The sequence below is a fragment of the Plecotus auritus genome (genome assembly GCF_963455305.1).
Source record: "Plecotus auritus genome assembly, chromosome: 6".
NCBI classification, from domain to species: domain Eukaryota; kingdom Metazoa; phylum Chordata; class Mammalia; order Chiroptera; family Vespertilionidae; genus Plecotus; species Plecotus auritus.
In genome coordinates, this window is record NC_137773.1 from 62314907 (window position 1) to 62459085 (window position 144179).

At 39.6% G+C, this 144179-nt stretch overlaps 4 protein-coding genes across 5 annotated transcripts; 3 read left to right on the forward strand and 1 right to left on the reverse strand.

Moving 5' to 3' along the window:
* Positions 1–4504: 4504 nt before the first annotated feature.
* FGG (fibrinogen gamma chain) lies at positions 4505–15705 on the reverse strand. Of its 2 annotated transcripts, XM_080676146.1 has the most exons (10): positions 15214–15705; positions 15068–15112; positions 14684–14867; positions 14482–14575; positions 12368–12498; positions 11882–12015; positions 10764–10948; positions 9119–9396; positions 6775–6944; positions 4505–6237 (listed from the first exon to the last, which is right to left on the reverse strand). In XM_080676146.1, exons 1-10 carry the CDS (start codon positions 15457–15459, stop codon positions 6223–6225), a joined length of 1482 nt encoding a protein of 493 aa, XP_080532272.1. In that variant the 5' UTR covers positions 15460–15705; the 3' UTR covers positions 4505–6222. The 2 variants fall into 2 exon arrangements, with proteins under 2 accessions (XP_080532272.1, XP_080532271.1); XM_080676145.1 differs by lacking the exon at positions 4505–6237 and having other exon boundaries at positions 6360–6944; positions 15214–15566.
* Positions 15706–27849: 12144 nt separating this feature from the next.
* On the forward strand, positions 27850–120238 carry LOC308250944 (uncharacterized protein). The gene is made up of 20 exons (XM_080673920.1): positions 27850–28143; positions 32023–32123; positions 33481–33550; positions 36344–36474; positions 39197–39285; positions 41070–41169; positions 42754–42797; positions 43804–43881; positions 48187–48383; positions 54304–54368; positions 56096–56202; positions 58694–58805; positions 62871–62970; positions 73696–73735; positions 77550–77601; positions 89798–89912; positions 92725–92808; positions 94693–94816; positions 115777–115867; positions 119263–120238. Exons 1-20 carry the CDS (start codon positions 27918–27920, stop codon positions 119338–119340), a joined length of 2004 nt encoding a protein of 667 aa, XP_080530046.1. The 5' UTR covers positions 27850–27917; the 3' UTR covers positions 119341–120238.
* On the forward strand, positions 103483–103743 carry LOC308250577 (cytochrome c oxidase subunit NDUFA4-like; the record flags this gene model as incomplete). Its single annotated transcript, XM_080673275.1, has 1 exon — positions 103483–103743. The coding sequence occupies one exon, from the start codon at positions 103483–103485 to the stop codon at positions 103741–103743; it is 261 nt and encodes an 86-aa protein (XP_080529401.1).
* A 7914-nt stretch (positions 120239–128152) lies between the features above and the next one.
* Positions 128153–133177, forward strand: LRAT (lecithin retinol acyltransferase). The gene is made up of 2 exons (XM_080673435.1): positions 128153–129007; positions 131271–133177. Exons 1-2 carry the CDS (start codon positions 128468–128470, stop codon positions 131421–131423), a joined length of 693 nt encoding a protein of 230 aa, XP_080529561.1. The 5' UTR covers positions 128153–128467; the 3' UTR covers positions 131424–133177.
* The last annotated feature ends 11002 nt before the right edge of the window (positions 133178–144179 follow it).

Genomic DNA, 144179 nt, shown 5'->3' on the forward strand with positions numbered 1-144179 from the left:
TTGTCTTTTAGTTGTAGTTTTGAAATTGTGCGAGGCAGCAGTTTAGGTGTTTACCTACGCCGCCATCTTGGATCTCTCTCCTCAATGTGTGTGTTTTTTAATCACACTTTAACTATTTGCCCCTGAGGATTTAAAAGAGGCCACTTTCAAAACAGAATGCAATCTGCCTACTCTGTTTATTTCGGGTGAGTCAACGTTCAAAGTTATCTAGGGAGGGTTCCCATTTACCTTGGGTCACTTGTGTTTTTGAAGTTACCAGTAGATGAAAACATAGATGAGGAACTGGGAAATGAGAGTGAGGGACACGGATAATGGATTTTCATTTGGGAAACACATTTTTGATCCAATTGAAGACTTGATTATATGCCATGATCCTGAATTCGTCTGTCACTCAAATATTTCCCAATGAAACTGAGATGAGTAAGAGCTTGAAAGTGTGCCAGCCAGCCTTCCCGAAAGGCTTTTAAACCTGATATGAAGGAGTGTTCTACAGGCCAATGATCAAATCTATTTTTAAAAAATGTTTTCACTGATTTTGAGAGAAGGGGAGAAAGGATAGAGGGATAGAAACACTGATGAGAAAGAACCATTGATTGACTGCCTCCTGCACTGCCCATACTGAAGATTGAGCCCCCAACCTGGGCATGTGCCCTGACCTCCTGGTTCATAGGTTGACACTCAACCACTGGGCCAACTTGGCCAGGCAATCAAACATATTTTTTAAAAATATTTTTTTATTTTTTATTTTTTTATAGAGAGGAAGGGAGAGAGATAGAGAGTTAGAAACATCGATGAGAGAGAAACATCAATCAGCTGCCTCCTACACACCCCCTCCTGGGGATGTGCCCGCAACCAAGGTACATGCCCTTGACCGGAATCGAACCTGGGACCCTTCAGTCCACAGGCTGACGCTCTATCCACTGAGCCAAACCAGTTAGGGCTCAAACGTATTTTTAATGTTCATAATTGACTATGACTACAGAACATTTGGGCCAAAGATCACGTTTACAAGGCCAATAAGTATCCGTCCATCTTTGTTCATTTTCCTTCTTAGAGGAAAAATCTTAATAGTCTTCTGTTATGTAGATAATTATTGGAAACTGATTATGATTATATACACTTTTATGGAATCAGTTAATTCTGATAATTTCTCTGTCCCAAAATTATTTGTGAAATGTCTCTCTGTCAAGAATTAATATAATCCAGTTTATGCTCTCTGACCATAATGCAATAAAATTAGATATTAATTACAAATAGAGTTTTAAGAGCTACAAGTTTTGGAACCAAATGATATTCACTTTAAAATCCTTGGTTTAAAAAGAAATCAAGAAAAATTATAAAGTACTCAGATTGTGGATAGTGCTGAGTGCAAAAGTAAGTATAATGAAGATCTTAACAGTGCTTCTCAAAGTATTTGTGGTAAAGGACTAATTTTATTAAATTTCTAATCAATCACAGTACTATCCTATCTAATAAAGAGGGAATATGGTAATTGACCCTCACACTATCACAAAGATGGCGGCACCCACAGCCAATAAGGAGGGAATATGCTAATTGACTGCCTCACCCTCAAATATGGCAGCACCCACAGCCAATAAGGAAGGAATATGCTAATTGACTACCACACCCTCAAAGATGGTGGTGCCCACAGCCACACAATCGTGGCACCCATTGCCCTCATCCCCACTGGGGCACCTGCCTCCAGAGTCCCCCAGTCCCCTCAGACCCCAGCCGCCCAGGGCCAGCCTGAGGTGCAGACAAGGCTTGGATGGCGGCTGCCCAGCTGCCCAGGTCTGGCCTGAAGTGCAGGCAAGCCTCTGATGGTGGCTGCCCAGCCGCCCAAGGCTGCCCAAGGCTCAGGTAACCAGGGCAGGCAGAGGCTTGCACTGCAGGCAGTGGCAGCAGAGAGGTGTGATGGGGCATTGCCTTCCCCTGATTGCCGGGTTGCCTCCCACCCCTGAGGGCTCCCGGACTGTGAGAAGGGGCAGGCTGGGCTGAGGGACCCCCCGCTCCAGTGCATGCATGAATTTTCATGCACTGGGCCTCTAGTTAGATTATAGTTAATTATTAGAAAAGTAAATTTAAAAATTATATACAAAATATAAGCCCAAATGTTATTACTGGGTTCCAAAGACAATTTAAGAAAAATCTTCCTAAATGCTTATTTTCTATTATTTCTTTTACCTTAACACTAGAGGCCTGATGCATGAAGATTCGTGCAAGAATGGGCCTTCCTTCCCCTGGCTGCCAGCACTGCCTTTGCTCCGGCGGGAGCCACCTTTTCGCTCTGGCTTGGACCCACCTTTCCGCCTTCCCATGCTGCCCAGAGGCCCGGAGCAGCTGGGGTGGTGCGGAACTCCTGCGTCGTCACCATGGTGATGACACAAGCGTCCTGCCCCAACCCCAGCCGCTCAGCGCCTGTGTATGCAAATTAACCCACCATATTTGTTGGGTTGATTTGCATACTCACTCCTGATTGGCTGGTGGGCATCACGAAGGTACAGTCAATTTGCATCTTACTCTTTTATTAGTGTAGATAGACCAGTAACAAAGAATTTGAGGACAAGCATTCTGAGTAATACTGATTTATTGCACAATGCCATTTATATAATTTAAAAATACATAGCTCAAAAGAAAAATCTATGATTTATAAAAATGTATACAAATAAAGAAACACACATCAAATCTATTGGAATGATAGTTTATTATGGAAAGAAAGGGAAGAAATGAAAGTTTGAATGAAAAAGAATCAATCAAAAGAATAACTGAGCACAGATGAGAATGGTGTATTAGGAGTATGGCTAACTCAACATTTATGTCTGAGGGACGGACACACACACACACACACACACACAGAGAGAGAGAGAGAGAGAGAGAGGACGTAAAAAGTTATATGAAAGTCTTTCCTATACTCTTGGTCTCTTTCTCACTAACTCATTATTTTCCATCTACTTAAATTCATCTGATTATCATTAATTCTTTTCTCCCCTCCTTTTTTGAGCTACATCAAACCAATAAGAAATCATCAGGTAGATATATTTTCCTCAGGATTAAATGTGTACTTTGTTTTTCACTCTTATCATCTTAATACACCAAAGATACCTACTGTAAATGCCTTGGCTAGTTTACACTGGTTAGAGTCAGAGTCTATGAATTTTAGATCTTGTAAAGATCTCAGATATGTTGTCTATATTTACATTTCTTCATTTCCCACTCATTTTCAACCCACCCACAGATCTGAAATAGTGTCTTTATATTGTAACCATTAAACAGAAGGAGGATTGAAAAAAAAGCTATAACACTTCAGAGGTATATTTGAAAATCTTGGACATTTGTCCAATGAATGATTACTCCTGTCTGGTGATTAAAGGACTCTGCCCTGTAGTTTCATGGTATCCATACATCTGTACCAGTCCCCTCCTTTTTGGAAGCTTCCCTCTGTAGGTTTTTTAAAGTATATAACTGCACACATTGCTTTGTACTCAGCTTGCCTATTTGCACTCAGCAGTGACTAGAGGGTTTTTTGTTGTTGTTTTTTTGATGCCAAGAAAGTAAAAGGAAGGGTTGAATAAGAGTTATTTGTGATTTGAGCTGTGAAGAAAAATAATCTATGTTTCTGAGACCCCAAACTCTTTGTTTCACTTAAAAGTTGATTTCTAAAAGTTGGTTTATCAAAATAATCATTTCAATTCCCATTTGATTTATGGAGACATGATCCACTTACATTTGGATGTATATCTCATGCTTTAATTCTTAAACTGTAGCCCTTCAATGTTTAGCAATAACTAAACAAGTAGAATTCTGAAGTTCACCTGTTTTTCTCTACCTCATTGGGTTTTTTAACTAACTACAAAATTAGTATGTACTCATTATAGCAAGTCAAGCCGAGCAGGGTGTATAAAGAGAAAGTTAGAAGGCCTGCCTTACCAGTCAATGTGGATTACCTAACATGAAAACCAAATATGTACTCAGGACACCAACAAAAACAGGGGATTCCAAAGTGTTTTTTAAAAGTGTTATAACTGATATTTTAGAAGGAGCATTGGACAAGTGACCCCATGGGGGGGAAAAAGAGAAAGTTTTGGATTCATTTATATTTATTTTGTATTAAGTATTTTTATTAAATTTTACATTATACATTGGGTAGGGGAGAACAAATATGTACAAATAATGCATAGGTGTCAAAATTATGTTTTGTTTAAAATGCATATGCACATACACTTTTTATATCATCATTGTAGAATTATTTTTCACCTTAAAATTTCACTTATTATTTTGTAAATGTTTTCTTGTTCATGCTGAGATTTAATGCATATTATGTAATCATTGTTTTCTATTCCATTGTACTAATGAACTAACTTGCTTGTGCATTCTTCCACTGCTAAATAATTTCTAAAGTTCCCACAGTTAAGTATAAGGCTATATTCATATTTCTGAGATCTTATAAATGGTCTTTTCTTTTCTTTTCTCTTCTTTTCTTTTTAATATGTTTTATTGATTTTTTACAGAGAGGAAGGGAGAGGGATAGAGAGTTAGAAACATCGATGAGAGAGAAACATTGATTAGCTGCCTCCTGCACACCCCCTACTGGAGATGTGCCCGCAACCAAGGTACATGCCCTTAACTGGAATCGAACCTGGGATCCTTCAGTCCGCAGGCCAACGCTCTATCCACTGAGCCAAACCAGTTAGGGCTAAATGGTCTTTTCTTTTTCAAAAATAATTTTCTTGGCCTAATTCACTGGCATGGTATTTTTGCATCAAAACTTATATATAAATATAACTTTTCCTGCCTATGATCGAATTTCTCACCTAAAGGAGTTTGCAGGGTAGACTATGCATTCTGAGTTTAGAAGTAGTTTGAAGCATGACAAGGTCGGGGCAGGCAAGGTTAGAGGCACTGTGGGGGATAGGAAGAAGGTGATGCCCTAACCTGGCAAGAGATGCTGTATATCCCATTTAGGATGTGGCAGTGTGTGTGTGTATAAAAGGAAATGAATATAATAAATATTTAGGAGGTGGATTTAACAGTCTTAATGACCAGGGGAGGGAGGACTAAGGAAAACAGGAGGATGAGTTTTTTGTTTTGTTTTGTTTTGTTTTGGAACTTGAGACCTGGATAGACTAGAGCAGGTTTGGAAGAGAGGAAAGTACTATGGTGCACTATATCCCCAATACCCAGCACAGTGGCTAGTACAACAATAGCATTCAATAAATGTTAGCTGCATGAATGTTTCATGGATACATGAATTAATGAGTGCTGCAAATAATGAATAAGCATTCCTATTTCCCAAAGCCCCACAAGTACCTGGTTGTCTCTTTCCTGTTTTTATTTCAACAGGATATTTTAAAATCAGGACTCATGAGAACAAGGAAGTAAGAGGATTAAGAAAGAAATGGTGAAAAAGAAGAGAATCCAACACTAAAACGCAGGATTTTAGAACAATCTGATCCTCCCCTCCTAGAATTAATCAATTACTTTGCAAGGTCAATCTTATGCAGACTTAACTACTCCTTTTGGAAAGCTGGTCCTCCTCAATCTCTGGCTGCTAACTCAATATCCCTAGATTCAGAATGAAGTAATGTCTCCTATCCGCTGAATCTCAGTGCTTACCAGTGATAGACTGATTTAGATTGTTCCTTAAATCTCTCTGCTCTGATTTCAAGTCCTTTCAGAAAGCCCACATCTGGTCACAGGAGTCTGGAACCAAAGGTTCTAGTGGGAGAATTCCCAAACAGCCTAAGTCTCCAGCTGTGCTTGGGGGATTCTGAAACTTAGTTATGTGATTGTAACTTGGGTTTATATTTTTATATCAAATTTTGTCATGTTGAGTTACTGTATTTTTCTGTGTTTATCTTATATTCCTTGGAAGGCAAAAGCCATGACTTCTATTTTTTTCATAACTCTCCAAGAGGCAGGTATAAAGTTTGGTGTAAAATGAGGACTCAGCAACTACTGATGATTACCCAACCATGATTACTAAATTGAAAGAAATAAGTGGCACCATGTATCTAGTCTTAGGAAACACGATGTTTATTGAAATGGCATGTAGATAAATTATCACCAGCATAAAACAGTTAGTGGAGTTTTCAACATGGGTTCTTTTTTTTTTCTTAAAATGAAGTATGGCTTTATAAGTCCATTTTCCCATATGAAAAATACTATATTTATCTGTTCAGATAAAGTCCTTTAAAAAAGTAAATTCACTTTTGAAATGGTCTTTTAAACGTCTCCAGCCTATGACCAAAACAAAAATATATTAAAAAGATATAATTGTCTCCATTTAAAAAGAATTAAATATGAATAATTAGGGGGTGATACATTTGGAAAAATACTTAGGCATTTGAAATGTTAGAATTTACTCCTAATTTTAATAAAATTTGCTAATTTTATTAGTATGTACTAAAATATTTAAAGCATAATTTTTTAAAAATACAAGATAAAACAATATGTGGTCATTAAAATGTAAAAAAAATGTGACAATTATTTCTTATATCCCTAGGACATATGCTAAAATTTTATCTCATCAAATAAATAAATTTTAAATAATGTAGAGTGCAGTAATTTGGGAATACAATCCAAAGTAAGTTACAATTTCCATTTAAGGCTAAATATCCTTAATATCAGACAAAATTGATAAATATGGTAACAGAAAATGAGAAGGAACTTTCAGAAAAGTTTCTGAAACTTTGTGGGTTAATATAAATGAAAAATTCATTCTCAGAGTAAAATGATTTATTCAGTTTCTATTTCAACATGGTGCTCTGGTCTGACCTGTTTGGATCCCCCAAGGTGGTGCTGCTGCCCTTCTCCAATGGCAAGTCTGTTGAATGGAATTATCTTCATGGTGGTTTTCTTCATGGAATACCAACGAGATTTCCAAGTGGCCCAAATAATGCCATTATCATAACCATTCGGTGTAGATGCCTTTGAGTAAGTGCCACCTAAGACAAATTGGACATATCATTGCTCTTGGATTTCCTTACCTCAGAGAGTCTATAAAGAACTGCCATTTATGATGGCCATTGTCACATCAAATGTATAGTGTTATCAAATAACTGAAATATCCCTAAAGATGACTAAAAATCTCAATTTATAATTATAATACATGGATTATTAAATAACCTCTTACATCTGTGTTATTCTTTCTGGTCACATTCATACCTTAAATATATTCACTACTAACAGGGCTAGAATCCCAGTTTCCCCAGTTGGTGTCTCTCCCTGAGCTTAGCCATCCTGGACTCAGCTATTATTGACCATCTATCTTCAAGGAGGTTAGAATGGCAGGAATCACAGTTCCTGATCAGGTGATCTCAAGTTATCTGAAAACACAATTGTCCTGGAAAGTATGAGGGACTTTAGAAAATAGTCTGGAATGTTATTTCACATCTCCATTATAAAGTGGAGATTAGGTTGATTTGCCTTCTCCTTGTCCATAAGCACCAGTTCTCATGTAATTTCCTAAGGAAATATTTGAGTCCAATGTGTACCACAGGCTATCAACATGGCTACTCTGGGTCATATGGATCAAACACCTTCCCTGAGAATTTCTTCTAATTATATGGTTTGTGGGTGCAAAGATTAATTAGATTTTTTTTTTTAATGTTGTGAAGCCTGGCTGGTGTGGCTCAGTGGTTGAGTGTTGACCTATGAAGCAGGAGGTCACAGTTCCCCAGTCAGGGCACATGCCTGGGTTGCCAACTTGATCCCCAGTGTGGGGCGTGCAGGAGGCAGCCTATCAATGATTCTCTCTCATCACTGATGTTCCTATCTCTCCCTCCTGTTCCCTTCCTCTCTGAAATCAATAAAAAATATATTTTTACAAAATGTTGTGAAGACCAAAAGGTACATGTAAGTCATTTTAAAGAGAATTTTAAGCCATCTATTGGCTAGGACAATGCCATGAGGAGGTAAGATTGCTCATCTTAATGGATCTTTTTGCATCAGTAGAGCTTCCCCACACAAAACTGTTGGATAGCAACAATAGTCAGTAAGTAAAATCAGTTTTCATAACTATCCCAGCCTGAGAGCAAACTATAGCTTGCCTTCCCCCATCCTAAAGTAAGTGCCTAGACTCATAAGCTGGACTCTTTTCTCAAGTCTCCATGGACTCCTACCTTTTCAAACCATTTTCTGCTCTTTACTCCATTTCTCCAGACACTGGCTTACTGCTCACTGGTTATATCTGATACACCGCTCAGCTGACTCAAGCTAATGTGTTAACAAGCATACATATGGTAATGTTGGTCCATCCAGATCATATATATGCAAATTTGGAGGAGATACCATAACCCAAAATGTCAACTCTGATAGTGGTAATTTCAGACACAATGACAAAGCACTGGCTATTTTACAGCAGGTGGATTTCTTGTTGAGGGACCAATTTGAGGTATAATCACAGTATTATTCAATTGTGATTTAATATTAAGAACTAAATTGGCATGAGTGAGAGAAAGAAAGGAGATTGATGCTCTTGTTAATATATGACTATTTATCTGTCCTTTATTTCAGTGTTATTTTTGCCAGTGTTATAAATGTGTGATAGACCCATCCTGTTAAATATAACAACATTTTGGAAAGCATTCATGTAAGTATTTTGTGTCAACAGAAAAGTTCATTGTTTAGTATCTCTTTACCTCAGTCCTATGTTTTGGTCCTCTTGAGGATTATAGCTTATCTTGAAAAATTAAAGGTGGAGTCATCAAGTCTGATGAACCTCTGGCAGCTTTTGAATACTTTCCTGAACCAGGAAGTTTGGTTGAAAGGCCTATCACATCTTTAGACCAAGACATGGACTTGAGATAGTTTATTCTTAGTAAAGTGTCATGTGAACTGTGACACTGTATATGTGGCACTCATTCACCTTTGACATGCTTCCAGTGTAGTGTAATTGTATTTGTTACTATATAGCTTCTTTGTGCAAATGCAATTTTTATACTGAAAATACTTATTATTTGTATTGTAATACATTATAAATTTATTATTTAAAAATAGAACTATATAATAAGCTCCCCTAATATAATTACTAGTTATTTCTCATCCTTAAATCTATTTATACATTTTACTAAAATATAGACTACACACTAAGTCATATAAGTAAGGAAGAAAGCCATACCTTGGTAATAAATTCCATTGAGATGGCCAGCATGACACTTGTTCATCCACCAGCCAGATCCATCCTGTTCAGCACAGTTACCTTCAAACTTATCATTGTCATTGTCCCAGGTACTGAACTGCATGCCATTGTGGGATGTGAAAAACTTATCACTAGGATCATCACCAAAATCATAGCCATCAAAGGCATCTCCAGCATCTCCACCGATGAAGTAGGCATACTTCAGGCGGTATTTGTCAGCTTCATTTCCCACACTGAACATGGCATAGTCTGCAGTACTATAAAGAAATAGAGATATCATATCTTGAGCCTCAATAGGGATCTCAGAAGGTACTTCTCCTATAGAACAGTCGTTTGCTTCTTAAGTCTCAAATGTGTTCATTGAATGAACTCTTCTGCAAATTTGGTAAGAGGCAATGGCTGTATGAACCAATTCAGTGCTTATCAGCACCACCCAGGATGGGTCTAGAAGCCTTCATAGCATCTCAATGAAAACTGAAAACTTCAGCCATTTTAATGCTTTTTACCGATAGGATCCTAATATAAAATCCAAATGTGTGGATGAATCTGATGGATTTTATATTTTCACTTTTATCTAAATGGTTAGCATTGTTCACACAGTCATCAGAAATCACAGTAATTAGCTGACAGTGAGTGACCATCAATGCACCAAAGGAGCTACACCCCCTTTAGCTGTTCAATCTGAAGAGTGAGGTCCTAAAGGGATTTTTCTTTCCTAAGGCAATGTGGTAATGGCAATAAGGTTGGCTTCCTAGAGCATCACATGAAAGAAGTGGTCCCTGTGTGGCCCACAAAACATGAGCTGGGGGATCAGAGACAAATTCTCCCCTGGAATAAAATATGAATGAGGGCCAGAATTCTATTGAGTGCATGGAAGAATGAGCCTTAGTATATGAACAGAAATTTCCAGAAAATCACTGATCTCCGGTGCTTGGGAAACTGGAGATATTCTCACAGGAGCAAATCTACTGACTATGGTACTTTCTGGGTGAAAATTAAATAAATAAAAATACATGTTTGGATACAAAACATATTTCATTATTTCATAGACATTAAAAGAGGGTTGGATATTTTTCTGAATTTTAATTAGGTGTACAATGCTCAAAGTCCCCAGATAGCTCTGAGCATAGAGGAGCTCTATCTCACCAAAGGAGCTAGCTGATTTAATTTCAGCCAGGAAATCTGAAGAGGCTGGATTGGCTTTCAACCAGGATAGTCTTAAGAAGATGATCTGTAGAGTCAAACTACCTTAGTTCAAATCCAACCTTTACCATATGCCAGCAATGTGATCTTGGGAAAGTTAATCTGGAATTAACAATATTATCTGCCTCATAAAAGAGTTACTAGGACTAGATTAAATTATAATTTCATGCTCGATTTCTGATAAATATTAAATGCTCAGTAAATATCAGCAATGATTCTGTATGGTTCCAAGGTAAGTATTTACCAAAATACTCAGATCCAGCCTGGATAGGACCCATCTCTTTGGGCTGCCCAAGAACCAAATTGACTTGTGGAGGAAATGGCTGGATGTGTTCTTTGCATTTGTTAAGCTATCTTTGCCATTGGTCTGTTGATGGTTGGAAAGTGCACATTCCAGGCAACAAGTCTCTTCTAAACATACCCGATTCTGCCACTCCAGTCCTCTAACTCCACTCTTAATACATATGGGATGGCAGACTGTGTGCTTATCAAATGAATCTTCTCATTCCCCAGCCAAAATTCTGTGGTGCCCGTAGGAGACAGATGTCCAAACCCTTCTTTGTATTGGATCCAGTTTCTCTTGAAATCCTCACTGCCATCAAGCCTCTAATTACACAAATGCACAGGCAAAAGGAGAGAACAGATTATCAGTGTGCATAAAGAAAATGTTATAAACATTTGTTAAAAATATGGAGGATATGATCCCATCATTTACTAACTAGATGACCTTGATCAAGCTGCCTCAGTTTCCTCATCTGTCAAATAAGAAGAATGATGCTTACTTCTAGGGTTATGGCAGGGATTACATGAGAGAATGTCAGAGAAATACTTAAAAAGTGCAGGGCACAATTCTAAAATTAGTGGTAGTTTTTAAAAGACATCTAGAGGACTTCAGAATTCCAGCCCGACACTGCTGATTCTTGTACTGATGGTGGAAAGGTCAACTCATTGCTCAGTTTGTCTGCCAACCAGCACTTGCATCCCCCATGCCCTCTGAGCGCCCCCTGCAGGATTACTTGTAAAGGTGGTCAGAGGTAAATAGAGAAAAGGATTCTGCAGCAACTGCCAGGGACTGGCAGAGAGGAAACAAAGGGCCCTTGCCTTGGAACAGCCCAACTGAATCCTCTGTGGGACTTTATCTTTTTATAACTGGAAGCTGTGGGTCTTGCTCTAACTGATGAAACAAGACCCTTCCAGTTTTCTGTGGGGCTTTTTGTCACTATGATTCTGTGACTACGTGCTATCACATATCGACAATGGCAGTGCCAGCATAGTATACAGTCAGAGCACAGACTCTGAAATAAGACTGCCTGGGTTCAAATCCTGACTCTGTTACTTACTAGTTAGTTATGTGATCTTGGTAAGTTACTTTTCCTCTTATGCCTAAGTTTCCTCCTCTGTAAATAGAAGTAATAATTGGACCCACCCCACAGGGAAGTTGTGAGGATTCATTGAGTTGATGTGCTTAGAAAAGTATCCAACTTAAGGCAGATGCTTATTTGAATGTTTATTAAACACACAGGGCAAAGGGAGAAATACCTTCTGAAGCACAGTCCATCCATTTCCATTTTTTTCAATTTCACAGTAGACTAGGAACTGCTGCTGAGTTGTCAGAGGTTTGATAAAGTAAAGCCCACTCTCTTTGCCTCCCTTATTGGCAATATCTTGACAATCTGAAGAAGAAGAAGAAGAAGAAGAAGAAGAAGAAGAAGAAGAAGAAGAAGAAGAAGAAGAAGAAGAAGAAGAAGAAGCCTCCTATACTGTGGTCTGAAATCCAGGTAAAACTGTTCCAGCCTTGAACATGAGCTTTTAGCAAGTTGCAAACTATTCATTTCCCACTAAGCATTTTCTTACTCCTCACATCGTCATTCCTTTCAAACTATTTTTAGCTATTCAAGCAAAGTCAAAGCAATTGGATACAATTAGACTCAATGGCTAAGCACCTGCAAAATTATTCCTACGCATTCTAAAAGATGAAATCTCTTTTGCGTAACATATCAATCCCCACACCAAAGTGTCACTCACCTTTCCCTGTGATGTCGTGTATTTTGACTGAGTCTTTGCAAGGCTCTTGACACTGTGCTTCAAGCTGGACTACTTTCTGCTTCAAGGTGGCGATCTTCTGATTATTTGAATTATATATGTCCTTCAAAAACCTGCAAGCGGAAGAATAAGATAATAGAGCACGCCCTTCAGAAGTGTAATTTTGTATTTTCATTTAAAAATACTACCTTATCTTTTTAAGAATTACTTCCTGATAAATGAGTCCATTTCTTGGGAAAACTGTAAAATTCTGCTGCTTAATTGAGGTGAATTAAAATTCTAAGCTTTCTGGAAAAGAAAATAATAAAGTTCTTGTCTATAAGCAATGCCATTGTCATTAAACAGTGGCCATTCTGATTTTTACCATCTGTATCAAGGGCAGCAGATAACGACCTAATGGAGTGAAGAGCCTGGTTAATGCGAGGACTGTCTGATGATCATTCTTTTTTTTTTTTTTTTAATATATTTTATTAATTTTTTTACAGAGAGGAAGGGAGAGGGATAGAGAGCTAGAAACATCGATGAGAGAGAAACATCGATCAGCTGCCTCCTGCACACCTCCCACTGGGGATGTGCCCGCAACCAAGGTACATGCCCTTGACCGGAATCGAACCCGAGACCCTTCAGTCTGCAGGCCGACGCTCTATCCACTGAGCCAAACCGGTTTCGGCTGATGATCATTCTTAGGACTGCATATTCTTAGGGAAGAAAGGCTCTGTTCAGGGATTCACATGTGATGAATTATGCTTTCCAGTGTGGACGTACTGAGGACTATTTGAGGTCTACAACCTATAACTTACATGGAGAAAGTATCTGGGGCATTATCGTACATATAATAGAACAACAGACACTTCCTGACCTTCTCAATGTTTCTATTTACAGATCTTTGGGAAAAGGCTAGGGGGAGTAAAAAACAAACTGCTTTTGTAGTTTTTCACAGGGTTGTTTGTACATATTCAGGAATGGTAGAACACAGTCTACAATGCACAGACTGGCGTATCTTTTGGTGAAGAAAGATAGAAAAAGTACCTGACCACTCTTTTTCTTTACTCCACCTTAGAAAATTTCTGCACAATAGTCTCTTTAACTTCAATGATGGGCAATAACAATGTAACTTATACAACAGTAATTATGGCCCTCTGATAACAGAAAGAGGAGAAATCCCTCCTGCCCACTTCTCCCTAGCCACCGTTTATCACTACTTTTTATGTTGCTTTGAAGACAGTTTAGTAAAAAAAAAAAAAAATTTTGAGGAAAAAAAACTAAAACTGTATCTGAGATCCTGAGTTCAGGAGATTAATGAGTCCCTGGGAAGTTATTAATAGAGACATTTTACCTTCAAGTGAAGGGAGGAGAGAACATAATTGCACATTCACTGTGCCATGATCAGCACGTAGCTTTATAATGTTTCTTACCCTTAGTCTCTTAACCTTTCCTATACTCTTCCTATGCCTCTGCTTGCTAATACCTCCCACCAATTTGTTGACAATCTTATAAAAAGATTTTTAGTTTCCACACCCAAATTCCCATTTGAATTTGTGGTGTAAGACAAACAGGGATGGGGGATCATTTTCATAAATATGGTTATAGCAGTATTTGAAGACATCTAGAACACCTTTCTCCCACATGATTATTAAAAAGCAATTATAACCCAATGCAATACATATTGCACTCAAGATGCTTTCTCCACTGGGTTCCAGATGGTCAGGCATAATGACAATTAAATATTAAAAGTGGGGGAAAAGTTAATTCCACTGAAGTTTGCAATATTAAGTAAAAACTAAATCACTCTTGGAGAGTAAGTTAAAACGAAAATGCACCCTGGCTGGTGTAGTTCAGTGCTTACAGTGTCAGCTTGAGCACAGAAGGGTTGCAGGTTTGATCCCCAGCCCCGGTTGAGGTGTGGGTAGGAGGTAACCAACTAATGTGTCTCTCTCACATTGATGTTTCTTTCTCTCTCTCTCTCCTTCTCTCTCTCTCTCTCTTTCCCCCCCCCCCTCTCTTTTCCCCCCACCTCCCTCCCTTCCACTCTCTCTAAAGAGCAATTGAAAAAATATCCTTGGGTGAGAATTAACAACAACAACAAAAATGCTTACCGAATATTTGATTCATGTGATATAATCAATGCTTCGAATTTCATAATATCTTCCAACATTTTCTTAGACTCCTTAGTAGCAGCTTCTATCCTATCTGCAATATGAGATCAGAGACAGAAATGTTTAGGCAAATGGAGCCAGTGAAACAACAGGAAAGAACTTTACAAATTACCTTCTCAGTCAGTGGTATTTAGTTCCTCACCTGGCTTATGTGGGCCATCAGGATTATAGATGCCTTGGATTGATTTGATCAGTTCTTTGGCTTCTGATGTCTTGTTTTCGACTTGACCTAAGGTGTCTTCCAAAGCCTGTAGATCACGGTCTACTTCATTTTGGTAATTACCCAGGAAATCTGCGATGCCACATGTAGTCGGGCAATAACTACCCTGAAAATACAACAACACGGTGATTTAAAATCTTGATGAAAGCTACACTTAAAAATCTATGAACAAAAATAGGTAAAAGCTAGACTATGTTAAAAAAAAAAAGAGTTTAAAATGCCAGATAACATTTGTGAGAGAATTCCTTTTATTCCTCTGCCTCTCTGCAGTCTACATACAGCAAGAAAAACATAAAAACTACTTACAAATCTTTGATCTAAGATGCAGCAGTTGTCTCTGGTGGCAACATACTAGAGGAGAAAAATACAGACACGTCACTAGTTTACCATATGTTTTCTTACTTTTCAGCTTTCCATGTAAAATAAATATGTCTGTGGAGAAGCATACTTACTGCTAGGCATGTTGAAGAGAGGAATAAAAGAGTGTAGAAGTAGAGAATTAAACTCTGGGGGTGCAAGGACCAACGCATGATGTCAGGGAGCCCTGCAGGTATCAGCACTGTGGCCTCTCGGGCTTCAGCAGTCCCTTTATGTAAGCTCTGAGGATGGCCAGGATGGCCTGCCAGTGGCTGAAGCTGATCACGGGACCTTCTTCCCGGGAGGTGGGGGAAGTCTTTCCGGTCTCTTTTTCCCCTCATCCTGGCCCCCAAACTATGTTCAGTCAGGTTCCCAGATTTTACACACAGGTTTAAGCTCCTCCTTTTGGCCCAGCTCAACCTTTAACCTCTGCAGCCAATTCATCTGCAAAGGCTAGTGAAGCATTAGCCATTGCTAAGAGGAGGGAGGGACGCCTGGGAGGTTGCATGATGCAACCTCTTCCAGTATTTGGCAGACAGCAAACACCAAGAGATGGCCTCCACCAGAACAAACCCAGCCAGATGACCTCCGTTGGAACAACCCAGCCCAACCTTAAGATGGAGCCTGGTACCATATCCCCAGTCGCTGAAAGCTCTTTCTTACCCACGGATTAGGAAACATAATTATTTTTAACCTGTGCCTATGGCAGGAGGAGACTTTGCTTTCTACCAGGTCCCAATGTGCTAATATTCCCAGAAACAAGTGACACTGGAAATATGTTCCTCCCCGCTGTGTGTTGGCCGTTATCTTTTCTTTCTTTTTAATTGAGATATAATTGACATATACCATTATATTAATTTCAGGTGTAAGACATCACGATTGGGTATATTGCAAAATGATCACCACAATAAGTCTAGTCAACATCCATCACTACACATAGTTACACAATATTTCTTCTTGTGATGAGATCTTTTATGATTTACTTTTTTAGCAACTTTCAAATATAACAGTGTAGTATTATTTAGTTACCACATTGTCCATTACATACTCAGTAAATAATTAATTATGACAACAAGGTGAATATATGAAACCCAGATTTGTGGCCTTTTCTCTCTTCTTTAATAGTTTCTCTCTCTGACTTACCAATTATTGCCAGTCACATCATTGGACCACCAGCCAATTAAAGTCACAGTCTTCCTCATTCTCCTTAACCATGTATCTAATCAGTTGTTAAAGCTTGTTGTTAGAACTATCTTCACACTATCGCTTTTATTTTATTCCTCCTATTTCCACTGCCAGCATGCTAGAGGAGGCCCCCTTATTTCTTGTCCACATTGCTTGTCTACACTGCCTGCTGACTGATCTCCCTTCCTCCACTCCAGTCACTTCCTGCTCCAAATCATTTGTCACAATGCTGACAGATTAATCTTCCTATAATGTAGCTCTGATGATGACATTCACCTGATCAAAAGCCTTCAGTGACTCCCTATCTCCCACCATAATGAATGTAAACATAATTGTCCCTTCCCACCTTTGCTGTGTTTTCTCTCGTGGGATCACATAACATCGCCTTAATGTGCACCATAGAGTACTCTCAGACTGTGTTTCTCTTTTTATATGTACCGCCCTCTGCCTGGATTGCCTTCATACACACTCTTGCATCTCCATCAAATTTGTATACAACCTGAATGTCCTATTTCATGATTCCTACTCCTTCCAAAACAAAACCCAAAAGTTCGAGGCCACAGCTCAGCCTTTTTCATAGCATTTATAGAAACCTTGTATTGCTATATACGTGTAGAGTGCACCTCATTAGATGCTAAACTTATTTTTATAGCTACTGCACCTAGCATAAGAATATTTAACATTCAGTAATGATTTGTTGATATTGAATTGAATTCGGCTGGAAATAAGTCTTTAGAGTTAACACTTCTAATAACTCTCAAAGCTTCCAAGTGCAAAATTAAATGACTTTGGCAAGGATAATATGTAAAGATAAATAAATGATCAATCAGAAAGTAGCTATTGATAAGGTAGTTGTATAAAAATTACTAATTAGAAATCAATCATCTACAATAATAAAAGGGTAATATGCTAATTAGACTGAATGTCCTTCTGGATGTCCTTCCTTCTGGACAAAGCCACTGCAGGTGGGGGCCAAGGCAGAGGCAGCAGAGGCCCCCAGCTGCAGTAGCAGCGGGCGGGGGCTGGGACCAAGGCCCTTGCTTCTGGCCTCTAGTTTTCTATATAACAGCCATCACACTTATAATTTCAACCACACACATACAACTAGATAAAATATCTAAGGAAAAATTTAATAAGTAATAGACAGAATCAATATCATTAAAAATTCCAAACAATACTTTAGGGTTATAAAATAAGAATTGGAAAAATGAAAATCATGCTCTATTTCTAAATAAAAAGAATCAATAAAAATATCAGTCATTTCCATAATATGGAATTGTACTAATGTTCCAATAAAACTATAAAAAAGTTTTCTTCTTATTTTCTTCCCTTTTTAAAGAATTAGATTAGCTGTTTCTAAAGCTCAAATTAAAAAAAGAGAAAACCATCTTGGACAATTCTAAACAAGAAGAAGAATGAGGACAAGAATATCTGTCAAATATGAAAGCATATTATAAATCCATAATATTTTAAACAATATGATACTGGTTCATAGGAGCTGGATAAATATTATCAAGATATAGGCCTAATTATATTTTGATGTTTAGTATGATAAAGTTGGTATTGCATATCAGTGAAGATAGAAAAAATTATTAAATATGTGGCATTAGTATGGTATTAGAACAACTGGGAAGTTATCTGGGGGGAAAAATTAAGTGGTATGCATACCTAACTTCCTATGCCAAAATAAATTACATATTGAACACATATTGAAATATAAAAGAGGAATCCACAAAAATACTAGAAGAAAATAGGAAATTATTGATAAAATTTGAGTATGGAAGGTCTATCTAAATATGACACAAACTTCCAGAAAAGACTAATGAATTTTAACTACATTAAAATAAACTTCTTCCCAGCCCAAAACAAAACAAAAAACCACTATATACAAAATCAAAGCCAACATACTAAAAGAAAACAGAATACATATACACACATCAGTATACACACTGAATATCATTTCAGGATTACATTCTAGAGTCTACCAGTGTTTGCCTCTGTGGAGAGGCGTGGAGCAGGAGAATGAAGGATAAGGTGGGAGAAAGGCTTCATTTCTCTGTATACTTAAAATTTTGACTATATGTTCATAGTACCTATGTATCCCCAAAATAATTAAAATATTTAATAATTTATTTGCTATACTAATTATTTCTTGATTACTTTTTATTTGGCTATAAAAAGTGATTAAGGAATTGCTTTTCAAGGGAAGTATAACTCAATTGAAGAGACTATGCATAAGTAGTTGTTAAGAGCTGTAGAGTTTGAATCCTATCTGTACAACTTACTGTGCCATTTAGTACAAGTTACTTAACTTTTTTGAGTTTCAATATCTGCATTAATAAAATAGAAAAAATTATTGACAATAATACTTCATAGAACTATTACCAGGATTCAATGAAATGATGTGTTGAGCACATTGCCTGATTCACAGAAAATGTTAAATAAATGTTTATAAGGCTTATGAATTACCAAATGTTTCAAATTGACAATTGGAATTTGTATAAATAAGTATTTTATTTCATAGAATTGTGGAGTAACCATTATTGGCATATCTGGCTCATGGGGACCAAATATTGTTGTTCCAGCTACAAAAAGTTGTCTCTAATCAATGATCTGTTGCTACTAACTGCAGGCTGATTTTGTAATGCTCTACAGAGAAGAAAGCATCTGGCTGTCTAACTTAGGTAGAGACTCCACCTAAATTAATTCCACCAATCAAAGCTGAAATGATTATAGAACTAGTCTTGTGAGAAGGTGTAATTCCAATCAGAGTTCAAGCACAGTGTGCCAAATAGAGCATGCTGTCTGTCATTGTGGTTCTTCTTGTGGAAGACAATAAAATATTGATTTGTTGGATTTAAGATACCAATTCATCACTTTGTGTTAAATCTTACATAGAGAGAATACATAATCTCATATGAACAAGACTGATAAACACTTAAAGAAATTGGAAATTCCATCTTATTCCATTTTAGTAATACTTGTATTCCTGGCTTTTTTCTGACTTGTGTTGGAATCTGAGATGTGGTATCATAACTTTAAAGAAAATATTTGCTTTTTACCACAATCTCTAATTGTAAATCAGAATCCTATTAGGTAAGATGTTCTCTGAGAGAAAATGGCCAATAGTGATTTAGTGACCTACATTGGCCCTGCTTTCAGTCACTAGGTTTATTACATTTTAACTACCTGTTCTCTTCCAGGTTTGGGCCAGTTTTTTCCTCTGATAAATTATAAATGATTAACAAATTCCAGGAAATAACAATATTTCTTAAATCAAATTTCCTCTACTTCCAGGTTTGTTTTCCGAGAAAAAAGCACAGGTAGTATGTAAGCCAAAATAATCATTTAATTTAATTCAGAGGTCAATGAGCTTGTTTATTGAAATAATAATTTCCCAAATTATCTACCAGCCATTTGTGTTCTGAATTGAAAATATAACATCTACTGCTAACAGTCTTCATGTATATTAATAAGTCACTCTACGAGTTCCTTCTCTGTTTTGTTCATTTACACTCCAAAGTTATTGCTGAATTCAAATTTGATTTGGTAGAGTTACTTTAAGTTCTTGACCTGGGGAAAATGATGTAGGCCTGAAGGAATAACAGAAAGAACCACCAGTTTTGAGCATCTTCTTAATGCTCGCTGTCATGCTGTAGTTTAGTTGTTGCTATTTTGCATGTTCTCTCATGTAATCCTCAGAACAAGCCTAGAGGGAGATATAGTTATCTGCAACGCATAAATGAAGAGGGTCTTTGAGAGGTTACAGTGATATATGCAAGATCACTGTTCCAGAACAGGGATTCAAATCCTTAGGCCCAATGCCTGTACTCTCAACCACGCTTCTAAATATAATCACAAAACACTTCTTGATCTAAGGTAGCATACAGATACAAGATGTTATTATGAAAACAATTCATGGACGGAAGGAGTTCCTAGCAGAGGTTATGGATTTTAAAATATGATGTGTTTATGCATATATGTATATGAGATTATATGAACATATATTTGCATCTATCTAGGTCTATCTGATATGCCTTTCTAGCTTCCTCTCTGGGTTAGAAACAAGGTGGTTGGATGGTCTTTTACAGTCTTTCTCAAACCTGAATTTTAATTGTTTTATGATGTTTATATTTTCCGTCCAATTATAGGCAGAACCAGTTTTTCAATGCTGACTACATGGTTCAAGTTCAATAAAATTTGATGAACTGAATTCTCTCAGTACTTTAAAGAAAGATACATCCATCGGGAGGTCCCAGGAAGCTCGACTCAATGCTGACAATGATATGTCCATTTTTCTAATAAGTAAACCATTTATAGACCTAAGTTAAATGTATACTGGTAACCTGACTCCTCAGAAGTGGATTTCCTCAAAATAGGCAGGAAGAAAATGATTTGATGGCAGGTTGAAAATCAGTCCAACCTTAGTAAAAATATCCCACTAAGGGAAACAAAGTTATCTGTTAGCATATTTGCTTGTTTATAAAAATAGCCCAAGGAAAGTGAAAATGAAAATGTTTTTTCAGTCTGTGAACAATGTACTTTTAGTTTCACTGTGTAAATCAAAGACAGAAAACCAATAGGGGCTATGTAATCTGGCCTTCTCATGGGGCGGTGGGGCTGGGGGCAGTGAGGCAGTCACCTGGGTTTTGAGCTTCTTAACTTTATAAAGCTCCATCAGATGTACCAATTGGGGCATTGGACCAAGGGGCTGGGGTGCTTTGGTTGAGATTTAGAAAGTTAAGCAAGCCAGTGCCCAGAGAAAGAAGGATTGTCCCAATCAGAATTACATCCAGAGACAAAAATGGCCAAGAATCAGCCATTTTTAATACTGGCCAGAGATCAAGGAACGCTCTGAGGCTGCCCGGATTGAGACAAATTGGAATGGAAAAGTTAGATTTAAGGGTTTGCTGTGCCAATTAGTCCGTTACTGAGTTCTTGGTTTGTTTGTTTGTTTGTTTCTAGCTTCACATAAATTACAATTTGAGACCCCTTACCCTTTGAAACAATTTTCATCACTAGATGTGATCAGCGGAATAATTACAAGAGTAAGTGAGTGTGGTAACAACAAAATAAAGTTACATTCCTCTGTTTGATGAAAATTCTCATGATTTTCTCAAATAAAGAATCTTTGAGGGGAAAAATTATATAATATTCCCAAAGAAAGAGGGAAGGTTAGAAGAATAGAAAATGTTATGAGGTCAATAAAAAGACATCTTAGCTTAATGCCCACATTTACTTTAAGCTTTCATCTTGAATGAAAACAAATTAAATATGACCTGTATCTTTGTGCTAAATTCTAACTACTTGGGTTAGTTTACTATCTAACTGTGATTGCACTTATAGTCCTTTCCATTCAAAATTAAATCCATAAAAAAAGAGTACGCAGTGTATAAAAGTTAACTTGTTATTGACATTTGGAAGGGCCTTGCTTCTTCCACGAAAGATGGCTTATGTTACTCTTCTTGAAATGGGGGTTGCTGTGTGTGCTTTACCTTGAGTGGTGGAGCAGTGACCTCTGCTTGGTAAACAAAGGTGCGATTTGTAAAAGCCCAAATATTTACTGAACGTTTTGCAAGGAAGAGCAGAGTGTCAACCACATTCTTAGTTGATAACTATTGTGCCAGTAGGTTCCTGAGATATGGTCTTCCTGCAGGACTAACCAGGACATGCTCATCTACAAAGAAACAAAATAAGTCAAAATTCAGAACACAGTGTTTCATTTTTTTTACAAACAGCACCGAGGAAATTCTGTTTACCCACATCCAGGAAACCACTTGCTTAGTCGTGAAGCCCTCTTTTCAGAAAACTATCTGATAATCTTATAGCAATACTTCTTGTGGATCTCATCCAATATGCTTTATTAGGTTGGTTTCCCCATGATCACTTCATGGATAGTTAATATTGCACCATCTCATTGTGGGATGGAAGGCTCCTTTTTCACGCCCCTTCTTCATATCATCCTGAAATGAACTGCCTGTAGCTCCTGTAGGATTATACTAGGAAAATTCCTGAAATAATGCTTACTCAAATATGCACCCCCAAATTGGTTAAAGGCTAGTTACAAATTGTGGGGTTAGTTACAAAGCTCATGGATGGCTCACTATTGCCACCTTCAGGCCTCCTGGAGGGTGGGCAGTTTGAAGCCAATATGTATATACATTTTTAGTTGGGGCTGTCAGAGATTTGACAAATCCAGGTAAGAGACAGAGTGAAAATAAAGTAGAGGAACCCTGTGAACTCTAGCCCGCAATCACCACGAATCCCATCTGATGATGTCATTCGCCTCATCGAAACCTGCAAGGACTCCCTATCTCTTATCCTATTAAATACAAACTTCTCAGCCTTGTATTTAAGGTTCTCTACAAAAAATATGCTCAATATAACTTATTAGCCAGATATTCTAAATGAGGTCTCAAAATCCCATAAAATGTTAAGATATTATTATAATCAGCAAAAATAAATTAATTAAAATAAATTTTATGTAAGCCCCATGAAGGCAGGCTTTTTATCTGCTGCACTTAACACAGTGAACTCAATAAACGTTTGTTGAGTGAATAAAGTATGTTTTCATAAACCATTACTAAATAGTAAATATTGCTAAAAACACTAAAAAAAAATATTAAAATGCCATTTGAGGCCAAGCACATGACCATTAAGGGCTTACAAGATCAGTCAAGAAAAGACAAAGTACACCAGCCTCGAAAGCATCTGTCTCTGAGCAAAAGCTGTTGACAGATGTAACAAGGTCATCAGATATCACAGTGCAGGTCAGTTGTGAAACTCGGACAAACCATGGTGATTCTTCTGTGGCTCCATTTGAGTGACATCAGGAGCGGAGAGAGACAGTCACTGTGACTTTTTGACTGAAAGGGACCCCCCATGTATTTAATTTTTTGAAGACGAAAGCAAAACTATATAACACTTTAAAACAAACCCAAGTTTAAATGGTGTCCATAAAATGGGCTGGACAAATCCCAGGATGCCACAGCACTAGGAGGAATTTCCAAGAGCTACTGGTCACTGCTTCTGATCCACTGTATGGAGTATCAGGAGACAAGGCCACAAACAGGCCTCTGAGCTACTTCCACTTGCTTGGAACAAGTGGGGCCAAAGCAAACCGTACAACCTTAACAAAGTTAAATAAAATACTGGGAAGTGGGAGATGAGGGAATTGATATAGTGTTGTGTTTCGGAGCTTTTTGCACTAACTTAAGGGAAATGTTTAAAACACACAGGACCAGAGAGAGTGTGTATGGTAAAGAAAGCCAAGTGGCCTTTACCTGCCCCTCTCCTTAGGTTTGTCTGTCCTGGTCCCATGCTTTAGCCCAGCTCACTCACCTATGTCCCATGCCAGCACCAATAAGAGGGAGACCTGGCTTACATTTGGGAAGTTCCTGCAGAGTGTTCGGATCCAGGATCTTGGGTTCCTCACCCCATTCCTCAACTACAACCTGCAATTAAACCTCAGACTGCCACACCTCTGTCTGTTGTAAGAAAACATACCACCGACTCCCAGCTTTGCCCCAGTATCCTACCCTACTGGGGTGCATGGTGGTACCTTCTTTCTCCTTTCAGGAATCCCTACTTCCTTCCTGCTCTCCCAAGAACAGGATCTGAGAAACTCACATGTAGTGAAGCATGAAATACTAATCTGGCCTAAGGTGTTACTTCTACCAAGATTGGAATTTAAATCTGAGATAAAACTAGAAACCAAAGATATGAGCTTCTAAAGACAAAATTAGAGGAGACAGTCAACTATTGGCAGAGAATTAAAGACTCAACTAACACAATTAGGTGACCAAGAGTAGTTGTGTGAAGCAATTTCATAATGTAAGAACAGTATTCTATTTCAAGTACTTAGACTTTTCTCCTGTATGACTGTTTCTTAAAAATTCTCCTTAGATTTTTATTTTGTTTAAAAATGCAGATTCCTTGGCCCCTTTGCAGATCTACTGAATCAGAGTATCTGGGTATGGACCCCAGGGGTCTGCATTTTATGAGCCGCTTCCCCAGGTGATTACTATACTATGTGCAGCAGAGTAGGAGACCCACTGCCTCACACTGTAAAGAGTAATCACTCCTGCTTTTCATAAGGAGGCTGATTTCTATTCGGCAATTTCAAAGATCATTCAATTCCTCTGTTACATTTTATACTGAAGGCACACTGAAATTATTTCTTGTTCCAAAAAGAACTTTTTAAAACCAAGCTGCATCAGTTTCTCCTATTTAAGTTAAAAATTAAATGTTTGGTGATCAACTTACTGACATCTGTTGCTTTAGGAGTATTGGTTCAATGCTGCCAAAAGAATGACAAATAGACTGGTCTCAAGCCCAATGCCTTAACACATTGCAGAAGTCCTTGCACATAGGAGGTGTACAAGAAATAGTCTGGAAACATTCAAGCATTTTATAGAAATAGACGAGAAAAGACCAGTCTGTTTAGGAAAGAAGGGTTGAATTGGGAGGAAGAGCCAAGGGAGGAAAGGGTCAAAGATAATAACTCTGAGGAAAAGAAGAGTTGACAATTAACACAAGTAGGAAAATAAGAAGGAGGAACCGATTTAGGGGAGACAGAAAACGAGTCCGTTTTCTAACATTTGAACTTTGAGCAGTAGTGAAACCTGTAGTAGGTGATGGTATTGGAATGCTGAAGACAGGGATTTGGGAATGAGAACCAATGTTGAGTCCATGGGGGACAATGAGGGTTTCCAAGAAGGAAACAAGGTGTGAAAATCAAAAGGGCCTGAGGACAGAAGTTGGACCTGACTTTAAATCTAACAGAATAGACAGAGAACGAAAGAATGGCTCTGTCCCTGCCTCATGCCCCAATCCTACAGATATGCCAAAGCCTTTCAGATCTCCAGAATGAAACCTTGGGGAGTTGGGTTCACCTGTATATCTGGGCCTTGGAATGCTTTCAAATGAAAGACTAATGAACAGTATTCTATGGAGAGTCCCTTGGCTGTTGGGTATGTCTGATAATCTAGAAGGAGCAGTGGGGTAGTCATTTTACTTATTTCATGTTCTATGGAGCCAGAAGCAGGTGGATTGTCTAGTAGTAAATAGAATTTGTTCATTATTCTGTGAAGTTAACCTCCTAGTTGTGCTGAATTTCCTGAGAAGCTTGGAGGAATCTGTTGGATTGAATAGTAAATGGGTTTAATGTCACATACGTCATTGTTGATGGCTGTGATTACATAGCACTTACTGGAGCTAGTGACCAGAATATAAACAACTAGAAGTGTATTTTATTTAAGGTCCCATCAAGAGAGCCAGACTCTCTCTGATAAGTAATGTAACAGAGACACCTGCTGGTGAAGTTGTTTTATTCTTTGACAACAACAGGCACAGGCGTGTGGATACATACTTATCTATGCAAACTGCCTCGCAGATTCTTGTAGGTAAAATATCCGCCGACCCACTCCTTTTGTATGTGTATAATTGACTGTCTGAATATTAGATTCCTCTGCCTTTGTGCAGAGGGATGGCAATGTAGGAATAAATCATCAGCCAGCCTCAATCACCAACATTCAAAGTGGATCAGGTCAGAACCCTAAACTCAGAATTTGAGTGTGACATGCCTCAGAGAGACTTGGCCTGGTGGAACTGTGGATTCTGGGTGTGTTTGGGTGTACTTCCTATTGGATCTTAGGATGTTACAGTAATAAGCCAAAGATGGCCCTGTACATTGGTTTCTGGGTTGATGATTTCTTCACAAAAAACTGGGACCCATGAACTCAAAAGCCTGGAGGCACCAGCATCTAATTCTCATATTTAAAACACACTCAACTGTTTTAAACACAGCACAAATAAGCAGACTTTTAGCTATTGAGAACCGGCCTGCTTTGCATACTTTGAAAAACTACATCCAATATTTGCTGGTCAAATGTTGTATAACTTTGTGGCGATTATAGACCCCACTCTACTGCTGTCTTGGGGAGCTCCCTGGTCCAGAGACTCCCAGAGGGATGGCTGAGTGGCCTCACCTACACAGGTGAGTACCCTCTCCCAATCCATCATTCCCTGGGCCGTTCCCTTACCTTCCTATTGTTCTGGGGGATCGCCCTGGGTGGCCACAGTCTCTGGATGGTCCCAGGCTGCGTGGGACTCCTCTGTTCCGCTCCTGCATGCACACTTGTCAAAGTGTTGCCCAAATAAAGCTTGCTGTGTGCTCCTCCCTCCTTATGATGATAAGGTTTTTCCACGACCAGCCCCAGAATCGCTGGAACTCACTACATTGAGCAAGATAGGCCTTGCCTCCGTGGGGAGAAAGAAATGAACTTCATAAACTGAAATAAATCAAGTTGTTAATTTGGTCATGGCCTTACACATCCTCTGTGCCTCTTCTCTGTGCTCTTGTTCCCCTTCAGACAGCTACACTGTTTCCAAAGTAGGAGCAAAGAGGGTTTGGTGGTACTGGTGCCCCTGGTTATGCCTTCCCAAAGCATCCTGGGGGCCTGGCCACAAAAGGAATGAAGCTCACATGTGAAGGCCCTTTAAATATGCTATGCCCAACTCAGGGAGGAGTTGTCCCAGCGGCGGCAAACCTGCTGGACCTTAGGGTGGCTCTGAGTTCAGTCTCGGGCCCCCTTATGGCCAGTGGAGTGCAGGAATGGTGGAGCTACTTGGAAAGACCGTCCTACCCAGTGCTAAGCCTGAGGAAGGACAGGAGGGACTGGGCCTAAAGCCCAGGGGCTCAGTATGTGAAGGTTATGAAAGCTTCACACACTTTGTAGGCAATTCCTCCTCCTTCTGTATGACTCGCATCTCCCCTCGCATGGTAGTTAAGGATCAAACTGGCTGCTAGTGTCTTGCCTGCACCAATTTCTAGCTCCATTATTAGCCTCTCTGTGCCTAAGTTTCCTTGCCTGTAAGATAGAGACAATAACAGTACCCACCTGGTTGGTTTGCTGTGGAGATTACATGAGATCACAGTTATTATTATTATTTTTTCTAACTGGGAAGTGTACCCTGAGAGCCGAGAGTGTGGATACTGGAGCCAGACTGCCTGGGTTTCAATTCCAGCTTTATAACTTCTAGCTGTGTGACCCTGGATACAGGACTTACTTAGCGTTTCCTCAATTGTGCACTGGGGATCATTGTATTATCCATCTCGTTGGGTTGTTCTATTTAAAGTGTTAATAAATATTAAAAATTTTAAAACATGAACTCAAAAGCCTGCAAAGTAAATAAAATAAGTAAAGCTCTTAGATTAGTTTCTTGTAAATAGTTTCTTCACTGGCCTGGCTGTAGAAGGAAAGCTGGCGTTGTTATAATTCTCTAGCTCCTTGGAAAAGAAGTCAGGGGCCCCCATATCTTTAACTTAATGGTTTTGTTATTTCCTTCTCAGACTCAGAATTTGAAAGGGAATAGGGCGTGAGGATCCTTTGCCTGAACAGAGGAGAGGAGTTGAACCAGCAACCCTTCACTTCTGTTTCGTAGTGATGATTGTCGCAGTCACTGGAGCTGGAGCCCTGGGTGGCAGGACTGGGGCCCCGAGGCCCGGGCTTCGGGCGCGGGTGGGGCGTGGCCAGGAGGGGGCGCGCGCGGCGCGGTTACTCCACGGAGCGAACGCGAGGGCGGCCGGGCTCTCGGGTGTGGAGAGCGCGCCATGAGCTGTGTCGGACCGCTGCGCCAGCTGCGGGAGACTGTCCGGCTTGGGCTCGGGCTCGGGCTTGGGCTCGGGCTCCGGCTCACGCGGGCGGCCGCTTGGGGCGCAGGCCCCCGGGCACTGGGCACGCGGGCAGAGGCCGGCGCGGGTGAGCAGCCGGGGTCGCGGGGCTGTGCCGTGCGTATCGGCTGCGCCTCCGCCTTCTGGGGAGACACGGCGGCATCAGGTAACGTGGCTGCGATCTGCGCCGGCGCTCACTCCACCGAGCCCCTCTCTGCCCGCTTCCCCGGAAGGAAAGGTTGGAAGGGAGGCGCGAGGGGTTAGCTGCAGCCCTGCAGGGACACCACGTGCGGGGACTAGCTCCCGGAGTCAGGGCACTGGGAACTCTGGAAAGTTTCGAGCCCCGCGACCGGGCTTTTCTGCGCCATGCGTCCCAGCCTTGCGGCGACCTTTCTCCTCTCCCGAAGCCGAGTGGGCCAGGGGCCAGCGCTGGCTCCACCTCCCCCTGGAAAAGTGCCCGCCTCCCTCTCTTTCCCGGCCCTGGGACCGTCAGCCACTCCCTCCGCTCCATCCTGAGTAACAAGTCAGTTCAGAGCCAAATCCGTCTTTTCCTCCACCTGGCCCCCGTCTTCCCTTTGGAACTCTTCACTTTCCTAGTCTGCAAAATCGTTCAGCGGACTTTGGCAGCAGACTGACTCCTTGGTTGTTGGTGGTTGTGATTTGAGGCGAGCAGTTGGGACTGTTAAAACGGGCATTATACCTAAATGGTTTAGGACTCTCTTGTGCCTCTGGCCCCCTAGAAATGTGTTAGAATTTTTAAATCTTAAAATGAAAATTTAATTTAAAACTAAAACCTAAAGTAAAAATGTATTCTCCCTCTCCCTCCTTTTGGGCACCTTGATAAAGTCAGGTGGCCCTAGCTGGATAGAGCATCTACCTGCTGACTGAAGAGGCCCGGGTTCCAGTTCGATTCCTGTCAAGGGCACACATACCTTGGTTGCAGATTCCTCCAGGCCTGGGCCCTGGTGGGGGCTCATGCAGGAGTCATCCAATCGATGTGTTTCTCTCACATCGATGTTTCTCTCTCTTTCCCTCTCCCTAATAATCGATGGAAAAATATCCTCAGGTGAGGATAAAAAAAAAAATCAGAAGAGGGTGGGGAATCAGATCCCCATTATTCAAGCCCTGATTATACATAGAGCTAGTAACATATGGGAATGGGGCCTGGGGGAATTTATTGATCAGTTTATTTACATGGAAGCCATCTAGTGAAATACTATGCCCAGAGAATTCCCTTGGAGGAGATGTAAGCATTTCTTTGTATTGCAGTGTGTTTTGACACCTGGGCTTGCTGTGGTGGCAGTGTCTACCTCTTTCATTTGATTTGAAGGGTATTGTCTCTGTCTCACTGTCATTGTGCCCCGAAATTCTAATATTGGTGTTTATTCCTTTTTGTTTAAGGTCTTAATGTTCTTTTAGAGGTCTCCTTCTGCATCACAGTTACCAAGGGGAAGTTGACATCATAATATGTTATTGAAGAAGGGCCTGCTCTGGGATTCAAGAAACATGACTAACTTCTGAAGGCTTGTGTTCAGTGTGGGTTCTGGGCCCAGCTCTGCTGCTAATTGGCTAATGATATGTGACCTTGGTGTTCAATTTATTTAATCTCTTGGAACTTCATTTTTCTTCTTCTTTTTGTGTTGTTGTTAATCCTCACCCAAGGATATTTTTCCATTGATTTTTAGAGAGTGGAAGGAAGGGAGAAGAAAGAAACATTGATGTGAGAGAGACATACCGACTGGTTGGGGCCAGATATCCCCAGTTGGGGCCGGCCTTCCGCACCCTCCGTACATGCCCTTGATTCTTGATTGGGAATCGAGCTCGTGACCCTTCCGTGCACGGGTTAGTGCTCTAACTACTGAGCATACCGGCCAGGCCAGAACCTTGTATTTCTTATTTCAGAGAAGCTGGGACTAATAACCTCCACCCATTTTGCCAATGACTCCTAAATTGAGGGGTCAATCTTGGCCCTCCTATTCCTTGACCTATCAGTAGTAGTATTAACTAAATTGATCACTGTCTCCTTAAAATGCTTTCTTCTTGAAATCTCGTGAAGTTTTCCTCCTTCTTTCCTGCCCCTTCCTTCCCAGTCTCCTTGACTAGTTCCTCTTCTTCTTACAAGCTAAAGTTTGGAATGTCCCAGGCATAGGTGCTCTCCTCTATAATATTTAACATCAGTACCTTGGAAGACTCTACATTTATGCCTCCAACATGGACTTTTCCTGCTCTAAAATCCATGTTTGGGTATCCAGCTGCCTTCTTATGCAGTTGGATTTTACTGCTTGTGCCTGTTTGAATTTTGCATGGTTGCTAAACATCTTGGCATAAAGTCCCAAAGTGAGATATTTCTTCCTTCTCTGAAGTCACTGATGAAAGATTCTGTTCCATGTGCTGTCTGTAGAATGGCTTAGCTGGAGATTGTCAGACATCTCGGATGGTACTACTTATCCCAACATAGTTGCTTGTGACCTTTCTGAGCTCAAGTGTCGTGGAGAAATACTAGTAACATAGCATTAATTATAGGGCCACTCATCTTTCAATAATTCTCCTCTTTTAATGTTTTTTTGTATGTACATCATGTCTGAGTTTACTCTTATGATGGTAAGAGCCATCTATCTGTCTTATATGGTACTAGAGGCCCAGTGCACGAAATAGTGCACCGGTGGGGTCCCTCGGCCTGGCCTGTGGGGATCAGGCCGAAACCGGTTCTCCGACATCCCCCGAGGGGCCCCGGATTACGAGAGGACTCAGGCCAGGCCGAGGGACCCCACCGGTGCACGAATCTGTGCACTGAGCCTCTAGTATGCATATGAAATCTTTGGTTAATCTCTTCCCGCCCTTCCCCTCCCCCGCTTCCCTCTGAGATTCATCAGTCTGTTCCATGTTTCCAGGCCTGTGGTTTCTGCTTCTGCGTTGAGCGTCATAGCTACTGGTCGGACGGTAGTTGCATTATACTGGGAAAAATATGTAAATGACTATCTCAATAATTAATAAATACTTCCAACTCTGTATTTATTTTATGGAGTCATGTAAGATTTGGCTTTGTCAAGTCCCTAACCTAGTGGAAAATGTTTCTGCTTGTGAGAAACCTTTGCATAGAATCTTTACAGTAGGTTTTAGGAATTTCACCATGCCAGAATAAAGAATTCTGTGGCAGTTAATAAGATTCAAGGCTTAAGTAATCCTTGGGTATGCCATGATAGCTTATGAAAAAATGAGAGATATGAAGAAACCTTCAAGAATAGCTGATTTGAAATGTACTCTCATGTAAACCATCAACTTTTGCTAAGTACCATCAAGGACACCAGATTAAGACAAAGCTGAAGACAGGGACACCAGATTACGACAAAGCTCTTACCCTTAAACACACACTATTTAGGAGGACAGCATATTTTATGATAGCATTTTTCTTTAGACTTTTATGTCTCTTGTGTTTTACTTTGAGAATTGCCTTCAAGGTTTTTAATAACATAACCAGTTATTTTAGAATAATGGAAGGAGGAAACTAGGAGCTTGGCAAGAGCAGATGTTAGATATTCCCTTTGACCTTGCCTCTTTCCGTCATACCAAAAGCTGTGAGGGGAAGAATTGATTTTTGCCTGAATTGATTATGAGCTTGGAATAGCAAAGAAGATTTACACCTGATGAACTGGAAATTCGTCATTTCTTTTTACAAAGAGATCCTTGCCATTTGAAGGAAATAAATTCTGGAGAGCACTGGAAATGGGGAAATCTGCTACCACGGCTACAGATATTTTTCTGTTACCCTATAATAATTTACTTTTCTTTTAATCATGATGAAGTGTGTGGGTTATCACCCCAGTATGGCAGTGCTCGGATGTAAAGTACAGTGACCAAAATCCCATTAAGCTGAAAGGGTTCCTAGGGACATGCCCACAAAACGCACATGCATATGTGTGCAACTTCTGATTTTGGATAACATAAAGAAAATACGATGTCATTCATACTTTTAAAAAAATGTTGATTAAATTATTGTTAAATTTAAATTTTAGAAAGTGAATTACACTTTGTGCTTTACTTCTAGTTCCTCAGCTACTATATGGAGAGAAGCTGGATTATTTGGTTTTTGATTATCTCTCGGAGATAACTATGTGCCTCCTAACTGCTGCCAAAGTAAAATCATCTGTAAGTTCATTATTGTAATCATTTACTTATTATTGTTATTTTTTAATCTTTATTGTTGAAAGTATTACATATGTTCTCTTCCCCACACCCACCCACCCACACACAGCCCCTTCTAGCCCACCACCGCCCCAGGCCTTCACCACACTATTGTCTGTGTCCATGGGTTATGCATATATGCATACAAGTTCTTTGATCTCTTCTCACCCACCCACCCCCTTATTGTAATCATTTTAATTACCATGAAATGATACCTTAAAGGATAATTACACAAGAAAATGTTTTCCTAAGTGACTTATAAAACTTGAAAATGTTAGGTCTCATTATTAGAAAAAATGTAAGTTGTTTGGTTATTTACTTTCACTTAAGTCAGAATTATCTTAAGGAACTACAGCTAACTGTGGAAGAGCTTTGCTCACAAAGATGGATAATGTAGCCCTATTTATAACATGAATAGAAAATGAAAGGCCTAAATGGCCAACAGTAAGGACATGGTTAAGTAAATGATGAGAGATCCAGACAATGAAATCCTATGTAGCCACTAAAATTATACTTACGAAAAGCTTTATTAACATGAAAAATTGCTTATGCTGTAATATGTAATATGTGATCAATGTCTTAGTCCTAACTTTGAAATATTTTTGTTAGATCCAGTAAATTAATTATTTTTGTTTTAATACATAAGGCCAAGAAATTGGTCCCAGGCATGGAATATCCCAGCAGAAATTCCATTTAGACCAGAGGACCATTCAAATCATGCAGCTTGTTAGAGAATATGACCAAGTCTTAGTGTAGCTATGTCATCAACTTTGTGATATTTAATTCATGTAAGCAGCTCTTTTACTTGGTAGAGTTAATTTAAAAGTGAATCCCTAGTAATGTAACTAATTATCTAGTTTGTGCTTTAAACTACTCTTACTCCACTCCACCCTATTGGTGTCCTGCATCTGTTTCTATAATCTACCAAATAAATATGAAAGCATTACCTTCTCTTGACAGTGTAAGGGTATGCTGAGGACATGTATAGTGTTGGGAATTTTAGTTTTTAATAAAACTTTGGAGTTAAAACTGCTATAGATCACAAAAGAAAAGTGATTAATTTGTTAAGTTATTCTTATTTCATCTCTTTAGTAATAATGCAGGTTAAGTTTATTTTTAATATCATGTAGATATTTCTATTATTTATTATAACTTCAAATTCATAAGGGATTAGTTCTTTTCAGACAACATAAATATTACAATTACGTAAAATTTAACTTAAAAGTAGCCTTGAAAGTAATTAAAGGATTGATTAGTTTGTTGCCTTTGAGTTGACCAAATACATTTCATAGCGGATAACATATTTATTTTTATATTTTAGGATTTGGGCTATGTTCCTGATTTTGTACAGACTGCCATGGCTCCATATATAAAGGACATTCACAAAAAAGGTAATTTGAAAAACTTTTAAATTATCTTAATTTTCTCTATTTAATGGCATGTCAAGTTTTAAGAAAGAGAGGATATATACTTATATATTATGTAATATATGTTGTACTTATATATATTTATGTAATACAGCTAAATATATTTAAATACTATATTTATATTATATAGATTAAAAATATCCTTAAAAATAAATAATTAACTCAATTAACATTTAAAAAGGCCTTATGAGCCACTTTGATGTGGTTCTGAGGAAAGAAGGCAGTTGTTATTAAGTGACAGGATATTTAAAAATATAGCCCGTGTTAACACACCAACATATTTGGGTTGATTTCCGGTCAGAGAGTTATAATTATACTGATTCGCACTTTCTCACCCTGGGTCTCTGTGGCTCAGAGCAAATCTTAGGAAGATGTCTTGGGATCCATAAAAGCCACTGACTATACTTGAACCAAATCCGAGACTCTGACCGCATTGCCATAGTGCTGTGATTTATTGGGCTAACAAAGAAAGTCTTTTGCAGTTGGGTCCTGAGGTAACTTCCAGTGGCATTACTGAGTATCTCTTGAGTACTGCAAATGTATTTCTGCTTAAGAAGGATAAATCCCTTACAATATGTTGTTAAGATCTTTAAGATGAAGAGTTGTTGTGGGTTGTTTTTTTTTAATACTCACTCAAGGATATTTTTCCACTGATTTTTAGAAAGAGTGGAAAAGAGAGGAAATGACAGAGGAAATATCAATGTGAGAGAAACACATTGATTCTTTGCCTCCTGCACGTGCCTTGACCGGAATCGAACCTGGGACCCTTTGGACTGTAATCTGATGCTCTGTCCACTGAGCCAAACCAGCCAGGGCAAGATGAAGAGTTTTTAATAATTGCTAGTCTGATGTGGTTATTATGTACCCTTTAGTTTTATTGTTGGTGAATCTCAGAATATATGTTAGGAGGTTCTGTTTTCTAAAATATCATTATTTTCCTCTAGGGGGAGCTATATGTCCTTTTAAAAAAATAAGTTATCCTGAAAGGAACCACGAAAGCAAGGTGTCAGACTTTTAACCAAAACTTCTTATGGACCTTAAGTATTGGTGATAAATTTGTTATTTGTATATTATCTTTCATGTTAGAATCATAAAATGTCAGTTAACACACAAGGGCCTCTACTACTGCCCTTGCTATACGCTAAATACAGAGTTAGACATCACAGTACAAGCAAGGTTGAAGATACTACTGCTTGGATGAGAGGGTGGACATAGAAACAGGTTTGAGGGAGGGAGTTTTAATCAATAAAAATACTAGTTGAATCCATTATTGGGAAGGATTTCTTAAGGAGGGAGAGGTGGGATTGGATATAAAGAAAAGTAGGGTTGAGCTTTAGGGAACCCTTGAAAGGGGAGGGATGGTGGAATCAAAGAATGAGATATAAAATGTGAGGAGAGGGAAGAGGTGAACTGTTGAAAAGACAGGGAAGAACCTGATAGTGCAGTCAGTCACCAGAACCCAAAAAGGAGGGAGTTTTAAGGAAGTGTTAGTGGGGTGGAGAGAGGTGGGGAGGAGGATGGAGGTAGATTCAGATGTGCCTGAATAGGTTGAAGAGAGTGAAAACAGATAAAAAAAATATGATACTTAGTTAGAAAGGGCATAAATTCTAATAGTTTATACTTAGTAATCACTTTTTGGCCAGTTAATAGGAGTTGTTCAGCAAAACATTCAGAGCCCTTTGCAGATTTTGTGTGATAGCCATTGGCTATTAACCACCCACACGGTCCATATAGAGTCTGATACCACAGAGGACAGCAGACAGGGAGTGGGACACCCAGGGTTTTCATCCTGCCGCTGTCCCTAACAAGCTGCACAACCTTGGACACGTCACTTAGTGACGCTGCACCTTAGTTTCTTCATTTGTAAACGAGATAGTTGGATTTGGTCAAGGTTTCTTAATCTGGTATCCAAGGCTCGGTGTCAGGGAATCTGACATGCCCCTGAAATTATAAGCAAAAGCAGCTTTTTCCCCTAAGGAGAGAATCCATGGTTTTTATCAGATTCCTCAAAGGATAATGAACCTTTAAAAGATGAGAACACCTGGATTAGGTGATCACTCAAGTCTCCTCTACCTTAGAATTCTGAAATGTTGACTCTCTCACTTTAGCCACTTTGTAGTATTCCAGGTGGTCTGTCTCAGCAAATAACTGTCAGACATCAAATCAAAGATTAGGGTTTTCAAAATGGAATTGATTGGATCAGTTCCCTCTAGGCTTTACAGCAGCGGTTCTCAACCATGACCCACAGGTTGAGAGCCGCTAGCAGGGTTGCCTAAGACCATCGGAAAACACAGATATTTACATTACGATTCATTAATAGTAGCAAAATTACAGTTATGAAGTAGCAACGAAAATAATTTTATGGTTGGGGGTCACCACAACATGAGGAACTGTATTAAAGGGTCGCGGCATTAGAAAGGTTGAGAACCACTGCTCTAGAGGATTATTTAGAAAATCGGAAGAATTTTTAAAATTAGAACTAGTCATTTCTTTAATAGCCCACAGATATTTATATGAGGACCCAAGAGTTACATCTCCATTCACATCAGTCACCAGCCATGCACCTGATGAGCGTAAACACCGGAAGTGGCTTCAGCCACTTAAATATTATATAGGGATGCCATTGCCTTTGGTATATTTGCCTCCAAAGGGTAAAAACAAACAAGCAAAACAGTGGGAAGAGAAAGCAGTTCTTTGAATGAAAACTGCTGATTGAACTTGCATCAGAGTGATTGCCATGTATTTCTCTTCTGGCAGGTGTGCGTGTGGTCAGCAATGCTGGGGGTACCAACCCTCTCATGTGTGCTGCTGCCCTGGACAAGGTGGCCAGGAAGGCTGGTGTTGATTTGAAAATAGCAGTGGTCACTGGAGATGACATCCTGGGAGAGGTTATTGACATTTATGTGATATACTCCTAAGCAAGAAGCCATCATATCATGTGATGAACAATTAGGATCGTTTACCTTGATCTAATTATTGGATTTGGGTATAACTTCAGACCGAACTCTAGAAATCTCTCTCTAATCTGTGTCACTTTAATCTAGAAATACTGGTATGTCAATTGCCTAGATCAGTGGTCAGCAAACTGCGGCTCGCGAGCCACATGAGGCTCTTTGGCCCCTTGAGTGTGGCTCTTCCACAAAATACCACGGCCTGGACGAGTCTATTTTGAAGAAGTGGCGTTAGAAGTTTAAGTTTAAAAAATTTGGCTCTCAAAAGAAATTTCAATCGTTGTACTGTTGATATTTGGCTCTGTTGACTAATGAGTTTGCCGACCACTGGCCTAGATTATCCATTTATGTTTATAAACCACTTATGTGCCTGGTATGAAAGATTTGTTGACTCACTGAAGACAATGTTTAGAATAACTTTGGACCTTTCTTTGAACATGGAAGTGTAAGTTGAAATTGTGCTTCTTACAAAACATGACTTTTTTTTTTTAACACAAGTGATTACCTACCTTTCTAATCTTAACATTATTTGGGTTCCAGCTGATGGATTTTGCTGCAGGTGATACATTCTGTGTCACAACAGGAAGGGAAATGAAATTATAAAGTTTTTATTATTAACACTTCACTTTGAAAAGCTAGATGTTTCAAGCTTTTCATTGGTGCTGTTTTCTTAGGCTGAGCTTGGCTCCCTGTGAAATTCAAAGGCTGTAAAATCCCACTTGTGAAATGCAAGCAATTTTTGTGGGCTCTTGGATACTTGTGCTAGCTGTCAGGAACACACAAAAAATCAATGGACTCGTTTGTTTGAGAGTAAACAGAACAGATCTGCTAATTAGCTTTATCTTGGTAGAGCCTTTGGCTTGCTCATATAGGCCTGCTAAATGTCCTCTCTGTGCAGGTTTAGATTCTTGATTTATGAAAACTGCTGTGGAGATAATCTTGCAGAGCTGTCCTATTTCTGTGTAAATAGTATATTTTAAATTCATCTGAATCCTCCTAACTGCTGTGAGGGAATTTGCTGCCATAACTGTCCACTGATTTACTTTATTTTTTGTTTTATTGATTTCAGAGAGGAAGGGAGAGAGGAGAGATACTAGTAGAAACATCAATGATGAGAGAGAATCATTGATCGGCTGCCTCTGCATGTCCCCTACTGGGGATTGACCCCACAACCCAGGCATGTGCCCTTGACTGGAATCGAACCCGGAACCCCTCATTCCAGAGGCTGACACCCTATACACTGAGCCAAGCCAGCTAGGGCCACTGATTTACTTTAAATATGATGTTATGTTAGCATGTGGCGGACTTCTGCTTTAATGATCCCAATGTGATGACAAATTCTTAAAATCTTATCCAAGAGAATTAAACTGTCGACCTGTTTTCCCCTTATGGAAAGGAAAATAACCCTGGACAGATTTTCATTTGTTTGTAGAGATCTAACATGGAAACAGTAATACTGTGAAGCAGGTCCCTGCCTGGGACTATCAGAGTTTGACCTTTCATAGCCAAAACCCTGCCTACTCCTGTTGAAATAGTAACTGAACACAACGAAAATACACACTTATCATAATAAGTCACACACGTTCATGTGTATGCATATGTTATGTTATATATTATAGCTATGTTTAAAACACCAAATCCCTGTTGGGGACTTAAGGACAGAGCAGTCCCAGCTTTAATCTTTGGTGGTGAAGTTGCTTTGGCTTTGGCGTCACTCCGTGCTGTGGACGGACTTCAGGAGAACAGAAAGGGTCGTCCACTTTTAGAGCCTCGGGAGGTGATGACATGTTCCTTTTATGAGTGACCATCTCTACACAGCTGTAGCTGGTGCTGTGGGGCTTCACATAATTTTCAGGTGCTTTGTCCTGTTTTAGCCTGAGCCCTTCTTTTGAGGGGGGAGGTTGTAGAGATCACCCTATACCATGCTCTCTCCAGTGCTTTGGTGCTTGGCCTGGGAAAACATGTCTGCATTCGGAGTCCCTAAATACATCATTTCATGATTAAGGGGAACATGTATCGATAACTTTTATTCTGAACGTTGGCTTGATAGGAAGCATGATTCTTTACTGGAGAGAAATTGCTATTGGACCTTTCAAATTCTGCATGTCACTTTGTAAGAACTAGAAGAGATTATATATGTATTTATACCAATCCTGTGGGGTTGATTCGATCAGTCTCCTGCTTTAAAGATGAGGAAACTCAGAGAAGCACAGGGAAGCTGGTGGTTTGCCAGGGGCCAGAGCCCACACGCTTTACCGACAGGCTTCACTCAGCCTTTCTTGATTGGGTTCTTTGTCTACAAAATAGGAGTTGTGACACCTGCCTGTCAGGGTTGTTTGGAAAACAAAATGAAACACTGTATGAAAAATGCCTGAAGTAGAGTATACAGAATAACTTTTCAATATATATTAATTTCTTTATCCCAATAATGAAATGTATAGGACTCTACTTAACTATTACATGTTTTTATTGTTTAGCATATACAGGGTGGGGCAAAAGTAGGTTTATAGCTGTGGGTACACAAAACACAATTTATTCTTCTATTATTTATTAATTATTGTATTATTTTTCATATGAACAACTCTAACTCTACGTTTGTATAATACAAGTAAGCTCTTTCTGAATAAAGGTTTAAAATATTTTTATAAAATATTTATAGAAGGAGGCTCTGCAAGGATCCGCTATCACAGATATGGAGAGTGGGAAGAAATTTCCAGACACCATTGAAAGCATGAATGTGTACCTTGGGTAAGGTCTTTTCTCTTATGTCCCTTATTCCTCCTGCCCTCCCTTCCATCCTTTCGAATATAGATGGACACATGTGGCTTCAAAGGGTTGGCCGTTTCAAAAGCCTTTTTCCCAGTGTGCCAGGTAGCAGCAGAAACTCTTAGGAATATCCACAGGACTTTCTCAAGATCCACCATAGTTTGCAGCTCCCAGGCCAGACAATAGGCCTGAGTAAAGGAGGCAGACATTCTTTGACAACTGTAGCTGCTACAGTGTCCCCTGGACCTATCTAAACCAGTAGCAGGACAGAAAGAGGAATTTAACTTTACGCTTTGGGAGTTAAAAAGTTTATGGCTGCTAATATCACCAGCACGTCTGGCAGAAGCAAATGCAAATCCAGATGTTCCCTCAAAAGAGGCTGCTCCACAGATAAAGCCTCACCAAACTTAATAGTTCACAGTCTGACATTCCAAAAAAATGTAAATGCCCATGGAATTCATAAATTGGAATGTTTTGATGCAAAATGGAATAAGCATGTTAAAGATGTTTAAAGAAATGAAGACGGAATAAAAACCCAGAGCAGAGAACAAGCTTTCAAAGAAGGCCTAGGTGGATTTGAATAGAAACCAAATAAACTTTATTAATCAAATATATAGGCATTGAAATAAAATTTGAATGGGTAAATTAAACAGTAGATTATATACAATTAAAGGAAGATTAATGAATTCGAAAATGGATCTGATAAAATTTACTAAGATCAACCCAGGATAAAGAGATGGAAAATGAAAGAGAAGTTAGAGATACGTGGATAGAATTATAAGGTCTAACGTCCTATCTAAGAGTGAGAGAAGAGAATATAAAGAACTAGAGGTCCGGTGCACGAAATTCGTGCACTCAGGTGGGGAGGGTCCCTCAGCCTGGCCTGTACCCTCTCACAGTCCAGGAGCCCGCAGGGGATGTCCTACTGCTGGCTTAGGCCCACTCCCCCTGGAGCCAGCAGTAGGACATACTTAGTGCTGCCATGGAGGTGGGAGGGGCTCCCGCCACCACCACTGCACTCGCCAGCCATGAGCCTGGCTCAGGGCTTCTGGTTAAGCAGTGCTTCCCCTGTGGGAACGCACTGACCACCAGGGGGCAGTCCTGCATTGAGCGTCTGCCCTCTCGTGATCAGTGCGCGTCATAGCGACTGGTCATTCCGTTGTTCGGTCTATTTGCATATTAGCCTTTTATTATATAGGATGGGGAAAGCAATGTCCAGAGACAATGGCTGGGAGTTACTCAGGGTTGATGAGACATATTTATCCACAGGATCAAGAAGAAAAGTCAATCCCAAGCAGATTAAACAAAAAAGATATAACACCATGCAACTGTCTGAAACCGAAAACTAAAATTGTAAGAGCATCCAAAGAGAAAGGCAGTATACAAACATCAATACTTAGACTGATAACACACCTCTCAACAACAAAATTGGATACCAGGAGATTGTGAAATAGTCTCCATGAACTAAAATAACTGGCCTTCTAGAATTGTATGCCCAGACAAACCGGCATTGTAGAATGGGTGCATGTTCACGGAATACTTGATAAACAAGTTACACAGGAAATACTGATTTAAAAATAATAAGGAGAATGGAAGTATCTAGGAGAGTGTTTTTGCCCACATCATTTCATGGCTGGAATTACTTGAAATTTATCTGAGTCATTGGACAAAGTTATAAGCAGTTGTGTGTGTGTGTTGTTGTTTTTTTAATCAAAAGCTTTGATCTGACCTGGGTGAGAATAACAGGGATGTTCTATTTCCCAAAGAGCAAGACCCATAAGCAGGGCCCTGGACCTGGGTGCCGACGTCGTTCTGACGGGGCGCTGCGTGGACAGTGCTCTCGTGCTGGGACCCCTCATTCACGCTGTAAGTTGATGGGGAGAACACACTTGTCACCTTGAGCTTATCATCTTTGTTTTGCTTCCTGACACACATGTAATTTTCTTTGGCCATTACAAAGTGTGTTCAGGTGCCAATTTGTTAAGTTCAAAATATTAAAAACAAGCCAAAAGTAAATAAATTGCTTTCCTATTAGAGGTCTAATATGTCTAGTGTACCAAAAGACACACAGTGAATTTCAAATTTGATTTTATATATTGATGTTCATTAAAATATGGTAGAATATTTTGTTGTTGTTGTTAACTAAGTTCTTCAGATGACCATGTGAAACTGGTTTATATATGTGTGTGTGGTTGGTGTAATAACGCCTGCAGCTTTTTATTCAATACCCCGGGATCCTTTAGAATCTTAAGAGTTTTTGAGAACACTTCTGTATGTTTGGGGACTACTTTGCTTATGCTAATTTTTTAATAGTAATTTTTTCTAAAAATAGGTGTATTAACCCCTTCCTGGTCAAATTCCTAGTTCTTGGTGTGCCTCCATTTAATCCCTTAGGAGGTTGGGGTTCTTTGTTGTAAAATATTCTCAAGTCAAATCCAGCTTCTCAAGGGCACTGGAGGCTTTCTCTTCATATGGAGGGAAAATTATAATTGTGTTATATAGATAGAATGAGCCATCTTTTGGGCGTCTTAGATCTCCCTGTTCATCCATTCAGACCCAACCCAGTGTCTAACTTTGCTTTTTTGAAATTGTGTTCTCTAGTTTTACATCTAAAGCCTTCATATTGGTCCTCAAATCCATATACCTTTGGGCCCAGCTATTCCTCCAGCAGACTCTTCCTTCCCTCCGTTTTCCAATCTGTTTATCATTTTAGGGCCTAGCTCTTCCTCTCTTTTCTGCCTCCCACTCAGGAAGTACTGCTCTTTGTAAGGTTGGTTTTGCTGATACTTGGAGCAAATTGTAATGTTTGTTTTGCTACTACTTGGAGCAAATTGTATCCTATGTATACTCAGAGGCTTCCAGTATTTATCATTATCTCTAGTTCTTGGCTGCATACTTAACAAGGAGTCCTGTTAAGATCTCTAAAGTTCTCTACCTGTACTGTTCTCTCTGTGTGGTAATCTATCCTGCAAACTCTAGTCATCGTGGTCTCCCTCGACTCTCAGCTCCGTAACTCAGGGAACCTGCCAGCTTCCATTTCGATTCCCCCTCCCAGCACTGGGCTTGGAAACTCAATCGCAGGCCCATCTCATTTGCTTCAACTTGCTTCGTTAGGGGTCACTAGTTTCTGTTGCCTGATGTCCAGTGTCTTAAACACTGTGGTCTCATATACGTTTGTTACCTGGCTTTTTTGTTGATCCAGGCATTAGTTTAAATAAGATCCAGGTTATTCCATTTTGTCCAGAGCAAAATCCTGCTTCATGTTTTTCTGAGAGGTTTTTGTTAGTTTCTCCATATAATTTTGTATTTGAATCTATGCAGTAATCTTGAATTATACTTTAGATCAAGTAGGGAATAGATTAAACACATAATATGTAAAGATTCTATATCTAATTGGTGAATTATAAATAAAATAATTAATTTTTGTCGGTGTCTTTTCACCCCTCATAGTTTGGTTGGAAAAGCAATGACTTTGACTTATTAGCCGCTGGAAGGTAAGTCCAATAATATTAGTAGTGATTTTCCTCTTTTAACTACATTACAGTAAAATTTATTTAAGCTTTTCAGAAATTAAGATATATGTGTCTGGTAGATCACCTTAAATACATTTTAAACTGAACATAATTGTATTTCTTTAATACTACAGAGTTTTAAAGCTGAAGAAAGATGTCTCCTAAAAATATTGAAGAAATTTTATGAAACAAAGTATCGATTGAAGAAATTTTAAGTAACCATCGTTTATTGAGTGCCTACCGACTATGTGACTTGATAGGCACTAAACGAAATTATTTTTTATTCTCACAATTTACTTATTAGGCAGATATTGTTATCCCCATTTGAGAGATGAGGGAATTGATACACATTAGGGTTGTGTAAGTTGCCCAAAGTCACAGAGCTAGTTATGTGGTGGAAGCTGGGTTCACACAGGCCAAATAACTAAAATCCAGAGTGTTTTATTATCCCATGTTGTCAGCTCCATAAAGAGCTTCAGATCTTCCAGATTTTTGAAGAGTGAGTTTTCATAGTAGATATATTGATAAGTTTTAGTTCATTAACGTATCAAATAGGATGGTACTATCTTACATATTTTCTACCCTGTTCTATAATATAATGACAATTTAATGTCACACTTTAAGCCTGGTAATAACTTACATGTGGAAGCACTTCGCAGTTTTCATGATGCTTTCACATGTTTTTATTTCAGTTAATTCTCACAACCTTATCAGTAATGCATTGGTCCCATTTTGATCAGTCTGTCACTTGGCCTAGGTTCCCGTGAGTCTCAGACCAGGCCGTTTTCTGTTATTCCAAACTAGCCTTTCTGCATCATTACCCTAATTTATTAAAACATTGAAAACAAAATGGCCAAGGTTTTTCTCACTTTTATGACAATACCTTCAAATATAAAATTTCATTTATAATATTATTTTATGTCTGGGAAGGCATTGAAAATTTTGCTCACCATGTTAATGCTATTTTGTTTGTTTGTTTGCTTTGTAGCCTTGCAGGCCATCTCATTGAATGTGGTGCTCAGAGTACTGGTGGAATATTCACAGATTGGCATTTGGTGCCAGACTGGTAGGGAGCTGTATTTTGTATATACATATGTTATAGCATGGCATATAACATCTACATTTATAAATTTTACTAGAGGAGGGGGTCCCTCAGCCCGGCCTGCACCCTCTTGCAGTCCAGGACCCCTCAGCGGACATTCCCCGAGGAGTCCTTAGCAGCAGGAGAGGCTCCCGCCACTGCTGCTGCGCTCACCAGCCGTGAGCCCAGCTTCTGGCTGAGCAGCGCTCCCCTTGTGGGAGCGCCCTGACCACCAGCGGGCAGCTCCTGCATTGAGCGTCTGCCCCCTGGTGGTCAGTGTGCATCATAGTGACCAGTTGTTCTGCCGTTCGGTCGATTTGCATGTTAGTCTTTTATTATATAGGATTTTCTGTTTATGAAACTATAATTATTGTTATTTTAAAATTTAAATTGTTTTTATTTGTACTGTATATTGCATTTTATTTGTATTGTGAAACACAGACAAACTTTATACCCTAGCCATCATTACCTTATTAGGATCCAGAGCTAAGTTTCAGAGAATTCTTTTTGTCATGTTTAAAATTATACTTCCCTAAAATAACATATGATATTTTATTATGGTCCCTAGTTTATTACTAGGCTGGGCTATGTACCTATTTGGGGTTGAATTAACCCCCCAAAGATATGTTGCAGTTCTAGCCCCCAGTACCTTAGAATGTGACCTCATTTGGAAATGGGTCTTTACAGTGGTAATCAAGTCAAAGTGAGATCAGTAGGGTGGGCCCTAATCCAAAAGGACTTTTGTTCTTATAAAAAGAAATTTGGAGCTAGTGAAAGACACATACAGAGGGAAAACAATGTAAAGATCCTGTGAAGAAAGAATTGGGTGATGCATCCACAAACCAAGGAACGCCTGAAGCTAGGAAAAGGACAAGGAAGGATTCTCCCCTAGAGCCGTCAAGAGAGCTTCACCCTACTTGTCAGCCCTAGGAAACAAATACAGTACCTAAATAGAAACAGAGTCTCACTTTCTTAGGACTAAATACACTAAATATACTGGAACCTTGAAATTTCAGAACAGGCTGGTAAATTACTTTTTCTATCATCCTGTTCCATCTAGGGCTGTGTTGTTAGAAGTGTCTTGATCTCAACTCTTTCTTTTTTTTTTTTTTTTTTTGATCTCAACTCTTAAGAAGCTCCTACAACATGAGCCAACTGACTAATAAGAAGCTTGGTATAATGCATAGGCCTTTGCTTCTAATGTAAATTAAGAATCTAGAGATGACTTTGCAGACCCCTGTCAGTCTAGTCAGTGGCAGTCTTTTTCGAGTCTTGTTGCCCACTCTTCCTCTCAACTTTGTCTAGAGCCAGGCCGGTGCTGCTCACTCTTCTTTCTAATTCTTCCTTCTCCTCTTCCTAGGCTGTCATATGGTACCAGACTAGTAGGAAGCAATAAAACATGAGACTTATGACACCAGTGGGAAATGTGTCCTCAGGCCTTTGCTCGTAAGGTCTGAGTTCTCTCCCTCAGAATGCTCATCTGCTTTTGCAGTGTTGACACTTGCATGGGAGCATATGACTTCCAGATTTATATCTACTGCCCTGCACACAACTCTGCTAGGAATATCTGAATAGATTTGCCTTTGTTTATAATTTTATTCTTACCTTAAACTCATCGGCCTGTATTGAAGTCTTGTATATGTTTTAAAAATATATTTTTATCAATTTCAGAGAGGAGGGGAGCGGAAGAGAGAAACAGAAACATCAATGATGAGAGAGAATCATTGATTGGCCACCTCCTGCACGTCCCCATTGTGAAATCGAGCCTGCAACCCAGGCGTGTGCCCAGACTGGGAATTGAACTGTGACCTCCTGGTTCATAGTTTGACATTCCACCACTGAGCTATGCCAGCCGGGCAAAACTGTACATTTTGACAGTGATATGGTTGGTCTCCCACTGACCTAGTCTCTGGTGATCTTTTTTTCTCTTCCATAGACTCCCTTTATCTCATCAATTTTCAATAAGGTCAATTTTCAATCCATAATATCTTTCACTTCCTTTCATATTTATCCATATTTGTGGGTTTCTTACGTAGATTCTGAAGACTATCTTATCCTGTATAATAAAAGGGTAATATGCAAATCGACCAAACAACGGAACAACCAGTCAACTATGATGCACACTGACCACCAGGGGGCAGACGCTCAATGCAGGAGCTGCCCCCTGGTGGTTAGTGTGCTCCCACAGGGGGAGTGCCGCAGCCACAAGTGGGGCTCGCTGCTCCTTAGTGCTGCCTCGGAGGCGGGAGAGGCTTCCACCATTGCTGCTGCACTTGCCACACTGGCGGGCTCGTGGCTGGCGAGCGCAGCGGTGGTAGCAGGAGCCTCTCCCTCACTGCACCAGCACTAAGGACCCCTTGGGGGATGTCCGCCTGCCGGCTTAGGTGGCGGACATACCCTGAGGGGTCCCAGCCTGTGGGGCTGAGGGAATCCCTTCTCCTCAGGGTACGACTGTCATGCACTGCGCCTCTAGTAGTCTTCTAATTGGTTTCCATGCCTCTTGCTTCCATTGCAACAGCTTCTCAACTATGAAACAGAGACCTGTCGGAAACCTGAGACCCTATATTTCATAATCTTGGCCTTATCTGTTCAACTAGGTTGTAAACTCTTTAAGGGCATGGATCTTTGCATTCCTACAGTTATCAGCTGCATCTCTTAGCCCAGAATAATAATCAAGGAGCATAATCTCTAGAGACATTGCTGGGAGTACTGGTTCTACTACTTCCTACTCTATGAGATGGGACAAGTTACTCAGTCTTTATGTGCTTCGATTCATCCATCTGCAGAATTAGGGTGCTGGTAATATCTGTTGTCATTGCATAATTATGAGTGATATGTAGTAAGTTTTTAATCAAGTTTTCATTTTTATTTTATCATTTTGCACTACTCCCTCCCCCTCCCCTGCTCCTTCCCTTCCCCCTCCCCCTCTAAAAATCAGTGGGGAATTTTATTTAAAGGTCATGTTTAATTTTTAACATTACTAAAAGACCATTTCAGAATCAAACTAGGGCCATAAGCTATAACTACATTCTCTAAATTACCCTTAATCCCCCTTTTTGTTTATCTTTATGCTTCTTAGTTAACAGAAGATAAACTTTATAAATAAACTAGAGGTCCAGTGCACGAAATTTGTGCACAGGGGAGCAGGGTGTCCCTCAGCCCAGCCTGCACCCTCTCCAATCTGGGACCCCTTGAGGGATGTCTGATCACCCATTTAGGCCCAATCCCGGTGGGATATCCCTCTAAATGGGTGGCCAGATATCCCTCTCACAATCCAGGACTGCTGGCTCCCAACTGCTCGCCTGTCTCTGCCTGAATGCCCCTAACCGCTTCTGCCTGCCAGCCTGATCACCCCCTAACCACTCCCCTGCCAGCCTGATTGACGCCTAACTGCTCCCCAGCCGGCCCGATTGCCCCTAACTCCCCTCCCCTGCCGACCTGGTTACCCCTAACTGCCCTCCCCTGCAGGCCTGGTCACCCCTAACTGCCCTCCCCTGCAGGCCTGGTCCCCCCCCAACTGCCCTCCCCTGCAGGCCTGGGTCCCCCCCCCAACTGCCCTCCCTTGCTGGCCTGGTCTCCCCCAACTGCCCTCATCTGCCAGCCTGGTCACCCCCAACTGCCCTCCTCTGCTGGCCTGGTCACCCCTAACTGCCCACAACTGTCCTCCCCTGCAGGCCATCTTGTAGCGGTCCTCTTGTGTTCAGATGGGGGTGGCCATCTTGTGTCTTGGAGTGATGGTCAATTTGCACATTACTCTTTTATTAGATAGGATGGTTCTTTGAGAGCCGAGGCCCAAATTTCACCATTTTGACTTTATGATTAAGGGAGGGAGGGAGAACCCAGCTGATCACTAATGGAGTAAGCCCTGCTCACTCTGAGACTTATTAGGGACCAGCGAAATTTGATGGGGCAGAAATCTAATGATGTGAAGCCTTCTAGATGTCACAACTCCTGCAGTCTCGTGGGGGTTCTCATCACGTCCCATCAAGAGGAGCTAGAGACCATTTCCAAACCTTCTGAAAACTAGTTCTCTGAATTATTATACTAAATATTCTTCCATTCCTCTCAATGTGATTTCTTTCTGTTTGGCTCCCAGACATCACCCATATTCAGTACTTATCACACATGAATAAGCCAACATATGATTTTAAAAGGTAATATAATATATAAAATGCACAGCTTTGGGTTATTGTTATTCACCAAAAGTATTGTTTGGTATGATGTAATTTATTTTCCTGAGGTTTTCTTCCTGGCTGTTGTGAATCACAGTGTTCCCTGATTTTCACCCAGGCACAATATAGGATTTCCCACACTGGAATGTTTTCCTGATGGACAGTTCATCCTCTCCAAGCCCCCTGGTACCGGGGGATTGGTCTCCTTTGGTACAGTGGCTGAGCAGCTAGTGTATGAGATCGGTGATCCTCAGCGTTTTCTGTTACCTGATGTCACTTGTGACTTTTCTCAAGTCTCTATTACTGAAATTCCAGGTCAGTGACTAATAAGGTCTTGTGTTCAAGTGTTACATTCTCTCCCTTTCTCCCTAGAAGTTTTTAACATAAAATTGTAATTATTTTCAATTCCAATACCATCTTTTCTAAGCCAGATGTGTAGATAACTTGAAAATTCTATGTGATTAATGACATATATTAGAAAGTAGTTGGGATGAAGTGGGAAAGAGATTTTTTTAAAAATTTTCTTTTAACATGTTTAACAATTTGGCAAAGAGAGAGAGAGAGAGAGAGAGAAAGAGAGAGAGAAATGGTGTCTTAACTAGGTATTTAGCTAATATTAAGGTTAGTTTTCTGTGAACTTCCAAATCATTTTACCTGTATCTTTCATGTGGCACTGAATGACTTCAGCCTTGTGTTAGTCACTTATGTATATATTGTTTTTTTATTTCATATGTCTTCTACTACCTTGTAGACTTCTTGAAAATAAGACTTTTGTCTGGTTAATTTTTCTCTCCTTTGTAATCTCTACTACAGCACTTTGCAAATAATAAATAAGAGATAAACATTTATTGACTGAGTGAAGACTTGTAAATGCTATATGTTCAATTAAAACCAATTGTCAATACATCATAAAGAGAATGTAGATATGCTAGAGAGAAACAAATGTGCCTTTCAGTTTAAGAAGCAAATTACACACTTGAAGTTATATTGTGAGCTGAGGACAGGAGAAAGTGATAAACAGTGGAATGAATTTTTACTCAATCCATTTAGAATCCTTTGCTTAACTTGAAATATGTACCAGTACTTTATAGAAAGAAAATGTTTTAATCTGTGAACCCAGAAATTATGTCTTAAATTTTGTGTATATAGTCACTGCTACTCTTCAAAATTTTTCAAAAAATATAAAGGTTTTACCCAAAAGAAAATCCTATATATATTTTTTTGCTTCAGCAATTCAAACAATATTGACTAGTGTTTGTTCCATTTAGACTTTTTTCAGTGATTTAGTAATTTTGTCCCAAATGAAACATATTCCATTTGGCTTCCTACATTTTCCGTAAGTAGCTTACAACTGGCATACCTTAAATAGCATTCTTAGCAATTGCAAACTAAAAATCATCTCTATTTAGCTAAGTAGTAAGATGATACAGGCATACCTCAGAGATACTGAGGTTTGGTTCCAGATCACCTCAGTAAAGAGAACATAGCAGTAAAGTGAGTCACAAATCTTTTGGTTTCCCAGTGCATAGAAAAGTTATGTTTATACTATACTGTAGTCTGTTAAGTGTGCGATAAGATTATATTTTTAAAAACAATGTATATACCTTAATTTTAAAATACCTTGTTGCTAAAAAATGTTAACCATCATCTGAGCCTTCAGTGAGTCATGATCTTTTTGCTGGAAGAGGGTCCTGCCTTGATGTCAAGGGCTGCTGACTGATCAGGGTGATGGTTGCTGAAGGCTGGGGTGGCTGTGGCATTTCCTAAAAGAAAGCAACAGTTACATTTGCTGCATTGACTGACTCTTCCTTTCACAAACGATTTCTATGTAGCGTGCCATGCTGCTTGATAGCATATTACCCACAGGAGAACTTGCAACGTTGGAGTCAGTGCTCTCAAACCCTGCCGTTGCTTCATCAGCTAAGCTTTTGTAATATTCTGAATCCTTCATTGTCATTTCAACAGTCTTTATAGCATCTTCACCAGGAGTAGATTCCATCTCAAGAAACCACTTTCTTTGCTCAAACACAAGAAGCAGTTCCTTATCCATTTAGGTTTCATCGCGAGGTTGCAGCAATTCAGTCCCATCTTTAGGCTCCGCTTCTAATTCTAGTTCTCTTGCTATTTCCACCACATCTGCAGTTATTTCCTCTGCTGAAGTCTTGAATCTCTCAAAGTCTTCCATGAGGGTTGGAATCAGCTTCTTCCCAACTGCTGTTAATGTTGATATTTTGACCTCTTCCCATGAATCATGAATGTTCTTAATGGCATTGAGAATGGTGAAGCCCCTCCAAAAGGCTTTCAATTTGCTTTGGGCAGATCCATCACTATCTCTGACAGCTATATAAAATGTATTTTGTAAATAAGTCTTGAAAGTCAAAAGTACTCCTGATCCATGGGTTGAAGAATGGATGTCTGTGTTAGCAGGCATAAAAACAACATTAGTGTCTCTTGTATTTTTTTAGAGAGAGGAAGTGGGAGAAAGGAGAGAGAGAGAAAAAAAACACACATTAATTTGTTGTTCTACTTATTTTTGCATAATTGGTTGAATCTTGTATGTGCCCTGATTGTGGATTGAACCCACAACGTCGGCATATTGGGATGACGCTCTAACCAACTGAGTTACCTGGCCAGGGCCAACACTAATCTCTTCGTACATCTCCCTCAGAGCTCTTGGGTGACCAGGTGCATTGTCAATGAGCAGTTACATTTTGAAAAGAATCTTTTTTTTTTTCCTGAGCAATAGGTCTCATCAGTGAGCTTATAATATTCAGTAAAACATGTTGTAAACAGATATACTGTTGTTTCACATATAAAAAACAGGAAGAGTAGATTTAGCCTAATGTTTAAAGGCCCTAAGAGTTTCATAATAGTAAATGAGTGTTGGCTTTAAATTAAAGTCAGGAGCTGCATTAATGCCTCACAAGAGAGTCAGCCTGTCCTTTGAAACTTTGAAGCCAGACATTAACTTCTCCTCGCTAGTTATGACAGTCATAGGTGGCATCTTCTTCCAATAGAAGGCTGTTTTGTCTACATTGGAAATCTGTTGTTTAGTGTTGCCACTTGCATTATCTTAGCTAGATCTTCTGGGTAACTTACTGCAGCTTCTATATCAGCACTTGCTTTTTCACCTTGAACCTTTATTTTATGGAGATGGCTACCCTTAAACCTCATGAACCAACCTCTGCTAGCTTCAGACTTTTCTTCTGCCATTTCCTCACCGCCTTCAGTCTTCGTAGAATTGAAGAGAGTCAAGGCCTTCCTCTGGATAAGGATTTGGCTTAAGGGAATTTATGACTCCTTTAATCTTCTATCCAAACCCCTGAAACTTTCTCCATATCAGCAATGAAAGCTGTTCCACTTTCTTATCAGCCGTGTGTTCACTGAGGTAGCACTTTTAATTTCCTTCAAGATCTTCGCCTTTGCATTAACAATTTGGCTACCTGTTTGGCACAAGAGGCCTAGCTTTCAGCCTATCCTAGTTTTTGACTGACCTTCCTCACTAAGCTTAATAATTTCTAGTTTTTGATTTAAAGTGAGAGACTTGCGACTCTTCACTTGAATACTTAGAGGCCATTGTAAGACTATTAATTGGCCTAATTTCAGTATTTTTGTGTCTGAGGGATTAGGAAGGCCCCAGAAGAGGGAGAGAGATGGGAACAGCCCTTCAGTGAAGCAGTCAGAACATAGACATTTATTAAGTTTGCCATCTTATATAGGCACGGTTTGTGGCTCCTCCAAGCAGTTACAATAGTAACTCAATGATCACTTATCAGAGATCACCATCTCTCTCTCTATATATATATAAAGCCAGCAACCAGAACTCTGTAATGACCAGTCGCTATGACACCCACTGTGGCCAGCGAACTGGCCAATTAGAGGTGGGGCTGGCTGGCCAGCATCCCATGGCCCCTCCCCCCCTGCCGCTGGCCCCGGTTGGCCCCCCCACTCCATTCGGGGGCATGGCTGGCCAGCCCACTGCCCAGAGACCCTCCCCACGTCTGGCCCCACCCCCGGTAGGCCCCTCCACCCCAATCGGGGACCAGGCCTGCCAGCCAATTGCCCACAGCCCCTCCCCCAGGCCAGCTCAGCCCTAATTGGGCCCAATCAGGGCCAGGCTGGCAGACCCCACCCATGCACGAATTCATGCACTGGGCCTCTAGTAACAAATATAATCATGAAATGTTGTGATGTTGAGATGTTGTGACTTACCAAAATGTGACCCAGATAAAGGAAACGAGCAAATGCTGTTAGGAAAATGGCATCAATAGACTTGCTGGGCGCAGGGTTGCCACAAACCTCAATTTGTGAAAGTGCAATATTTGTGAAATTAGGTATGCCTGTATTCATTTATTATTTCTGATGTTCCTCTCTTTTTCCTATGTCTCTATAGTACTGTTTCTAAATATGTAGTTTAAACAAAGTATTCAATACCAGATAAAATGTGACAACTTGTTCTTTAAATAATATGGAGAACAACCAAAACTGATCTGCGGCTGCTTCTCTAAGAACAGTCCCAAGGCTACTATCTTAGGCAAATCATCATTGTTGCCATTATGCATTGCACATGGCCTTTTAAAATGTATAATTTGTATTTATGATGCTTTAAAATGTGGTGGTCGTAATGCAATATAAAATAACTTTAATTAGTATATTTATTCTTTTTCCACTTCAGTCTTTTAAAGAAAAATAATAAACTCCCAGTGAACTTTTATCCTGTAAATGCCCTGACATGACATATTTGAACTTACCATGAACTTTCACATGAACTTTTAGTTATCCTCTGAGAAGTATAACAGATGGAAATTAGGCAGATTTTTCAAATATTTTCAGATGCTGTACTTTGACATGTTTAACAGAGACAGCAAGGCCAGCTATCTCTGTCCGGTGTTTACTTAGTGCTGACTTTATGGTACTGTAGGCTGTTTAGTTATATTACATGCCTGAATTAAGAGGTTTGGGTTATATATTTTTGTTTGGCTTCTTGATTTTAAACCGATACTTGTAAATGCATTTAAAGACAAAGCTATCCTGGGTCATAAAATGTAAGAAATTCTAAGAGCTTTATTGAACCTATTGCAATAATATTGTTTCAAATCATTGAGATACTAGGCCTTTTAAGGTTCATTTCAGGTTGTAGCATATGAGTCAGATATGTTTTTCACTTTGAATAGTTTGCAGCTAGGAATTCAGTTCAAAATGCATGGGGTTTCTGAACGGTCACTTGAAGGAAGAGGAAAATTAATTGAGCAACACTGTTATACTATACTGCCATGGTGTGAGATAGGCTCCTTATAAGTATTTAATCTACAGCTCTCTTCTGAAGTAGTTTGTATGTTCATTTTACAGAAGAGGAAAGGGAGGCGGAGAGGTTGAGTAATTTGCCTGAGAACACACAGCTAAACTGGGATTTAAATCTAGGTCTCCCAGATTTTCAAATCCTTGCTCCTTCAACAATTTTGTGCTCCCAGAAACAAAAATGTTGGTTTGATCAAATAGATACTAAAGCTAAAAGTGTGACAAAGCTATAATAATCCTTGTTTTGAGAATGTAAAGTTTTCTTTATTATTGATTTCACAAATATTGTTAAATAAGTTAGATTTAAAAACTCTCAGAATGCTTTCAGTGATAGGAAGATAGTGACTAAGATTTTTGCTTCTCTTGAAAATTACCTATTGTCTGCAAAATTATGATACATCTTACCACATTTTCCAAATAATGCAGGCATGTATATTATTTATCTACTGATATACATCTTCTTGCTTAGAATCAATTTTTATTAACACCCACTTTATTTTCATACCATGATTTTACTCATCCTGAGTAGTGTTTTAGATGTTACTTTGTTCAGAGAGATGATGGTATGGATATAGACATGTAAAGTGGCACACAGCTGCATTTATGAGATGAGAATGTGAACTGTGTTAAGCTGTAATTAGCCCAACTTCTCTGACACTTCACTGAGTAATGACAATTTTATTGATGAGGCTAATAAAGATCTTTTCATTTCCCAAGGATGTGTTCAGAAGCTTAAAAGGCCAGTTGTGATCTTGTCAATGATGTAATTTAAATAGGTAGCAAGTTAAAATAAGTTTCATGTCTTGTTTTAGGGGAATTTCTAATATTCTCCATTCTTTAATTTTTGAGTTAATTTAAAAAACACAGCTGTGTATTAAAAGTAATGAATAGATTTTGTACTAAAATAAGTGATCCTGATTTTCTCTTTAATGTTTAGGTGTTGAAGGTGGAGCAGTGCGGGTTCAAGGAGCAAAGGGGTCACTTCCTTCTTCCTTTTATAAGGTCTTTTCTTTTGTGTGATTTTGTTACCTGCTTTGAATTCAGGGAGGAGGCACATTAATTTCCCTCTGTGCAATAGATAGGGGATTTAATTAGGTATAAAGTATTAATTTCCTGTAGAAAGTAGGCAGAAATATGGGGAGGGGAGGACAAGCCCACAGACCATCTTTGATTTCTTGATATTGGTAAGATTAATTGGTATATTTAAATTCCAGAACTTATACTATGGCAATTCCTTAAATTTAGGGTAATCATTATTTATATGAAACTACAGGTGTGTATGATAGTACCACAATTACAAAGCACCATAAAGAAGGACCAGAGGATACGTTTTGAAGTATTAATACAGAGAACATATATCTGTACGATATTAAAAATAATGTTACTATTTTAGATGTGATATGTTCATGGCAGAAAACAAAATTTAGGCCAATGTGCTTTTTTTTTAGGCTGTTGCTTTAACAAGGGGTCTGAAGGCTATGAAGTGATGCTCTTTCTAAAAGTAAAGCATCCATTTTCTAAAAAAACAAACGAAGTTTTTAAAAATGGATTTGTTATTTATAATCTACAAATATTCTAGTTAGGACTTTTTGATTGCAAGAGACAAACTAGAATAAACAAAAATGAGTGGCAGTCACATACAAATATAAACATATTTAGATATTTCAACTATATTAATTTAACATTAGAAGTATTTCTTCATGATTAAATACTTTCAACATTATTTCAAAAGTGCTCCATAGCATTCCATTATTGGCATATATCATGGTTTACTTAATCATTATATCCTTGTTGGACATTTAGATTGATTCCAGTGGAGTATTTCCAAATTCTCATCCCAAGTAGAAGAAAAAGTTTGATTGGAAGCTTAAATAGCACAATTAAAACCACAAAAAATATTTTTCTAAATTCAGAAATCAAGGTCAAATATAGTTGTAATTAATTATTTAGTTAATTTAGTTAGTAAAATGTTTAAATAACTTACTGAATTCAGTGTTGACTCAAAAGTAGTTTTTAAAGAAAGTATTTCTTATAATGAACTTTAAGTCTCAATTTTCTCTTGAGTTGTTCTTTAGTTTTTGTCATTTGGTAATCAGGATGTGCCTTCACAGTTGGGCCAATTTCTTCCATAATTTTAACCAGTACTTAAAAGATCTATGCTAATGTTTGCAGTTAGAGCTTTGAGTTTCTTGAAACTCTGCCATATCTCCATTAAAAATAAAGCCACAATTCTGATTAAAACAGTTTTTATATATTTTTCTAACTTGTTACAGTGAAATTACATTTTTGTTATAACCTTACCTCCCACCATTTATTTTTATTTTTTTAACATATTTTTTTATTGATTTTAAGGAGGAAGAGAGAGGAAGCGAGAAATAGAAACATCAATGATGAGAGAGAATCATTGATTGGCTGCCTCCTGCATGCCCCACACTGGGGATTGAGCCTGCAACCCGGGCATGTGCCCTGACCAGGAATCAAACTGTGACCTCCTGGTTCATAGGTCAATGCTCAACCACTGAGCCACACTGGCCGGGCTCCACCATTAATTTTTAAAGCTTCCACTTTACCTCTATGAAAGTCATTATTTCATTTAAGAAAATGCAGTTTTAAATGTAGTTGGAACTGAAAAGATAATTTCTGATCAGTAATTATATGGTCCATTCTAGGGCATATTATTGTTGACATAGATGATACCATTGCTTATAGTTGTAACCTTATGTCATCAGGTAAGCGCTTCTTATCACGATGGTTTCAGAGCAACTGCTGTCTGCCCAATGGGAGGGCCAAAAGCAACTGAAAAGGGAAGGAGAACAGCTGAGAGTATTTTGAAAAGGTTTGTACATGAAACAAAAAGATGTGTTTTCTAACTAAATTTAAAGCATGGCAGTGACCAAGTTATTTAACAGGAATCATTAAAATCATATTATGGTCACTTAACATTTCCCCTGGAAGTATTTATATGTTCATTCAGCACATATACAGTAAGCAACAGGTACAAATGAGCCCTGCACCAACAATTTTACAGTTTAGTATGCACAGATACCTAGAAACAGGTATTAGAAAAGTTTTATGGATGCTAAATTCTACTAGAAAACATATACTTTTTTTTGGTCTTAACCTAAAGATTATGTTTAGAAAGTTAACGTAGTGCACACAGGCAATAGAGTCAGAAACAATTGACCCTTTCACAGGTCATATGGTACCTACAAGTGTTTGGTGTCAGGAAATAACTTCATTTGTCTCAGAGAGTTCTCTTTCCTTAAAAAAAAATCCATATAAAGAAATTTTATGATTTTTCTGTAACCAAATTTAACAACTTTTATAAATTTTCTAATGCCTGAATCAAATAATTCACATCCTGTCCCAGGAGTAAAGCTCCCTACTATGCTATGTGTTTAAAGCATGTTATTGAGTTAATCAAGAGAATCTGGGTTAAAGATTCAAACCCCCATTAATAAAAATAAGTATTGGTGACAGATATAAAAAGGCAAATTAGTGCTAATTTCGTTTTTAATTAGAAGAAACTCATATCACCTTATTTCAATTCTTTATCAACAGTGATGATCATAAAACATTTTAAGGTGAAAAAATATATAAACAGGAAAATGAATGAAAATAGCCCATGATCCCATCATTTGATATAGAATCCAAGTGTTTTTAAGTTAAAGACAACTACAATTTGAATTTTCAATTCCCTGCATTGTCAGTGAATGAATGAATGAATTCTCTCTTTCAACTAACATTTGAATCACTTACTGCATGCCAATCACTTCTGGACCCTGACTATATAGTTGTGAGCAGACAGGGTGGCTATCCTCATGGAGTTTAGTATGTGGATAAACATTAAACCAATAATCGACAAATAAAGATTTGAAAAGTACTTTGAATAAATAGTAAAGAGTGTTATGAAAAAGAATAATAGGAGAACATAATTTAAATTTAGCAGGTAAGGAAGGCTTTACTAAGCGATATTTAAACAGATAAACCTAAAAGATAAGTACCTTTTTAGGTACTTAAATAAAATAAAAGCAATGAAAACATAGTTACATATCACAATATCTGACACATTATTCAGTAAATATTGCTGAATGAATGACTATTCCAAAAGTCTTAAAGCAAACATTAAAACAAAGAAAGCATAAAATAAGTTGTCAAAAGTCAAGTCAAAATCGTAGTTCTGTAAGTGAACATAAATGTTATAAATTGCTCAATCAAAAGATAGTCTCTTAGCCCAGCTGGTGTATGGTGTAGCTCAGTGGTTGAGCGTCAGCCTATGAACCAGAAAGTCATGGTTTCATTCCCAGCCAGGGCACATGCCCAGGTTGCAGGCTCCATCCCCAGTAGGGAGTGTTCAGGTGGCAGCTGATCAGTGATTTTCTCTCATCATTGATGTTTCTATTTCTTCTTCCTCTCTCTGAAATCAATAAAAATGTTTTTTTAAACGGTAGTCTCTTAGAATCCATTAAAATCAATATTCAAGTAAGTGTTATAATACACATTGAAATAAAACAATTGAAAAAAGTAAAAAATATCAGAATAGGCAAGAAACAAGAAAAAGGGCGAGGAGGTAAAAAAGGAAGAGGAGGAGAATGAGAAAGAAAAAATAAAGGGAGTTGATAGAGATAGTAAAGTAAAATTTAAATGCCATAAAATGTATCATACACAATAAAGTTCATGTAGATGTGCTAAATAACATGGTATTGAGACATTTAGGTCAGAACTGCTAGATACATTAAGAAAAATGGAGAGAAATACAATTGCTGTGGAAGACTTTAACAGATCTTAGTATTTATCAAATTAATTTAGAAAGAACATAGAGTATTAGAATAATATAATAGTATTGAATTAATAGCTACAGATAGAACATTTGCCCCCAACAGACAAGTATGCACCTTGTTTCCAAGCATCCTCAAGGCTACCTTAATCCATTTCAGAAAGTAGAAATTTTGCAGATCACAGCCTTTGACCATATGTAATACAACAGATTAATAATAAAACTTTAAGCAACTGAACTCTAATCCCTCAGAAACCTAAAAAGTACTTGCACCTGTAATTATTGGGTCAAAGAGAAAACTCTTCAATTTTAGACTGTTGAGAAAATTAGGACATTGAGGCTATAACATACCAAATGTTGTGATTTGAAGCTAAAGCTAATATTCAGGAATGACTTGATACCCCAAATGCCCTAAATTGCCCCAGTCCTTCAACTGTAATTGTTGAACATCCAAAATGGGTGATCTTTATCAAGAACCAAAACTAAAGGAATGTTGGCGTTGATGTACCATAAATTCATGATTTTTTTTGTCACATATACTTCGCTGCAGAACTCGTCTTATGTTTGAAAAAGCTGGCTTAGAAGATTATAGTGAAGTTCACGTACAAATTTTAGGATCTGAAGAAACATATGGAGCACAAGCTAAAGCAAATTTAAATGGAGTAAGTAGAACAGCCCATATATATTTTTTAATTTCTTTATTGATTAAGGTATCACATATTTTTGCTTATCCCCCCATTCCCCTCCCGAACCCTTCCCCACGCATGCCCCCACTCCCCTGTTGTCCGTGACCACTGGTTAGGCTTATATGCATGCATACAAGTCCTTTGGTTGATTTCTCCCCCTTACCCCCACCCTCCCCTACCTTCCCTGAGGTTTGACAATCTGATCAATGCTTCCCTGTCTCCAGATCTGTTTTTGTTCATCAGTTTATGTTGTTCATTATTTCCCCTAGATGAGTGAGATCATGTGATACTAGAAATACACTTATAAGAACCAAAAATGGGACAAGCAATAATGGTTATGCTGAGAGGCAAATGGATCAGTCTGTAGTGAGTTTCTTTCTGGGCCAACAGTTCTTTTGAGTCCCAATTTCAATGTCAAACTGTTCCTTATGTGTACATGTCAGCAATGATATTTCAGTTCTGGATGGTGGACAAATGGTGGTAATGCAGGTCCGACCCTCTCTGGTTTGGTCCTGGGCAACCTGCAGCGACGCACAGCTGCTGACTGCTAGTATGGCAAGGCATCGTCAGCGTCTTCCATCTCTGGACTGTTTCTCTTCTGTCTTCATGGCTGGAGCAATTCCTCTCTGTTGCAGGAATCCACATCGTCTTGGAGTTGTTTTCTGAAACTATACAAACATATTCTCGACCAAAAGTTAATAAAGGAATCTTTTCTATAAATTTGACTTGGGATCCTTTTTTATTTTTTTGCCCAAACGATTTTCCTTTGGCTTGTTTTGACACCATGTGTGTTTTTCATGGGTGTCTTGCTAGAACAGCCCATATTTTTTAAGTTCCAATATAAGTGAATGGTTTGGAATATTCTTAATCACTTACAGATCAAAGTATTTATTGTAAAGACTGACCTAAGGTTTAATGGGTTATGAATTTTGGGTTACTTCAATTTTATAGTATCTATTTTTTAAATCTATGTTATACAACAAGCTGGTTATTCAATTTGAATTTTCTATTTGCCTACTGCAAAACTCACCCTAATTCCATCCCCTTTCTTTCTTATCCTATTTTTAATATTTGAGTTATGTTTAGGCTTTTGGATGTCACATATATGGTTTTCTTCAAAAGTGTTTAGAGAGCTATGAAATTTAAATTTTTAACTTCTGATGAGTTCTCAAAACATATGTTGGTCTTTAGCAGCAAAAACAGAAATAACAGCCCTAACCGGTTTGGCTCAGTGGATAGAGCAGCATCAGCCTGTGGACTCAAGGGTCCCAGGTTTGATTCCGGTCAAGGGCATGTACCTTGGTTGCAGGCACATCCCCAGTAGGGAGTGTGCAAGAGACAGCTGAATCAATGTTTCTGTCTCATCGATGTTTCTAACTCTCTATCCCTCTCCTTTCCTCTCTGTAAAAAAATCAATAAAATATATTAAAAAAACAACAACCAGAAATAACATTTCTTTCATTCTTACAGGAAATTCACTAGAAAAGGTATAAGAGATTCAGAATTGTTTTTTGGCTTACATTTAAAAAATCAATATATAAAGTATGTCAAATCTATTGTGACCACCATTAAAAATCAATTTCATTAATCTACTTCAAGGCATTTTGAGATTATTTTTTAAATATGAATTCTTATCAATGTCTCATTAAATTATGGATAATTTGACTTTATCCACATAGTTTTTTTCTCTATCATATATTTAATTCTAACAACATTATTATGGGTGTGTCCTATATAACTTTCTACTTACATCTTTAACCATTTTGAATAATTTTTAGGACTTTTCAGCCTGAACAGTCATAATCACAAAGGTTTGGCCATTTTATTATTCTGGATTATTTGTAGATATTTTTTTGGCCAATTGTTATTGCTTTCACTTAGGTGTTAATCAAAGATGGAAAAATGTATGGGAAACAACAGTAACAATCACAACACCAATTGAAAGGTTAATATGTGCCAGGCACTGTTCTAAATTCTTTATTGTGGTCACTTAGCTATCACAACAACCCTTTTGGGTACGTGTTGATATTTCCATTTTATAAAATGCGGAAACTCAGGCACAGAGAGGTTGAGTAATTTGCCTGTTATTAGAGTACTAAAGAGGAGGAACAGGACCCCATTTTGACCTTCTACAGTCTCCTAGCATCTGCACTTTTAACCCTAGGAGCAAGAGTTTCTTTTCAGTGTAGAGTTGATTAAAAAGATCTAAACCCTTTGTAACTGAATTATTAAGGCTTGAGTAAATATAACAAGATAATTCATTATATTTTAGAAAAGAAAAATAATATTCTTATATATAGTATATTAAATAATTCAAGTATCTGTGTCAGATCTTTATTAAGACTCTTTCCTGCTTAGGAATTTTCTCTTCTATATAAAACGGTGAGCTCAACAAAATGTTGCATAAATATTTTATTTTGGAGAAAGAATTGTTGGTTGCATAATTTTTGCAGCCTGTTTTTCATTTTGTTGTATAAAACCCCCCAAATGCCAAGAACTCCTGTGTTTTATTTTGTAGACTAGTGTGTGGTAAGGTCAGGATATAAACTTAGGGGCTATTTAGAATTATATGAGACATTTTAGATGCTTGATAAAACTCAGAAACAAGAACCAGGTGTCAAAGTGTAGATATTTCACTGTACGCAGAAATGTGTACTCTATTAGTTGCTAGGTGATTTAATTGCCAAATTTTTTAATTGCCATATTTAATTGACTGAATTAGATTGAGTGAATGTAGAACATAAAATGAAAGGTTATTATGAAAGCCAACTTTTAGTCTGTTGTTTGAAAGGGACTCTTCATTAAAGCTTGCTTGAAAACAGTACATAATGTCTATTTTTCATAATGTGCCCATGAACCTCTATTTACCATAGTCACATAATTAAATAGTCAGATTCATTAATTTGGTTTTAGAGGGAGAGATTGACAGTACATATAATGGGAAAAGTAGAATGTAATTATTGGTCTTACTAACATAATTATAGCTCATATTTGTACTTGAAGAAGTGTTTCACATCTAATGCCACATTTTTTATATTGCTGACTCTATGAAGTAGTTAGAAAGCTGATAGGATCTGCACTTTACTGGAAAGGAAAATAAAGTTATAGAGACATGAATTGATAATTAAGCACAAGCAGATCTTCAGAATAAAAGGCAGAACTAGACCTTAGAATTTCACTCTTTCCAGTGAATTTCCAAATGACCACACATTTCAAAGAAGGTGATTGCTGAATTCTTAAAATTTTTTAAATGACATTTTTATTTATATACTTGTATAGTTAACTCTGTTTCCAAGTAGGGTAGTAGATTAATGCTATGAACCACCCAAAGATTATAGGTCCTCTTCGATGCAAATATTCTTCAGGAGCTATGGCAATTTTACACATAAAATTTAAAATCATCCGTCACGTGAAAAAGGAATGGGCATTGCCCTGGCCAGTGAGGCTCGGTTGGCTGGAGCATCATCCCATGCACCGAAAGGTCACAGGTTTGATTCCTACTCAGGGCACGTATCCAGGTTGTGGGTTTGATCCCCAGTTGGGGTACGTATGAGAGGCAACTGATACACGTTTCTCTCTTGAATCAATGTTTCTCTCTCTCTTTCTCTTTAAAATCAATAAAAACATATCCTCAGGTGAGGATTAAAAAAACAACTAAGAAACTATCACCCTTTTAAGAAAAAATGTAATGAGCATCAATTAAATAAAAGAAAGGATAAATGGAAAGAACAACAAAGGCATTTTACAAATACATTTTTCCAACCTATCTTTACCATGTGTCAAGTTAAATTCCTAAGATAAAATAATTATTATTAATATATAGGGGACTAAGAGTTTTATCATCTATTTTTAATAAGATGTTTATTTTGTGAACCTGTGTGACATAATCAGGAAAACTTATAATAATAAACTTCTTATAGTAAACATGCATACCAGAAATATTTATATAACCCAGAAAAAAATCTTCTCTTATGGTGTGCAAATACAGATTGTGCCTTATTTTGACCTCTGCAATTGTTCGTTTCTACTCTTTGTCAACAGGGTCCTCGAGAAGTAGTTCTTTGGCTTTCGGTACATCATAAAGAGAAGAAGGCACTGGAAATTTTTTCAAGAGAAATTGCACCAGCAGGGACTGGGATGGGTAAGCATATATATGTTTATAGTTGCAGTTCTGACTATCCCTTACTTTCTAATCACCATCATCAATTATAATATTCATTAATTAGACCTCTGAGTACGCGTAATAGTGGATTTAGGTGATGATCCCAGACAAAGCAACCTGGTAAAGTTTATTATAGGTTTGCTGTGCCCATGTTACCACCCCAACCTGGGTTCCAGTTTCCCTACGTTAGGATCCTTTTTCCCCAGCATGGACTCCTCTGGTGCCCTCTGAACAGGTCCCGTGCTGCCCTGTGCCACTCCACCCCCGGCCCCGACACACAGGACCCTTTCCTTCGGTGCCCTGGCTTTTCCCTCACAGCTGAAACTGACCTGCCACCTTCGCAGGACAGGGCCTCTCAAGGCTTTAGATTTGCTAATCCAGTGAACTTACCCTATCGTGGGGATATAACTTTGAAAGGCCATGAATTCCCACATTGCACATATGGAGAAATGTGGCTTAGGGAGGGAAGTAGGTAAAATGAGAGAAGGCAGATGCCCTCCTTTGGCTCCTAAGAAGAGAAGTAAGATTTTCTAGTAATGTTAGTGTCGTGGGGAAGAGTTCTGTTCCTTTTCCACTACCTTCTTTTTCCTCTACCCACGATGAGAAATGGAGGGGGGAATTGAATATTGGCAATGCAAGACTTACATTTTAAAACTAATACAAAGCAAAAGTGAACAAGTGCGACTACCTTAAACAAAAATACTTCTGCACAGAAAATAAAAAAACAACCTATAAAACAAGAAGGCAGCCTATGAAATGGGAAATATTTGCAAACCATATGTCTGATAAAGGGTTAAGGAACTTATACAATAAACAGCAAAAAACCCAAACAATCCAATTTAAAAATAGGCTGAGGAATAGACATTTTTTCCAAAGAAGACATACAAATGGCCAACAAGTACATGAAAAAATTGCTGAATATCACTCATCACGAGGAAAATGCAAATCAAACCACAGTAAGTTGTCACCTTACACTTGTTAGAATTATTTTAAAAAGAGTGAGATAAATGCTCCTCAAGAAAGGGGATTGGGAGAGGGAGAGAGACAGAGACAGACAGAAAGGAAGAAAAGGAAGGAGGGAGGCGAAGAAGAAGGATTGGGACAAAAATGTGAACATATTTAAGCTGCAAAGTAACACACATGAGCAAAATGCAAAGTGATCTCAATGAAATATTTGTACAGTATATATATATACATATATATATATATGTGTATGTATATATATATATATATATATATATATATATATATATATATATATATAAAATCTAGCCCTGTCTCTTCTCAGACTGCCTATTGCTCATCACTTTACTTTTTTATTGATGATTTGGAATTGCCATTTTGAACATATGAACTGCATAGACTGATACTCCCTCTATAGTTTCCATTAATCTTCAGGTTTGAGAGAAATAAAATCCATAATGTGTTTCACTATTTTTTTAGTTTGTGATGCAGCTGAAAAACAGTTTCTAAGTGATACTGAATTTGGGAAGGAGTTTAGGGATTCTGGGTACTATTAAATATCCTCATTCTAGGACAAATTTTTTGTTACGGTTTCTTCTAATGGAACAATCACAGCACACAGGCACAGCGTGAAGCAGCTTGACACAATTTTACATCCTGCATAATGAGTTGCCAGCTTTCTGCTTTCAGTCAGTATCTGTGCCTTTGCTGCTCCAAGCCCTACTTCCCCAGTAATTCAATCCCACATTGCAGATTGCAGCACCCCATTTCCAGGTGTCAAATTCTATATAGGTCAAGGTTCTAGATCTCAAACAGAACTCAAGTTAGTTTAAATAGAAAGAGATTTATTGAAAGTTATTGTCTTCCAGAATCTTAGGAGAACCATTGAACCAGTTTGAATACTACTCCATCAACACAGACACACACACACACACACACACACACAGATTGATTCTGCTGTATCAGGCAGGTAGTGTACTGTGTGTCAGAGTCCACCTTAGTTGTCTCAGAAGAACACAGGGCTCTACCACCCTGTTCCCCAGCAGATACCAACTCCCTGCATGCAATGCCCACCTCTCATTGGTCATTTCTCACCCAAGTCCTGGTTAGATGCCTATGCTTCCCAGGAACTTAGGCCACATGCCAGCACCCTAGCTACAAGAAGACTGGGAAATGTTGGAGTTAGAATGAGTGAGGGTGAGCCAACCTGCAGGATTGGCCACAGTTCCCTGCTTCCTTACAATTTCATTGTGAGACTTTAGGCAAGGTGCTTACCCCTCTCTAACTAATCCATTTTCCTAATACCTAACATGAGGATTTGGGACCTCATGGATTCCAAGAGTCTTTACAGTAATGCAAATCTGCATCTGCACTAGTTACAATTTTGGCTTCCAGTGATGGAATCCTTACAATAACTAGTGAAAGTAAGTCAATGGGATTTATTGACTCAGCACTTAATTGTGGGAAGAACAGGGCTGAAGCTGGCATTAGCAGTGTCTGTCTGTCTCAGCTGGCCTCTCACTGTCTCCCCTCTCTGCTTTGTATAAAGACCAGCTTCTCCATGAAGCTAGAGCAGCAGCCCCTGACCACTCCAAAGCTCATATCTGAGATCATAGAGGAAAAGAGTTCTTTCCCAGACTCAGTTTTGAAGGTCCCAAGAAGGACTCTTTCAGGCAAGCTTGGTTTGTGTGCTTGCTCTTGTGGGCAGAGGCGTGGAGCAAGCATGTTAAACTGTTGGCTGGCGAGTTTGACATGCTTGCAGTAGAGTCTTTAACCAGAGAAGGGGTCCCATAGGTGTGGCCGCAAGAGAATTGGTTTGAGCAGTCAGCCACTCCAGTCTGTGACCAATACAGATTCTAAGATGTGGGGTTCATTTGTTTTCAGGCTTTCATTTTGCGAATCTCAATGTTGTGGAGGATTTAGTAGATGATACAAACACCATATAGATTGAGCAACTGCAAACAGGGAGTTTAAAATTTTATTATAGAGATAAAGCAAATAGAGGCATATGAAGATTTAACCATAACAAACAATATAATTCTTTCAGGGAAAGATTTGAAATCTAAAAGCAGTTGAATTGGAACTTGAAGGGATGCAGTGGTTTAACAGTTTTGCCAGGCATTTTTCCCCAAATTATATTCCCAGACCAAATCATATTTGGCTTGAAAGATCATTGGTAAAATATAACATTAATATTTTTTCTTGAATTTTTGGCCTTCCCTTTTTTTCTCAGATGTTGACTGTGTTGGTATATAATATACTGTGGAGAGTACATTATTATACTGAAATATATTTTGTCTTTAGCAATCAATATGATTTTATACTTTGATTTTATACTTTATGAACATAACTTGTATAACAGGGAGAAAATCTACCATTTTCTCCTTGAATCAAAGACTAGGTGGCTCATCTTAAAATTTATGTGGAATGCAGATAGCATTTTGAATATTAGGTTCTATTGTATTGGCAATTAGATTGTGGGAAATGGGTGAAAAGTTCCAGCTAATCAATGTGATGGTCTTTTGGTTCATCATACAAATGAACTTCCTGGTTTTATAATCTGAAGCACATGCATATTAAGTAGAGAAAACTAATTGCAGTAAATCCTGGCAGTAATCTGGATATTTCAATAATGTCTCATTGTTATTTCTGAATTTACTTGTAACACTGTTACATAAGGGTCTTATTTTTAAGTTGTTTTAGTCTTGTTGGCCTCTCTCTCTGATGATTAATTTAGAATGATTGAATCAGATTGTGTTTAATTAGATTTTATACTTATACGTCATGTCAAAGCTCTTAAGTGTATCTTGTGCCTTTTTTCTCGTGGGCAATCCATATAGATGTACCAGTAAGTGGTTTGTGCATATTCTGACGAACTCTTTCTTCAAATTTCTATTGCAATAGACAACGAGCACTTTATACTCCTTGCTTTCTTGGCTATAAAGACCACCTTCTCTACGAAGCTGAAGCAACAGCCTCTGACAGCTCCAAGGCTCACATCCAAACCACTCTGAGATCAGAGAGGAAAAGAGCTCCTCATTCCCAGACTGTTTTGAAGGCCCAGAAGGACAACCTGACCACCCTATTTAAGATTGCCTAAATGTCCTGTCACCTTTCCCTGCTTTATTTTTCTTGAGGGCACCTATCACTATATGACCTACTTTTAAAAAATTTGAATTACAGTTGATATACAATATTATATTAATTTCAGGTTTACAACATAGTCATTAGATAAACATTTACATAGCTTACAAAGTGATCACTAAGGATGCTACTGATGACCTTGGCAAAAACACTTTCAGTCAAGTGGCTGGGGCTGAATCTAGATGCAGCAAGTTGAGGGATATCATTGCTTTTATCATGAGAAAAGTAGTTTGCGTGAATAAATAGGTCTTACGTATGAAAATGCTATGCTTGAATATGGAGTTGAGTAAAGATAAAGAGAGGCCTGTCACCACACCTGAAGCAGCACCTCTCCGAGTCACTCTCTAATCTGTTACCCTCCTTATTTTTATCAACCACTGGCTGCAATTATGTTATTTCTTGGTCATGTCTTTACTGTCTGTATCTCCCATCTAACATGTAAGCTCTCCAAGGAGGGCGAGTGATTGTTACCATTTACTACCAACTCTCCAGTACCAAGAATCGTGCCTGGCTCATAGGGGATGCTCAATACATTTATGTTCAATGAAGGCATGAATGAACTAGGTGCAAAGGACAGCAAAGTAGAACTGGGTGAATGTATCACTCGGAAGGGCTAAACCTCACTTAAAGGGAACCAAATGGGTACCTTGAAATACTTTTTCTCCTTTGTCATTATTTGAATGCATAATCTTAAGGTCTTACTCTTTAATATGATGGCTAATTCTTATAATAAAATAATCTTGTACAATGCATTATCCTGATACGAATTAGCAAATTTTTCTTAAGGTGAGAGTCAAGATTCTAGAAAAAAAGCAGAAATGGATGTTGAATAAATATATAGATAGATAGATATTATTTTAGGGTTAAATAACAAACTGAGAGAATAAGCTTTAGAAATAAGTAAGGTCTTTTTTAAAGGCCAACAATTTAGCAAAATTTTGAATGATCTTTACAGTGTAACAGACTGACATACCTCAATGTGAGGTTGGGGGATGAGAAGAGATAAACCAAAGAACTTATATACTTATATGCATGGCCCATGGACATTGGCAATAAGGTAGTGAAGGGGTAGGAGTTGCATGGAAGGGGGGGGAAGGGTAGGGGGAATGGGATATATCTATCAACAAGAAAAAAAATATTTTTAAAAATACAGTGTAATTTCTAGAATGAGCAATGAAAAAACAACTATGCTATCTTATTTTACATACAGAGAAAGAACTAAATTGGCATTGTGTACATACTGGATATCAGTTTTAGATATATATGTTTCTTAATAATCAGTGCCAAGTTTGCATAGACCATAACTGGCTCGTGTATATTTTTGGTGGTTGATAATACTGTAAATATTAATTTGACACTTTTACTTTGCTTTATTTCTATGTCTTTTATTTGTAAACAATCATGAAATCTCATGTGGCCCAGATAGCAGGAGTATGCAATGGGGACTTACTGCTAGGAATTTAAGCAGAATTCAATAACTATAAAATATTTCTCTAATAGGAAAAGAATAAGAAAAACCCTCTCTTGACCTTTGTTTCACATTAAAATGACCGGAGTTTGACACCAAAATGACAGCTGGTTAAAGCAGCTTGAGATTTCAAAGTGCTTGAGTATATATAAATATTATGACCAATCTCATAAGTGTGTTGGAAAACGCTTTAAGAAAGGTCCTTGGTTTAACAGTTTGCTACATCTTGGTTTTATCCTCTGACTTTAGAAGAAATAGAATAATTAAAGACATGTAGTTGAACTCAACAGAACCAAGATCGGAGGTTAATACTGTGAATGCATATTACCATGTTGTGCACAAACCTACGGCTCAGATCCTTGTAGTTTGGTGATATGACAGATACCGCTCCAAATTAACTTTGTGTCAATAGTAATAGCACGTAGAAAATCCATCACTAAAATTTTGTTTTGCCACTTCCTTTTCTGTAACAGAACATGTTAGGGCAGAGGGAACTCTCAGAAATCAAAGTAGGTCATGGACAGGTCATTTCTATGCTCTGGTCTCATGGGAATCAAAAGGGCATATCTACTGTCAAGCCTCTACTCCTGAAAATTCTCTTGACTTTATTTTTTAAATCTCATTCAAGCTACTGCTTATCCTAAACATGTATCACTCGGAAGGGCTAAACCAGACCCTGTTTTGAAGGTCCCAAGAAGGGCTCTTTCAGGCAAGCTTGGCTTGTGTGCCTGCTCTTGTGGGCAGAGGAGTAGAGCTATTGGAGTTTCTGTGCAGCTCTCTGTGGGCAAGAAAAACTTGGGATGACCCAAGTGAAAAGAATAGGAAGCAAGATTAATAAACAAAAGTCACAGTGATGAAGTTTGTTATTAAACAGAACAGATTAAGATTATCGGCCACACAGAGTTCAGGCAGAAGCTTTCCCATGAGGCTTGCAGCATTTCTAAAAGGCATTGGCATCAATTAGTGAAGAATTAATTCAGAAACGTGGAGGTTGAGTGGGGATATGTCATCTGCGTGTGAGTGTAGATCTGGGGAGCAGAGAAAAGGCTGTGCCAGTCTCCTGCAGTCGGCATGGTTGGCATAGATTGAGATTAATGATTTTATTTCTGTTTTTTTTTATTTTTACTTAAATATTTTTTATTGATTTCAGAGAGGAAGGGAGAGGGAGAGAGAGATAGAAACATCAATGATGAGAGAGAATCATTGATCGCCTGCCTCCTGCATGTCCCACACTGGGGATTGAGCCCACAACCCAGGCATATGCCCTGACTGGAAATCGAATGGCGACCTCCTATTGGCTAGTTCACAGGTCAGTGCTCAACCACTGAGCAACACTGGCTTGGCTATTTTTTAATTTTTAAAAAAATAGTACATGCACATGGTACAGAATTCAGACACTGCAACAAAATCAAATGAGAATTAAGTCAGCTTCTCACTTCAACTCCCAGTCCCCAATTCATTCTCAAGAGTCAATACTTTTTATAAATCCTTCTATGCTCTATGCATAGACAGGCATTTATATACAACTTTTTCCCCCCAACACAAACAGTAGTATTATATACAACATCTCCATTTTATGCACAGATAGCATGCAAGTCATATTATTCTAAACCTTGTTTTTTTAACCTAATAGATTATAGTTTCATTCCTTTTAATTTCCTCAATTCCTTTTAACAGCCACATTATATTCTGTCCTATAGATGTGAAAATTCCCTGCGATGGACATTTAAGTTGTTTCAAGTCCTTTGGTTCTATAAACCATCATTCAAAAACCCGGAAATCACCCTGACACTCTCCTCTCTCTCTTTCTCCACACCCAGTGTGTGGCCAAGATTCTGTGCAACATATGGTGTGCATCTCTTCCCTCTTGCCACCTCCACTGCCATACCCCCAACCATTTCTGACATGGCTTACTGCATTAGCTTCTCACTGGTCTCCCTGACTTCACTCTTGCCCCCTTCAAGTCATTCTTCACATGCAATGAATGTGAGCTGTTCTCATCATAAGAGAAAGGCAAACTACAATGAAATGCCATTTTCCATCTATCCGACTGTCAAATTTCAAAAATTTGAATAATATAGTGCTTTTGTAAGGGCTGTAGGAGTATAGGCACCCATACATTACTGGTGGGCATATAAATTAATTCACTCAGTTTGGGGAGCAATTTGGCAATATCTATCAAAGATTAAAATTATGTAGAGCCTTTATGATCCACCTGTCTATTTCAGGGAATTCATCCTTCAGATATCTTACAGAAGGGCAAAATTATATATATGATTTAAAATAAACATGATTTAGCCTGGCCAGTGTGGCTCAGTAGTTGAGCATCAACCAAGGGACCAAGAGGTCCCTGGTTTGATTCCTGGTCAGGGCACATGCCCAGGTTGTGGGCTTGATCCCCAGTAGGGGATGTGCAGAAGGCAGTCAATTGATGTCTCTCGCTCATTGATGTTTCTATCTCTCTATCCTCTCCTTTCCTCTCTCTCTAAAGTTAATTTAAAAAACCCAAAACAGTTAAGCCCTAGCTGGTTTTCCTCAGTGGATAGAGCTTCAGCCCATGGACAGGAGGGTCCAGGGTTCACTTCCAGTCAAGGCTACGTACCTTGGTTGCAGGTTCCCCAGCCCTGGTCGGGGTGCGTGTGGGAGGCAACCAATTGATGTGTTTCTCTCTGTCTCTCCCTCTCCCTTCTACTCTTTCTAGAAATCAATGGAAAAATATTATCGGGTGAGGACTAACAACAACAACAAAAAATAGTGAAACATGATTTAAATTAAACAATGGCATATCTGTACAATTGAACATTATGCAGCTTTTGTGAGCTGATATGAAAAATGCTCCAAGGTAGTTAAGAGACTAAAACAAAATGCAAAACAACATGTATGCTACAATTTTTGTTAAGAAGTAAAGAAAAGTATGTTTGGTTCTGGGACAGAAAGCTGGGTGGTTATAGGACAGCTGTGAGAGGAAGATGATAATGTATTTACCCTTTCATTGAACTTAATATTTAGTTTATACATTGAAGAGGGGAAAAACATTGTTTTTAAGAGTGATCTTGCCAAAACAGGTTTGGCTCAGTGGATAGAGCATCGGCCTGCGGACTGAGGGGTCCTGGGTTCGATTCCGGTCAAGGGCATGTACCTTGGTTGCGGGCACATCCCCAGTGGGAGGTGTGCAGGAGGCAGCTGATCGATGTCTCTCTCTCATCGATGTTTCTAGCTCTCTATCCCTCTCCCTTCCTCTCTGTAAAATATCAATAAAATATATTAAAAAAAAAACAAAACAGTGATCTTGCCTAGCCGATGTGGCTCAGTGGTTGAGCATGGACCCAGGAACCAAGTCACTGGTTTGATTCCTAGTCAGGGCACATGCCCAAGTTTCAGGCTCTATCCCCAGTAGGGGGCGCGCAGGAGACAGCTGATGATGTTCCTTTTTCATTGATGTTTCTATCTTTCTATACCTCTCCCTCTCTCTCTACCTAAAAAATCAATAAAATCATATTAAAAAAATAAAGAATTATCTTTACAAAGTCAAAATATGGGCACATGGCTTCTCTGTTTAGCATCCTTCTGTGACTCCCTTGCATTAAGGAGAAAACCCAGTCCAGGACCACATGTCCCCACTTGGGCCAGCTTTTGTCTGTCTCCCCACAGAGTCTGCTGGGGACTTCTTTCTTGTTCCCCACATTGCAGCCCTGCTTTCAGTGCCTGTAACATGCCATGTCCTTTTCCACCTCTAGAATGAGAAAGTATATGCACCTTTGTTTTTCCCTGCTGCCTGAAATGCTTATTTCCTTTGCTTATTCTCTTCTTTCATCAGTGACTTCCACTGAGAAAACGTTTCCAGTCTAAATTAGGTTCCCTTATTAGCCTGCCTCATAAAAGGATGCAATTACATATTTATTTGTATGGATTTTACTTAGTGTCTGCTCTGAGTACCACTTTTTACTTTAGCAGAAGGGGTAGTGGAAAAACTCAAGGAATCTGAGTTCTGATCACTCGACTGCCTAACTGTGGGCTTTCAGAGAATCGCTTAACTTCTCTGGACTTCAGTTCTCTCATCTGTGAAGTCAGAAAACTAGACGAATTGACTTCTAAGGCCCTATAATTTATAGTATTGAAATATATGAGGATATAGTATAAAGTGAAATATACGTAAATGTTCAATGCTGGTTGTATTCTTAATATAATGTGAAATTCACCTAAATATTGCATGCTTGCATACAAGAATTTTATATTATAAGTGACAGTTTAGTTGACCTTTTTCTTCTGAGTAACTTTGCTTTATGATTATTTCCCACGGTATAGTTTCTTAATTCCTTCCTTACCTTTTACAGATGTGTCAGCTACCTAAATATCCAGATAACATTCAAAGATGAACTTAATGTGCAGACAAGATATTCTTATATGCCAAACCCTTATTGTTTTCCTATAATACTCTCCTTGCCATATTTTTATAAGGCACTATATTTTAGCCAACAGTATCATTTGAGTTATTAGATCATATAAGTCTTTTCTCATTCTTGTTCCTAATTAAATTGTAAATCCACTAGGTGGTGTATATGGACAAAGAGAGAGAAAAGTTAGTACCTTTTTCTTCTCTATAGCTCAAGTTTAAAAGTTCTGTTTAAGAAGGCTAACATTTCTGATTATGTTTTGGTTTTTGGAGCAAGGAGAAGCTGTCCCTATAAATAAAAAATCCACAAACAAACAAAAACACAACCAAAAAGGATTTCCTGCAATAAAGTTTAAGGTTTCCCTTGGCTGATAAAAGAGTTAATTCTATAAATTGAATATTTAAAACAGAAAAATGTAGCCAATAAGTACAATGTTATTCTATTAATGTGATGAAAATTGTTTGCTTTCTTATCTCTTTCAGCTATTTCAGTTGTAATAATAACTTGATTCTATTCCATATGAATTTTTAATTGTCAAATTATTCCTCCATTTACTGATACTTAATTATGAATTCTGGACATTGTTTTAACTTTCATTTTCTGAAGAGCTTAATAGCTCCCTGTGTTAGAAAATTAATCCTTTGTTACAGTGGACCACACTGAGGTTATATTATACCATCAATCAAACCCTTATATTGTAAGAAGGAAATTGTTTTAATTTTTTTTTCTCTTTAGCACCTGGTCTGACGGGAGTGGTTGGAGGTCGTCCAAAAGTGTGAGTTTATTGATGATATGCTAAAGTTTGCTTTTTCATATATTGCTCCCCTCACATCATTTTCCGGATAGGGAGTGAGAGCAGGGCAGGTCTGGGGTCCTAAGCCTGTCCTCCTGGTGCATCTTGTTCATTAACTCTCCTGAGACTCCTGGGAGCCTGTGGAGGCTCTTGAACTGTAAGCTGACCTTATCTGAGAAGCACCTGTGCTGATCCTGGATGACTCAGGAAGGTGAATTGGTCCCTGGGGTTAAAGTTCTCATGAGATAAATGGCTTTTCTAGGGAGTAGAAAAATAAGGCTGAGCTAATCTGGTTTCCCAACCACTAATTTACAGCGTGGGAAATACAAGTTATTGACAAATAATGGAACCTTATTTAGCTTCATCTAACAAAATTAGAGGAAGGTGGCCATCTCGTTTAGGTTAGGACTTCTACCAGATTTGGTAGTTCTTTTCGTTAAAAAATGAAGTAAGTTCGTGTGCTGTAGTGGAATTTTCTAGCTGCTTTGTGTTCTATGCTTTGGCGATAAGATGTGGTATGTTAAGATTACTGGGTTCCAGTATGTATTTGTGTCAGTTTAATCAAGAATGCATGGATTCTCTTTCAATCTAAAAGTCTGATAAGGCAGAAAAAGAGCTTCAAAAGAGTTGTCTTGTACTGTTTATTCTTTTCTGTCCATTCTCTCCTGAACCCTCTACAACAAAAAGGGTTTCACCCCTATTGGTCCTTCAGAACTGCCCTTGACAAGGTCTCCCATACAAAGGTCGGTTGTTGTCATCATCTTACTTGCACCCTGAGCATAATTTGGCACTATTGGCCATGATTCTTCTCCTTTAAATGGTTTCTTAACTTGGCTTCCAAGGCACTAGCTTTCTGTGGATGTCTCTTGCCTTGTTGTCAGAAACTACTCCATCTCCTTTGCTGGATCTTCCCCTCCCCCCTCCCCCCCCCCCACCCCCCAGCTTCAAGACATTGCAGTGCCTCAAGGCATTGACCTCCCTTCTTTACTACCTACACTTGCACCTCTGATGAGTTCATTTTATCTTTACCTTTAAATACCACTTTTATGCCAATGGCTGTCAAATTCATTTCTCTAGCTCCTTTGTCTTCCTTGGTCCCTAAACTCACATACTATCTGTTTACTTAATAACTCCCATTTGGATGCCTAGTAAACATCTCAAGCTTAACATGTCCCAAACTCAACTCCACAATCCCCATCCAACTAGTCCACCCTCTTTTCAGCTAATGGCAACTTCAAGCCAAAAACTTTCATGTCATCCCTGACTACTTCCTTTTCTCATGTCTTATATACATGCCAGTTCTGTATCAAAAGTTGTCAGAAGTTCTTTGTCAAAATATTTCAAAAGTCTGATCACTTATCACCCTCACTATGACCACCCTGGTTGCAGCCACCATCATCTCTGGCTTGAATTATTGCAATAATCTCCTAATGTGTCTCCCTGGTTCTAGTTCCCACTGTAATCTGTTCTCAAAATAGAGTGACTGTTTTTATTTTTAAGTTTTGTTGTTGTTATTGACACTATTACAGATGTCTCCCATTCCCTCCCCCGCTTTGCTCACCTCCACCCAGCCCCCACCACCTTCCCCTGGCCTTCCCCACTGTTGTCTGTGTCCATGGGCTATGAGTATATGTTCTTTCTTTAAACATGTAAGCCAGATGATATCACTCCTTTGTTTCAGATCTTTACTCTTACCTTGAGTAGATGCTGAAGTCCTGAAGATGGTCTAGCAGGTTCTGCCCAATCTCTGTTCTCCAGTCTCCACCCTCTCCCAGGCACTCACTCTCCTGCAGCCTCCCATACTGGCCTCACTTCCAGGTTGCCTCCAGGTCTTTGCACTTTCTCCTCACTCTGACTCAAATGCTCATGGCTCCCTCCCTCACTTCAGGTCTTAGCCCAAAAGTTCTTTTCTCTAGGAGAACAACCTGACCACACTATTTAATATTACCTAAGATCCATTAACACTTTCTGTCCCCCTACTGTGCTTTAATTTTTTTTAGGGCACTTATTATCATCTGACCTACTATCTATTTTACTAATTTATATTCTTTATTATTTTTTCAAATAAATTTTCAATTTCTTGTTCTCTCCCTTCTTCCAGCACTCCCATGAGGCAAATGTTGGTACCCTTGAAGTTGTCTCAGAGGCTCCTTACACTATCTTCATTTTTTTTTTTTTTGGATTCTGTTTTCATTTTGCTGTTCTGGTTGGGTGTTTTATGCTTCCTTATATTCAAATCACTGATTTGATTCTTGGCTTCATCTAATCTACTATTGACTCCATGTAAACTTTTCATTTCAGTTAGTATATCCTTCATTTCTGACTGGTTCTTTTTTATGGTTTCCATATTCCTTTTTATGCTGTTGAAGTTCTCATTAAGTTCATTGGGCATCCTTATAACCGGTGAACTCGGTACCTAATAGATCACCTGTCTCCATTTTGTTTAGTTCTTTTTTTCTGGAGTTTTGTTCTTTTCTTGCATCTGGGACATGTTTCTTTGTCTCCTCATTTTGGCATCCTAACTGTGTTTGTTTCTATGTATTAGGTAGAGCTGCTACATCTCCCAGGCTTGGTAGAGTGGCCTTATGTAGTAGGTGTTCTGTAGGGTCCAGTGGCACAGCCTCCCCCATCACCCAAGCTGGAAACTCCAGGTGCACCCCTCTCGCCCTGTGTGCGGTGTACACCCTCCTGTTATAGGTGAGACTTGATTGCTGTTGACACATCAATGGGAAGGCTTTACCCCCATGACCATCTGCTGTAAGGATGGGCTGGGGCCACGGACCTCCCACCATCATGGAGGATCAATGAAGTCAGGAACCAAAGAATATGTACTGAAATTCCGTTTATACAAAGTTCAAAAAACAGGCAAAAATAAACTCATGTTTGGGGATACACGCTTGGGTAGAAGAACTATAAAGAAAAGCAAGGAAATTATTTTCATCAGTGTCAGGATAGTGATTAGCTCTGTCGGGTGACTGGGAGAGACAGGAGGGAACCTTCTCAGCTGCAGGCAGCAATCTGTTTCTTGACATTAGTGGTGATTATATGGATGTTGTTTTGTGATAAATCATTAAACTGTACATGTTTGTTCCTTGACCTTTTCTCTATAAATATTATATTTCACTATAAAAAGGTTTAAAAATATTTAAGGATCCCAAGTAGTTGGTCCCATAAACTTAATCTTATATACCACACAATTTAATAATAACTTACTTTGTCTCTAGTTTCAACTCTTAGTCAATTCAGTCCACAAATATTCAATGCTTTCTCTAGGTCTGTGTTTCTTTCCTGTTTACTAGTATAACTTTTGTGGGTTTTTCTTATACTTTGTTGTCTGTCCACATTAGATAAGTCGATTTCCTTCTGACCCTTGTATTTGTTATTTAGGTTAAACTTAAATATTAGGTCACACTAAAGGCCATTTATCTCTGTCCATGTCTAGAAATTATTCCCTGGCTCCATGCAGACTTCTTTCAGGTCTTACAGGAGACTGACTGAAGGAATGGTGAAAATCCAGAGTTTGTACTAGAAAAACAAGTTTTTCATTTAACTTTTAGTGACCCACTAATGCTTGGCTTTTGTGTATATAAAGGCACTTTCTGACGAAGAAATGTAAGTGCTCCTTGGTATGCTCAAAGGGAAATTGATTGGTGTATATGGTCAGTAAGAAAACCAGGTAGAGGTGGGTCAGGCATGACAAGTGAGTGGAGGTCTGAAAACCCGACCTCCCTTTTTTCTGAGCCCTCAGATTTGTAAATCTAATGTTTATTGTCCCTTCTTTTGTATTATATTCTAGATCTCCTGTTCTAAAACCATTTTTCTTCCTGTATCCCAAAAAAAAGGTTAAGGTAAGAAAGACTCCTCAATCTGCTTCAGTAGTATCTTAATCATACTTTCAAGCATATGTGATACTGGTATTTTTTGGAGAGATTAGTTTTGACAAGTATTGTTTAACTGTACTGTTCATTTCATTAAAAGATAAAAACTGTTAACGGTCATGGTTGCAGAATGGGTCACTCTAATTACCTGATTGTTCCTATTATGTGAAGATTAACCCTCCCCAAGAAGTGGATCTGTCTTGACTTAGATGGGTGGACTACACATTATTGCATCTGCATTTTTTCCCAGGGTTACAAGATTGTACTGGATATTGTCTTGGTTGTTCACTGTTAAATATATTGTACTTTGCCAGTTACCTTCTATCTAGGAATCCAGATAGCACTCACAGTGAAAATATATTCATAAAATGTAAATGTCTCTGATAATTTAAATTAAACAGAAAAAAAGGAAAAATAAATGTTTCTAAACCTTCACACATAAAACTTTAGGAGCCAAAGCACTCCTGAAAACAATGAATTTCTTTAAAAAGTGATTGTCAAAATAATCAAGTGCTTCTGAATTTTTTAGTCAGCAAAATTAGGAGTTTTTTAAAACTAACATTTAATGCTAATAAATTATATGAAGGAAGGGATCATATCTATCTTGTTTACCACTATAGCCCAGCACAATACTGGCACATCATAGGTGTCAAAAATATTTTTAATGGATGAAGCTCATTGTGTTAGGCAACATTATGTATGCTATTTTATTTAATCTTCACAGTAATATTAAAAGTTAGGTTTTGCTATCCCCATTTTATTGATGAGGAAATTGATTCTCAAGGAGGAGAAAAGAATTCCCCAAGGTCACGCAGACACCACCTAGAAAATGGCAGACATGGGAATCAAACTATGATGTGCCTGACTCCAAATCTGACATTTATTTGACGATGACACTCATTTGAGCAAAGACAGCTAGTTACCTTCCCAACAGCCATTTCCCTCCTCATCCTTCATTAGAGTCCTAATTTTGTCTTAGTGTCCTATTCCCTCAGGTGACTCAGGTAAATCCTGATTGGTCTAAGCCCGTCGTTGGCAAACTGCGGCTCGTGAGCCACATGCAGCTCTTTGGCCCCTTGAGTGTGGCTCTTACACAAAATAACATGGCCTGGGCGAGTCTATTTTAAAGAAGTGGCGTTAGAAGAAGTTTAGGTTTAAAAAATTTGGCTCTCAAAAGAAATTTCAATCGTTGTACTGTTGATATTTGGCTCTGTTGACTAATGAGTTTGCCGACCACTGGTCTAAGCCAAAATAATGCTCCCATTACCTATGCCTGCCTGTGACCAGTTGAAATATAACCTGGCTGGGTCATTGAGATTGGAGATAAATATTCTTTTTCTTTTTTAAATATACTTGTATTGATTTCAGAGAAGAAGGGAGATGGAGAGAGAGATAGAAACATCAATGATGAGAGAGAATCATTGATCGGCCCCCACTGGGGATTGATCCCGCAACCCCGGCATGAGCCCTAACTGGGAATTGAACTGTGACCTCCTGGTTCATAGGTCGACACTCAACCATTGAGACACACCGGCCGGCAGGGAAATATTCTTATGGATGGCGGTAGGGTGAGGGTTCTAGGAAAGGATTTTTCATTTTGTTTTGTTTGCCTCTTTAACAAAGAAACACAAGGGAAAAGCAGACCTTTCTCTGACTCCTAAGTGTTGATATGGGGGATGTGATGCCTAGAGCTGTTGCGGTCATCTTGCTGCCACGAGGGGAGCTAGCAGGCCATCTTAGATGCCTGATGTGCTGCTGGCCTCCCAGTGTTGCTCAATAAGTGGTAACTGTCAGTCACGTCCTTGCGTTTTACTCAGGTAGTTACTTCAGAGCTTGAGCCACCAACCAGCTAACTGGAGTGTCCAGTCACTATCTTATTGACATTGTCAAAACGAATTACACCTCAATTTTAAATATCTCTTTTCTAAATGGACATATAAAATGAAATGTTATTCTAGTTTTTATCATTATTTTATGGAAATGGGATGTCTTCACTTATTCAGGAATTCACTATTTACTGGTGCCAGTTACTGGGGAGCAATGGTAAATACTTGAATACACACAAAGAAGAACAAAGAGAGACATTCCATCGGCCTGGTTAGGAAGGAGAAGAGTCAGGGAAAGGTCAAGGAAATCTCTACACTGGAGCTGACAAGAAGAGACATTTGAACTGAACTCTAAAAAGCCAGAAGGAATTATCGAGGTTGGAAACAAAAAAAAGGGCATTTTCTGCAAAGGAGGTAGCATAGGAGATGCATGGTTCTGAGAGAATATGGCACAGTGAAGGAAGTACAAGTAATTGGGTATATAGAATACAGGTTGGACAAATCTAGAAAGAAACCTAGAGAGGTGAGCAGGGCCCTGGTCACAGAGGGCCTTGGGGCCAAGCCATATATCAGAAAGCAGTAGGGAGTTACTGAAGGATAGTAAGGGAACATGATGGTACCTGAACTTTGGGAACATCACTTTGGCAGCAGAAAAGAAAAATTTTTGGAGGAGAGAAAGGGAATGATTAGAGATAAGTAAAGCAGAGAAAAATGAACCGAAGCTTTTAGATTCAAGAGATATTTAGGAAGTGGTTTACATAGAACTTGGTGACTAGATATGAGACATGAGAAAGTAGTGGGTAGAAAGTTTGCAAGAAATGCAGAGCTGGCACGGGGCCGCGAAGGAGGCTGCCAGACTGTGCTGAGGGCTCAACTGAGCACAGAGACCATGAGATAAGGGCTCCAATGCACATAGTTGAGTGCTTTACTATGGTTTTAAGAGTAAGAAGGGCTGGGTTAATCCACATTTGGGTAAGTATTGCAGAAGGAAAATGGAGCAAGAGAAGTGAGAAGTTGGAGGTATTGTTTATTTTTTTAATGTGTTTTTATTGACTTTAGAGAGAGAGGAAGGGAGAGGAAGAGAGAAAGATAGAAACATCTGAAAGAGAGAAACGTTGATTGGCTTCTTCCTGCATGCCTTTTAGTGGGGATTGAGCCTGCAACCCTGTGACCTCTTGGCTCATGAGGCGATGCTTAAGCAACTGAGCCACACAGGCCAGGCAGAGGTATTAATTAAAGAGACAGGTTGAAGGACTAAACCAACCAGAAAAATGTCTAATACATGGAATGCAAGGATAGGACTTCAGTCTAATTCTGGTGGATAAGCAGCTCTAATTGGAACAATACGGATAACAGGAGCTTGTGGTAAGAAAGTTGAACAGTGTGGTTAAAGATGTTACAAGTGGAGTGGCTTCAGGTAACGACAAGGGAAAAAGGATGAGTTGTTAATATCTGTGTGGAGATGACGGTTATTGAGTTGAAGAAGCCAAGGTGTTGGATATTGGAAGAGTCATCTAGATGGCAGATTTGGGATGGAGGGAGAAATCATAAGCCATGTTCCAAGGTCTCTGATACATGTCAGGGAATGAGAACAAGAAGGGATGGAGGATAGTAAATTTGAAACGTACAAGTTTCAAAGGGAGGATTTTTATAGGGAATTGGAGGAGGTTGAATTGCCAAATGCTAATAGTTATTTAGCACTTATGGTGTTCCAGCTTCTGTTCTAAGTGATTTACATATACTAAACTTATTTAATTCTCACCTATGAGGTAAGTACTATTATTATCCCCATTTTCCAATGTGGAAACTGATGCTCTGAGACATTTAATATCTTGCTCAAAGTACACAGCCACAATTCCAGTCTAGGCTGCAAAGTTCACACTCTTACCCATGTCACTGACCTGTGAATTCCGCTGGACAAGCCCAGCTAGATCCTGTTGGTTAAGTGGTAAGTTCAAGAACAAATAGCCTCCACTGAAGAGTGTAGGGAGGAGGTAGTGTCTGCAGTGGGGAGCCATTCAAAAAAGGCAGAGCATGACTGGTCCCTGATAGCATCAATTTCTCTATCTTTTGTAGAGTCCATTCTGTTTAGTACGTAAACGTAATAGTGTGCCTTTGAACTATGTGTTAATATGTAAACTTCCTCAGGCCTTTTCAGAAGTGGGTGTGGTGTACTTTTAAAATAAATAGTAACATTAATTATTAACTATAAGTATTCAATTATGTAAAGGAATTCACTTGGATCTCTCAGAGAACTTATACAACATTCTGACTAAGAATGGCTAAAAAGAAACTAAAATATGCAATCTGGAAAAATACACTGCTCTACTTTTTCTCTGGCATTCCTAAGCTTTATGGCAACTAGTTTATTTGAGATTCATGACTACCTAATAGAAAAAAGTTCTTCTTATTTTTATTTTTGTTACCTGTCAGACATTGTCTTAAAAACCAAGAGCTCGAGGTTAGAAGGCATTATAACCCAAAGAAGCCTATTTTTTTTACTCAAATTAAGTTCTTTTTATTTCCTTAATTAAGGCCCAAAGAGTCTTTGAATAATGAGCTAATCTAATGAATCACTGAAAAATTAGCTTCTTTGCCTTATAGAGTTACTACTCTTCCTGAAAAGTGTAGCCCTAAGAAGCATAGACATGAGGAAAATATAAGTTCATACAAAAAGAAATTTATGGTGTAATTATAAACTAACTGTACCAGGGACTCCTAATGGGAAGGCTGCATGTCACAATTACATTTGAGAACTCTGGTACATATAAAATAGGCTCTTTCAAAATGTAATTCCATTTTCATTTAGAAATGCATCTACCGAAATGAAGCATAATGCACACAGGTTATGTTGATCATGAATGGGATCATGGATAGTTTAATCCAAATTAAGAGTAGATTTGTCAGATATAGAGTCTCCATCAAGTAATTTGTGAAACCAAATTATTATTATTACTAGACACCCGGTGCACGAAATTCGTGCATGGGGGGTGGGGTGTCACTCAGCCCAGCCTGCACCATCTCCAATCTGGGACCCCTCGAGGGGTGTCCGACTGCCCGTTTAGGCCCGATCCCTCTCACAATCCAGGACTTCTGGCTCCCAACTGCTCGCCTGCCTGCCTGCCTTCCTGATTGCCCCTAACTGCTTCTGCCTGCCAGCCTGATCACCCCCTAACCCAGCCGTGGGCAAACTACGGCCCGCGGGCCAGATCTGGCTGTTCTATCCAGTTCTCTTGCTCTCCCCTCTTCTCCTTTACTTTGAATTTATATTAGTTCACACAAACACTCCATCCATGCTTTTGTTCCGGCCCTCCGGTACAGTTTAAGAACCCATTGTGGCCCTCGAGTCAAAAAGTTTGCCCACCCCTGCTAACCACTCCCCTATCAGCCTGATTGATGCCTAACCACTCCCCTGCCAGCCTGATTGATGCCTAACTGCTCCCCTGCCAGCCTGATTGCCCCTAACTGTCCTCCCTTGCAGACCTGGTCATCCCTAACTGCCCTCCCCTGAAGGCCTGGTCACCCCTAACTGCCCTCCCCTGCAGGCCTGGTAACCCCTAACTGCCCTTCCCTGCAGGCCTGGTCCCCCCCAACTGCCCTTCCCTACAGGCCCGGTCGCCCCCAACTTCCCTCCTCTGCTGGCCTGGTCACCCCTAACTGCCCTCCCCTGCTGGCCTGATTGCCCACAACTGCCTTCCCTTGCAGGCCTGGTCCCTCCCAACTGCCCTCCCCTGCTGGCCATCTTGTGGCAGCCATCTTGTGTCCACATGGGGGCAGCCATCTTGAGTGTTGGAGTGACAGTCAATTTGCATATTACTCTTTTATTAGATAGGATAGAGGCCTGGTGCACAGGTGGGGGCCAGCTGGTGTGCCCTGAAGAGTGTCCCGGATCAGGGTGGGGGTTCCCTTGGGGCATGGGGCGGCCTGGGCGAGGGGCCTGTGGTGGTTTGCAGGCTGGCCACGCCCCCTGGTGACCCAAACAGAGGCCTTGGTATCTGGGATTTATTTATCTTCTATAATTGAAACTTTGTAGCCTTGAGTGGAGGCCAGGGCCGGCCAGGGCGGGCGGGAAGCTTGGTTTCCTCCATCACTGGGGGCAACCCAAGTCTCCTGCTTGCTCCAGCTCCCTGGCCGCCGCCATATTTGTTGGGTTAATTTGCATACTTGCTCCGGATTGGCTGGTGGGTGTGGTTTGTGGGCGTAGTGGAGGTACGGTCAATTTGCATGTTTCTCTTTTATTGGATAAGATTCACCTGAAAGGTTCAGAGAGGCAGCTTTTGAAAGGTTCTTAGTGAAGCTTTGGTTTCTAAAAAAAACTACAGTTTATAGACTGAATAGTTTCTACACAGGGGAGAGAAGAGAAATTGGAGCATTGTTAGTAAAAAAAAAAAAAAAAAAAAGATTACCCTTTATTTCTACTACCACTCCATTCTTTGAAAAAAAGTAAAGGCAGTGAAATTCAACACAGACCAGTTTATCTGATGCTTTTTCAGTGTCCAATTTGCAAGGCTCTGAGTTCCCTGGCTAAACTGTAGCCATATGGTGGGGCGGTGGGAGGGGTAGGTAGAAATAAGTTGCAGTCTTTCCCTTCAGGTTGCTAATAATATATTTGAATTTTATGTTTATTGTTCTCTTGCTTGTTTAAATGGTTTTGCCACTTATTTATAAATTCCTAAACAATCTGTTGCTGAGTTTACATAATTTTGAACTATTTTATATAAGTGGAATCAAGCTCTCTTGTTCTGTAACTTAGCTTGTTTTTTTCACTCAAAATTATCTTCTGAGATTTATCAGTGTTGAGGCATAGATCAATCATTTATTCATTCTTCATCACTATTGAGTTTCATTTTATGAATATGCTATAATTTACAAAGTTATTTTTGTTTTACAAGAACGCTGAAATTTTTGTAGGTTTTTGCTTGTCCGCTTTGCTCTTACACACATGGCTGCCTTGAACACCCTTGTACATCTGGTACTTACGTGCAAAAGTTTCTCTAGTTATTTACTGGTACCTAGAGGGAGAATTGTTGAATCATTGGGTATGTGCCTCTTTATCTTTGTTTCTAGATAATGCCAACTTGTTTTCCCAAGTATTAATTTACACTCATCCCTTCAGAGTCTCTCCAACACTTGGTATTAGCCAACTTTTGAATTATTTCCAGTGTGATTAGTACAAAGTAATATTTCATGTAGTTTTAATTTGCATTTTCCATGTGTTTATTACCCATCCTCTTGCTTTTCTGGAAATGCCCATTTGTATACTTTGCCCTTTTTTTCTGAGAGGTGTGTGTGTGTGTGTGTGTGTGTGTGTGTGTGTGTGTGTGTGTGGTCTATCTTTTCTTAATGCTTTTTAAAAAAAAATTGATTTCAGAGAGAGGAAGGGAGGGGGAGAGGGCGATAGAAACATCAATGAGACAAAATCATCGATCAGCTGCCTCCTGCACGACTGGGGATCAAGCCTACTACCCGGCATGTACCCGGACCAGGAATTGAACAGTGACCTCCTGGTTTATAGGTTGAAGCTCAACCACTGAACCACTGTAGCTGTGCTCAATTTTTTTTTTTATTCATTCAAAGACCAATACTTGGCTTTTTTATTTGCTTTATTGTAAATTTACTCTTATTTCATTAGTATTTGCTCTTGCCTTTATTATTTCTACTTTCATTGTATCTGTTTTGATGATCTTTTTCTAATTTCTTATGTTGAGTGCTTACCACATTAATTTTCAATCTTTCCTCTTTTCACGTAGGGAATTAAGGCTATAAATATCTCTCTAAGTGCTATAATATGTAGGTTCTACATACTTTAAAATGTTATGTTTTCATTTTCTTTTCTAACTTTTATTATGTTCCTTTTTTTGCTCATGAATTGTTTAGATGTATATTTAGATGCACAAACAATTATAGCAAGTTTGCAGGATACAAGTAATCCAAAAGCCAATCATTTTACTATATACCAACAATGAACAAGTGAAATTTGAAAAAAAAATGCTACTTACATGAGCAGGCAAAAGATAAAACACTTAGATCTAAAGCTAACAAAATATATGTAAGATATGTATGAAGGAAACTGTAAAACGTGTGAAAGAAATTAAAAAAAAAACTATAAATGGAGAGATAGCCCCTATTCACACATAAGAAGACTGAATATTATCAAGAGAGAGTTTTTCCCAACCTGATTTATAGATTCAATGCAATCATAATAAAAATCCCAGCAAGTTATTTTGTGGATGTCAACAAACTGATTCTAAAGGACCCTAATTTAAACTATGGACTTTGGTGATAATGATGTGTCAGTGTAGGTTCATTGATTGTAACAAATTTTACTTCCTGGTGCAGGATGTTGATAGTGGGGAAGGTATGCATGTGTGAGGATAATGGTATATGGAAACTCTGTACTTTTTGCTTAATTTTACTGTGAAAATCAAACTGCCCAAAAAATAAAGTCTTAAAAATGAGGGTTTTTTTCTCCCCTAAGTTTGGAAGATAATTTTACTAGGAATATCTGTAGGATGAAAGTTATAACACTTGGATTATTCCCACTATTGCTGCTGAAAAATCAGCCGTTAGTTTGGCAGCCCTTCAGTGGTCAATGTCTCTTTTCTGTTCTGGCTTTTTTTTTCTTTGGCATTCTGTCCTTTCAACATGTTGTGCCTAGGTATCCATTTCTTATTACTTGGTTTGGAATTCATTGGGTTTCATTGCATCAGAGAATTTGTTCTTTCATTCATTCTGGAAATTTGTAAGCTGTTATCTCTCTGAATAATTACTTTTCCCTTTCTATTTTTTCCTTTAATTCCAATGAAGTACTAGTATGTGGGACTCTTACTCTTCCCCAAAAACAAACTTCTTAGAGTTACTTCATCTTTGTCAAAAGCCGTAGAAAATATATCCTATGTAGGAGTTTCTGGACTTGCCCTTATAGTCCACTCCAACCATGACCTTCCTGAATTGTCCTCCATTGTGAAAACCATTTACTTAGAGTTGGAAAAAAAATACAATAACACAAAATAATGTTTCCCATTGGTGGGATTCATAGTAACCTGATTTTTGGCAATATGGCTGCCAAGCTTTAATTATAACTAGAGGCCCAGCACACACGAAATCGTGCATAAGTAGCTCACTTCTGCTTACCTCAGCTGGCCGCCCCGTCCATCGCTGCTTGTAGCTTGCGCCCCACCCCACCCCGCCTGCTGCGAGAGCTGCTGCTCGTTTGGTCGTGACGGAGTTACAGCGTGACAGCCACAGGCCTTTTAAATAAGAGACTAGAGGCCCGGTGCACGAAATTCGTGCATGGGGGGGTGTCCCTCAGCTCAGCCTGCACCCTCTCCAATCTGGGACCCCACGAAGGATGTCTGACTGCCCGTTTAGGCCCAATCCCACCGGACATCCCTCTCACAATCCAGAACTGCTGGCTCCCAACTGCTTGCCTGCCTGCCTTCCTGATTGCCCCTAACCACTTCTGCCTGCGAGCCTGATCACCCCCTAACAACTCCCCTGCCAGCCTGATTGATGTCTAATTGCTCCCCTGCCAGCCTGTTTGCCCCCAACTTCCCTCCTCTGCCATCCTGGTCACCCCTAACTGCCCTCCCCTGCAGGCTTGATCGCCCCCTACTGCCCTCCCCTGCTGGCCATCTTGTGGTGGCCATCTTGTGTCCACATGGGGGAAGGATCTTTGACCACATGGGAGCAGTCATCTTTTGTGTTGGAGTGATGGTCAATCTGCATATTACTCTTTTATTAGATAGGATAGAGGCCTGGTGCATGGGTGGGGGCCAGCTGGTTTGCCCTGAAGGGTGTCCCGGATCAGGGTGGGGGTTCCCTTGGGGCGTGGGGCGGCCTGGGCAAGGGGCCTGTGGTGGTTTGCAGGCCGGCCACGCCCCCCGGTGACCCAAGCGGAGGCCCTGGTATCTGGGATTTATTTATCTTCTGCAATTGAAACTTTGTAGCCTGGAGCGGAGCCAAGCCTCCTGCTTGCTCCCTGGCTGCAGCCATTTCTGTTGGGATTTATTTATCTTCTATAATTGAAACTTTGTAGCCTTAAGCGGAGGCCAAAGCAGGCCAGGGCTGTGGAAACTTGGCTTCCTCCATTGCCAGGGGCAACTCTAGCCTCCTGCTCTCTCCAGCTTCGTGGCTGCCACCATTTTTGTTGGGATTAATTTATCTTCTATAATTGAAACTTTGTAGCCTTAAGCGGAGGCCTGGGCCAGCCAGTGTGTGCAGAAAGCTTGGCTTCCTCTATCGCCGGGGAAACCCAAGCCTCCCTCCTGCTCTCTCTGTGGCCGCAGCCATCTTGATTGGGTTAATTTGCATACTCGATCCTGATTGGCTTGTGGGCATGGTTTGTGGGTGTAGTGGAGTGATGGTTAATTTGCATATTACTCTTTTATTAGATAGGATAGTATTAATGCCCTAACGGGTTTGTCTCAGTGGATAGAGCGTCGGCCTGCAGACTCAAGGGTCCCAGGTTCTATTCCGGACAAGGGCATGTACCTTGGTTGTGGGCACATACCCAGTAGGGAGTGTGCAGGGGGCAGCTGATCGATGTTTCTCTCTCATCGATGTTTCTAACTCTCTATCCCTCTCCCTTCTTCCCTGTAAAAAATCAATAAAACATATTTTAAAAAAGGAGAGATAGTATTGAAACATTAGGTGACCCAGTCTTGTTATGGGAAATGATGGAACTGTTTCATGATGGAAATGGAGTGGGTAGTATCACCAATCAGTGCCACCTGCAGATTTTTTATATAGTTACCATAAATTTGGAAATTTGGGGCATAACAAGTTGATAAGGAGTTTCTAGGGCTGCCAATATATGGCATAAACTTAAAGCTAATTTTTAAAAGAGATTTACAACTCACTTTTATCAATTGGTTTCAAAAAGCTTCCTCTTCACCCATTAATAAAAAGATAACCCCTAATTAGCTCCTCAGAGGCTACTATGAAGTCATAAACAATAGGGAAATGTATATTAAGCTAATTACCAGCTAATGAAAGTCTCCATCTGGAAGTATTTGAAAGATAGCTTATCAGAACAAATATTCAAATGTATCTGCTTCAGTATATTTCTCAACATTTGGAAGGAACATATGCTGAATAAGAACCTGTAAGTAAGCACCATATCCACTTTTGCCAAATTACCATCTAACATTATTGAAACCTGTTATTGTCAGGGATCTCGGTTTTGTCCAGAACTTGCAATGGCAAAAAACAACAAGCCACCAATCCTTCCTTTGCATATTAAAGTAACAGTGGCACAGTTCAGTCAGTTGTTTTGCCTTAGTGCCCTTAAACAAGAAAAACTAAGCAGCAATTTTAAGCAGGCTGGACAGGATGGGAGGAGAATAAGGTTTCCCTTTGTTTAGATGGAACAGCATGGAGACAAAAAAATAATTCAGGGGTAAGCACAGAATACCTTTCCAGCTGATAGTTACTACTTGCCTACTTTATACAGCGTGGTTCGGATTCTCACAACACCTGCATTGGTCATGAGGAAGATCAAAAATAATTGCATGGGCCACCTTGGAAATAACTAAAACTCATACAGTTTAGTACATTTATTGAGAGCTTGTATGTTGCAGGTGCTGGCTGTGCTAGGCATTAGGACAAAAAGAAGAAAAAGACATGGCTCCACCCTCATGTGCTTATATAAATGAATGCTTTCATATAAGTAAATTTAAGACATGCTATTCCCTGCCACAGTGTGACTTGACTGTACATGGATGTGTGAGCCAGGTTCACCACACCCTGATTCAAAGATGAGACTGACTAGTTATGACACAGAAAGCTCCATTGTGAGGCTCTGGCACTTGAGAGGTGTGCCTCAGATGAATTCTCTGAGGATTGGGTGAGGGAGCTGGAAATGCCCTTTCAGGGAAATTGTACTGATGAGGCAGCCATTAATATACAAGAAATAAAGAGTCTTTGATTCCAGTGTCAGCCTCAGGGCTCTACTTGCTAGTGCTTCTTTACCTTAGTTTTCCCCAGACTATCAGAGTTCATTGTCACTCTCCTCCCCGTCAACAAGCAGAGGCAGAACTGAGATAGGAATACTTACCCAGAAGCAGAAGAGAAGTTTGTAGGTTTTGGGGTTGGTTTGTTTATTTGTTTGTATGTTCGTTTGTTTGTTTTGCACTGAGAAGAATGAAAAAGCAATATGCTTCATGTAGTCCCATAAAAGCAGAACTTTTTAAAAAACTAGAATTAGTTTCAAAAACAGAACTTCTAAGGTGGGAGTCAAGAACTGACCAATTAATATTCCAATTAAACAAAATTATAAGTCCCTTCTTATTTATACAATCTTTTCCCCCCATTTCCTGGCTTAACAATTTTTTTTTCAGATTGATATCCACTTGATTAATGGAGAGCATATTGAAACCTTCCACGAAGATCTCATCTTTACACAGGACACATTGGCTTCACCAAATTTACCCAAGATAGCTGATGACCTAAAAGGTATGTTCATACTCTCTATCTGGTATGTTCTGCCAAATTAGTTATTCTTTCCATTTTTCATTACTTTTATTCTTCCAGTGTATTTTTAGCATCTGTAAAGATGATACGGCAAGTATGTAGGACACTTTGGCAGGAAGTCTTAGGGGAGGTGTGAGGGGAGTGTCTCAATAGAATATTCATCAGCTTTCTAGGTGTGCTCTTTCAGGGTCATGGTCTCCATGGATTAGTTGGTGCCAGGGCAGGGGGTTATTAGTCAACTAGAGGGCCGGTGCATGAAATTCATGCACAGGGATTTGGGGTCCCCTCAGTCCAGCCTGCACCCTCTCCAATCCAGACATTCCTCTCACAATCTGGGACCGCTGGCTCCTAACCATTTGCCTGCCTGACTACCTGATCACCCCTAAGTGCCCCCACCATCAGCCTGATCACTGCTAACCACCACTGCCTGCCGGCCTGATCACCCCCAACTGCCCCCACTTGCCGGCCTGGTTGTCCCCAACTGCCCCCCACTGGCCTGTTTGCCCCTAACTATCCCCCTCACTGACCTGGTCTCCCCATGCAGCCTGCTGGTGGTCAGTCATTTGGTCATCCCTCACTAACCTCCCTGCCGGCCTGGTCACCCCATGCAGCTGCTGTGTGGTTGTTACTGTTACTGTTCGGTCATCCCGTCTGGTCATGAGGGCCCTGGCTTTTTATATATATTGGGATGTAGCTGGTCCTGAGGCAGGTAAGGAGTCATTTGTCTGGTTTTGCTGCTTTTCTGGTCCTGGAGCTGAAATGCAACTGAGGCCTAGATGTTATCTCCTAGGGAGGAAAAGTCAGGGGAGGAGAAGTTACTCTGGGGATGAAGTCCTTGTTTTTCTCAGTTTTGCCCCTTGCTAGGCACCCAGGGCTTTCCACCCTGGGGACCTTCTGTATCTGGCTGTAAATTGCTCAGCTAGTTGTTGCGTTTTTTGGTCAGCTGTCTCAATTTGCCTATTCCACCTACTGAGGAATTTTTCTAGCTTCTTACTAACCTTCCTCAGTAACTGAAACAGGAATTGTGTTGTTAGGGGGCTGGTGTTAATCTTGGTAACAGAAATTTGTGCATATTGTAGCTGTGCAAAGTGCGTGTTACCAGAAAGGGGGCCTGGCCCTGAGCGGGTCTGCCTAGGGCCAGGCAGAAATGTGAGGGTTCCTGACCTCGTTCAGGAAAGATTTCACAAAGGAGTCCAGGTGGTTTTTAGAGACATTTATGAGAGCGGGGCACAATGAAACAAGGAAGGGCCTAGGACAGAAGAGGCAACAGGAGGGAGACTAGGTGGGGAAATGAGCCCAGATGGGGCTGCTTTGGCTCACTAAGTCAGAGAAAAGGGGGCCTTGGGGACAGGTTCAGGGGGTTAGCTCAGGACGAACTGCCACTGCCCACTGCCCTGGTTGCAAGTCTCATGAGGTCCTTTGGAGTTTAGGAGACGCATGCCTGTGGGGGAAGAACAGGTGCGGGGAGGAAAGGAAAGGATCCTCCTTCTTGAGAATTTTTAAAGGCTGGGAGTCTAGGAGGTCTTAGGGGAGGATCTCAATAGAATATTTTTCAACTTTATGCTAATGAACCAACGTGAGATTTATTCCCTTAACTTCATGTGTCCTTGGGTGTGGATGACTAGTGGCACTAATTGGATTTCTGCTGTCTATCTCCCTGAGTTGGGTGATTTAAGCTGTATTTTCTCTGGTTGGGGAGAAGTGCATACCATTTACTCTTAAGTGTACTTGGATACAGAAGATAGGATTTTGCAATTTACTAGATGGCTGTAAACTGCTTGGCCCTCTATCTGTCTCAGTTTCCCTATTCTGCTTGTCTTGGCTTACTAGCCTGTGCCATTAAGACTGCCTATATATTCAAAGGGGTAATACTATAATTGTACATGTGCTTCTTGGCCTAATTTTAATTACCTTATGCTTATGAAATTATCTTTGAAGATATTTTACAATTGAGAATTTATTCCCACTTGTTTGAAATGGTTTTCTTGCCCTAGCTGGTTTTGCTCAGTGGATAGAGCATCAGCCTACATACTGAAGGGTCTCTGGTTTGATTCCAGTCAAGGGCACATGCCTGGGTTGCAGGCTTGATCCCCAGTAGGTGGGCTGCAGGAAGCAGCCAATCAATGATTCTCTCTCATCATTGATGTTTCTGTCTCTCTCTCCCTCTCCCTTCCTCTCTGAAATCAATAAAAAATATATTTAAAAGAAAAAGAAAGAAATGGTTTTCTTACTAGTTCATTTTTAGGAGCTCTTACTGGTTTTTCATATTCTTTACCTTGATCTTGGTGAACTGGTAATTATTTCATGATACCCTGCATTAAATTAAATGCTGTTCAATCTTAGTGACTATATATACAGTTTTAGTCTCCCATGAAGATGAGATACAGAGTCTTAAAGAGTTATTATTCCCACAAAATCATCATAAAGATAAAAAATCTGAAATTTTCTGCTTCCCATTTGTTAAACAAAACTATAGATTTTTAACTTTCTAGCAATTAAGCAGTTATGCCCATTTACAGTGGTATGAATATCTCAATTAACATTGTCACCTACTGATTTTATTTTTGGTTTTATATAAAAATTGTATTTTTTTAAGCAGAACATACATCTATGCTTCATAAATGTTTAGTGTTCTTAGAACTCTGAAGAAACGCATATCCAACCTAGAGCGCTGAGCCTTCCCAAAGGGGATGATCTGATTGTGAACAATTAAGCTGATCTATGTAACTTTCCTGTTAGAACAACCACATTCCATATGACCATCTTCAATTTCCTTATATACCTCCATTGGTAGATCTACCAAGTGGCTCACTGACATATCGCTTAGAAGATCTGGCCTACACAAGAAGCGGGGACAAAGGCAACTCTGCAAATATAGGTACGTTTTTGTTTATAAAAGCCATTTTTTCACATCTCTAGAATTGGTTTCAGTCACTTAAGTTTTCATTTGGATTCAGATCATGAAAGTTTTTGTTTACTGCATCGGTGAAGGTATATTGAGTTGTCCAATGCCATCTAGCTATTTTCTTACTGACATAACAAACAAAAATGTGTGCTTCAGATGAACTGTGCCTTTCAATAATACATTTTCACAAAGAGATAAATCATTTAAACATACTTGGGGCCAGAAAATTGACTCCTATATCATAGTATTATAAGGCACTTATTGTATGAATTGGCCTGTTGACAAGAGCTCCCTTTTAATCTCCTTTTCCCTAATGTTCTCTAAATAGTACAATACCTTATTATCACACTTCCATTTTTCCTGATTTGTATATATTTCCTTTATTTATATATTTTTAAAGAATACCTCTCTACCTCTTAAAAATCCTTTCTCCTTTTTCTCTCCAGAAATTGCCAGATCCTTTTCTTTTCTCCTTAGAATACCTTCCCTGGTTCTTTTTCCTTTTTAACCTCATGGAATGCAATTTACTCATCTCTTTACTGAAATCCCAATACCCAGACTGTCACTTAATTAATGCCTTTAAGTGGACTGTAAATGCCTTTGTCTTTTAGGAAAAATAATATATCTAAACAAGAGTAGGCCTAAATCTCCATTGTCTAGTGAGTTTGCAAACTGAAAAGAATACAGGTGAACAAATAACAGGTGCCTATATCTGAAATCTTATAAACAATTACTCTGTTGACACTTTGTCTATTCCTGGGAGGCTGTCAGGATTATGGCCAAAGGCAGTTTGGTGTACTTCATCTTCACCATTACCTGCTGTATTTATTTGAGCTGTTTGAGCTGAGATAACTAAAAGAAATGGATTATCCAACCTTTTATTTCTGAACATTCCCTAAAACAATGATTTTCAACCTTTTTCATCTCAGGGCACATATAAACTAATTACTAAAATTCTGCGGCACACCAGAAAATATGTGTTTTTTTTTTTTGCCAATCTGACAAAAAATAGGTATAATTTTGATTGATTTACAACCACAACAACAAAAAATAGAAATAATAATTACCTACCTGTTTTGCTCCAAAATGACTTTTTAAAAGTCAGGTGCCTTTACTTGCATATAAGGATTTCTGGTATCAAGTATTAGCCAAGGAGATGCACCCTTACTTTGCGATGAACCAGTAAGTTGCATTTATGTGACCTATATATTTATGGTTCAAGACAGGGCATTCTTATCAGAGGGCTATTGCTGTGTTGGCTATTGTAATTTTTCTTATTTGACAATTTAAGGGAAAAGAGGTCAGTGCCCCTGACAAAATAGTCAGGTATTGCATGTTTTAAAAATTTTGCACCACATCAATGTGCCATGGCACACCCGTTAAATAGAGCAGTGAGCATGATTGTCAAGGTCATTGAATTCTGAAACTTACAGTCTTTTGAAGTTAATATTCTCACATTTTTTGTTTGATTTTGCATCATCTGCCATCCTCTCTTCTCAAATTGCAACTATTTGGCTTATGCTTAGTTTTAAAAATTGAAAGAATGAAAGTACATTTTCTTAGAATTTCATAATGCCCTTTGAAATCATTAGCGTTGCTAGACAAAATAAGGAATGCCTTGTTAAATTTGAATTTCAGTTAAATAATGAATATTTTTTAGTGTAAGTATGTCCCATGCAATGTTTAGATATGTCCTAAATTAGACATATCTAAATCTGGCAACCCTAAACTCTCTCTCTTCAAATCTCTTTTCCCCTTCACCATCCCATAATCAGATTAAGAGACTTCAAATTAGCAAGTCATTTTGATCAATCTTCAGCATATGTGCTTAGTAATGTGATGTTTTGTATACAATAGGCATCATAGCACGGCATCCTCTCTACTACCCATACTTAAAAAAATTTCTAACTGCTCAAGCCATAGAAGATTATTTCCAACATATTCTGCATAAAGAAGAACCTGGAGAAAATTCGGTGATAAGGTATGTTTCAACTTAAGTGATTGAATTACCACATTTATATTTGGGGCTTATAATAGTTGAGCATATTGATTTTCAATTAGGAGATCAATGGTTTTTATTTTGATTCTAGAACTTTTTTCTTTTGCCCATATTATGGGAGATACAAAATAACAGAAGACATGAATGCTATCTTTCAAAATGAATTGGTGGTCATGCTGAATTGACACTCTTTGAACACTAAAGTGACAAAATTTGAAGCAGCTAGAAGTCAACATAAGACCCTTTACCATATGCTAAAATTGGATGGTCCAAACATCAAACCTAGGAGATGGGAGAGAACTGTGTGTGACATGGACTAGGGAAAAATGTGAGAGAAATAGTGTATTGGCCCTTTAGGTGTTACCTCAGTGTGAGAATCTTAATATAGTTGTATATAGTTCCTATATGCCAGAGAAATTTATTAATAAGTAAAATGTAAATAGTCAAATTTTCTTAAAATTAAAGAATTTTTTAAAAGCATATGCAATATAATCAAAATATGGGATAATATATACATTTTAAAACTAAATTATGTATTATTTGATATGATTATATATATATATATATATGAGGTAATATGCAAATTAGGCCAGGACTCCGTAACGGTTCACGACTGCACAGAAAGAGGTGGTGCGTGCAGGTGAGGCCTGGAGCGGAGATGGAGACAGAGACAGGGGGGCCTGCCTGAGCCATCACAGCGACTCTGGCAGCCCAGAGCGGACACAGGCGGGGGGCCTGGGGGCCCTGGGGCTGGCTGAGCTGCTGCGCCGTCTTGGGCAGCCCCGGAGCGGACACAGGCAGGGAGGCAGGGAGGGCCTGGGATGGAAGTCAGGTGCAGGTCCTGGCTGCCCGCGGCACCAGTCAGGCCTGACTCCCGCGGTGGCCCATTGGGTGCCTCCTCGCACGGCAGGAAGTAGGGCGCCTCCTTGCGTGATTTCAGTCGCACACTGGGCCTCTAACGTTAAATATTTTTAAAGGTGATTGTTTTCCATGAAAAAAAATTATACAATTTTTCTTTTAATCAGATTGCTATTTCATTATCTTTAATTTCTATTTATTTTCTGATAGCTGACTTTTAGAAATTCAGATATCTTAACAGTTTCATCTAAGACCAGAAGACTGACATAATTAGATGAATTTATTTACTATCCAAAATGAACAATCAGAACATTCAGGGTTAAAGGTGGTACAATATATGTTACAACTTAGATTTTGGTGTTTTTTTAAGAAATTTTATTTTATGTAATCTCTTAGTGTTTTGATACCTAACTCCAGACCTCCACTTCATGCATAGATGCTACTGCTTCTATATAAATAATCTTTTCTGTAGCCTTTGATTTTGGAATATGGTCTTAAGAACCTGCTTAAAACATATTGCAAGTTTTCTCTGTTTTGTTCATTAGTGTTTTATGCCTGACTAAAATCAACAGTGAGGTTCGACATCATTTTTGACACTCCTTCACCATAAAGTAAAGCCACTGGTACTTTCCACACTGCAGGTGGATCTTTTGACATGTCTTGACTTACTTTAGATGTTTGGAAATGTCAGGTCAATAGCTGTGGGAATGGAGAGTGCTGCTACACTTTGATAAAGGAGATTAGAAAGCAGGGCATTGCAGTTAGGTTTATGCAAGAGTTTGGGGAAGACAGAGGGACCAATACCAAACAGATCACTATCAGTGTTTTGAGTGGGAGGAGTATTTGAAGTAGGCTGAGGTTGCACCTGAAGAATCGCTGGACCAAGGTGTAATTGAGGGCTATGATTCAGTAGACTTGGGTCAAAATAGGGTGAAGCTATTGGCAGGTTGAAGCCCATTGGCTGGTCATACTGAGGTCATGATCAGATGAGTTAGCAAAACATATTGAGGATTTCTTAAGGAACACGACAGCCAGATCAGCAGAAGCTGAGGTCTGGCTCTGAGATAAGTATCAGTTCCTATAAGTTTATTTTAATAAGAGACTATATTTAACTTAGACTTTTTCTTTTTTTCAATCCTCACTCAAGGATATGCTTTTATTGATTTTAGAGAGAGAGGAAAAAAGAAGAGAGAAAGAAACATTTATTGGTTGCCTCTCATATGCGTCCCGACTGGGGATTGAACCCACAGCGTAGATATGTGCCCAGACCAGGAATCAAACCTACAACCTTTTGATTTATGAGATGATGCTCTAAGTAAGGGAATCACCTGTCCAGGGCTAACTTAGACCTTTTCTCTGTTTGGGCAAATAAACAAGTCCTCATAGATGGCTCTGTCATTATGTTAGTATTTCTAAGACTGTCTGTTGGGCAAATCATCAGCTGTATTTTCAAAGTACCCAAACCATGTTTGTGAGGGATAACAGTCTGCCTGGGATTCTCAGCAGGGGGCCTCTTTGCAGCTAAGTCCTCTGATTTACTTTAGCCTACTTCTGGAATTTTTACTCTGATCCCTCCCTGGGCAAAGGGCCAAGCTTATAAAACCAGGCTTTGGATCAGGGTTTAGACATACATAGCCTATAAAAATGCCTTATTTGGCAATAATTAATCTCCTGTGCAACTGTATTTGGCTCTAATAAGCTATGTGTGTTTAGCAATTGCTTTTACTGGAAACGTATCGATTGAAGTAGGTTGAGGATGATATACATTTCTCAATCAATGGGGGAAAACCTAAGAATATTTCTTTTATTGTCTCCTTATTAAATTTTTTAAAACTATTGAACTCTGCTGTTAGGTCCCTGAGTGTTCCTGGGGAAGGTGATATATTAGTGTGATGCGATTATGCTATAATTTTAACCCGTCTAATGTCAGCTAAGTGATTCTTAACCCTCGGGCATTAGGAGAGGAGTGGGGTTTCCCAGTTATCACAATGAAGGGGAGCAGTATGGGCACTGAGTGGACAGGAGCCAGTGCTGCAAACTTCCTACAATACATACGACAGTCCTGCAAAACCTAGAATTACTGGACAAAATACCCATAGCACTCCCATGATTGGCAATACTTGTAGTCATCTCACTGACTCCCAGTTGCACCATTGTATTCCCACTGGTAACTGCCCTAACACTTTTTCTGCTCTTTTCAAACCATTCAATTCCTGCCATAATTCCATATTTTTGTTTTCTCAGACTCTTCATATCATTCAAGGAAAACTTACTCAAATTTGCTCCCTCTTCCCCTTACAATTCTGTATCTGTACCTACCCTGTTCTACTTCCTCCCCTCTCAGTGAAAGACATCTTTCATTTCCCTTCAAGTAGAATAACTCCACCCAAGGTTTTGGTTTCATCCCATCCCGTCCTACCCCATCCCATCTCATCCCATCCCCAGTCTGCCTCTTACATCTTTAAAGCCTTGCCAGTCCAACCCTGGCCATTGTGGCTCAGTTGGTTGGGCATTGTCCTGTGCACCAAAAGGTTGCCCTTTCTTTTTTTCTTTTTTTAGTAAATCTTTATTTTTCAGATTATTACAGTTGTTCCACTTTTTTCCCCCCATAGCGCTCCCCTTCACCCAGTTCCCACCCCACCCTCTGCCCTTAACCCCCCACTGTCTTCATCCATAGGTGTACAATTTTTGTCCAGTCTCTTCCCGCTCCCCAACCCCCCTTTCCCCAGGAGAATTGTCAGTCCACTCCCTTTCTATGCCCCTGATTCTATTATATTCACCAGTTTATTCTGTTCATCAGATTTTTTTATTCACTTGATTTTTAGATTCACTTGTTGATAGACATATATTAGTTGTTCATAATTTTTATCTTTACCTTTTTCTTCTTCTTCCTCTTCTTAATGAATACCTTTCAGCATTTCATATAATACTGGTTTGGCGGTGATGAACTCCTTTAGCTTTTTCTTATCTGTGAAGCTCTTTATCTGCCCTTCAATTCTGAATGATAGCTTTGCTGGGTAGAGTAATCTTGGTTGTAGGTTCTTGCTATTCATCACTTTGAATATTTCTTGCCATTCCCGTCTGACCTGCATAGTTTCTGTTGAGAAATCAGCTGACAGTCGTATGGGTGCTCCCTTGTAGGTAATTAACTGTTTTTCCTCTTGCTGCTTTTAATATTCTCCCTTTGTCTTTTGCTCTTGGCATTTTAATTATGATGTGTCTTGGTGTGATCCTCTTTGGATTCCTTTTGTTTGAGGTTCTGTGTGCTTCCTGGACTTGTAAGTCTGTTTCTTTCACAGGTGGGGGAAGTTTTCTGTCATTATTTCTTCAAATAGGTTTTCAGTATCTTGCTCTCTCTCTTCTTCTGGGACCCCCATAATTGGGATGTTGGTATGCTTGAAGTTGTCCCAGAGGCTCCTTACACTATCTTCATATTTTTGGATTCTTTTTTCTTTTCTGGTTGTTTTTTGCTTCTTCGTATTTCAAATCTTTGACTTGATTCTTGCAATCCTGTAGTCTGCTGTTGGATCTCTGTATATTATTTTTTATTTCAGTCGATGTATGCTTAATTTCTAGTTGGTCCTTTTTCATATCCTCGAGGGTCTTGCTAAATTTACGGCCTTTTCTAGAAAATTCTTGAAAAACCTATAACCGTGGTTTTAAACTCTATATCCAGTTGTTTGCTTTCCTCCATTTCTTTCATTTGTGACCTGTTTCTTTGTCTCTGCATTTTTGCTGCTTCCCTGAGTTAATAGAGTAGCTTTGTGTGCTAGATGTCCTCTAGGGCCCAGTGGCTCAGCCTCTCCAGTTACCTAAGGTGGACACTCTTGGTGCACCCCTTTGTGGGCTGTGTGCACAGTCTTGTTGTAGTTAAACCTTGATTGTGGTTAGTATCACTCAGAGGAATTGACTTCCAGGCCAATTGACTGTGAGGATCAGCTGTGTCTATGCTGGGAGAACTTCTCTGCTGGAGACACCCTTATTGGAGAAGACTTGCAAAGCCTCCGCCCTAAGCTTGGATGGGGTGGAGTCTCAGGGTGGAGCAATCAGCAATGGCTTCATGGGGCGGGATCTCAGGGCGGAGCAAATAGCGATGGCTTCCCGTCAGCCTTGCCCCAAGGGGCCCCTTGTTCTCAGCGTCCCATGGCAATTGCTGCAAGCACCTCTGAGAGAAAGCCGCCCTCGAGCCTCGCCTGCTGCCGGACAGTCCAGTTTCTCCCCAAATGAGTCTGGGTCCCCAGAGTCTCACCTGGAACTGGAGTACAGAGCAGTCGGGAGCTTCAGTCTCCCTCCCGCTTGAGAAAGCCAGCTGCGCACTCAATTGCCAGCCCTCTCCACACGCACACCTCTGCACCACTGCCTTCTGCAGCTCCTCTGAGTCTCAGTGTGCTTTTCTCTTTCCTTCTAGTTGTAGAATTTCCACTCAGCCAGCCTTCCTGTGGTTCTGGACGATGTCCGTTTTGTCTTTTAGTTGTAGTTTTGAAATTGTTGTGCGAGGCAGCAGTTCAGGTGTTTACCTATGCAGCCATCTTGGTTTCTCCCAAGGTTGCCCTTTCAATTCCCAGTCAGGGCACATGCCCAGGTCACAGGCTCAATCCCTGGTAGGGGGCATGCAGGAGGCAGGCGATCAATGTTTCACTCTCACATAAACATTACTCTCTCTCTCCTTCCCCCTCTCTCTTCAAAAAATCAATTTTAAAATCTTGAAAAATATACTCATGCAACCTGCCCTTCTTCCCATGTCTTTTCACAACCAAATACTCATACATATCCTAAAAAATCCTAGCAAAATGATCATTCCCCTGTGAACCCTCCTTAATCTCTACTTTTTACTCTTTAATTACCTTCTGCTTTGCTTTGGAATGTATGTCTCTCAATCTTGTATTAAGGTTGTTGTATTGACTTCCTGGCATTGTTGGCTCCTTGAAGCATAGGAAGTATGTTTTGTTCTGTCTCTATCCCATCCTTACATTCTTTCCTTCTGGGCATCAAATATAGATGGTAAGCCATAATAGATATTCAATAAATATTTGTGACCCTTGGATTACTTTTTCATAGATTTTTGTATCAATTTGTAAGCTGGTATTTAGTAGTGAAAATATCTTTTTCAATAAAAAAATATCTCTAGAGAGAAACCAAGATGGCGGCATAGGTAAAGACCTAAACTGCTGCCTTGCACAACAATATCAAAACTAGAACTAAAAGACAAAATGGACACCATCCAGAACCACAGGAAAGCTGGCTAAGTGGAAATTCTACAACTAGAAGAAAAGAGGAAATCACATTGAGACTCAGAGGAGCTACAAAAGGCTGAGGTATGGAGGCTCGCACGCCAAGAGGAAGGGCAGCTGTGTGCATGGGCGGCTGAGTGAGCGGCTGGCTTTCTAAAGCGGGAGGTAAAAAGAAACTCCTGACTGCACTGAACTCCAGTCCCGGGTGAGACGCTGGGAAACCAGACTCATTCAGGGGGAATCTGGACTGTCAGGAAAAGAGAAAGCACACTGAGACTCGGGAGCTGTGGAAGGCAGAGGTCTGGAGGCGTGCGCGCGTGCAGAGAGGACTGACTGCTGAATGCACAGGCGGCTGAGTGCGCAGCTGGCTTTCTAAAGCAGGAGGGAGACAGAAGCTCCAGACTGCGTTGAATTCCAGTTCCGGGCAAGTTTCTGGGAACCCCGATTCATTCGGGGAGAAACTGGACTGTCTGGCAGCGGGCAAAACTCGAGAGTGGCTTTCTCTCAGAGGTGTTTGCAGCAAATACCGAGGGTCACTGAGACCAAGGGGCCTCATAGGGCAGGGCTGACGGGAAACCAAGGCTGTCTGCTCCGCCCTGAAACTCCGCCCCATTCAAGCTGAGCACAGAGGCTTTTGCAGTTTTGCAAGTCTTGTCTCATAAGAGTGTCTCCAGCACAGAAGTTTTCCCAGCGTAGAAACAGCTGATCCTCACAGCCAATTGGCCTGGAGGTCAATTCCTCCCAGTGATACCAACAACAATCAAGGCTTAACTACAACAAGGCTGAGCACACAGTCCACAAAGGGGTGCACCAAGAGTGTCCACCTCAGGTAACTGGGGAGGCTGAGCCACTGGGCCCTAGAGGACACCTACCACACAAAGCTACTCTACCAACTCAGGGAAGCAGCAAAAATGCGGAGACAAAGAAACAGGTCAAAAATGAAAGAAATTGAGGAAAACAAACGACTGGATATAGAGTTCAAAACCACGGTTATAAGGTTTTTCAAGAATTTTCTAGAAAAGGCCGATAAATTTAACGAGACCCTCGAGGATATGAAAAAGTACCAACTAGAAATTAAACATACACTGACTGAAATAAAATATATTATACAGAGACCTAACAGCAGACTAGAGGACCGCAAGAATCAAGTCAAAGAGTTGAAATACAAAGAAGCACAAAACACTCAACCGGAAAAGCAAAAAGAAAAAAGAATCAAAAAAATTGAAGATAGTGTAAGGAGCCTCTGGAACAACTTCAAGCATACCAACATCCCAATTATGGGGGTCCCAGAAGAAGAGAGAGAGCAATATACTGAAAACCTATTTGAAGAAATAATGACAGAAAACTTACCCCAGCTGGTGAAAGAAACAGACTTACAAGTCCAGGAAGCGCACAGAACTCCAAACGAAAGGAATCCAAAGAGGACCACACCAAGACACATCATAATTAAAATGCCAAGAGCAAAAGACAAAGAGAAATATTAAAAGCAGCAAGACAAAAACAGTTAGTTACCTACAAGGGAGCACCCATACGACTGTCAGCTGATTTCTCAACAGAAACTATGCAGGCCAGACGGGAGTGGCAAGGAATATTCAAAGTGATGAATAGCAAGAACCTACAACCAAGATTACTCTACCCAGCAAAGCTATCATTCAGAATTGAAGGGCAGATAAAGAGCTTCACAGATAAGAAAAAGCTAAAGAGTTCATCACCACCAAACCAGTATTATATGAAATGCTGAAAGGTATTCTTTAAGAAGAGGAAGAAGAAGAAAAAAGTAAAGATAAAAATTATGAACAACAAATATCTATCAACAAGTGAATCTAAAAATCAAGTGAATAAAAAATCTGATGAACAGAATAAACTGGTGAATATAATAGAACCAGGGGCATAGAAAGGGAGTGGACTGACAATTCTCGGGGGAAGGGGTGTGGGAGGTGTGGGAAGAGACTGGACAAAAATCGTACACCTATGGATGAGGACAGTGGCGGGGGGTGGGAGGGTTAGCGCAAAGGGTGAGGTGGGAACTGGGTGGAGGGGAGCTATGGGGGGAAAAAAGAGGAACAATTGTAATAATCTGAACAATAAAGATTTATTAAATTAAAGAAAATATCTCTAGTGAAGGAAATCATTAAATGTAATTTTTTGAAAGAGGTTTTTTGGGGGTAGGCATTTAAAATACTTCGAATTATTAAATTGTATTATTTGGGATCCATTTTCTTTAGTTGGTAATAGAATAAATTTTTGAGAATAGAAAGTAAAGCTTTTGCAGGAAGGATTATAGAATTTTATTTAAGTGTGAGAATGATGAGGATTATGTTAAGATGTATTGGTTCCTAAAGGTTTACTTTTTCAGTTATATTTTTATGTAGGTGGAAAGATTCACCTAGCTATTTTTTGAACACATTGTGAATGTCATTTGTGAATAGTTATGCAATGAAATAAAAATACTTTTGGAAAAGGTGACTTTGGATGTCTGCTCATCCTCAGTGCACCGGCTACCTGCCCCCTGGCCATGCAGGTCTGTTTTTCTCTGCTTCCAGGCCCTCTGCCACAACCATGCTCTGTCAGGTCCTCCGTCAGGCCAAGAAGCATCCAAGTTTGGTCCCCCTCTTTGTATTTATTGGAGCCCGAGGTACTGTCTTGTGCCTGGCATTGTTCAATCCTGAGGTCTGTTGGGACAGAAAGAATAACTTGGAACCCTGGAACAAACTGGGTTCCAATGATCAACACAAGTTCTACTCGGTGACTGTAGATTACAGCAAACTGAAGACAAAAGATCCACTTCTAAGTGAAAGGATTCACTATAAAGCTGCTTAGAATGAAGGTCTCCCAGAAGCCATCCACACAACTTTCCACTTAACCAGGAAATATTTCCCCTCCAAGTGCATGAAATCATGTGAGTGTATTGAGTAAGAGTATTTTTTAAAATATATTTTTATTGATTTCGGAGAGGGAGAGAGAGATAGAAACATCAATGATGATGGACGCCCCCCCAATGGCGATAGAGCCCATAACCTAGGCACATGGGTCGACCTGGAATTAAACTGTGACCTCCTGGTTCATAGGTCGATGCTCAAGCACTGAGCCATGCCAACCAGGCCTTGAGTTAGTGTATTGACACTGATGAATAAATATCTGAAACTTGAAAAAAATATTTTAGGATAATTGACATTTTTAATGTTTCTAAACTTTTTTTAGTTTTCTTACTTAAAAAAAACAAAACTCTGTCCCCAAGGAAATTAATTTGCATCATAACTGAGTATTTTGTCAGAAAAAAACAAGCCTTATATACAGGGTAGGATAAAAGTAGGTTTACAGTTGTGAACATGAGAAACAGTTTATTCTTGTATTATTATTTATTAATTATTGTATTATTGCCCATATGAAAAACTATAAACCTACTTTTGCCCTACCCTGTATATACATATCAAACAAGAAGTACATTATTAAGATGATTCTTAAGAATATTATATAAAAACTAGAGGCCCAGTGCACAAAATTTGTGCATGGGGTGTGTCCCTCAGCCCAGCCTGCACCCTCTACAATCTGGGACCCCTAGAGAGATGTCTGACTGCCCGTTTAGGCCCGATCCCGGTAGAATTGGGCCTAAACGGGCAGTCGGACATCCCTCTCACAATCCAGGACTGCTGGCTCCCAACTGCTTGCCTGCCTGCCTTCCTGATTGCCCCTAACCACTTCTGCCTGCCAGCCTGATCACCCCCTAACCACTCCCTTGCCAGCCTGATTGATGCCTAACTTCTCCCCTGCCAGCCTGATTGCCCCTAACTGTCTTCCCCTGCAGGCCTGGTCACCCCTAGCTGCCCTCCCTTGCAGGCTTGATCACCCCCACTTGCCCTCCCTTGCAGGCCTGGTCACCCCTAACTGCCCTCCCCTGCTGGCCATCTTGTGGTGGCCATCTTGTGTCAACATGAGGGCAACCATCTTTGACCACATGGGGGCAGCCATCTTGTGTGTTGGAGTGATGGTCAATTTGCATATTACTCTTTTATTAGATAGGATAGTCATAAAATTGTAATGTATATCTTTAGGTTTCCTCATAGAATAAAAATAAAAGCTTAATAACATTGATGGTATTAGTTGGTACAATCATCTCATTTTTGCAGCGATCAAATTTACTAGGAAGAACATAATTTTAGAGTCAGAGGGACCCAGGTTTGAATAGAAGCATCCTGTAAACTGTCTGCAGCACACCTGCATACCATGTGGCATACAAGTTAGGAAGCTCTGCTTTATGTACATTTTCTAAAGCCTTGTTACTATGCCCTATGGAGTGAATTCTATTTCTGTGATAAAGAAACTTTTTTTCATATTTAAACTCTCTCTCTTACCAACATCTTCAATATAACAAAAGTTCTGAAGATATGAACTCACTTGTAATCTCTCCAGTGAAAGCCATTCTGTTCTCTTTTCTCCCCTTCCTTCTTAGATTGAACAAATGATTATTTGTTACTCTGTGGCAAGTTCTTGGGATATAACAAAGGAGAAACTCTAGTAGAGAGATAGAAAAGTAAACAGCCATAACGTTTAATGTGGTTACAATAGAATGTTTGGGAAAGGGACAAGGTAAGACTATTCAAGTAATCTAGGTCATAGAATATGGTGGCCTAGGCTGAGATAGCGGTAAAGATGAAAAGAAGTAAACAGATATGATGAATTTTTATGATACTGGATAAAGAGGACTTAGATGTGAGGAATGCGGAAGAGGGAGAAGTCCGAATTACTCATGGACTTTTGGGTTGGGCAGCTATTTGCACGTTCTCATTCACTGAAATAAGCAAGGTAGAAGGAAGGCCGTTTCGAGGCAAAGATGAGTTGTACCTGTGGCATCCAAAAGGAGACATTTAGGAGGCATTTGGATATATAGGGAGCTCTGGAGAGAGCTATCTACCAGGAAGATACATTTGGGAGTCATCAGTATAGACACAGTAATTAAAGTTATTGGACAAGATCACTGAGGACCAAGGATAGAACCTTAAGAAACATCAATATTTAAGAAAAAGCAGAGGAAGAGAAGATAACAAGGAGACTAAGAAGGTGCAGTCAGAGTTGGTTACCTGAAGGCCAAGGAAAGAAAGTTCAAGGAAGGTCAACTTTGCTAAAATCCTGTAGATAAAGGAAGTAATATAAAGACAGAGTCATCCTTTAAGTTTAGCCATAAGGAATCTATTTGTAATCTTATAGGGAAGTTTCAGTGGAATGGTGGGGATGAAGGCCAAATATCACCAGATTTTAAAATGAGTAAGAGATGTGGAAAGGTTATGATTTAAAGATTATGAATTAAGAAAATAGTTATTGTGGAGAAGGAGAAAAAGCTGATGGGGGTGGGGGGCACCTGCAGCACTCACTGCTAGCACAGCACTCAGTATGTTTGTGGTAGTGATGGTGCATGGGCCCCTAGTATCCATTCCATTCCTAGTTTGTCTTCTCATACTGGGGAGGTTGGAAAGCCAAAAAAGTAAACTCTTGGGCTTTCCTGCAGCTAGGTTTCTAGATATGACTAAGATTTTGTCAGTCAGATGCCTCTAAGGAGGTTTGGAAGGTAGAAGTGTGGTAAAGTGTGCATGTCAGATGAGGCACTGGAGTTGTGTGGGGGGGGGGGTGTTTCATTAGTCATAGAAGAAATCTCAATGTTCAGCACCTATGTAGATGTGAGAAACAAGGAGCAGGGGATCTGCTTTTTCATTACAGATTGAGCAGGTGCATTGGGGCTCTAGAGCTAACAGGTAGATACAGTGTTAGTTTCTTGATTGCTGAATTTTAACTAAAGTGATGTATTCTGAGAGCCAACAGCTCACGTGGTAGTTTGTTAATCTCTGAATCACAGCTAAAGGAGTAAGATCCTGGAACCACCTATTCTGGTGGGAGCCCCTGAACTCCTCACCTTCTTGACTATAGTAGTAGCAGTGCCACCTACTGGTGGGTCAATTGTATGGTGCAGGGATTTTTCAGCCCTTTTCATCCCATGGCACACATAAACCAATTACTAAAATTCTGTGGTACACCAAAAATATTTTTTTTCCAACCTAACAAAAAATAGGTATAATTTTGATTTATTCACACTGGTTGGCTATTATTGTGTTGGCTGTTGTCATTTTTTTATTTGACAATCTAAGGGAGTAGAGGTCAGTGCCCCTGACAAAATAGCCAGGTATTGCATGTTTTAAATTCTTGCGGCACGCCGGTTGAAAATTGCTTGTATGGTCTGTTCTAGAAGTCATTTTTGAAGGCTCATCTAGATTCCCACCCTTTTGGTTCTTACGACCATTTTTATATTACACCTAATTCTCTCAACTATAGAGCTTTCTGCTTAAAATAAGTAGGTTTCTATTACTTGCAGCTTAATACTGACTGATAAGTGGGCTTATATAACCCTTTCTCAACACTAGATTTTGTAGACCAGTAGCATCCCAAAACTAATACCAGAGGAGTCTGATAAAATACCAGAGGAGTCTGATAAAAGTTTCAAGGGCCCAATTTTTAGAGATTCAGGTTAAATAAGTCTTGGGTGATCCTTAAGAATCTAAATTTTAGTAAAACCTGGTCTTCAAAGATTTCACAGAGGTTCCATTATCTTCAGTATCTTTTCTCTTCTGATGTTTGAATCAATATTTTGACCATCCTCCTCCCATTCTCACTGCTAGCCTCCCAGATATTCTCACATTCCTTGATAATTTCCACATTTGATTCATGGGTGCCCTTTCCACTACTTTACCTGCCACTGTGGTGAGATGATTCATTATGCTAATGACCTATCAAATATGCTGAACTCAGGGTTTCTTTCCTTCACTTCTAAAAATCCTCATAACTTTACTTCTGCTACTCACACACAAGGACACAGCATGCTCTCATTGTTATTCAGAAATATTTTACATGTCCATAATTTTGACTTTAAAACCCTCTTCTCATTCTTTTACTTCTATTACCCAACTCACAGGGCTGATAATACAAGGTGGGGCAAAAGTAGTTTACATGTGTTCGTGTAGAAAATAATGCAATAATTGATAAGTAATAATACAAAAATAAGCTGTGTGTTTCCCATACTCATAACTGTAAACCACTTCAGCCCCAAGCTGTATGCTATCACTCTTCAGTTTGTTTCAGTGAACATTCGGTATTTGAATAAAGTAATAAAGTACATTCTCTACAAATGTAATAGTTCTATAAATATTCAGCATTACACCAAGTTTAACCTTGTGTTTATGTAGGGCCCAGTTAGGGATTTAAACCACATTTGGGCCGAAACCGGTTTGGCTCAGTGGATAGAGCGTCGGCCTGCGGACTGAAGGGTCCCGGGTTCGATTCCGGTCAAGGGCATGTACCTTGGTTGCGGGCACATCCCCAGTGGGAGGTGTGCAGGAGGCAGCTGATCGATGTTTCTCTCTCATCGATGTTTCTGACTCTCTATCCCTTTCTCTTCCTCTCTGTAAAAAATCAATAAAATATATTTAAAAAAAAAAACAAAAAACAAAAACCACATTTGGTTTCCCCAGGAGATGGTTGTACATTCTACTAAAACACAGTGTCCTAAAGCCTGGGTCACCTAAACCCACCCACTCTTTAAATATTGAAGCAGATGTGGTATATCTAATGATCTCTAAGGATGTTGATAGAATTCTACCAGTTCATTCCCACCTTCTTATTCTGGACCCTCTGTTATTTGCAGGATGTCCTGGGATTAGAGTCATTTGCACTAGGGACTGAAAAACCAATTACCTTGGGTCATCCAACTTTGTAGTCATTAACAACTTGCCCTAATCATGTAGACTAACTACCATCAACAGCATGGGGTGTTGAATTTAAACATTACTTTAGAATAATTTCAAAATAGTAGGACCATTGTCAGTTTTGGGATAATCTTGAAATCCATACTTGAGAATCAAACCCTAGGAAACCTGTAGACCTAGAAGTGCAGTTTTTTAATTTTGTTAACCAGAGAAGCATGTGGCTACCATGCCTTCTGATCAGTAATCCCACTTCCCATTCACCTCCCTCACCACACACACACACACACACACACACACACACACTGTTGAAATTTTCTTGAAAACAAAGAGCATGATTTGGTATTCTTTCTAATAAATTCACCATAGTAGAGTAATTGGGCCTTAATCTTTCTTACCAATACTAAGGAATACCCCACAAAGCATCTCTTTGAGTATCTTTTAATACTTAATGCTTAGATTGATACCTAAAGGGCTGGGATTTTCTTTGTATAGCATCATTTCTAGGTGTACTCAAACATGTTAAATTATGAAAGCTATAATACATTTACATTTAAGATTTTTATTTTCTGGATAAGTAAAATTGGAGAAAAATGGTATTCTTTCATTGTGGCCATCTGGTAACTTCACTAAGAAAGAAGGTCTAAATATGTTTCTAGTTTCTTTGAACATACCCAGGTGGTGCCAATCATTACCAACACTGGCCAATGAGACAGTTGAATTTCACTAATGTATTCTGAGATTTAGTCTGATCATCTGCTGTCTCTATTGGTAGATTCTATGCAGATACATTTTCTTTCTTGTGTTTTCATTTAATACTTTCCAGAATATAATCAATTGATTTGTTCTATTTTTTCTATATTATTCACCAATAATAATTTAGCCAAAACTAACAGGAAATTCTGCTGGAAGTCTGATCTCTAATGAATACTGAAACCAAGCTCAGCACATTAAAGGGAGTAATTAAAAAGGCACCCAATTTTTTTAGGTATGCTAAGTCAGCCATAATAGAGGATTTTTCTATTTTTTGAGCTTTTGTCAAATTTAAAGTATGTTACATTTTAAGACAAGAATTTGTTAGTATCAATGCTACTCTACAAATACTTATTTTAAAAATTATTCTTAACTTAAAGATGATTTTTTGAAATAAATGTCCTAGATATGGCAATAAAATTACCTATTCATTTTGAAAAAAAAAAAGGAATAAATACCATAGATATTTTCTAGTAAATTATATATATGTATGTGTATAACACTAGAGGCCCAGTGCACGAAATTCATGCACGGGGGTAAGGGGGTGTCTCTCAGCCCAGCCTGCACCATCTCCAATCTGGGACCCCTCAAGGGATGTCAGACTGCCCGTTTAGGCCCAGTCCCACCAGGATTGGGCCTAAACGGGCAGTCGGACATCCCTTTAACAATCCAGGACTGCTGGCTCCCAACCGCTCGCCTGCCTGATTACCCTTAACCGCTTCTGCCTGCCAGCCTGATCACCCCCTAACCACTCCCCTGCCAGCCTTATTGATACCTGACTGCTCCCCTGCTGGCCCGATTGCCCCTAACTGCCCTCCCCTGCCGGCCCGGTCACCCCTAACTTCCCTCCCTTGCCAGCCTGGTCACCCCTAACTGCCCTCTCTTGCCAGCCTGGTCGCCCCTAACTGCCCTCCCCTGCCAGCCTGGTCACCCCCAACTGCCCTCCCCTGCAGGCCTGGTCACCCCCAATTTCCCTCCGCTGCTGGCCTGATTGCCCACAACTGCCCTTCCCTGCTGGCCATCTTGTGGTGGCCATCTTGTGTCCACATGGGGGCAGCCATCTTGTGTGTTGGAGTGATGGTCAATTTGCATATTACCTCTTTATTATATAGGATATATATATACATATATATACACACACACACACATATATAAGTATATATGTAGTATTGTGTGTGTGTGTGTGTGTGTGTACATTCTATATAACATACCAGCCATGTTATAACCATGAATTGTGAAAGATCATAGAAGTCACCTTGTTTATTGCCTTACTTTAGAAAGGGGTGCTCTTGCATTACCCTTGGAACATGGTTAGCTAATACAGTTTCTTACCTCTTGCTCTTTCACTTTGCTTTTCTTCATTAAGGTATTGGTCAGATACTCCATATCCCCACCTGTTGCTGGTGGAAATGAGCTTCTTGAGATGTTACGAGAAAAAGAATTTTCTGAGATTCACACCAGAGAATGAATGATTTTCATTTGCATGGAATTAAATGCCTGAGTTTCCAAAGTTCCATTTCCCTCCATGCTGTCAAGAAAAATGTCCAGCTGTGTCTTCAGTAGAGCTAGGATTAAGGCCATTGCCCAGAGCCTCCATTCCGTATTTGCACACTCCAGTCCAGCATCCGGCTAGCTTAGTCTGTATTCCCAGCTGCAGTCCATTGTGTGGGGGGTCCACATGGCTGTGGGCCATGCAGCTTCTATGGAGGAACAGGGGTGAGAGCAAGGAAGCAGAAACAAAACCAGGTGAAAAAGAGAGAGAATTCCTTTGGGGATTATGTATTCCCAAATTTTCACAGGCTTGCACCGAGGTCCATCCTCCTTGCCAGTGAACTTTGTTGCCTGTTAGACTGACAGGCAGGTACTTTCCTTACATCACCCCAAATTTACTGTGCATACGCCCATCTCCCCCTTTGTTGGACCCCTTTCCCCATAGATTTGCGGGGGAATAGACCAGTGATTCCCTAGGGAGTATAAAGTTGCAGCTTCCTGGTGAAGCTGACCAGATGGCCATGCTTATAATGGCTAGCCTTTCCTTTGCTTTCTTCCTATTATTAATAACTAGCTAATTACAGTGGTAACAACTGCCGCCATGGTCATACCTAGCCCTTGTACGGTGTTCACCATTTTCCAAGCACTGGTCCACTTTTCACATACTGACTCATGCCAGCCTTATAGCAATATCCTTATATTTCCCCCTTTCCAGTGAATGCTACTCTGACTTTAGATATGATCTCTCTTCTTGTATTGTCTCATGTAGTTCTCATGCCCGTCTCCTATATTAGATGCACTTCAAGTCCAATTACCTGTATACTTTCTGTAGAAATGATCTGCCAGCATCATTCCCTGTAGAGTGATGTTTACTCATTAGATTATTTTCTTGTGGTTAAATAACACAAATTTCTTTAGCTTTTTGTAAAATCTATTTTGTAATTCTTTCATCACTTCTATTGCTCTGTTCCATTTCTTCTACCAGTTGTCTACATCATCTTCCAGTTGTAGAAATGCAAAATGAACTTAATCTATATAGTGTTTAAATTGAAAAGAGACTTGTCTTATTCAAAGCTTGGTGTGCAGATTAACTTTTGGTTCCTGTATTAGCTGTAGATGGGTTGGCATGAGAACAACACCAGTTGTTAGACTGGTGGAGTCAGACCAGACCTTGGTTTAGCAACCTTGGTACTTGAGTTCTGTCTAGGAAAGAATTCAGAGCCAAGACTCAAACTATAAGAGAAAGTTTATTTAGAAAATCACGGAGGTAGAAAAAGTGAGCAGTAGAAGAAATGGACTCAGGAAACAAGTTACAGAGGCAAAAGAGGGACTCTTGGATCTTAGGAGAAAGGAAGGTAATAACACCCTGGGGGAAAGATGATGGGGAGGGGAAAGCCACATGTGAGCTCTTTGGAGAGAGAGCTCCAGGTCCTCCTTCCTATGGGCTTTTAAGGGTGGAGATTTTAGGGAAGGTCCTAGGGGAGGATCTCAATAAACATTAAGCAGCTTTCTTGGTGTATCCTTTCAGGATCATGGTCTCCACTGATTGGCTAGAACAGGGGATCATTAGTCAATGAGCTGGTCCTGATATCAGCCATTGCTTGTCTGGTTTTGCTGCTTTTCTGAGCCTATAGCTGAAACACAACTGAGGCCTCTAGGTCAAAACTGAGACCTAATTCAGGTCATAACTTCATTGTCCTGGGGGCTTAATACTTAAGAGTTGTTCTCCAGCCCACCCCCCACCCCCCCACACACACACATGACTAGCAACATGCCCGGGGAGAAAAGAAAGATCCAAACCTCATGACCAGCAATATGAAAAGTCAGGGGATCTAAATTGAGTCACCAGTGATATGCTAGGAGAGGAAAGGTTACCCAGGGGGCGAGGTCCTTGTTTTCAAAGTTTTGCCTGTTACTAGGCACCAGGGGCTTTCCACCCTGGTGACCTTCTATACCTGGCCTAAGGTCCTTACTCTAATCTTGTATGCCTCACTGCCTACCACAGATAATAGATTTAGATATAGAGATAGAGATATATTTAGCACCAGCATGTTATGTCCTGTGCAAAGTGAACTAGGAATACAAAAAAAAAATTAACATATGGACCCAGTACTCAAGTTGCTTTGAAACTCTTTAGGAATATAAAACAAAACAATAATATGACAATAAAACAAAAACCAGAAAAATAGAACATTTCGAACTGGAGTAGACCAATTAAACATCAAGCCTTGAGTAGCAATACAAAACTGAAACAGCAATTCAATGGAAAATTATTGGTCAATATGCCAGTACCCATACAAATATATTTTCTATCTGTGCCACATAGTGACCAATTAGTGCATGCCACCTTTTTCAACCTTTTGTTGTGTTTGTCCTCTCTCCTGTAGTACCACTTAGGGCCCTCCAGGTAGATATGATGTCCCAAACCTCTTTATATTACCAGCACTTAATAGAACATGTGTTCCCAATTTACTATTGATTCTAAAAGTGAGCACACAGGACATAATCTGCTTGGCAAATGAAATGGTCACTGAATCCAGTTGTGTTATTTTTTTTAAGCTTATCAAGTAATTTTCCATCAACCATATTAAATATCCATGTAGGTAGTAGCATCTAGGTCCAAGCACAATGGCCTGCAAGTAGAAGGACCTCATTAGCACATATTGAGCTTTATCAATTCATTCAATAGGTATTATTTATTGAAAGTCTATCTAAACCACTCAGGATTTTTCAGCACTTAATTTTTCACTTATTTTTTCTCACAACTATGATCCTGGGAGGGAAGTACAGCACACAGCAATCAGATAATTTACCTGAAGTCACAGTAGTTGAACCAGGATTCAAACCCAGGCAGTCTGCCTCCCAAGTCTGTGCTCTTGGTCACTCCATCACCTGACCTCCACAAGGGAATGCCCGTCAGCCTCCCTCTCTGCAGTCAGGGGGCACTCCCTTGCATTATTTCTTCTTGCAGAGTTGGACACTGACACTTCCAAGGTATAATGGGATGTATGGGGCATGTGGTTTGGGGCTTTACCCTGATCTAGCACTGATATGCTTAAAGTGATTCAACTTTAAATAATATGAATCAATCTTGGCCAACATTTCATTTTTCTTTGAGCTCCTGAAGGACCTTATAATATTCTCTTGTCACCCACTGCCCTAGATTTCATGGAAGACTGGTATATATGCTGCACAGCAGGACAGAAATCCTTGACTAGTAACTCAAGCAATGAATGCAAAAGTCTGGGGAGAATACTGTTATCACTTGAAATTTATGAGCAGACTTTTCTGTTTTGAATATAGTTTCAGTAATTACAAAAGTATGATTAACAATATTTCTCATATAATTTTCTATTTCCTCTTTAAGCCCACATTACACTTGGTTATATCTACAAGGAAAAAAAAATGGGTCAAATTTATATTATTAACAGTCATCAACTTACAAAGGAAATAGTAACCTAAGGCAGGTTTTCTTTTTTAAAATTAATTTTTGCTTGAAATAACACATGTAGAAATTGCTCTTAAACATGGTTTTAATTTGAGTAATAATGAATGTACTTAATAGTATATAAAATTAGTCGCTGAAATTGTACAGTGGGAAAAAAAACAAAGGCTAGTTGTTTCAGTTCCTTGAAGGTAAAATGTTTAAGAGGAAAAAAATAATCTTTCCTGATTCTAGTCCTACAATTGGCACAATATATGCTGCATGAAGATGTCAAAACAAAATGAAAAATTGTCTCCTGTCAGTCCTTATTCTAGAACAGATGTTGGATGTATAAACTCATATTTGTGCCTGTACAACCAATCAGGATATTTAGTCTATTTCCATATGTGTCTTGTTTTTATACATCCTTGCACAGTTTCAATTACATTCATTTGTTTCCATGTTATAATTCAAGAAATTAAGAAAAACTTGTTTTAAAATAACATAACTGAAGGAAAATAATTTGTTATTAGATGACAGTACATCTATCCTATATCCAAGCAATTCAGCTAGCTTTCCCTTTTCATTTAATTTCCCCATTTCTGCCTCTACTCCCTTCACAGATACACATCTTGGTCCAAATACCCTGTTTCACACTGCCCTGGACAGTGTTGATCTTCTCTGAAGTATTTCCATGCATGTGCACATAAGTGCGTGCGTGCGTGTGTGTGTGTGTGTGTATATATATATATATATATATATATATATATATATATATATATATAAAACAATTTCATTAGCACATACAGCAGTTAACATATGTGTGTGTGTTTGTATGCATATTTTCCCATGCTCTAATCACATTGAGCACCAGATAGAAGTTACAATATAAGTTTGTCTTGTGATCATTAGTAAATCTTCCCTGTGAACACTCTTATGAACTGTCTATTGAGATATTCTGACATCAGCATATACTTTGTGGTATATGGTTAAGTCCATGATCAAAGGCTAATACTGCTTGAAGCCAAAAAACTAAAAAAAATACTTTCTAATACCAGCCTCATGATTAACACAATACATGCTATGTGTGGACTTCTTCCTTTCCACCACCAGTTTTGTGTCCTGGCAAACAGTTTTGAATTCCAAGGCCGGTAGCAGTGTGCTAGCGCTAGCGCTGAACCTGAAGCAAGGAAACTGGAAGGATGTTTCTGTGGGTTAAAATGCAAGTTGTACCATGGTATAAGGCTTTTTCACACCAATTGCCAGTGACAGTGGGAAAAAGTCAGTTTAGGTTTGGTGGAAGCCCATTACTAATGTGAAAGGTATCAGTGCCATTGCCGATACATGGGAGGGCTAGCCAGTAACTGTAAGGATGGTGGCTGTAAGAAACTATGACTAAATCTACTGTTAGAATTCATCTTTCTTTTCTTAATTCCATAGATATGATTTGCCAGGAATATATGCGTTAAACTTTGTTTTAAAAAATTCCCTCGGTGGTGGAGGCACTGCCTCCCTGCGAAGTGACCCACAGGTAAGCATCTAAACATTGAACATTTTCTTTGTGTTTCCTATGTTGTGTTGATATAGCCTGTATCAACAGCATCCTATGAACCATAACACATACACTAATACTACAGAGCTCTCAGTTCAGAAGGAGGAAGAAAAGAAGAGTAAAATATTTTTGGATAACTTCTTAGTAAAACATCATTATATTCATTTTAATGAATATGACTTTAGAGGATCTGAAGATCATATAGCAGGAGAGAACACTTAGTATCTCAACATTTAAGAAAGTAGTTTATGACCTGATTTTTAAGCTAAACATTATTTGGCATTCTATAGTTTAAAAAGAGCCATTATTTGAAGTAAAGAAAGTTATCCTTCTATCATTGCCCAGAAACAGCTGAAGCCAGGTACTACTACGGAATTGGGTTGAAATTTATCTGTGTCATCCTAGGAAGGAACTAAAATTAGTAACTTAACTCAGTCCACTGTATCCCTTAGCCTTCAATATTGCCTGTTATTTAATCCATCCTTTGAATCATCTGAAACTCATTAAGTCATCCTAAGCTATACAGTAGCCGTTGGATAAGAAAAGAATTGTAAAGTTGATAAAAATATCTCACATCTTCAGCTATGTGTCTTATCTAAGCAATTAGCCTATAGGCATCATTGATTAAATGAAATCACTAGCAGGAAAGAGATACTTTAGTTCCTTTATATGTTCAATTTACTTTGATGTTTTTCTGTTTATTTTGCTCTGTGATTCTTATTATCACCTTAAATTTTTTTTCTCTATCATATTCTTACAACTAGTACATTCCCATATAAACATTGAGGGTTTCTGATTTGGGTACTGTATATCCTTTGTACACATTAACCTTTTCTCATTTTGTTCTTCATATAGAATTCATTGGCTAGTTATACATTTTACTTGTAACTGTGTTCTTCAGTATGTGTTTTTTAAATTTATTGTCATTATCCTATACAATAAAGAGGGAATATGCTAATTGACCATCACTCCGTCACAAAGATGGCTGCACCCACAGCTGAGGCCAAGTTCCCATAAGGAGCCTTAACGAGCAATCAGCAGGGACCTGAGGCTACACCCGCCCCCACCCCTGTGGGGCTTGATAGGGGACCTCAGGCCATGCCCCTCGCCCCGGTGCCAGGCCAGGGGACCTGAGGCCATTCCCCCCACCTGGCGGGGTTTGACAGGGGACCTCAAGGTGCGCTTCCCATCCTGGTGCTGGGCTAGGGGACCTCAGGCTGCACCCCCCACCAGATGGGGCTTGACAAGGGACTTCAGGCTGTGCCCCCCCACCCCGGCACCAGGCCAGGGGACCTCAGACCGCGCCCCCTCTGCCTGGAGGGGCTTGACAGGGGACCGCAGGCCATGCCCCCCTGCCCCAGTGCCAGGCCAGGAGACCTGAGGCCACGCCCCCCGCCTGGCGGGGCTTGATGGGGGACCTCAGGTGTACTTCCCATCCTGGTGAGAGGAGTTAGGGGCAACCTGGTAGTTAGGGGCAACTGCCCTTCCCTGCTGTCACAAGATGGCTGGCAGTGAAGGGCAGTTAGGGGTGACTAGGCCTGAAAGGGAGGGCAGTTGGGGGTGATCAGGCTGGCAGGGGAGTGGTTAGGGGTGATCAGGCTGGCAGGCAGAAGCGGTTAGGGTAATCAGGCAGGCAGGCAGGTGAGCAGTTGGGAGCCAGCAGTCCTGGATTGTGAGAGGGATTCCAGATTGGAGAGGGTTCAGGCTGAACTGAGCGACACACACACACACACACACACCGGTGCATGAATTTCGTGCACCGGGCCTCTAGTCTATATAAAAAGCTATTATGATAAGTGTCCGACTGGCTTCCTCATCCTAGCAATGACTAGCTTCAGGTGGAAACACTTTACACTGTAATCAAGTGTCTGTGAAGTGTTTTCCCATGCCTCATCTCATTTGATCCTCACAGAAGTCCTGGAGTAGGTAAATAGGAGACTTGGTGGAATTCTATTTTCTTTTCATTAGCCAGAAAACAGAGTTTTAGGAAGCTTAGAAACTTGACCCGACTGAAAAGAAGTAAGAAATGGTGGACCTTGAGAATGACTTCAGGTTTTCTCACTGCGCAGAATATAGTCAAACACTGCTGCAGTTAAATATTTTACTCTTTGTTCTCCCTGCGTGATCTACAATAATAAACTGCTTCGTGTTGATATTTACTGCTGTGTTGCTGACAATTACCTGAAAGAGAAGTTGGGTGCTTCACGGGGCTGGGAAAAGTTTAGCTACATCAGAAAGCAGGTCTAATTAAGCAAGTTTGTTCTATAACTATAAAAGGCTAAGTTGACTCTCACATGCGCAATACATATAAAGCTGTTGCTGGTGCCAATTGCAGGCGTGTGTTTCAATCTGCCATTGTCGATCATGAATTTGGTTGTTTTTGTTGACATTCTGAAGCTGAAAGAAAGCAGCAGCGTTGCACAGAAGTAACAATAGCAATTAAATATGATCGTAATAGTGATTGGGTAGATATAATTATCCCCATGTAACCAAAGTTGCTGTCATATTCAGAAACGAAGATGGAGGACCTCCTTTTGAAAGGGACTTGCTCATTCATTGTAAACCAGATCCCAATAATTCGAAAGCCACTAAAATGAAACAAATCAGTATCCTGTTTCCTATATTAGATGCAATGACATATCCTATTCTTTTCCCACATGGTGAAAAAGGCTAGGGAATGGATATTGCATTAAGACTCAGAGACAACACTAATCGACAGTAATACCAGATTGAACGGATGATGCCGAAAAGAAAAATTTTCCCATTGAATTTCTTAAAAGTATTACTCCTTTGGGAATGCCGTGTCATAAATTAGAATTGAAAGTAGATGCAATCAACATGCTACTGAGAAATCTTAATAGTAAATGGGGTCTTTGTAATGGTACTAGATTTATTATCAAAAGATTGTGACCTAACATAATCGAAGCTGAAATATTAACAGAATCTGTGGAGGAGAGGTTGTTCTGATTCCAAGAATTGATTTATCCCCATCTGACCCTGGCCTCAGTGTTAGTATAAGTTTAATCAACTTATCAGTCATTGTTTTTATCAATGTTGTTTTTATATCATGTTTTTGTTGTTTTTATATCATGTCTTTGTTGTTGTTATTTATTAATCAATTTATGTATTATTTTCATATACATTTTACTAACTTTCATCTCTGACACTTCTATTATAGAGAAAGGGCAAATGGTGATATTAAATTATTTCTTCTAATTAATTTCCTTTCAATGTGCATGAATTCATGCAGCAGGCCACTATTTACCAAAATTATTTATATGGTAATCACTTTTTTAAATGTGTGATATCAACATTAATAACGATAATAGAATTCTTTTCACACTCAGTACTTTTCTGTTTGATTTGTTCAACAGGGCAAAGCACTTGGACAGATGGTACTGGACATCCAGATAAAAGATGTTCCTGATTTAAAGTCATTAGTAGGTGGCTGAAAGAGCTTCTGCTTTGGGAAACCTATTCTTAGTACAAATGCAAAATTGAATAGGAGGTAAAAGAATATAGAAAATATGCATTGAAGCAAACACCAACTAGATAAATTGAATGCCAGCATTAAAAATGTGGTCACTACAAGGAAGAAGAGAATAGGTGATTTTTAACCAATATAGAATTATAAACACCAAAGACATACATGAGACAGACAAGAGAAGTGATAGATATATCCTTTAGGCATTTGATGATGTTCTTTTTTTCTGTCAAGCATCTACTTTAAAAACTTGATACATTGTGATTTGTTTAATGACATATTCACTTTTAGAATATCTCTGATCCCCAATTCCAAGCTGGGATAATCTTGTTATGTGTTTGAAGAGCATCTTACTCTCTTTTTAAATGTTTTTAAAAATCTTATTACCTATTCTAAACAATTTTTATACATAAGCACTGAATTAAGAGAAATAGAAAATATCTGAATATTTTATCCTCAGTAGGAAAAAGTTTGAAAAATTAATGACACAATGTCCTAATACTTTGAACTCAAATTAAATTCAACTAATTTTTAAATGTTAGTCCAGGTGACATTTAACCACTTTTAATTAACTATCATTATTTTCTGTTCCATGGTAAATAGTATGGTGATGATTTTGCAGTGAGTTGATATAATAAAAATGTGATTACAGTTTTTAATGAATTACTCTGATGAGCCTAGATACCCTTATGAGCACCCCACCCTACCTCACCCCTAATTTAATACTAGAGATTGACATCACTAAGAGCCTATTGTCACATAACAAATGAAGAAGAAAAAGATCAAGCTTCTAGGAACATGCATGTAAAATTTAATGTAAATAAATGCTCCAAATAGGAATGGAATAAAAAACTCATTTTTTGTTTAGATTTTTACATAAGCAAATGACCAATATACTAGTACATGCATGAATTTCTTGAGGTATCTAGGCGAACTTTGCCAACTGGCTGAGTTTGGGAGTTGTCTTCTTTAGAGTCTGCAGCACAAACTAAAGGCAGTACAATCTTTTTTACTACAACTTCCAAAAGTTTCTAGAGCTACACTTTATATCTGCTTTCTCCTTTCCTGTCTTAGAGGAACAAAAGTCCTTACTCCTCCCCAGTTCTAACTCTCCACCTGTAGTTTTGATGACGTTGCTTCCCATCTCTTCTGAGACTAACTCCCATCAGCTATCCTATTTTTCTTTGCTATATATTTTCTTCTCCCCTAGTTTCCCTCTATGTACATATATTCTCATGTGATCCCCACTTAAAACCAACAAAAAGCAAATGAACTACAAGACATTTTTCATTTGATCCCCTCTCCTTTCCTTTACTAAAAAACTTTTTGACTTGTCTCCACTTTGTCTATTCCCTTTGCCTGACTCTTACTCTGTCAACCTCAGCAAATTGGCTCTGTGAAACTACTCTGGCAACTTTCCTATTGCCTAATCCAGTGGTCGGCAAACTGCGGCTCGGCTCGCGAGCCGCGGTTTGCCACTCTGTTGACTAATGAGTTTGCCGACCACTGGCCTAATCTATTGGTCCCTCGACCCTCTTGCTAGCTTGTCTGAATTTGACACTACTGAACATACCCTCCTAGTACAGCTGTCTTCCTCAAGCACTTCCTCTCATTGCTCCTCAAGCACTTTGGCAACTCCTTAGTGCAGCCTTTATGTGGAGCTTTGTTCTGGTTGCCTTCTCATCCCATTCTCTGTGCTATCCTTATGCAGTTTCATCTACTCCCAAGGTCTGAACCAGCAACCCAGACATTTATGATTCCCAAGTCTCTATCTCTTGGCCAGACTCCTCTCTAGAGATCTTACTTTTATCTATTTGTGTACCTGTTACCATCCTTAGCTAGTTATTGGAAGGAAGAGAGCAAAAGGAAGTCAGAAATTGTTGAGCATATTTAGCTGGGAAGCAGAGTCCTCTTTGCTTCACCAGGAAGCTACAGCTTCACACCCCAAGAAATCACAGCATTGTCCCTCCAAGGGGATTAACACTCCTCCCTTCCCCCTCCCAGTACTGTATATGCTGTGTGTGTGTGTGTGTGTGTGTGTGTGGAGTGGCGGGGTGAGTTAAGGACATGCACAGTAGAAGTTAAAATGGCACAGGGAGAGGTGCTGGGCCATAGAGGCCTGTCTGTATAACCTGGGAAAATGATCCTTGGCTAGGGGGTGCAAGCCCAATGCAAGCTCTTGAAATCTTGGGAAGTTAATTGGTTATTTTGAAAAAGCTCCTTGTTAAAACCCCAGGAGAACAAAGCTCGCTCTCTCACCTGCTAGGGACCTGCACTCACCACCTGCGTTTGTGCCTTCTCACCGTAGTAGCCATGTGGCCTTAGCAGCGGCTGTGGCCACTGGCTGGGCAGACTCCAGATTCAGGCTCCAGTGGGAACCTGGATACTACAGCACAGCAACCTATGGCAGCCGGGAGCACAAGCTAAGCTAGCTGGATGCAGGAGTGAACTAAGCTCTAACATGGCACAGGCTGTCTGGACATTGACTCTCTTTCTGGCCCTGATTTTCCATGGAGAGATGGGACATTGGGGAACTCCTTTAATTTTGCTTCCTGAATAAATCATCCTCTCTTATGGGTCCCTGGAAGTGCTTTTCTTCATAACACTGCAAGAATCTTACTTCTACCAGCAACATCCCCACTTTGAAAGCCGTAGACTGCTGGTACTCAACATATCCAAAAACTAAATTCATTTTCTTCCTCCCATAAACCTATTCCTACTCCTACCTTCCTTCTCTCAGTTAAGGGTTTTACTGGTTGTACAGCAGGGAACTTCAGAGTCATCCCTGGTCCCACGTTATTCCTCTTATCATTCCTACCACCACCACACCTCCAGGCCACCACATCTTGCCAGTATGTCTCCAGAAATATCTTTTAACTTTTTCCCATGCTCCTCCATCTCATTTTCCATTGGTTAGTCTAGCTCCTTTTCTCATCTCTTACCTGGACTGAGTGGCCTTTTAATTGGTCTCTGCTTCTAGTTTCTCTCCCTTCTCCCACCTATCCATTCTCTACCCTGCCTTGGATCATCTAATTTCCTTTTTCTGGAAAGCCTCTAGTGGCTCTCTACTGCCTACGGAATCTCTGCCTCCTTTATATTACTGCTGCCTTAATTAACAAATAATTTATAGTAAACTATATCCATTTTGGTCATTTTTCATATTATGAAATATAATTTTTTATTTTGCCCAGGGTTTTTATTTTACTGTTGTGTTTTTTTGTTTTGTTTTGTTTTCTGTTTTTGTTTTTTGGGGGGATGGAGGGTGGGGATGCCCCAACTGTCTGGCTGGAGCTGCAGCCTTTAATCTTTCCAAAGACAATAGGCAGGATTGAAGCCCTCAAAATAAGGTGCTAGCCAACCAGGAAGCTGGGGAAATCTTCCTCCCAGGAGGTAATTGATTCCTGTTAGCCTAGCATTCCAGGCAGCACTGAGCTAGGAGGCTGCAGGAAAAGGAGTCTGCTCTTTTTCCTCTGTTTTTTGAGGGAAGTTCACAAAGTCTTCCCCCTACCTCCTTAGAGCTAGCTAGTTTGGGCCTCTGTGCCTGGGGCCAGACCCTAGTGTACGTAAACAAACGGAAGGAAAACCACTGTTAACATTATCATTATTTAAGTGCTCAGTGATTTAATAATCTAAACATGAATTAAGAACAACAACAAAAGCATCTTAAGGGAGGACAATGCTTTAAAAACATAAGTTTAGGAAATCAAATGTGTCAGGCTTAGGACCGAGGGGAAAGAAGGTCTAACAGGTAAGTAAGAAGTCTGGGACACAGCCCTGGTTTTGCTTCTGACTTTGTGCCCTTGGGCAGTACGTTGAAGTGCCCCAGATTCCTGTGTCTAAGGACAGTGTAGGACTACTGGCCGCTCAAATGCTGGGAACTTCCTGGTGAGGGCATACTATTGACCAAGAAAATCTTAACCAGACCTTTCTATCATAGTAAAATAACTGATGTTAAAAACTGGACCCAGGGGTATTTGAGAAGCAGGGAAATGAAGTCTAAATTGAAAGGCGTGGGACCCAAGTTTGAACTTCCAGGGTTGGGCACAGCACCTGGCATGTAGCAGGTACTCAGTAAATGAACGGATGCCGTGTCTGAACTGATGGAAGGTCAGATGTCCCCCAGTGATGATGGACCTGGGACAGGAAACGTGTGGCTGAGTCCTGATCCACACTAATACGGGGGCAAAAACAAAGTTATAAGCCTCATTTTCTTCCCATGTAGAATGGAGGTGGTACTTTACAGAGTTATGAGGATTAAGTGAGAAAATAGTTGTTCAGTGCCTAGCAAGCACACAGGAAGCACACAATATTGTGATCATATCCTCCATTTTCAAAGCCTTCTCCGAAGACGGAGAGGCTGCAGAGGTAAAAAGTCTGTTGGTGGGAAATCCATTAGCCTTCCAGCCTTCTGCTGGACTCTGCATCTTGTCCCTGTGAGCGGAGACCTCTTTCTCCTGGAAACACCCTCCCACCCCCCGCCCCAGCGATAGTGAAGCCGGGAAGTTAAGTGGATTTTTGTGAGCCCCAATTTCAGCCTGCTTACCGCAGAGACCCAGCGGAGTCTTGGCCTGTGCAGCTGCGAGAAATGGACCTGGGCCTGAGAACTGCAGCTGGGAGGGCCCAGGGCCAGGGCTTGAAGCACAGGTCAGGATGTTGCTGCTGTCCCTGTTTTTCCACAGGGCTCCAGAGAAGCAGTGGTCCAGGTGAGAGTCCGCTTTTCAGTGCAGGGTATGTGTTGACCAGGAAAGCATCTGTTCTTTCAGAATTACCAGACCTGGAGACCCATTCTTGTGCATTTAATACGTTTGCACGTTGAAACTTGAATAAGGCCCTTCATACAGTCTGGGAAACGAGGTCTTTTTTAGCATCCAGCGGGACTCTCTTTTTCCCAAATGACCAGTTCTGGTTTAGGAAGGAGAACTTTCTAATGTTAGATTTCTCTTAGGCACTTCCTTCTAACAGCAGTTGTCTTCCCATAGTTTAGTTAAAGTCCATGCAGGCCGGAAAGTATTAGCGCAAGTGGGAGCCTCTTAGTGTGTAAACGTATTTTTATGAAGGCTTCCCCTAGGGAGCCATCAAAACCTGACCCTCGGCCATAGAAATATATGGACTCTGAGAACGTTGAGAACTTGCCTTTTGCAAGGTTACACTGATTGTTGAAGAACAGGGACGGAGAGGACAATCAGTTGAGCCGACAAGAGCTCTTTTGAAGCTGTATTTTCAATTGAAAGGTAGCCTAATCCTCACTAACTCCTCCCTGCTTAAGAGGTTCCAAAGAAGACAATGGATGTTCCGCTGCTGCCTCCTTCCAGTTACCAGAACCGAATTCTAGGCAGGCGGTGGGGGAAATGGCTGCGTGCGGGCAACTTCATTGAAAAATAAATAAATAAATAATGGCATAATATTTTGACTTAAAAATTGGGAGTCATCAAAGACAAAAATAACTTGCAAGAAACTATGAACACTCCCCATCCTGATTCATTTCCAAAGACAGCAGAATGCCTCTATCTTGAGCAACCTACATGGATTCATGCCTCATCTACTGACCTCACCTTTTTTCTTTAAGCAGAGCCTCCAGCAACAACATGAACCCCACCGGGAAAGAAAGAAAAATCAAAGGCAAATCACCTTGACACTGCTTGCCTCTCACAAAGTGCCCTGGGGATGCGGCTATTGAGGGTCTTCAAGTAATTTCTCCTAAATATATTTTTGTCCTAAAATATCCCTCTGTGGAGCCATGAGGCAGTTAGTTCTCTATGCTTTAGTCTCCCGCAAATTCCCGAGTTAGCGCTACAGTGCTAAACCAGTTAGTGACCCCCAGAGACGGAAATCGCTAATTACCAAGTCCGTTTTTTTTTTTTTTATCTCCCCGGCCCGTTTGGCTCTTGACATTAAAGGGCTCCGATCTCGGAGCCGGAGCCGACTGTCCAGTGTTCGAGTCCGACGTGGGGTCCACAGTACCGTGTACGCGGGGTCTTGATCAGATTTGTAAAAATGTACTTAGATTTTAATCCTGCAGCGGAGCTGGTGTGCTGCTGCAAGCTAGCAAGCGCCCCGTTGCAGAGGGGTTTGATTTGTTTCAGCAACTCCACAGTTCGACACTTTATTTTTTAAAAAATATAGGGGGAATACTGGAGTAAAAAGGTTATTTTAAATTTCCACGTCCACTGCCTCTCTCCCCTTCTTCCACCTTTTTCTTTCGTTTCGTTTGTGGGAAATGGAATTTTCTTCTCTTTGCTGGGATTATAATGTAATTCAGGATCGTTTGCGAAATGAACAAAAGTCACGGGCAAGCGGACGACTGGGACCCAGCGCTGATGGCAGAGCTGGGGTGGGAGCCAAGGCCGGGCCTCCGCCCCGCAGTTCCAGGTAAGATGAGTGGCCCTCCGTCCATCCACCGCAGCAAGCCCCCTCCCCAGGAGAGCGGAGGATCTGCTCGTTGATGAAACCATTAGCCCCGTACTGCGCGGCTTAGCGGAGCCTAGCGAGGTTCTCCATTGTGGCCTCTGTCTGAATTTAGGTATTTGCATAATGCAGAGATTTTCAACCTGTGTGCAGCAAGGGGTACGTCGATGCGAAGCAAGACTTTTTAAAACATGCAGTATCATTTGACAAAACATACCTTTCTAAGAGAAGATCCACAATCTTATTTCAATTAGTACATAGTCACAGCATTAAAATAACATGTGGGAATCAGTATAAAATGTTTTCAAACCACAGAATTCACCCCAGAGCCACACTATAAATTTCCCAGAATTGTAAGACATTAACATTTTTCTAAACAACCCAGTCCAAACAGAAATGAAGATAATTTCCAACCAGCGGGGGTACAATATATTAGCATTTTCTTGGATTCTCCCACAGCTACTCCATCAGAAACAGTATAGGCACTTGTGCCATTCGGTTGTGGAAAGAGGTTCAGGGGGAATTCGTCAAATCAAATGTGAAGTTGTGGGGACCCATGGCTGGAAATGGGAATACTTGTGGATGGAAAGTCAAAGCAGACAAGAGGCTTTGCTGCCCAGCTGAGCCAGAGCAAGGATGAATGAAATATAATTCCTGGTGCTGCTTGTTTCTTGGAAAGCATGGTGGAGCTTAGAACAGGGTGTTCTGTACATCAGCTCTTTCCAGGAAAAACAAAATGGCTAGTGAAACTCACGGACCTGAAATCCAAAGCCAACTCTCAATGGGCTTGGAATCGGACCTTCTGTATTAGGGTATAACCTGTCACTCAAACACTGTGGTTAATGAAATCTTGTGCAGATGTTCTTGGCCTTATGTTGATACCTGGTTCCCTGGAACTTGGTTATAATATAGAACATGATGATTTTGCTTACAGTACCTTCATAATGTCTCCTATATGATAACCACACTCAGCACATGTCTGTTCTGCCATGATTCATGAGCTGGCAGAGTGTCCATCTCTCTGTACCAGTGAAGAAAAACAATGTGTGTACTTAACTACATACATACACATTGTATATACATAGGTACACATATATGTAATTTTTATTTTTTAAACACTGGGTACATTGTGGATTTTTAATCAAAACTTCTGACATGGGTGTTTTTGCATTGATTATACCGTGCTTTAAAAAAACAACAAACCAAAAATATGCAATACCTGACTATTTAATCAGGGGCACTGACTTATTTTCTCTTAGGTTGTCAAATTAAAAAATGACAACTGCTATCATAATAGCTGTCCAGTGTGAATGAATAAAAAGTATACCTTTTTTTTTTGTCAGATGGGCAAAAAATACTTTTTGTGGTATGTTGCAGAATTTTAGTCACTAGTTTATATGTGCCATGAGATGAAAAAGGTTGAAAGTCGCTGGCATGGAACTCTGCGCAGAGTGGGGCCCCTGCCTGCCCAGCCTGGTGTGCCTGGCGGGTCAGCAGCTCCCTCACCGCTGCTCCTGGGACCACCCTCCCCAAGCACCTGGGTCACCATGCAGGCGCTCAGCAAGGAGCTCAGCGCCTCGTCCTCCCGTAGCCACCTCTGGACGGCTGCACTTGAAAAGAAAGCGGCAAAGTTGGAGTGCGTGAACCGAAGCTAGGTCTATGCAACCTTGCAGCCGGACAAATAAACTTGGCGTGACCCCGTCTCTCCAGGAAGACGTTAGGGGCTTCGCCGTTTTTCACACTGACCGTTGGAGCCGCGCGCTCAACTGTCACTGAAGTTCTGATCGGGGAGCGCGGAACCTGGACGCGCTGGTCGCCACCCCACCCGCCCGCAGAAAACAAGGGGGATTCGCGGCATTTAAAGGTGAGGAGGATCGTGGCGTGTGGGAGGGACTATGGTTCTACGGAGTTTAGGAAGGAATACGCAGGCTTTCGAGGCGCGCACGTTTCGCAGAGTAAATGCAAACACTTCAGCCGATGTTTCGGGGTATCCAACCCGTTAGGAAGATAAAAATATCGTCCGAAGGGACCCTCCACCGAAACCCTTCCCGAAGTACCCAGAACGTGCCCTGGTCCAGACGGGTGCAGACCCTTTCGCGCGGCCACGTCTGGCGCCTCTACAGTCCAAAAACGCCCGCTTAAAAGCCGAAATACTTAGGTCGTGAGTGCAAGAGGGAGCCTGTCCAAAATGAGTCGCGGTGCAAAAGCCCGGAATCCCGAGGCGGCCTGCCACCTTCGAAAGAATTAGGGTCCCACGCGCCCCACTCCAAGCGGCGCAGGCCACCGGCGCCCAATCAGCGCTCTCGCCGGGTCTGTGACGGCGTTCGCCCCGCCCCCTGGGCGGTGATAAAAGGCCTCTGCGCAGCCTGCGATGCAGATTGGTGTGCTGCCCGCGCCCTGGCACGCCACGGACTCCAGGTGCGCTTCTTTGCTTGCTGCTCGCAGCACTGGTCTCACTGTCCCCACGGTCAGCCGCCGCCAGTTCCTCACCCGCCTCAGCCCCAGAGCAGTGCTACCCCTAAGCGTCTCCCCCTTTCCTTTTCCCTCCCCCTCCCCCCTCGGCTGTCGCTGTCGCCTTCCCCCGCGGCACTGGTCCGCTGGCCGCAGGTGAGTTGCAGCACAGCGCCCTAGTCTGGCCAGCTCACCTTGCCTGAGCGGCGGCAGTCCCCCAAGACTCATTTCGCTGCAGGATGAAGAACCCAATGCTAGAGGCTGTGTCCCTACTGCTGGAGAAATTGCTCCTCATCTCCAACTTCAAGCTCTTCAGTTCGGGCGCCCTGGGTGAAGACAAGGCAAGGAGCAGTTTCCATGAGATCAACTCCTTCCACCGCGGCGACGTCCTGGAGGTGCCCCGGACCCACCTGACCCATTATGGCATCTACCTGGGCGACAACCGTGTCGCCCACATGATGCCCGACATCCTCTTGCCTCTGACCAAAGACAAGAGGCTCACGCAGAAGGTGGTCTCCAACAAGCGTCTCATCCTGGGCGTTATTGGCAGGGTGGCTAGCATCCGCGTGGACACCGTGGATGACTTCGCCTACGGAGCCGAAATCCTGGTCAATCACCTGGATAAGTCCCTCAAGAAGAAGGCCCTCCTCAACGAAGAGGTGGCTCAGAGAGCAGAGAAGCTGTTGGGCATCACTCCCTACAGCCTGCTGTGGAACAACTGCGAGCACTTTGTGACTTACTGCAGATTCGGCACCGCCGTCAGCCCCCAGGCAGACAAGGTACAACTTCTGACTTACCGGTGGGCTGGGCGGGGCCGCCCCCACTCCCATCTCTTACCATTTCTCTCCCCTGGGATCAGGCATTGAGTTTAGATTAACAGAGGCTCTGGTGTTCCTAAGGGAGACAATGTAAGTAAATGGCGATGTGTCTTGCAGGACATCTCAAAAGGTGCAGTGGAGTATGGCAGTGCAGCACCGCTGCCCACTACAGGAGAGCCGCCCGGTTATTGCTACTGAAGTCATCAGGGTGTCCACCCAGCGTAGTTGAAATGACAAAGTCCGCCGAGTGCTCGCAACTTTTCCCAAGAATTTCAATTGGCAGGAAGGTGTCCAGAGTTTATATTTAATCCGTAACACTGTGTACAAAGTGTTGTGCATTTAAACTAAGGAAGCTTGCAGCATTCTCCCTCTGTAAGCTGCAGAGAGTGAATTCCTCTTGCTTAATATAAACTAACAAAATTCCCAGTAAGAAGACCTTCCTGGTATATCTCTTACTCCTGTGTGGGCTTTAGATGTGTCTTTTCCAGGGTATTTTGAAATTTTTGTGTTGGCGTTAATCCCTATCTAGACTCCCTTATTGTTAAGCATCCTTTACCCATTAGCCCCAAAGGTGGGTTTTCAAGAAGATCCATTGGCTGTTGGAAGGTAATTTTAATGTGTGAAGTAAAATAAACAAAAAAACAATATCAGAATTTAAGATGGTTAAATTAGCCACAAATCCAAAGGGGGTAGGGTGGGGGTAAACACATGAATTTGTAGTTCCTTTCTCCAGATCTCTTAAATTTTAAAAATAGCTAAATTTAAAAAAAATGCCTGCAATGTCATTTGCAATTAGCTTTCTCAGCCTGCCCCTAAGTTGTTAAATAAGTAGTGTTAATGTTCAAGCTTAACAATAGAAGCCTAGGTAATCGCAAAATGACCTTCAAGGTTGACTCTTCTTCATATTTTTTGGACCAAAAGAATCTGAGTCTATGTAACCAATATTTTTATTGCTCCATATTTTGATTATTTTTTTGACCCATGTGGGAGAATCTTTCCTCTGTGGCAGAGCATGAAAGTATTATGCTTTTATATATATGGGTGCATCAAACTCCTTGTGATTATTTATAGAGGCACAAAGACTCAATCTAGGAATGCTTTTGTAGGAATGCTTTTTTCAAGAATCACAGCTCTAGACCTGTTTAGAAATGAACTTCACCACATTTACAAACATGGGCTCCAAAGTACACAAAAGAAAACACATCAGATTTACTTAGGATCCAAGCAAATTATTTCTCCAAGGAAGACAGTATTTCTATTGGGTAATAAGGAGTTACCCTTTGATGGATTACATATAGCTCTGTATTATATATTTCTACAAAAAACAACACAAACAGTGTAAGTACTTTTTTAAAGTAGTAAAATATTTAATCTGCATACACAAGTAGTTGGAATAGTTTTCCATCTTTGGAAACTTTGTAGGGTTTTACAGAAGTAGAGAAGGGTTTTAATTGCTGTTGCTGCATAGCACCTCTTATGAAACTTGAGTTTTTGTCTTCACTTTGAATGGTCTAATAATCTGGCCACAGAATAGACTTCCCAGCGGGGAAAAATCCCCATCGCAATTTTTCCAGTTCTCAGAACTGCTTGTTGGACATGCTCTGTGAGAATTAGGTCATTAATGCTGAAGGAGGACTGATTTCTACTTTCCAGAAACAATGAGGAATTATATGGTTCTGAATCCCATTTTTGAATTCTCCATATATAAAACTATTACCAGGTTAACATGAGAATTGCAAAGTTGTCTCTTAATTTTGAGTTAGAAAGTTAAAAGTTATTATATCACCAAATTTTATAATGGTTCATTGAATGAATTGAATTCACCAATAATAATGGACAATTTATTATTTGAGATTAGAGATCTCTTTACTCATCTAATTTTAGAATATATTGCTATTGATAAACAGTTTAATGCTTTTAACATTTAATCCTGAACTTTTATGGGATTACATTCTCTGTAGTTTTCAATAAAAGTTCTGTATTTATATAGGCAACTGCCATTGGTAACCTATTTGCCAGAGGTGTTATTTCAGCGGGCTGTTACAGGATGTGGAATAAAAAAACTGAACTCTCAACATCTAAATTCTTTCATAAGTCTTAAGAGAAATTCTAGTTTTTCTGGTAGACAGAAAATAGCCTGGAAAATTGTGCTTTAATGTTTTGAATATATGATTCTTCTTAGGCTTAGCCACCTTTTCTGACGTTCTTAAATTTTATTTTCTAGTTTTGTGAGAATTTGAAGATAATTATTCGTGATCAGAGAAGTGTTCTTGCTTCGGCACTCTTGGGATTGGCGACTATAATCTGCCTAGGCATGGCATCATATACTACTCTTCCTGCTATTTTTATTCCATTCTGCCTATGGATGGCTGGCTAACTTCACATCCTCATGTCAGTGTGTGTATTTTGTGTGTAAATATGTTTATATTTATAGAGCACAAATCAGTATAAGCATCGTGGAGAAAAATGTGACCTGAAACATTGTGTTCTGGATAAAAATGTGATTAAGAATCACACAAAGCGCTTACTGTGTAAGCCCAAGAACAAGGCTTTCTGAATCTTCCTCAGGCAGTTCCATTTGAAGCTCTGTGCAAATCTTGGAAACCTGACAACTGTGATAGACTTCATCATTACAAGAAAACCAGCCTCTAAGATGATGGCCACAGGAGACAGTTTTTTTTTCCTCCTGTAATCACTGCTCTTCTCCGTTAGGCCAGAATCTGAAGATCAGAAGACTTATTGAATGAGATCATCAACTTTATTGTAAATTTATTCATTGAAAAACTTATATTAAACTGAAAGAATTTCCCTTGTTCAGATGAAAACATGTTTGATGATTGGCCTAAAAAGAAATTCTCAATCTTTTTTTTATGTATTATGAGTCAAGAATATTTCATTACTTGAAACCATATTAGCAAAATTAAGGTTTACTGATAACTGACCAGAACTATGGAAATCTGTGTTTTCCTGCAGAAATAGCTACGATAGCATCAGTTGAACAATTTGATGTAGCTTTACTTAATAGGATTCTTCCCCCTTTGATGTGTCACTGTGATCACTTTAAACAACTCTAAGAGGTAAATGGATATAGGATCGCAATAATTTGGATACTTGGAATGTATACGTACCAATTAAATATGCGGATATCCACATACACTCAAACTGATGAGAAATTAAGTTTGTTCTTGACTGGTTTATTATCATACCAGTGTGGTTACTACAGAGCATTTGTAGAGGTGAATGTTACAACTAATTTAGTCCATTTTCTTATGCCTTTGCCTGTGGTGTAACTTGCATATATGACTTCGGATGGTTTAGCTTTTAGAGCACTTACTAATGTACTTTATAATTTTTAAAAGCCCTCAGATTTGCTTTCTAGACCATTTTTTCCAATTTCATTGCTAAGTATAGCTCACATCCTTAAAAGAAGAATGCCATAGCAGCATAGAAGCCCCAAACAAGTAGGACCCAAGGGAATAACTGTTAGGGATAATTTGTGTCTCCGTACTGCCAGGCATATAAATTGATTATACCAAGGTTGTTTTAATATTTGAGTTGAGATGTAGTGGTGTTAAAGCAAGCATTCAAGTACTTTAACCAAAATTAACAAATTCTAAAATTAAGCCAAAAGCTAGATTTGTATTTCAAGTATTAAAGTTACTTCATAAACTACCAAGAATCACAAAATAAGTCACATAATGAGTGGTATGAGGAGATGGGATGAGTCACTCAATAATCCAACCAGAACAAATTTAAGAGCAGATTTTAGTAACTGATATTTTATCACCACTAATTTACCCACAATAAATTCAGCTGGACTATAATTTTGTGTTTAATCATTTAAATATTTTAAATAATTAAAACATGGAATGGCAATACCACACAATAAAGTTGTCCCATGGGCCTGTTCTGACCACTTAAAAAGTTATTTTAAGTGTGTACGCATAAAAGCAACCATCAGCCCAGGCCGGTGTGGCACAAGTTGGTTGGGAGTCATCCCATGCTGGCTGCCCTGGTGGTGGGCTCGATCCTCAGTACAGGCATGCAGGAGGCAGCTGATCAATGTTGATTGATGTTGGCTCTAACATCAGTGTTTCTCTCCCTTCCTCTCTCTAAAAATCAATAAAACTATTCTTTAAAAAAAAAAAGCAACCACTATGAGAAATCCATTATATTAGTGTTTTTTTCACTTACTATATATTACCCTTGTAGCAATTGTTTAAAGTCATTTTTTAAAAATATGGTGTCCTCATAAGTAATTAACACCTTTTTGCAGACTTTAGTATTTTATGTCACAAAAGCCACTGTCTGATGTTAAATCTGTGTTCAAAGATAATGATCCCTGATTAAATGCCAAGGGAAGTACTTAAGGTTGGAATTAACATAATTAGTCTTGACTCACTTCATATCCTTAAAGCAAGATTCAATTCATCATTCACTTGAGTGCTCACTATATGCCAGGGACTGACCTGTTTCAATCTCATGGTCTAGATTGAATCATTCTAACCATATTAAAGTGTATACAGTGCTATGGGAACACAGGGGAAGAAGACATTAAACTGTCAAATAAATCTCTCTGAAGGAGGCAATGTTAGCATTAAGGTGAGAAATAGTAAGAGGTGATCTTATCACACTGATGTGTTGTTTCACTACTTAGGGGAAGAGAGATCTGGAGGGAGGTTTTATTTACTAAATGTTCCGCAACACTAGACTTTGTTGAACTTAGGAGAAAAGGAGAGTTTTTGTTTTGTTGGCTCAGCTTGATTAGTTGCTTAACTAGGCAGAAAAAGATGCAAATATCCCTGATTGTGGTTGTGGAAGAATTCCTGCACTATTAATATGTCTTGTAATGAATTTCAAGACGGCATCATCAGTTAAGATTGATTCTTGTGATCCTGCCATATATGAGCCCATATATTTCTAAACTTCTCACTTGTGAAATGGTAATCAAGTAGTAACTAATGCAGCTTCTTATTGCTTGTTTTGTTCTTTGCCATATCCAGATGAAGGTCAAATAGGACTACTGGGACTAAGATGAAATAATGCATGAGTCGGTATTGTGCAGGTGTTAGGGATGAAAAGGTCAATGAGACACGGATCTTTTCCTTAAAGTTTATGGCCACATGGGTACAGACGACACAACAGAGATGATTGAAGGCATAGAAAAAGAAGTGGTTAGTTTTAACTATAAGGCCAAAATTACAGGGACTGTGTATTGAGATGAAAAACAGGTGTTTTTCAAGAGATAGATTTGGCAGAACATTTTACACATAAGCAAATGCATGAAAACTGTCCACAACATGCCTGGCACATAAGTGTGAGGTATTCTACTATTATTTTAAGTATGTATGCATAAAAGTTGACTGGACTGAAAGCATGAAACTGCAGGTGCATTTGGGCAAATGCACGTGGTTCAGAGGCTAGAGCAGAGCAAGGCTGATGAGAGATGTGGGAAAGGAAAAAAGTAATCAGGTGGTACAAGTCTTGTGTGTAGACCAAAAAATGTGGACTTTATGAAGAGGCAATGGAGATTTGGGGTTCAGAAAAGTAACTCCCAAAAGTATGAAGGAAAGATGGGAGCATGAGGCAAGACAGGACAAGAGCATCTATTAGGATACTAGCTATAGTCTTAAATCTTTCACATAAAGGCCTGTAATTGTGAGGGTGGAGAGCAAACATGTCAAGAAAGTGTCAACAGACTTCAGCCAAATCCTTATGTTTGAATAACTCTTGGTGGGGTGTCAGGGAGGAGTCATGTGTCATTTATATCAGAAAGTTGGTTCCTGAAAAATAAATATGGTGGCTGTGTGTTTACTGGATATTCCAGATATTTGTTCTGCTAGATATAGTACTAAGGACAAGCAAATAAATAAGGATTTGTCATTTAAAAACTTAGCTTTTCAGAATATGGATATATTTCTTATTTTTTCATTTTCTATTTCATACTACTACTGTCAAATAGAAAAAAATGTTTTCCTGCAATATCACATACCAAGGGCAAACTTGTTATAGGTGAGAAGCATATAAGAAATGATAGTTGCCAATTTTCTGTTTTATATGCTCTATTGAGAAAGTTTTACCCAACCTAAACCTATCAGTTCAACTGGTTTTATATTTGGTATGTTAAATAAAATCAATTTTACATACTGTCCTCTATATTTGAAATTAAAACTTTACGTGGACCTGCTTTCAGACTGATATGGCCTATGTTACCTACATCTTGAAGCTTACCTTGATTATGCAAAAAGTGTTCTGTGCAACATTAAATGAAAAACCTCTTCTCCATTCCATAAAATTAAGCAACAAGAAACAATTAGAGTCCTGGACATGGGTCTTCTAGCCAGATGTATTATGCCACCAAGGCAGCCTGTTGCTTGACCCCAGCCATGGGTGAGGTAGAGATGAGGTATGAATAGAAGCAAGTCCCAGGGCCAGACTTGATGGGCACTAACAGCATTGCAAAGGAACACAGACGTTACTAGGCTGAACCCTTAAACATCTAACTACATTTCAGGTGTGAAAAATTAGGCACAGAGGTTGAGATGTTTTGTGATTATGCAAATAATCAGAGCCAGAGCCAGAACTTAACTCCAGTTTTCTTTCCATCACTCAACATTGGCCCACTGAGGTCTCCCACGAATTGGACAAAGTTTCCTACAATGAATGTATTAATTTCTTGCAGACCTTATGTGTACTCAAGCAGGACCACACAAGAATGAACTACTTAGAATCTTAGTCCTGTGGTGGCTTAGTATAATAAGAAAAAAATGGCAAGTAAATAGATTTCAAAACAATGAAAGGTCACATATTAGGTCAATGTACCTTCAGATTAGGTGGCATCCTTGGGCCAATCAGTGTGGCTAACTCGCACAAGCACATGCAAGGCATGGTGAACTACTCTAAAGGAGCTCCTTCAGCTGATTTTCCTTTGAAAATAGCTATCAGTGTTAGCTTAAATGGGAGATAAATATCTGATTATTACCTTAGCTCATTTTGCAACAATGTAGAGAATAAACTAGGTGAGGTATAAGCTTAAAATTCTATTACCAAAATGTAAGAGAAAAATGAGGACTCGATGTAAGTCAATGGCAGGGGTAATGGCGAGGAGAGGTGAGAAAGAGGGAGGCTGTTTCATAGAGTCTGGCAGGGTGTATGTATGCTAATGCCTTAGTTTCCCCTTTTCTCTCACCCTCCAATATGTGAGGGCTTCACACTGGCCAATTGAGCCAGAAACCAGTTGACAGGAGAGCCTGGGAAATAGCCCTCTCGGAAAGACAGAACTGTAGCTCAGGGAGAATAGGCCAAGACTTGGCACCAGGATAAGTTTGCTGATTGTACTGTGTAATACTAATACTGGTGAATTTAGAGGAGTGGGCCCTGGGAGAAGGAGGATGAACCTGGTTTGGGATTTATAAAGTTTGAGTAGCCTAGGGTCCCACAGGTAGAAATATAGAGTGGACACTTGGAGTCTCACTCCTAAGACAGAGCTCAGAGATGGGAATATATTTGGGAATTATAATAGTGATGGTTGAAGCCAGGGATATGAATTAGAGCATCTTAGAGGAGTCTATGAAGATTATTTTTTTAAATATAAAGATGGTCACAAGAGGGAGGAAGAAAGATCAAGAACAGTTTCAGAAAAAGAATGAAGAATAATAGTACAAAAGTTTAAAGCAGACACTGAGAAAGCCAAGGAGGAGTGCGTTTTGAAGGTAAGAGTACAAATAATATCAAGATATAGAAGAGATAAGAACTGAATAAATTTCCTATTGGATTTGACAAATAAGAAGACTGCCAGTGACCTTGATTAATAAGCACCCCACTATTACTAAGTAGGGGGTGTTAAAAAGGTTGGGAGAAGAAGGCAGATTGTAGGTTGAAATGTAAATGAGTGTGGCCTCTTTTTACAAAATTTGGTGGGGAAAAGAAAACAAAACAAAAGACTCAGAAAACAGAGTGTTTACCTAACATCTCTGTTTTCACTTCAGCATTCTTTGGAATGGACCATACTGGCAACTGTTTTATGCCTCCTTTTAAGAAGCATAAATCATAATTTAATTTTCACAGTTCTTTTCTGAGGAACAAACATTCTGTGATATCAGAACTGCACTCTCAAAAAAGTGATTCCTTTCAGAGGGTCAATGATAGATTCAATTCCCATTTCTATTGGCTTCTTTAAAAAGAACACTTATTCAGATGGAAATTTGAATAGTCCAGGGGAAGTGAAAGGGGTAGAAATTAAGAAACAACCCTACTGCATAGACTTTAGAGTCTTGGGCTCTCACATTCAAACAACCTGTTGAGAAATGACCATTTCTTCCCTTCACAGAAGGATGGAGTGGAGAGATCAATACACAATGCAAGACTCAGATTCAAATGCTTTGGGAAACTTTTCAGTAGCATAACCTCAGAAGTACTTCACATTCTCTGTAACTAAAATATTCATAAAAATCATAATGAAAGATTAACAATCCAAGTAGCTAACATGTCCAAAGAAAACTGCACAAAATAATATCATACAATGTGTCCTTTGTCCTATATTGACCCCAATATATGTAAATGTTTGAAACCATTTTATCTGCTACTTGACATGATCGCCTGTCCTTTGAAGAAGAATGTTAGCATTTCTGAGAAAATCTCCTTATTTATATTGAATCAAACAGCCTAAATTCCAAAATTTAACAGATAAACAGCTCTTGTCTGTTAAACCTGGCTCTGCCCGTAGTTGTCCCAAAGGATCTGCTCAGGCAGAAAAATCAGAGCTTTAAGCTCCCTGTTGGTGCAGACACCTGATCTGACCAGGGGTCTTACTGCTGGTAGAAACCAAAAAGTTAGCAATTGCTAAATGCTTGAGCAACATGAAAATTTATTTGGTCTCTAAGACTCCCCTAACTCTTCTCTCCATCCACCTCTCCACACACATCTCTCTACACTTTACTTCTGACAAGCCACAGACAAATGACTGCCAGGGAATTTAACAACAGAAAATACTTTCACTTTCTATCACAACTAATTTTTCCTGGATGAGGACTTAAAGGGACAATGCCATTGGAGATGATTATTTTTAAAAACTGTAAAGGAATTTCAGACAAAGACAAGCTGGAAGAAAATCTGAAAATGAAGAGGATGAAGGAAATGGATTTAGAGCACCACAGCAGTCTGAAGGATGAGGTTTTCCTTAGGTGAACAGCTACCCAATACCTGCTTCCCTTTCTGCCGCTGCTGCTGCTGCAGTGGCTGCTATGCCTCCTTCTTAGCTCAGATGTCTCCTCCTTGTTAGTAGTGCTCTTTCTCCTAACCTCTCTGGAACCAAGTGAGATATTTTTTCAAAAGAGATTTAGAGAAAATGCACTTTTTGCATGTGTTCTCCACCTATAACTGAGTGATAGGAAGAGAAACAACGACTCTTTTAGAGCAGTGATTCTTTGAATATGGCCTTTACTTGGTTCCTGCCAGGCTTCATACCAACCCCCCGCCCCCCGACCCATGGAATGTATGCATGTGCGTTCAGTGATTATTCTAAATATTTGGAAATAATAATCCATATATAATGGTATGACAATATTAGCCAACTAAATTTTTTTATTAACACCCCCCCCCCATTTTCTTGCATTCTCAATGAGAGTATTCTTTTCACAGTATGCATTTCATTAGGTTAATTGCCTTCATCAAATAAACTGCTTTTTTTTTAAAACCTTAATATCAGGCAATTATAAGTTGCCCCTTATGCTGATATCCTATAGTACTGTTCCTTAATGAGCACTGTATTAGCCACCTGCATCAGAATCATTCAGGAAATCTGTTAGAATTGCAGGTTCCTGGGCCACATTCCATATGCAATGGAGCAGTGATTACTCCATAGTTGAATATCAAAACATTATTGTTCCTTTCCTCTTTAGTAACATGATCTTTAGTTGGGGTTAGCAATACACCTATTAGAATATTACATTTCCTGGCCTTCTTTTCCACGCGACAATGTTCTGACCAATCTAATGAAAGCAGATGTGTTGTGGAGGAATTCTAGGAATGCCCCTTGAAAGGGAAGAAGTGTACTTTTTCTTTGCCCATTTCTCTTGCTGCCAGTCTGAAAGCAGACACAATGGCTAGAGTGCCATCAGCCATTCTGAATCATGAGGTGACCTTGTGGATGGAAGTCAGGCACTAGGGTGGTGAAGCAGGAAGAAGGAACTTAGGGTCCCTGTGGTGATACCATATCAGATTTGGACTGCCTTCCTCCACAGGAAATAAACTGCTAATTTCTTCAGGCAATTGGAGTTATTTAGAGTGTTCTTTTCTATGCAGTTGACCTAATCTCACTTAAAAAAATATGCTGATTCAAAATTTCTTTGGGGGTTTTAAAAATTTGCATTTTTAACCACCTAAGATAATTCTTGAACACAATCAATTTAGGAACCACTATTTTACAACTATTTATTGGACCAATCAGAGATGTAGATTGTGTACTTTATACCTTTGCTTGTATTGCCCAGGGTTTAATACCATGACCAACAATAGGAGACAGTCCAATAAAGTCTGCAGAATAATATGTGGGTAAGGAAAGTCAACTGTGTTACTCCTAATTTTCTTCCTTTAGCTATCAGAGAAGATGTTTCTTGTGGAGAGGCTTAAGAAGTAGTTGGAAGATAAATCTTTTTCAAATTCTGCTTTGAAAATCCTAAATAAACCACACCACACCATGAGCTGTGACACCACAGCTTCTCAACTGTGGTGGTGGTTCTGCCTCTAGAGTACCTTCCAGACTTTATCAGGGAAGTATGAGTCCCATATTCCTACTCAGTCCTTCGGTGCTGCTAGCCTCATGGGGAGTAAAATCAGTTCTAAACACAAAGCAATTAAATGCTTCTTCATGGTGTGTGTGTGTGTGTGTGTGTGTGTGTGTGTAGACAATATGGACATGTACACATTATTTTATCAACAAAGTAAATTTCCAAGTTCCTGGGCATTCTATGTCCTCCAACATTATATCAATTAATAATTGTGATAATTGTGCTAATAAAATGCCAATGATTTGAATGAAAAGTTGTGGTGCTCAGAAGTCATGGATGATATATGTTAATGATCTAATATTCTCAGTGACCCACCTGCATGCTTCAAGACATTGATTATTCAACTTTTCTAAGAAATCCAGCTCTTGGAGCCTCTATTTCTAGATTCCCTATCAGTCTTACCCAAGTTATCATCTTTTCCTTTTGCTCTGTGTGCCAGAGATTCTATAATTAGTATTATAGGTCAATGATTATTATTATAGGCATTTTATAGTGATTGCTAAATTCAAATCTATAATATCAGCAGCAACATCTAAGTCAGAAAAACAAAACAACCTAAGATTTAGTTTTCTTCCCTGTAAAATGGAGATAAAAATTATTCTTTTAAGAAATCAATTTGACCCTCATTACCCTTTACTATCCCCCCACTTCCCTCTGGTAACCACCCTACTGTTGTGTCTATGAGCCAAAGACTTTCTTAACCCAGAAGCAACCATAGACAGTTGTACACTCTTTTTACAAGCTAGACTTTATCCTAAATCTTGTATCTGTTGTTTAAACTAGATGAGCAAATAAATCTTACACTTCTGTCATTCCAGCTAAAAGCCTGAACACATGGACAGCACTAGCAACTCTGTGCCTTCTATCACTTGATACCCCACCAGGCCTGCTGTCTGGTCTCCCAGGAGGTAATTAATAAATGTGAATAGCAGTATTAGTTGTAGTAGCACTAGTGGTAGAATTATATTCTCAATAAACAGTTGTTAAATAATTTATATTCTTTTATTTATACATTGATAGAGAACTATTTTTAAATAACTAAATATACTAGAACATCTGTAATTAATTTCAGAGTAACATTTTGTCTTTAAATGCTAGGTCCTTTTTCATTGTCATATGGAAATTCAGTGAGGCTAGTCTTATATTCATTAGAGCAGCATTTTCCAACAAGTGTTCAATAGGTGTTTCTCAGGTTATAAACAGGCACTGCATGAGCCCATTGGGTGATTAAATAAGTTAAGCCTTGAGTTAAACAGTTAGGACATCTCTGAACTTGTATAAGCTATTGGGCACTGAGCATCTCCAAGAAGGGATCTGAGATGTTTTTCAAATTAATTTGATAACATTACTATTTACTTCAAGGAATACTTTCTGGTTCAAGCATTGTACTGAACACAGTTTGAGAATTTAAGTATAATGGTTTTGAAATATAGGTATCTCTACTTTATAAACAAGAAGGCATACAAGGAGTAGTTTAGAGAGAGGAAAGGGATGAATGTAAGGTGGATGCTATACTAGACGCTTTACATTTAATATCCATGGTAGTCACTGATGCAGCTCAGCAAACATGCCACATTCAGGGTACCTAGGATTATACCTCCTAGACCCCTTTGTTGGTGGCACCATGTAGCCAGTCCAACCTAATGAAATGTTATTGGAAAGGACACGTATCGGTTTAAAATCTGGCATGTAATTGTCCATGTGAGATGGTCTAGGCAGGCGTCCTCAAACTACGGCCTGCCGGGTGCCGCTGCCTGCCCTGCTTAGCAGCCAACTCGTCCCGGGCCCGCAGTGCGCATAGGAATTTGTTCATAGTTTGTCTTTTTTTAAACTATAGTCCGGCCCTCCAACGGTCTGAGGGACAGTGAACTGGCCCCCTGTTTAAAAAGTTTGAGGACCCCTGGTCTAGAGTTCTCCTTTCCCTCTGCCATGGCCACTTGCATTGTAACAGCTACTGATGCTCCATCATTCTGGGTTGCTGAGTGAAGAGCTGAGGAATGGCAACAGAGCCACAGCTACTGTAACCCAAGAGAGAAATAAACCTTTATTATTTTAAGCTGAGATTTGTGGGATTGTTTATTATTGCAGTATAACCTAGCCTATCCCGACTGATACAGTACCTTATTTAATCTAGACAACTAAAATACAAGGCAGGAAATATTGTTATAAATACAATTAATGTGAAAATGGAGACTTCGGGTGGCTAAATATTTTGTATCCAAACTCACACTGCTGGCATTTAAACTGTCTCATTCCAAAGACCACTGTATTTAATCCACCTTATCCCTCTGATGGAAAAAAAATGTTTTGACATACAACTCGTTAGACCTCCTAAAATGCTTAGAAATCAGTAGGTGTTCGACAAATATTTGTTTAACAATATTGCCCATGCCCTTGAACTACTCTGGGGTTAGTGAAAGGATAGAGTCCTCTACTGTGCCAGTTAAGTACACACCTTGAGATTAAAGAGAAGGCTAGCTGTAAAATTACCTTTAGGGTCTGCAAGAATTTCAGCTTCACCATAATTTCAAATGAAGGGATAAATAAACAGAGCAGCATAAATAGTCCAAAAGCTAACTTTGGAGTCAAATTTTTACCAGTTTCAAAAACTTTAGCTATAACTTCTCTAAACCCTGACATTATGAATACAGTCATATTTTGAAAATAAGTACACTACTTTATCTCCATCTCCCTCCTTCTACATATTAGTAATTTGGGAAATTATATAGAAATTACTTTCTTTTTATGAGGTTACTTAAAGAATTCAAACTTGTGAAAAAAATAAGCTACCTCTAATTTTAAAATTGTTTCCACAGTTTACATTTTAATATGTTATTATGACAGAACAAGACTCTTTTTTTTTGTCATAAGGGCTTAGTAATTCAGTGATGCTAAGACACAGGTTGAGATGAAAATGTATCTCATTTTTAAAGAATGAGATTTGAAATAAAATAAGTAAAAGCTGGCAAAAGGGTTGTCCCAGAGATTGCACATACAAGTGGATCTTACCTTCGTTCTTTCTATTCATTTGGATCATCTTTCCCCATAAACTTTCAAATAAACTTATAATAAACCCCAATTTAAGATTTATTCCTGAAAAAGAATTCTAGTTGGTATAAGTATTTTAGATCCTCTTTTCTAGGAGTCTTGAGAAATAAAATTAAAAGCCATTCGTTTAACTTTACATGTAGAAAATACAGTTTTTATAGCATTTGAAAAATACATCTATTTATAGACTATGTGGATAGAGCGTCGGCCTGCGGACTCAAGGGTCCCAGGTTCCATCCCCGTCAAGGGCATGTACTTTGGTTGCTGGCACATCCCCTGTAGAGGGTGTGCAGGAGGCAGATGATTGATGTTTCTCTTTCAACAATGTTTCTAACTCTTCCCCCCTCTCCCTTCATCTCTGTAAAAAATCAATAAAATACATTTAAAAAAATATTTATAGACTATGGATAATACAAGATTTAGAAGGAATCTGACCCAAAGGATTTACAATGTTAAGTACTGGAATGGGAATGGTCTTTAAATAATACTGTCTTTTCTAAAGCAGGGTTCTGTGGCCTGACTCTAATGCCTATTGAGAAGCCTTTGTTTATTTGGTTTTCTTTATACTTGCGGGGAGGTCAGGAGGGGAAAAGAAACTGGAAATAGAAAACAACCCTTCAAGAACCTCTTTTGCAACTCACAATATCTCCACCTAGTGATGTTTTAAGGATCCTACAGCAAATCCTAAAAAAAATTAAAAAATGGTTTTTTTGAACTTTTCAAATATGTCTAACACAATTTCAGTTAGTTTAACTTTAAACGTGTATTTAGAATTAATTACTGGGAATTGAAAAGGCACCAACATAAATTTTTTTGTGGGGAAATAAACAAGCAGCCACACATATTAATCAATAAGATAGATCAATTACCATACTTGTAGTTCTTGAGGTGGAGAAATTACACATTTAAAAAAAAATTAGGTATATAATCAGTCTAGGTTTTCTAGTGCTTTATTTTGAATGCATGCAGCCTCTATAAATATGATGGTATTCATTGAATGAAGGGCAGAGTTTAGGAAAGAATATTTGTTGAGCTCCACATGTGCATTAGGTATTATGCCACTTATTTCTGGACACATTTTGAGACAGTATAGCATAGTGATTATGTCTGCAAGTTTTAAAGCCAACCTGAGGCTGCTATATTAGCTTGAGCTACTTTGTCTGCCATTTAATCATGAGCTCTATTTTACAGAAAGCAAACTGTGTCTCAGTTTCCCCACCTGTAACATGGGGCTACATGGGGCTAGGACCTTTGCCAAAGCTACTGTGAGCCTCAAATTAGTTAATAGGTGAAAATTC

Bases quoted from the DNA above. Each gene is read 5' to 3' on its own strand.
- FGG (XM_080676145.1), bottom strand. From the start codon at position 15,459: ATGAGGGGAAAAAGAGACCGGAAAGACTTCCCCCACCTCCCGGGAAGA. The intron at 12,499-14,481 runs GTAAGCATTTTT...TTCCGCTTGCAG, and splicing joins TCACATGAATCAAATATTCG to GTTTTTGAAGGACATATATA. The intron at 6,945-9,118 runs GTATGGCTTTCT...AATTTGTCTTAG, and splicing joins CAATGGAATTTATTACCAAG to GTGGCACTTACTCAAAGGCA.
- LOC308250944 (XM_080673920.1), top strand. From the start codon at position 27,918: ATGAGCTGTGTCGGACCGCTGCGCCAGCTGCGGGAGACTGTCCGGCTT. The intron at 39,286-41,069 runs GTAAGGTCTTTT...TATTTCCCAAAG, and splicing joins AGCATGAATGTGTACCTTGG to AGCAAGACCCATAAGCAGGG. The intron at 43,882-48,186 runs GTAGGGAGCTGT...ATTTTCACCCAG, and splicing joins TGGCATTTGGTGCCAGACTG to GCACAATATAGGATTTCCCA.
- LRAT (XM_080673435.1), top strand. From the start codon at position 128,468: ATGAAGAACCCAATGCTAGAGGCTGTGTCCCTACTGCTGGAGAAATTG. The intron at 129,008-131,270 runs GTACAACTTCTG...TTTATTTTCTAG, and splicing joins TCAGCCCCCAGGCAGACAAG to TTTTGTGAGAATTTGAAGAT.